Source organism: Moschus berezovskii, chromosome 2 (genome assembly GCF_049115385.1).
Source record: "Moschus berezovskii isolate FMDL1 chromosome 2, NW_MosBer_1.0, whole genome shotgun sequence".
Lineage (NCBI taxonomy): Eukaryota > Metazoa > Chordata > Mammalia > Artiodactyla > Moschidae > Moschus > Moschus berezovskii.
The window spans coordinates 118,187,678-118,331,856 of NC_142461.1; the positions used below are offsets into that span (position 1 = coordinate 118,187,678).

The following is a 144,179-nucleotide window of genomic DNA, read 5'->3' on the forward strand; positions in this document are numbered from 1 at the left end:
AACAGAGAAAACAGTATGGCTGTACTAAAGGTGTGGGGGTATAGGGGCAGAGGAACAGTGGCAGCAGTTGTAGTGAGAAATGCCAGAAGAAACTAGAAGCAAAGTTACACAGGCTTTGTAAGCCGTATGGGTAACTTTGAACCTCATTCTAAGAGCAGTGAGGACTAATTAAAGGGTTTAAGCAATGGCACGACACGATTTGTTTTCCAGTTATGAACACTCTTTCAGGCTGAAGTGGATAGAACAGATAGCCATGGACAAGACTGGAGACAAGGAAATCAGTTAAGAAACAGTTTTGAGATGAAGGAGGCCTGAATTAGAAGACAGTACAACAGTAGTAAGAAGAAAGACTTCTAAAGTCATTTGTGTGTGTATGTGTTAGTTGCTCACTTGTGTCTGACTCTTTGCAACCCCATGGACTGTAGCCCACCAGTCTGTTCCATCCATGGAATTCTCCAGACAAGAATACTGGAGTGGGTAGCCATTCTCTTCTCCAGGGAATTTTCCTGACCCAGGGATTGAACCTGGGTTTCCTGCATTGCAGGCAGATTCTTTACAGTCTGAGCCACCTGAAGTCATTTGCCTGCATTCAAATCTCAGATTTTTCACTTATCCAGTTGCTTACTCTCTATACATGTTTTCCTATCTATAATCCAGAGAAAGAAATCCTCACAGGGTTGTTGCCAAAAAACAAATAATACTCACACAACATTTAGCATGTTGCTTGCAACATAGTCACAATGCAAACGTTTACTATCATTAATGTAACGTTAATGGGATGGAGAAATGAGAATATAACTGAAAGATGCTCTGCTGCTGCTGCTGCTAAGTCACTTCAGTTGTGTCCGACTCTGTGTGACCCCATAGACGGAAGCCCACCAGGCTCCCCCATCCCTGGGATTCTCCAGGCAAGAACACTGGAGTGGGTTGCCATTTCCTTCTCCAATGTGTGAAAGTGAAGTCGCTCAGTCGTGTCCGACCCTTAGCGACCCCACGGACTGCAGCCTACCAGGCTCCTCCATCCATGGGATTTTCTAGGCAAGAGTACTCAGGAAACAGAAATTGACAGTTAAGGTACAGGAAAAAGGGGAAAGCAATGAGTGGACAAACTCTAGTTTCTAGCTTGCATAGTAGCACTATTTGATAAGATGAGAAACACAGAAATTAAACTGAAACATAGAAATTTTTGAAGGTTTTGAAGGAGAAAACAGTGTTCACTTTTTAATAAATTGATTGGGAGAGACATTCATTCCAGTAGGCAGGTATATCTATCACTCTAAAGTGAAGGAAAGAGATCAAGGCTGAAGATCTGAGAATGAGAGAGACAGATGGTAATTAAGTCCATGCGGGTAGATGAGAGCCTTTAGAGAGAGAATACATAGAGTGAAGAAATGCTGACATGGTAGAAAGGTGAAACACCAACATGTAAATGATGGGCAGAGGAAGAGAAACCTGAAAAGGACACTGAGAGAAAAGGGGCAGAGGAATAAGAGAACAATAGTGTGAGAACTCAAAAGCCAAAAGAAAAAGTGTTTCAAACTAAAGGGAGCACCCAAGAGTGTCAATGGAATAAGGTGAGAACTGAGTTTTTGCTGGATTTAGCAACAAAGTTATTCATTCACATAATAAATGTGTCAAACATTGTGCCAGGCTCTGGAGATTCAAAGGTAAATAAGACAGAACCTTGCACACAAAGACTCTGAAGTCTTGGGAAGAAATACTATAAACTAATAAACAGATAAAATACTCACAGATTATAACAACAGATAAAGTGACAGGATCAAGTAAAAGGCAGAGACCAGCTTAGATACAGAGCTTGGGAGGGCATCTCTCTGAGGAAAGAACATTCAAACTGAGACCTAAGGTGGGAAAGGGTTTAGCTTAGTCAGAGAATTGAAAGACACCCTAAGACTACAGCATAATGGTGGAAGAGAGACGGAGAGAAAAGCCAGACATGTTTGTAGATTATGCTAAGGGCATAGTGAGAAGTTTAGATGATGACCTGTCGAGTATTAGTAAGTAGGGAAGTGAAGGTTACTCTAGCTAACAGCACTGATTAGTTTGCTTTTCCTCATTTATACTAGTCTTAATAATCAGAAATAGGACATTATACCACTCTTCAACCATTAACTGTTTATTACAATATCAGAAGAAACTTTTCTATTTTAATAGATACTACATGATTACAGCATGTTACCCGTTACATTAATTTACCTATTTTAACCTTCTTCCATAGATACTTCTGATATCTACTTAATTCTATCACTAAATTATATTTCTCTGAGATTACTCATTTTTCAGAATTTGAATGTTTTATAAAAAGAAGACTCAGCAAAGTGTTACTAAAGTGTTATGAGCCAATAACACACACACCAAAAAAACTGATGGGCTTCATCAAAAAAGGAAAAACAGAGACTGTATTCTGTAGTATTATTATATTCCACAGTTTCAGGTTCCTATTTCCTTAATCTATACATTTATATACATGTATATGATAAAGAAAACAGGAAAATTACATGTTCATATTGTTTTTTCGTTTCCTTATCTGCAAGAAGGAGAATTTAGAGCCCTTCCATATTTCACAAAGATATCAAGAGTATAAAATGCTACTACTTAATATCTATTATCAGACAGTCAGCTAGGCCCACTACACAAATTACTTTTTATTGTCCTCATACTCTGAAAAGTAGGTATTCTTCCAATTTTAAAGACGAAAAAACATGACCTCAGTGAGGTCATGCCCAAGACTGCAGAGCTAGAATTCAAGTCTAATCCTGTAATCCTGAAAACTCTCAAACTATTAACAGATTTGGGTTCCTTAAAAAAACCTATCAGATATAAGATATTAAATCATAAAGATGAATTTTTAAATGATAACAAATGGTATTTTATTTAATTTTTAACAAACCATATATAACTTATAAATACTTGCCATATCTACCATTTCTGTATATTCCTTCCTCTGGCATAACTTGATAGTTTTTTCTTAGTAATACATAAAAAGAAGATAGAAAAGATAACAACAGGAATTACTATTCTGGGTCCAAAAAATTGCCAGTTAATCCTTAATACATATATTAAATCCAATGAACTACTAGTAATTAACTGCCTAGTCTCACAAAACTATGTCTCTCAAAATTAAAAACTACAACTGGCCTAAGGTTTTCCTGAGTTGGAATAATCTAACCTCTGATTAGAACATCTAAATGTCACTAATTCTCTGAACTTGAAAGGTAACAAATTTGAATAAAAAGATCATAATTTTTTCTCAGCATAATCTATAGATTTACCAAATTGTGAGCTCTTCCTACTAAGACTTTTCAGGTAGCTATGTCATCTACCAAGATATTGTCTGAAGAAGTCTAGATATTTAACAAAAAGAAATTGCTGCCAGATCATCTTTATTTTCCTTAACAAAATACACATAAGAGCACAAATTCACTTATAATATCATCATTATTTTACAAATATAAATAATGTTCAAAATTCAGGTACAGTCAAGTGCAGAGATATTTCCTATATGTTAATATGTAAACATAAGCTAATTATATACATCAGGTACCTCTGGCCCAGCTGCAAAATAACAGACATCAAAAGTAACACTGCACTTGACTGTTCAACTGCATTCTTACTGAGAATTCACACAAATGCCTATATTGTTACTGTAGTAACTTTCATACCTCTTAATGTAAATGCCTAAATAGATATTTTACCCCCTGGCAAATACCTCAAGAATTAAAATTCTATCCATTTTAATAATGAAGTATTAAAAATCTTAATTGAGTTTCATTCCTTAAAACAAATGCTATTAGAACTTATTCCTAACCAAAGTTCTCCCTATGCCAAATGTATTTACAGGTCACAAGTAGAAAACAAAACTTCTATTATATTTGTTTATTTTAGAACAGAAAAAAATACCTAAATGTTGTCTAAACAGTGTGGGTTTCTGTACATTCAAAAGGATTCTACTTTACTGACACCACTTGCTTTTAATTTTAATACCCAGTAGAGATAACTTTGACATATTGAAATAGCTAGGCAATCTGAAATTCAAACGATACCAAGCATGTCTTTGAGGGGGTGAAAAAAAACAAAGCACCACCTAAAAAAGCAATAACTGACATCAGCAAGACTACAAATATCCAGTTGAAGGCACATGGAAGCATTTACTACACTGTCAAAGATTCTCCACTTAGTTCAGGATTAGGAACAGCATCAGCTCTGGGAACTGTTGACTTGTCTCCACTCATCGAGGTTTCTTCATTCTCGGTCTTTTCTTGTTTCTCCTCTGGTTCCTCTACGCCAGATTCCTGTTCAATCACTGGGTTTGTCTGTTCTGTGTCTGGTATTTTGTCATCTGTCTGTTCTGTACTATTATCTAGAACATCTTGTTCTTCTAAAGATTCTGACAAGATAAAGAGCAAAGACTTTAGGAATAGGCAATGTTAATAACTACTAAATAAGATAAGCACATGCAAACAGAGACTAAGAAACAGAAGAATAGTCTAACATTATCCTTAAAATATATCTTTTTTAATGTACTTAAGTACATCATGCATGTATACTCAGTCACTAAGTCATGTTGACTCTTTTGCGATCCCATGGACTGTAGCTCACCAGGCTCTTCTGTTCATGGAATCTTCCAAGCAAGAATACTGGAGTGGGTTGCCATACCCTTCTCCAGGGGATATTCCCAACCCAGGGATCAAACCCATGTCTCCTGCATTGGCAGGCAGAGTCTTTACCACTAAGCCACTTTGGAAGTCTATCCCTATAGCATACCATATATGAAATGGTACGAATGAAGGAAAAAACAATTTGGGGGAAACATACCCATAAACATAATTTTACCTAAAGCCCCATCATTCACAAAATAAATGAACTTTCATAATACTTAAGAACTTTCCTAAAGATGGATTTGAAAGCTGAATGTCCAAATATATCAAAATTCCAATAGAATTACGTATTATAAGACAACAGCCCAGCAAAAACAGCAAATGCACTAACTCCCAGATTATGTTTCCTGAAGGAACTAGTAGTCTCTCTTGTGTCCAGGCAACACTGTGACCAATGTGTTAAATGTGTACCTTTGTAGGGTGCATATGTGTGTACAGGTGGTGTGATTTCCCACAATGATTTACATCTCTATTATCCATGACTGTGGGGGTCTGGATCCACCTTTTCCAAAGTCAAGACAAGTCTTACTTCATCCCTGTGTAAGACAAGTCCTCGGGATTTAAACCTCTGGGTCAGAATATGCTACATACCTTGAATGCTAGGGAGAGAAAGGGAAGAGTCTTTTGCCTCTGTCTCCCTTAGCAGAGGCCAAGTAAGGGCACTGGTTCCTAACCTGAAAGTTTACTCCCTTCAAACTCTCTTTTGAGTTTCATTAAACTCAAATCTCTTAATAATAATTTAATAATAATAACTTTAATTCTTCAAAGTTTAAAGAATAGGATAGGGAAGGAAATGACAGGAGCAGAGTTTTGGGCCACTCAACTTCAAAATCAAAGATAAACACCTAACTTAGAGGTGTTTGTTTTGTTTCTGTAATAAATAGCAACTAATATTACTGCTAGGAGAAATATGGTTAAACTACATCAGCAAAGCAAATAAGGAGATTTTCAAACCCTCACAGATGATCCCTTATAATATATTACAAATGTTATTGATTCAAAAATCTGGAGGACAGGCCAGTTTACGCAAGTAAAAAGTTGTTCCTTGTAGAATAGCAACCCACTCCAGTATTCTTGCTGGAGAATCCCATGGACAGAGAAGTCAGGTGGGCAACAGTAAATAGAGCCGCAAAGAGTCGTACACAACCAAAGCAACTTAGCACATAGTAAATGCCAGCATTTTGATAACAAAATTAATACTTTTTAAAGAAAATATGCACACATGTTGACATGGAGGTTTTATAAAGTCATGGTTTTATCATATCAGCTTTAATACAAATCATCTATATCACATACGCTATGCAGAGTTGAAAAAATTTTTTTAACTTATTTTTAAACAGATATTTTAGACTCTAGTTTGTTAAATTAATTACAATCTCTTTCTCTCTTTTTATATATAGAACAAAAAGCCAAAATTGCATAGCTAGGGACATCCAAGTTAATGAGGTTTACTGTATGGAAATTTCATATGCTCACAAAAAGATGAGGAATGTTCACGTCACAAAAATGCTATTTTTTTGTAAAAGGAACATAAAATGGCACTTTGCAACACTTGGAATCTTACAAAAATCCAAAGTTGAAAAGCAGGAGGTCAAGTCGTATCATACAAAGTTGTGTTATATCCAGTGGTCAAAGGAAAAGCAGAAAGTGAAATGAAACTCTACGGACATGTATAGACCATTTCTGCTACAAGGGCAAGCAAATTCTTCAGTGGAAAACTTCAGGAGTCAATAAGTGAAAGTCACTTAGTCATGTCCAACTCTTTGCGACCCCGTGGACTATACAGTCCAGGGAATTCTCCAGGCCAGAATACTGGAGTGGATAGCCCTTCCCTTCTCCAGGGGATCTTCCCAACCCAGGGATTGAACCCAGATCTCCCACATTGCAGGCAGATTCTTTACCAGCTGAGCCACAAGGGAAGTCAATAACCATTTTTAATTCTACCTTCCCTGGTGGCTCAGAGGGTAAAGCGTCTGTCTGCAATGCAGAAGACCCGAGTTCGATTCCTGAGTTGGGAAGATCCCCTGGAGAAGGAAATGGCAATCCACTCCAGTACCCTTGCCTGGAAAATCCCATGGATGGAGAAGCCTGGTAGGCTACATACAGTCCATGGGGTCACAAAGAGTCGGACACGACTGAGTGATTTCACTTCACTTCACTTCACAGAATTTATCCAGGATAGAATATTAAGAGTCACGGTTTTCTACAACTCTCTGGCCATAGCACGATACTTACTTGCCAAGGATTTTACAAGTGGTTATGACTTAGTAAACCCTCCAATAAGAGTTTCATTTCACTTTCTGCTTTTCCTTTGACCACTGGATATAACACAACTTTGTATGATACGACTTGACCTCCTACTTTTCAACTTTGGATTTTTGTAAGATTCCAATAAAGTTACACGAAATGGAAAAAACAAAAAGCTCAGAACTCAGGACTCAACTCATCAATAAGCATGCTTCAGTGAACATGGGCCCACATAGTTTGTTATCTGTTTGATAGATTAGCTCAGTATTAAACAGGAGAGGTATCACAGTTTATGATTTATCATATTAAAGCTTTGTGATGTAATTATTTTCAGAAACAGACACATCCCCAGTCAAATACAATGCAAATTTAAAAATTCTGGGATCTTAAAGGAGCAGTTAATACAAAGAAAAAAATTATTATACTTAATTTTTTAACGTCTATAGAGGTGAATTCTAAGAAATACCATGTGAATTCTACAAAAGTCAATTATTTTCATAATTAGAAAATAGCATTATATACAAAACCTGCTCATCAATACTATATTGTATTTCAGAAAATATATAGAAGACTAAAAAATGGTAAAATGATGAATAGGGTTTGAGAACTAAAAGCCTATTAATGACTACTTTTCTTCCCCCAGGTTAATCTGTAGAAAAGTAATATTAATAGCAGTTAATGCTACAAAAATTTGGTACGTGTCATGACACCTATAATGCAGATATCAGCTAGTCTAAACAACATAGATATGATTCAATGTATGTATGTCAATATCATTTTGTGAGAGGTCATCCCAACAAGCTTTAAGTGAACTAGAGGCACAAGATTAACAGAGATTTAATTACATACCAGTTTAATAACTAAACCACAGAACTTTATAAAAAGATTATTAAATATATTCTAAAAGTACTTACTTTATTTTTGTGGGAGAGTGTCATTTGCCTGTTCTAATAAAAACAGTACATTTTTTCTGTGAAGCTGTAGTTTATATATAATAGCTTGGCAGTATAAAATTCATTACAGTAGATGTCAATATTTGGGCATAAAATACCAAAAGAGAAACCCTATTTCATGTTCACACTAATTAAACAGGTCTACTCTCCACTGTGCAGAACCAGTTTAACACTAAAATTAATACAAGGTTACCCGAATGACCTAATTCTATCTGTAAGAAAATTTTTAAAATCACCTTTGACATCTGTAATGCCAAGAAAACAATCTATCACAATGTGATAAAACAAAAATGACCCATGGGATTTGTTCCTTACCTGACTCCTTCCCCTTCTACTCTCCTACTCCAATATTCTTGAGAGAAAAGCTTTTCCCACCAAATTGTAACAACTGGCTTCTGGTTGTTTGGGTAAAGCTTCAATTCAGCTAGATAGCTCAACCTCATAAAACTGAATGTGACTGTATAATGAACACTACCACTGCCTCACCTATAAACCACAAACATGCAAAAACATTCAAGAAGACCACCGTCCCTTTAAGTTTTTATTCTAGCTCTTGAAAGGATAATTCTCTAAAAAAATTAAAGAATAGTTAACAAAACAATTTCATACATCTCCAAAAGAAACACAAAATTTCTGCAGCAAAATACATGATTCTATTTATATTACGTATTCCAAAACTCCTAATTATTTTGGTGATTTAGATTTTTACTTCTTATTCCTTTTTACAATAACTTTAAAAAAATTTTGTCTTGCTAACACATCAGTACCTACTATATGTACAGACTACAAAACTTACCAAAGGAAATTTGTTAAATTAAAATGGACAATGTGTCTATAACTCACAGATTTTAAAGTTTTTTAAAGATTTTTTTGCCTTAAGAAAAAAAGCCAACTTATATTCAAGGACCAAAGACACAAATTTCATCCCAAAATGCAACTTACTGGCTCAATGAATAAAATTTAAATAAATGATAACCACCTATGAGAAAATAACTCATTTTAAACATAAAAATGTTATGTAATTATTTACCATTTGTGAACAAATCCATTAGATGAGTCATTAGAATGTCATTATTAAGCAATAATGTAAAACTATTAGGTGAAGGTGTTTCAGAAAAGGAAACCAAAAGGCTAAAAGATCTCTATGTCCAAAACAAGCATGAAAAAAACATATTATAGGCAAGTTTATGTCTTGAATAAGCTATACATAGCTAAAAATAAAGACATAAGTTTTTCTGATCTGATACATAGAATTCAATAAAATCTACATTATCAAATAGTACAATTTCCTAAAGCACCTAATAAGCAAAACTAAAAACAGAACTTTCCCTAGTTCAACATAACCTAATGGTAACAGTATATTGCTTAAACAAAAGAAAGGGAAGAGCAGAAATCATATTATCAAGATAAATTTCACCTTATATAAATTTTACTTGCTATTTTTGATAGTACTAAGTAAATGCCATGAGTTTTACTGCTAGCAAGTTATTTCCAGTGAATAAAAGCTATATTCTACTAAAATAATTACATAAGCTCTAACTAAATATAACTGAACAATGAAAACAATATTAACGTTTTTTAAACATGCTAACTCCAAGTCACTATATTGGAATATTAACAGTGTAGTAACCTTGTACTTAATTATTATTATATCTAACAAAAAGAATGCTAAGAATCAATTATTTTGAAAAACACATTTAAAAAATAAGAAAAACTGATAAACTGACTTTAACATGGCTTAGCAGACACTCAAATATTACTATACTATTCATTTCACAATAAAAGAAACCAAGGAAACTAAAAACCAGCTTATTACTTTGGTATACCATATCTAGTATGCTCTTAGGATAAAGTGACAATCTTAATTTTTTGTTTTCTCTAATAGTTTATTACCAAAACATCTGTGTACATAGTTTTAGAAAAAATTTTAGGAATTCAAATGAGCAGTTAACAGGAGGAATTTCCTTCTTCTAGCGCTCTTCTTTGATGAAAACTTTCCAAGGTTTCATGTGTTGTTCCAAGAGTGGTCCAAAAATTTCAAAAGCCTTATGCCTCATCCTAAACACAAAATATTCCAGTAGAATGAAGACAAAATTTAAAGTCTTGCATCATAAATTGAAAAAAAGATTTTTTGTATTAATTCTAGATTCACATAAACGGTTATAAATATTCTTTGAAAAAAACATTCAGACAAAGAAAGTTACCTTTTGGTTCTATCTGTAAATTCAGTAATGCAATCTCAAGAAGCTGGTTCAATACTTTTAAAAATATATAAAAATTAAAACAGGAAAGTTTTTCTTTCAGACCCTAAGTTTTGTGTAATTTTTCTACACAAAAGTGTAGAAATCAGCAATCTAGGCCCTTAATCACATTGGCTATCAACAGAGGGAGTAGCTGATTGAGATGATATGCTCCTTACTTCACAGTTCAATGTAATCATAAAGGTACGCCACCAGTGTTTAAATAAATGCAGCTTTATCTCTTCTTCAGAAATACTTCCGGCCATTTACTAATGGAATCCAGCTTGAAATTGATAACCATATATCACAGTGTTGAGAGAGGAGTCTTGGAAAAAATTTTGTCTTTTGACAAACCAACGAAGTAAAACGATGCTCATAACAGCCATTTTGATGAATCCAAAGAGAAGAATGAAGAAGTTACCACTATAGTGACTATCTTAACCAAATGGAATTGTTGCTTCAGTTTCTAGCATTGTGGAGCTATCATACCCTGCCTCAATGTTTTCACCTATTAACGTTACCTTATTAGGGTTGAGTCTGAGCCAGTTAGACTTCATTCTGGAGGTTTCTGACAGAAAATGAGACATCTGGGGTATTGCTCCTCCTAGATTAGGTGAGAAGGAAAGGTATAGCTGGGTGTGGTTTGCTAACTTTGCATCTTGACCTTAGCAGAAGATAAAAGCATGGGACTCATTATCAAGATATCTATTTTGTTGGCTGTTTTTTCTTTTTTTGTCCCAACTATTGGCTTTCAAATATTCACTTTAGCTTTCATAAGCAAAGTTACTCATGGCAAGGACTCCAATTTTTCCTCTAGGCATCTTCAGGTTGGAATTCTTTAATTTTCAGTTCCAAGAGGCTGCAATGGCAAGGCAGATGATTTGCATGTGACAGATGCAGCTCAGAGCATGACGTAAGCAAAAGAAAAAAGTCTGACATCGTGTTTGGAGTTGATGTTGCAGACATGGAGAACACAAATAAATGATTCAGCGTTGAAGTACACAGGCTTCTTGTCATGGCTATCTGTATTCAAATTCATTTTGATATTTGTTAGTAAGCCAAAAGCCAAGCCCAAGTCAACACACATATTTTAGGTTCATTCTTCAAAGTTTAAAAAAACAGTGAAATTCTCATACCAAACTTCAGATATGTGAAAATTCACTGCCTTGTATATTATTCTCAGTTAAACCACTTTTTCCACTACTCAGTGATTTTATAAAGAAATCAAATATATGTAAATGATAACTTCTAGAAGTTAAAAGAATGAATACTGACTGCTACCTTAAACTATGTGAATGAAATTTTCCATATGGATTTTTTTTTTCCTGTACAGGGTGAAGCACCAAAATATCAGGGACTGTGTCATAACTTTAGCAATCTTCATAATTCAGAGCGGCTTAACAAATAGTTCCTCACCCAATATTAATAACAAGAAATAGTTGGCAATTAATAGTCAGATCTTCCATCTCATCTTTTCCATTTTTTCATGAAACTTCCTCAGGAATTCCTACAACAGAACTGAAAGATAAGTTCTAAAACTCAATGAATCCTGATAACTTATCCTAATAAAATAATCCTTATTTTATTTCTTTAAAATAAGGTTGCTTTACAACAAATGCATTCATCAGCAATATTAAATCCTGTGGACCTTGATAAATTGTTTCAAAGGAATACCAGTCCTATCAATATAGTCATCCAAAGAATGTAAGGCTGACTTTTCAACTTCAGAGTTTGTTTGAGTAACTTCTAGTCATAGAAATGGTAAGGCACAAACTTATATTTATCAGTGTTAACTACAATTATTATAAGAAATTGACCCTTATGAGTAGTGGCTTCATAATTGTTTTAAATCTGCTTCACTTACATAAATTGAAAAACAATTCCATGAAAGGATTACTAGTTAAATCTCCCAACAGTTAACTAAAAAGATAATTCCATAAATAATATTTACCAAGCTATTTCTAGATCCTGCTTAACACAATATATATTTTAAAACTCAAACACATCAAACCAACTGCATAGGAGGCCATAATATCAGAGCAATAGCCGATATATGCATGCTGCAAAATCTGATCCATTCTTGTCTAAAACAATGTTTTCATTGTTGAAAGCAAACATTATCAAGAGACAAAACTTTTTAATTAACATATTAATACCTTCATTGATCTGGTTCTCTGATGAAATTATGCTTCCTGAGGGCAAGGAACCAACTGTAGTTGAGCCTTCCAATGCCTGCCTCTTTTCAAAACTAAATTCTGGAAGTCTTGGAGCCTGGGGTCTGGTTTTTCTTGCAGGATTCAAGAAAAAACAGTAGGCACAACGAAAAGCTATAGAGAATTAAAAAAAATATATATATACCATAAACCAAAGAAACTTTAAGGACTAATCAAGTTACCCTCAAGGTTATTTTTACAAAGAACCTTTCAAAAGCCATTTATTCCCTGTGAAATTACACATGGTTTTAATAATATTATGGCAGGTGTTTTAACCAAAGTTTATTTTAAAGCATATTTTAAAATTATTAGAATTATAATATCAATTTAAAGCAGAAAAGATAATAAGTTACATAGCAGGTTAACTAATAGCAAAACAATAATAAATGATCTAAATGTATTACAGAAATTACATTTCTAGTCACCATTAGGTATCTTAAAAGCCAGAACTTTACTCACATCTGCCACCCCAAATGTTGCATGTTATATTTGAGAAGCATGATTAATTTAGTTCAATATTTTTAAATAGTAGCTGCACATGAAAATACTCTGAAGAGCTTTAAAAAAAATGCTAATGCCTGGGCCCCACCTCAGATCAACTAAAGCAGATTATTTGTAGGTGGAAAAAGCTCTTCAGGTTAATTCTGATGCACAGTGAAAGTTTAAAAACAGCTAGCCTAGAAATTGTACATTGTATGAAGAAAAAACCTGAGTTCTTTTCTGCTTTGCTCTGTGTTCTATAATATGCCTGAACGACATACACAGAGCAATACCTAAAACAAAACGGCATTACATGGGAATTGGCACAGAATGAAATATTTAAGAGTAAAATATTTTAAATCTAACTGCCAAATAATTCTTACCAATGTACTCAAATTCTTCTTTCAAAGCCATGCCATTGTGAGAAAAACACTGCTGACATATAAGGGCATACCTACAGCAAAAGGAAAAATGAACAGATCAGTTACAAATGCAGACAAAACAAGTGCGAGAAGCAACTTAAGCCATCACAGCTAAAGTACACAGTTAGATTACATAGCATTTAATGTAGCTAGATGTGCCATAATAGATATTACTTTGTAAATAATAAACAACACTCTTTATGACAACAGTCAAAATTTCAATTATTTTAAAATATTATATATTAAATTAAAAATAAACTAAGAAACAGTCAAATAAAATTTTCTTACTAAGTAAGCAGAAATGTATTTGATAACAGAACACTTAAATTTTAATGTTTCCTAACACATATTCCTGGGGATGATAGACTCCAAATCTGTGGTCAGATAAAGAGTGGAAAAGATGAAGCCTCTTAGAGATTCACAAATGAGTATTATTAAAACCTCTGTGAAGTCTTGTAGTAAAGAAATGAATTTAATTTTGTTTAGTCCAATCCAAAGGTTAATTTCTGTATATCATGATTTCTTAGCTATCCCAGTTACACTTAAACATCTTCCACGTTTTCTATTTATACACCCTTTCTGTTCTCTGAGTAAATACTTAATAAATATCTGGCCCTATCAAACAACATTCTATCTGTTTTGAAGAACATATAATTTTTCACATTTACATTAAATTCTAGTCTCTTTATTAAGACAATATCAACCAATAACCTTATCAAATATCTATTCTTAAAATACTTATTTAAAAGTCTATACTATGACAATTGCTCTGCTCATATCACACTTCTAATCCTAGAGTTATTATAAGGATCAATTAAAATAACTGGAGAAGCATTTTGGAACTGTGTCAAATACATGAAACTGTCCTCACTGTTATTAAAATTATCACTATCATTAAGTCAAGTACTCACATCTATAAAACTCCATTTCTTATAATCTACCAACTTTTCACTATTTACAAACTCTTCAAGTTCAAAAGATTCAACAAAATGATTCAAATTCTCTAAAAGTAATGTCAGAGCAGCATTATAACATATCAGTTACAATATTTTTTGTTATATATGTTTTAAAATATTTTATATCTAAATACTTTATCTAATCTACTATTGAAAAATAACTGAGTATGCACTCTTTTGCAGGGCCATAAAATACTCCATTATGTTCTAAAATCAGGAAAAAAGAACCACAAAATCATAGAACATTTAGTGCCTGTGCACATGTGTGTACACACACACACACACACACACACACACTCTGACCAATACATTTTCTTCATTTTCATTTAGCTACACCCGAGTAAACATTACCTGTTCTGTGGACCATCACCAACTAAATATTCAACAATTCGATCCAGAGCACCTCGTTCTCGAGGCAGAATGGGTCTTGCTAAAGGTGGACCAGGAGGATGAAGACCTAGTAAATAAATATACACAAAATTTATATGTGTAAAATACATTTAAACTTCAATTCAATTGCCAAGAACTTATGCTCATTAAGAATTCTTTAATGATTTTAACAAAATAAAAATGATATTATCATTTCTGTATTCAAATTTTCATTAAAAATATTACGGTACAAAAATATATTTATATATGTGCTATATTAGAACCAGCAACATAATCTATTAAGGAATAAAACTATGTTGAGTTCTGTACAAATTAATTTTTTAAATGCTCAGACTCTTAAAAGTTTATGTAATAATAAACTAGGAGACTTCCACTTTGTACCATAATACAGTAATCAGTCAGATTTAATCTCCCACTTAAAGCAACTAAAATACCATGTAAAATATATTATGCAATGGTTTTAGAGACACTGGATATCAAGTAATATAGGATAAAGATCCCTAAGACACATAAAGCAAATAAGATGAGCCCTACAACTGCCCCAACTTATTGCCTGGAGAGTCTTCCAGGTAGCAACTCAGGCAGAGTAAATCCAGGTGAAGTTCATTAGTCTTCCTGAGTTGAAGAGATAAAGCTGGAATGCTGGAGAGGCCAATGCAGGTTGAGTTCACTGGGAACAGTACCAGAGAGGAGGGAATGCAGAGAGCCAGAATACCAAAGATCTGCCCAGGATGCAAAGGAGAAAAACACCTGAGGACAGAGAAAGAACTGCCCCCAAAATACTAAAGGTACCAGTGCTCACATGGGGCCAAAAATATCACATGTTGCCACCAGCCAGGATGGAAAACTTCATAACTCACAGGTCACTGGGTAAATATTCAGAGAGGCCTTGTACAGTAATTTTAAAATATCCTGTACTCAATAGGGCAAAATTCACAATGTCTGACATCAGATAAAAAATTATTAGTCATGCAAATTGGCAAGAAAATAAAACCCATAATGAGAAGAATCAATCAAAAGTGACCCAGAAACGATGGAGATGATAGCATTAAGAGACAAACATATTAAAACACTTATTATGACTAAATTCCATATGCTTGAGAATCTAGATGAAAACTGTAATATGTTAAGCAGAGGCATGAAAAAAACTTATAAAAGATCCAAATTGAACCTGTACAGATGAAATCTACAATGTCTTAGATTAAAAAATTCACAGATGAAATGAACGTTTGGACATTACAAAAAAAATTAGTAAATCTGAAGACAGCAATAGAAGCCATGCAAAATGAAACACCAAGACTAAAAAGATTTTTAAATGAACAAATCCTCAGTAAGCTGTGTAACAGCCTCAAGCATCTAGTATACATATAATTGGAGTTCAGAAGAGGAGAGGAAGAAAAATTGACTAAAAAAAATAATGCACAAATTTTCAAAACCTGAGGAAAACCGTAAACCTATAGACCCAAGAATATCAACAAACCCTAAGTACAAGAAACAATTTCACACCAAGATATAGCATAATCAACCTTCTTAAAACCAGTGACAGAAAATCTTAAAAGCAGTCAGAAAAAGATACATTAGTACAGAGAAACAAAGATAAGAATGACAGATTACTCATCAGAAAATAAGCAAGTGAGAAGACAATGAAACAGTATCTTTAAAGTTCTGAAAGAAAAACTATCAAATTAGTGAAATTATCTGTATTAGTGAAGACATCTTTTAAAAATGAAGGCAAAATGAAGACTTTTTTCAGACATACAAAACTGAAAGAATTCATCATTAACAGAACTGTACTACAAGAAATGTTAAAAGAAATCCTTCACGCAGAAGGAAAATGACACCAGACAGAAAGCTGGATCACACAACCGAAAGAGTACCTGAAATGGTTACCATGTGGGTAAATATATAAAACATTATTTATATCGCTTTAAAAAACAATTGATGGCTTAAAGAAAAAGCAATACAGGTTTCCCTTGCTATCCAAAAGTTCCCATGAAAGCTTTCATAAGCCAAAATGGCATAAAGTGAAGAAGCAATTACCTTAGGACACATCTTGCTAATGGATGCACAAAATAAATTGAGACAAAGCACAGATGCTCACAGACAAAGTTCAAAGCTATGGCGGCTTGATGATGAGATGCTGAGTGTAGTTCCCAGGGAAGGAGCTTGGTGGTGCCACTCTTGCTGCTCAGGATGCACGCTGCCTCTACAACAGCTCGCTGCAAAACAAATGCTGAATGCTATTTTCGCTTTTCATCTTTTTTTGTAAAAGCGAAAACCTTCTTCCGATTCTTTTAATTAGTGGAAACAGGCACTAATGTAGGTCTTTCATAAAAGCAAAGTGGTGTAAAGTGAATTTTCAAAATGCAGAGGATATCTGTAACTCCTTGTGGGGTTTATAACACATGTATAAGTAAAATGTATGACAACAATACCACAAAGGCCAAGGGGAGAGAAACATTAAGTATACTGTAGTTTGATTCTTAATCTGTATGAGAACTGGGGTCATACCATTTGAGATGAACTATGATAAATTAATGATACATACTGCAAACTCTAAAGAACCCGCTAAAATAACAATAAAAAAGCATTATAGCTAATAAGGCAACAACAAAAAAAAATGATTAAAAGCAATCATAAAAGATACTCAACCCACAAGAGGCAGAAAACAAGAAAGGCAGCAGAACAGATGGGAAAAATAGAAAACTAGCACAACAAAAGATTTAAACTCAAACTTAAACATATCAATCATTACATTAAATGTAAGTGGCCTGAGCATCCTCACTATAAGGCAAAGATTGTCAGAATGGATAAAAAAGCAAGACCCAATAGATGTCGCTTACAAAAAATCCATTTTAAATATAAAAACACAAACAGACTAAAGGTAAATGACACAGAAAACTACATAAATACGCTGCTGCTGCTGCTAAGTCGCTCCAGTCGTGTCCGACTCTGTGCGACCCCATAGACGGCAGCCCACCAGGCTCCCCTGTCCCCGGGATTCTCTAGGCAAGAACACTGGAGTGGGTTGCCATTTCCTTCTCCACATAAATACACTAACACTATTCAAAAGAAACCTAGAGCACCTGTATTAATAGCAATCAAAGTAGATTCTAGAGCAAAGAATATAAACAGGGTAAAAGTGTAATTTCATAATGACAAGGAGTCAATTCATCAAGAGGACATAATAATCCTAAACCTATGATGTATGTGCATTATAACAGAGTTTCAAAACACATTATACAAAAACTAAAAGAAACACAAAAAGAAATAAATACACAATTATAGCTGGAGATTTCAACAGCATTCTCTCAAGCACTGGCAGAATAAACAAACAAAAAGTCATTAATGATACACCTTGATGGCTCAGAGGTTAAAGCGTCTGCCTCCAATGCGGGAGACCCGGGTTCAATCCCTGGGTTGGGAAGATCCCCTGGAGAAGGAAACGGTAACCCACTCCAGTATTCTTGCCTAGAGAATCCCATGGATGGAGAAGCCTGGTAGGCTACAGTCCACAGGGTCGCAAAGAGTCGGACACGACTGAGAGACGGAACGGAACGGAATACTATCTACTTAACCAACTTGACGCAATCAACATTTACAGCCATTCTACCCAACAGGAACAAAACATATATTCTTTCCAAGTGAACATAAAGCATATACCAAGACAGATGATAGTCTGAAACATAAAACAAATCTCAATACATTCAAGAAGGTTCAATAATACAAAGTATGTTTTCTGACCACAACAGATTTAAACTAGAAATAAGCAACAAAAAGACATCAGGAAAATACTCAAATATTTGAAGACTCAATAATATATAACTAAATAATCCAAGCTTTAAAGAAAAATAAAGAAATTAGAAAGTATCTTTAACTGAATGAGAACAAAAAAACAACATATCAAATTTATGATATACAACTAAAACAATACTTAGAGGAAACTTTATAACACTAAACACCTATACTGCTAAACACCTACAAAAGAGGATAGATCTAAAATCCATGAATTCAGTTTCTACCTTAAGAACCTAAAAGGAAAGAGCAAATGAAACCCAAAGTAAACAGAATAAACGAAATAACAAAGATCAGAGTGGAAATTAATAAAAATATACTAGAATAATAGAGAAAAGCTAGTTCTTTGAGAAGACCAAATTGATAAAGACAAAACTGATAAAGCTCTAGTCAGACTAGTCAGGATAAAAAGGAAAGATACAAAATATTAACAATGAGAGAAATGACATAAATCCAGATAGTAAAGATACTCAAAGAATAATAAGGGTATGTTATGAATAACTTTATGCCAATAAATTCTTAAGTTAGGAGAAACAAATTCATCAAAAGACTACCAAACTACCACAACTTACTCAACAAGAAACAGAAACTTCAACTTGCTAAAATTTTGTTAAGAATTTTTGCATCTATATTTATAGGGATATTAGTCTGTAGTTTTCTTGTTTTAAAAAATTTTAAATTTTTTTTAAAAAAAGAAAAAACCTTCCACAAAGAAAACACCAGGCCTAGCCACTTCAACCTGTAACATTTATTACTAAGAAATAATACCAATTCTATACAAACATGTCCATAAAACTAAAGGCAAGAAAATGTTTTCTCATACTGAGGATAGCAATACTCCTGTACCAAAGCCAGACCAAAAAAATTACAAGAAGACCAAAAAAAATTACAAGAAAACCAAAAAAATTACAGGAAAACAAATAAAGAAAACTGCCAAAACAAAATTACAAGAAAAAAAGCAAAAACAAAACAGACCAGTATCTCTAAGGAAAATTGATGTACACATTTCTAACAAAATTTTAACAAACTGAACCCAATAATATACATAAAAATTAAAATGTCATGACCAAGTCAAATTTACTTCAGGAAAGCATGGTGGTTTAATGGCTAAAAAATGTCAATGTTAAAAAAAAAACCAATCAACGTATTTCACCATATGAAATAGTGATATTGAAAAAAAACTAAAACCCTATAAGAGCATCTCAAAAGATGCAACAAGGATTTGAAAAAATCCATCATCTGTTACTGATAAAAACCTTCAGCTAACTAGGAATGGAAGGGTACTTCTCCTCAATCTGATAGAGGCTATTTATTAAAAAAAAAAAAAAAAAACCCTATAGCTTACACTGAATGGTAAAAAAGTAAATGCTTTCCTCCTAGGATCAGCAATAAGACAATGATGTCTGCTCTCATCACTTCTATTTAACACTGCACTGAAAATTCTAGCTAGTGTAATAAGGTAAGAAAAAGAAAGGAATCTAGATTTAAAAGGAAGAAGTAGAATTGTATTTAGTCACCAACAATCTGAAACCTATTTAGGATATATTATGGAATCGATATAAAAGTTATAAGAACCAGTGACTTTAGCAATATTACAGGATATAAGATCACTATACAAAAATCAATGTCCATGTACGTTACCAGTGAACAATGGAAACAGTTAATAAAGTATTTAAACTAGGACAAAAACATGAAATAATCAGATGCACATTTAATCAAAAAAGGTACAAAAGCTATGAACACTGCAAAACATTGCTAAGAGAAACTAGAGAAGATCTAAATAAATGGAGAGATACATTGTATTCCTATAATAAATTAGCCAGTATCAGAGATGACGAATGGAGAGTCAGGAGTAGAGGAATAACTTGGAATTTAGTTAATGATTACATCATATAAAAACAGTAACAAAAATAAAGTTACACATCCAAAATTATGAGTTTTAACTCTACAGTACTCTCTGAAAACTGAAAGAGAACTGTTTGCAGGAGATATTCTAAAATGAGAGACTACACAGAAGGCACTGAGAAGAAAGTTAGAGAATAAAATAAATAAGATGTGATGTTTGCCTTTGTAAAACAATACCAGACAAAACTAAGATAGGCAGCAGTGGACGTTTACATGGAGACCTTGTAGAAGACTTTCAAACAAAATGAGGTCTTGTTGAAACAAGCCCTGCAACACATGGATTAAAGGTCTTCAAAATGACTGTGACAAAACCTTTAAAGCATTAACGAATGGCTTTAGGGCAGCAATATGATATTAATATTCTAAAAGCTAAGAAATCTGCATTGTAAATAGTCACAAATCCTAAGGCTGTTACCATCTTAAAAAGGGGGGCATGATATAGAATTATAGCTAGTAAATGAAATTAGGTTCTAGAATAAGTTTTCAGTATTAGGAATCAAGTGCATTGTTCACATTTCATTGGCTATTGGCATTTCTTTGGCTAATGTTAAGTAGAGTCATACTTAACATTCAATCATTAGCATCAAAAAATAAACTTGAATGCAGACATTAAGTGTCATTCCTCATTATCAAATTTTCAACTTAAATAAGCATGCCAAATTAAATTTTGAAAGCATTTAAGCCAGCTTAACTTTTGTTGGAGTATTTTACTTCTACATGCTTAATATGAAAATGTCCATAAAGGAATCTGGATAAATAAAACAACAGATTTCATAAAAATATCTTAACTCCCTTGCATATTAATAACTTTTAAAATAGCACATCTTTGTATTCATGCTGTTACAGGTAACAGTAATTAATACAAACATCAAGAGCAATCATTGTAGGAATATTGGTCATTTTTACACAGCTTGGCAAATTATCAAGTACCTGCTGGTTATTAATTTTCAAACATATGGGAGCCCTGTGGTAATACACATTAAATTGATTCTCTTTCACAAATATGGCATAATGAAAAAATGAATTATTAATCTTCTCAAAAAGAAATCACTTAGCTCACTCACATTTCTGGCAATGTACAACTTAAATACAAAGTCTTTTACACAGAAACTAATTAAAAACTTTAGCAAAATATATTATGCTTACACGACCATGGAATGGTAGGCTACTGAAACCCTGTTTTTACACGTGCTATTATATAGTTTTTATTACTCTGTATAAGTTGATAAACTCTAATTTCTTTAAAAATAGATATACAAAATGCATTCTCACAAAACAGTTCTTCCATTAAACAACTAAGAGCTTTACTTTACAAGTCATGGGTATCTCAAATCAACCAGTAACAACTGAAAGATGAAAATTTTTCAACCAGTTTAATTTACTCAATTTCACAAAATATCCAGTTGCCCTGAGTGACATAATTATATGTTAAGTTTAAAAGTATTTTTTCAATAACCAACAATTAAAAGTTATGATTTATATTCATTTCACTTGTAGTTAGCTTTCTTAATATATTTATAAATTAATAGTTTAGTTTTCTAAAATCTTATGCTGTTTTCGAAGAAAAAGGAGGGGGAGAAAATCTACTGTATTAGTAACATTTAGATTGCTTATGGATATTAAGACTATGTAAATGTAAATGCCCTGAATATCTGATATCAACTTCTGACGAGGCTCAAAGTCGTAAATTATATGTAATTAGTCATGAAATATGAAATTAATCTAAATCAAAATCAAATATCCTAAAATAAAATAAATAATTTGTTATCATATTTAAGAATCTGACATGGGACTCTACATACAATAATGTGATCTGCTGAAGAAGACTTTCATGTCCCAATCACACTCCAAAAGAAAGTTGCAGGGTAATATAATCTATTACACTTCTAAAATGGGATCTTCCCTTAGAGATCTACAAAACTGAAAAAGGAGAATCCAAAGAGATGAAATAGTAGTAAAGGCAGTATGTTAATTCAATAGGACTTTATGTTAAAGTATCTGTCAGAAAATACTGAGGCTCTAAGGCTTAAAAAAAGAAAAATCTACCAAGCTCACATTAACATTAGTAGTATTACATACTACAGTACATGAATATTCTTCATGAAATATTAATCTGTCAAGTTTAAAAATATATATGAAGGGTTTAGCAAAAAGCATGAATACATTCCCAAAATGTTCTCGTCTATCCTCATTTTATATAAATCTGGAGCCATTCTAAAGCTGAATATAAAAAGATATGCTATACTGTTGACTACAGAATACTACAAAGTATTTTATTGCCATTTAAACAAAGAAGCCATAACAGTTAAATGAGCTCAAGAAATAGGTTTCAGTATCACAAGGTGCCAGCTGTAAAGAGTTATGGCTAATTGAATATGGAACTCCTGCTTAATCAGATAACTGCTCTGCTATTTCCAAATGAAATGCCATTTCCATACTGTCTGAAAATGGCCCATTTTATTGGTAACCAGAGAAAACAATATACTGTAAATAACATTAAGTGCTTTGTTTACCCATTCCAGGCACTGAAGTAGCAGGGGATCCAAAACGTCTTGGTAACACATTTGATGATAAGGCTGGAGTAACAGTTCTTTCTGGGGGTCCACCAGGGGCTGAAGTGTCCTTTGGTGGTCCAGGAGAAACTGGAACTTGCGGAGGAGGGCCCTGGCTGGAGCCTGCTGGTGTTGGAGAAACGTTTCTTTGAGCGGCAGTTCTCTGACGAATCTCTGAAAATAAGAATAAAAAGTATATATTAGGTTTAACATTTAGCATACCACCATCAGTCAATATCACAAATGATTTACATTCAATAAAGTTTTGCAGCACTAGAAATCATCTACAAGGTCAAACAATGTAACACTGAAAACTGACTACAGAGTACTCCATTTCTGAACCTAAAATTCAACAACATGTATATATTTACATATGTCTTGATCTAAGTCTACCTACTGATACTGTTTTTCAAAATAAATTCAAATAAAATAAAATCATCACCCAATTATGCATTATATCTTTTTATAATAAATCCCTCCCAAGTTATTTATGATAAAGAAAGTTTATCAGAAAAAGTGAAAACACCAGTGAAAACTGCAGAATTGTTTTTTCAAGATAAAAAATGGTAATGCTAAGAAATGAGCAAATAAGTATATCTGGAATTGTCATGTAATTTATGAAGTAATTAAGAAATTAAGAAATGCTGAAGAAAGGTACCATTCCTATTCCCCTTTATACTACTATCTTTTGGGATAAATTTTTTTTGGTCAATACATTCAACAAAGGAAAACTTTCACTCTGCACAAACAATACATTAGAATAACAAATTTTATCTTTTTTTGCAAAAATTACAAGAAGTTGGTAAATGAGTCAAATCCAGGCTGTCACCTCTTTTTGTAGTTTTTCACTGAAACACAATAACACAGTTCTTTACATACTGTCTATGGCTGTTTTAGAAGAGTCTGAGTTAACACAACAGAGACCGTATGGCTCTCAAAGTCATTTACTATATCTACTATCTGTTCCTTTACATAAAGTTTCATGATCCCCCTCTGTACTCAGTAACATAAAATTCAATTCTATCATTCCCCATTCTCACCAATATCTTACTGGAATGTTGACAGTACGATCTCAAATAAAGATGCACTTCTAACTTTGTAATTCTACATATCACCTTAAATTATTACAAATCCTGAAATGGTAAGTTAAAACTAAGAAGTTATTAATAAATTTTAATTGGCATGATTGGTAAAAAAAATGCAGTTTCAGAAGCAAAATACTTTAAATTTGGACTCCATTTGACAACTAAAGATTTTCATAAAAAGCTCATTGCAATCAAAAGTACAACTTGAGCACCAGATTTGAGTTTACTGTAACCTCGTCAACTATTAAGAAACTGGGTCCTGCGGTCAAAAAGGTTTGGTTAGCATCCCAGCTACAGCTCCATGACCCCAGATGGGTTAACTTTGTTAAGCTTCTATTTATTTGCAAAATCAGGATAATAATATCCTAATTCAGAATTGTTATGAGAATTAAATAAGATAATGTCTTTAAGTTGACAGCTCACATTTATTGAACACAAATTTCAGATGACAGTGCTTTCGTGCAATTCAGTTCAATTCAGTTCAGTTCAACCGCTCAGTCATGTCCGACTATTTGCGACCCCACGAATCGCAGAAAGCCAGGCCTCCCTGTTCATCACGAACTCCCGGAGTTCACCCAAACTCATGTCCATCGAGTTGGTGATGCCATCCAGCCATCTCATTTTCTGTCATCCCTTTCTCCTCCTGCCCCCAATCCCTCCCAGCATCAGGGTCTTTTCCAATGAGTCAACTCTTCCCATGAGGTGGCCGAAGTATTGGAGTTTCAGCTTCAGCATCAGTCCTTCCAATGAACACCCAGGACTGGTCTCCTTTAGGATAGACTGGGTGGATCTCCTTGCAGTCCAAGGGACTCTCAAGAGTCTTCTCCAGCACCACAGTTCAAAAGCACCAATTCTTTGGCGATCAGCTTTCTTCACAGTCCAACTCTCACATCCATACATGACCGCTAGAAAAACCAAAGCCTTGACTAGACGGACCTTTGCTGGCAAATCTCTGCTTTTTAATATGCTGTCTAGGTTGGTCATAACTTTCCTTCCAAGGAGTAGTGTTGTAGTGTTAGTCACTCAGTCATGTCTGACCCTTTGTGACCCCATGGACTGTAGCCCACCAGGCTCCTTTATCCATGGGATTCTCCAGGCAAGAGTACCAGAGTTGGTTGCCATTCCCTTCTCCAGGGGCTCTTCCTGACCCAGGAATCGAACCCGGGTCTCCTGCATTACAGGCAGATTCTTTACCATCTGAACCAAGCATCTTTTAATTTCATGGCTGCAATCACCATCTGCAGTGATTTTGGAGCCCCAAAAAATAAAGTCTGACAGTTTTCACTGTTTCCCCATCTATTTCCCATGAAGTGATGGGACCAGATGCCATGATCTTCGTTTTCTGAATGTTGATCTTTAAGCGAACTTTTTCACTCTCCTCTTTCACTTTCAAGAGGCTTTTTAAGTTCTTCTTCACTTTCTGCCATAAGGGTAGTGTCATCTGCATATCTGAGGTTATTGATATTTCTCCCGGCAATCTTGATTCCAGCTTGTGCTTCATCCAGCCCAGTGTTTCTCATGATGTACTCGGCATATAACAACTGTCTGTTGTTCCATGTCCAGTTCTAACTGTTGCTTCCTGACCTGCATACAGGTTTCTCAAGAGGCAGGTCAGGTGGTCTGCTATTCCCATCTCTTTCAGAATTTTCCACAGTTTATTGTGATCCACACAGTCAAAGGCTTTGGCATAGTCAATAAAGCAGAAACAGATGTTTTTCTGGAACTCTCTTGCTTTCTCCATGATCCAGCGGATGTTGGCAATTTGATCTCTGGTGCCTCTGCCTTTCCTAAAACCAGCTTAAACATCTGGAAGTTCACGGTTCACGTATTGCTGAAGCCTGGCTTGGAGAATTTTGAGCATGACTTTACTAGCATGTGAGATGAGTACAATTGTGCGGTAGTTTGAGCTTTCTCTGGCATTGCCTTTCCTTGGGATTGGAATGAAAACTGACCTTTTCCAGTCCTGTGGCCACTGCTGAGTTTTCCAAATTTGCTGGCATATTGATCATAGCACTTTCACAGCATCATCTTTCAGGATTTGAAATAGCTCAACTGGAATTCCATCATCTCCACTAGCTTTTAGAACTAACACCCAAAAAAGATGTCCTTTTCATTATAGGGGACTGGAATGCAAAAGTAGCAAGTCAAGAAACACCTGGAGTAACAGGCAAATTTGGCCCTGCAATACAGAATGAAGCAGGGCAAAGGCTAATAGAGTTTAGTCAAGAGAACACACTGCTCATAGCAAACACCCTCTTCTAAAACACAAGAGAAGACTCTACACATGGACATCACCAGATGATCAACACTGAAATCAGACTGATTATATTCTTTGCAGCCAAAGATGGAGAAGCTCTATACAGTCAGCAAAAACAAGACTGGGAGCTGACTACAGCTCAGATCATGAACTTATTGCCAAATTCAGACTTAAATTGAAGAAAGTGGGGAAAACCACTAGACCATTCAGATATGACCTAAATCAAATCCCTTATGATTATACAGTGCAGGTGAGAAATAGATTTAAGGGACTAGATCTGATAGAGTGCCTGATAAACTATGGAAGGAGATTCGTGACACTGTACAGGAGACAGGGACCAAGACCATCCCCATGGAAAAGAAGTGCAAAAAAGCAAAATGGCTGTATGAGGAGGCCTTATAAATAGCTGTGAAAAGAAGAGAAGCAAAAAGCAAAGGAGAAAAGGAAAGATATTCCCATTTGAATGCAGAGTCCCAAAGAATAGCAAGGAGAGATAAGAAAGACCTCCTCAGCGATCAATGGAAAGAAATAGAGGAAAACAACAGAATGGGAAAGACTAGAGATCTCTTCAAGAAACAAAATGCAGTTTCATTTTGAATTATATTTCTCTGAGTTTGGAGATTTTATTTTTTTTTAATTTCTTCACCTAATACTACCAGGGATGCTGTGTTGACTTGCCCTATAAATTCAACTGTTATTTGAGGGAAAACACACACAGTATTCAATTCCAAATTCCTACATTTTTCAGAAAAGTGTAAAGGATGGTGAGTATGTTCAAGCCACAGTAAAATACTAAGACTGTGACTTAACAATTGCATTCATGAGACTAAAAAGAAACTGGAGAACAAACTTTGTGGATTATTTTTCTCCTTCTGTTTTCATTGAGACATCACTGACATACAGGTATAACTTGAAGATATTATGGGCTTGGTTCTAGACTACTGTGTTAAAGTGAGCATCTCAATAAAGCAAGTAGTATAAAAAAAAAGATAATTAGAGATACCAAGGGAATATTTCATACAAAGATGGGCTCAATAAAGGACAGAAATGGTAGGGACCTAATAGAAGCAGAAGATATTAAGAAGAGGTGGCAAGAATACACAGAAGAACTGTACAAAAAAGATCTTCACAACCGGATAATCATGATGGTGTGATCACTCACCTAGAGCCAGACATCCTGGAATGTGAAGTGGGCCTTAGGAAGCATCACTACAAACAAAGCTAGTGGAGGTGATGGAATTGAGTTCATACAATTAAGTATTTTCAAATCACCATTTAACTTTAATTACTGGAACCAACAAATTTTCCACTGGTTCTTAATTTCATCTTTAACCTAGCCACTGCAATAATAAATTACAAGTATGTCATCATTATATAAATGGAAATGTCCTTATATTTGGCTATTTACCTTACAGTTTACAGAAAATTTTGAATTTTACCTCGATTAATTATATCCTAATTAATTCCAGCAAATTAACTGGTCACTCAATTATCTTTTATTCACAGGGAACTTCTTAACATTAAGAAAGCCATTAAATTCTACAAAAGGTACTGAGATCAGTGAAATCATATAAGGATTTGATTACTGGAATTAATTTAAAAAACAAGGCATCAACATTTTAAATCATTTCTTTAACAGATTTTTAGGTAAAATGTAACTCCAAAGGGCTTCCCTAGTGTCTCAGTTGGTAAAGAATCTGCCTGCAATGCAGGAGACCCAGGTTTCATTGCTGGGTCGGGAAAATTCCCTGGAGAAGGGTATCCTTGCCTTGAGAATTCCATGGACAGGGGAGCTGGGCAGGATACAGTCCATGGCATCACAAAGAGTAGGACACGACTATGCGACTTTCACTTCACTTTCAACTCAAAAATCGTTATTTTTCTTCCAGATAAATGCTTAACATTTATTAGACTATCTTAAAAGTCTTTAACTTCTTGAACAAAGACTTGAGACTGCTTCCTCTGAGCGTCAATTTACCCAGTGAAAATTAACTAAAGCACACTTTTAGTGTCACTTATTTGCTACTGAAAGGTAAGGTCTATAACTAAAAGGACACCATACTCAGCATTCCATAAAAGAGATTTGGCTTCATATTATTTCTAAATCTAAAATTAGGCAGACAAAAGGGAAAACTGATATAAAAGAGTCAGGAAAGGGTGAAAACATAGTTTCAGTATTTACAAAGGAAAAGAAGGTAACAAAGAGTTACAATGACTATGGTTGAAAACAGCTAGCAATACAATACCAAATCTATATTTGGTGAAGTACTATAAAATATTCTGGTAGTCTCAATGAAAAATAGCTAAGATTTATCTACTTTTAGCTATGTGCCATTTACAAATGCTTTGTATTATTAAATCTCTTAATAAGTTTCTCACACTCAACAAAATAGTCATATTGGATATACTGCACATTTCCCACATTCAAACGTAAAATACCATCCCCTAACAACATTTACCAAGCACTCGACATAAGTCTCGTTAGGTACACCCCATGAAGTTATCCATGAACTATCCCATGAAGTTACCTCTTGACTAAAGGATATCCTTATCAATCAGCAATCAATAATTCAATAAAAATCATACTAAGTATGAGGACATTCACTTCAGCCATGTCCGACTCTCGGAGACCCTGTGGACTGTAGCCTGCTAGGCCCCACTATCCATGGGATTCTCCAGGCAAGAATATTGGAGTGGGTTGCCATGCCCTCCTCCAGGGGATCTTCCTGAACCAGGGATTAAACCAGCATCTCTTAATGTTTCCTGCATTAGCAGGCAGGTTCTTTACCACTAACACCACTTGGGAAGCCCAATTTTAAATTCAAAATGAATCAAAGAGGATCACAATGAGATTGAAAACTACTATTTTATGATAAAAGGAAGAAAACAAAGTTTAAAGTAATGAAACAGAATAGTTGTTAAAAACATAAATTCTGGAATCAAATTGTCTGGATTTAAATTTTAGCTCCACCCTATTTATTAGATGTGCAGGAAGGCTTTTCCAAGTTGATGACGTCTCTCAGTTCAGTTTCCTCATAACGAGAATACTTACCTCTTACGGTTGTTATAAAGAATAAATGAGATAATCAACACAAAGAGCTTTCCCAGAGCACAAGAAAAGTACTTAATAAGTAATAACTATTAGAAGTGGTATACATCTAAAGGTTCAGCTTATACAATAAATCTAGAGCTGAGCAATCTAGAATTTCTAAAGTAATTATTAAAACAAAATATAGATATTAATTTGCAAGTTAAATGTTTTCCTAGAGTTATTTGTGAACTTGCTTAAATGCAATATATAAAACTTAAATCTATTAATCTAGCTTGCTATTATGGGGAAGGCAATGGCAAGCCACTCCAGTACTCTTGCCTAGAAAATCCCATGGATGGAGGTGCCTGGTAGGCTGCAGTCCGTGGGATATCGCTAAGGGTCAGACACGACTGAGCGACTTCACTTTCACTTTTCGCTTTCACACATTGCAGAAGGAAATGGCAACCCACTCCAGTGTTCTTGCATGGAGAATCCCAGGGACGGGGCAGCCTGGTGGGCTTCTGTCTATGGGGTCACACAGAGTCAGACACGACTAAAGTGACTTAGCAGCAGCAGCAGCTTGCTATTAAATACTTCTTGAGATGAATGTTCTACAATACCAATAATTATCCCTTAATCTATCAGATTTTTAAATAATGATTCCTTATACATACAGGTAGAAGGATTGTCTTTGTTTTGGTATTAAGTTGTAGCAGCAAAAACATCATTCAGTTCAGTTCAGTTCAGTCGCTCAGTCGTGTCCGACTCTTTGCGACCCCATGAATCACAGCACGCCAGGCCTCCCTGTCCAACACCAACTGCTGGAGTTAACTCAAACTCACCTCCATCGAGTTGGTGATGCCATCCAGCCATCTCATTCTCTGTCATCCCCTTCTCCTCCCGCCCCCAACCTTTCCCAGCATCAGAGTCTTTTCTAGTGAGTCAACTCGTCTCATGAGGTGGCCAAAGTATTGCAGCCATTAGGAGGCCTATATTTTCATCCTAGCTGATACCACAATTTTCTTATGTGAACTAAAAGTCTTTTATCCACTCTGGGTTTCAAATTTCTTTTAAAGAGTGTTGGCAAAACTACAAAGACAATCCTCATATTTTCCCTAATACTGGTTAAAGGCTTTCTGAACTATCGTGTTCAGTTCTAAGCGTCATACAAAGAAATTTCAATGACTAGGATTTTAGCAACGAACAGAAAAAGGTCTTTAAGTCTATGAATGATTAGCATATGTGGATGTGGACACTTAAATTTAGGGGACTTTGGTTTTTCATAAATGTGATCATGAGATGCAGTTAGGTGGAACATGGAAATATATTTTCAGGAGAGTTTCTATTTTTGAATTTATATAAATTCAGGTCTCTCTTGTTTAAATTTATATGATTCCTTTAAATAATAAAGATCATGAATCTGATATCTCCTCCTTTTACTTTCTAAATGAAAGTCTGCATTCACTGTATCATCTTCTTCACATCCTACTCATGCTAAGCTCCTTTAAATTCAGCTTCTGCCCTACTTTTCTATCCAGTTTGTTTTCTCAATAGGTCAATGGCCTTTTATTAACAAAAATGACTCCATAACCTTTTTCTTCCCATAGAGGCAAAGCTTTAAGGGAAAAAGGAAAAGAAAGAAGAAAAACTTTCCTAACAGTTCATTCTTCAACCCAATGCAACATGGTTTTTGTCCTCTTCCTTAGCTCAGGTGATACCAAAGTATCACCTACCACTCGAAGTACTATTGCTTTGGTTACCAACTTATAATATCATCATTACCCTTATTATACATGGTGGCAATGGTTTCGTCGCTAAGTCTTGTCCAACTTTTGTGATCCCATTGACTACAGTCTGCCAGGCTCCTCTGTCCATGGGATTTTTGTTATTATATATACATTTTATCAAATCCCTACTCGCAGACGTGAGAGACGCCGGCCCCGGCAGAGCAAACGTGAGACACCGGCCCGAGACGCCAGCCCCGGCGCAACCTACCACGCAAAAAAGCGTGGCCTAGAGGAGCTACCCCACGCTCAAGGCCAGGGCCGACAGCCAAGAAGAGCTACCACGCGTCCAATAGGCGGTGGCTGCGTGGGCGCAGGAGGGCCGAGAGGAGCTACTGGACGTTCAAGGTCAGGAGGGGCGGTCTTGAGGAGATACCCCTCGTCCAAGGTAAGGTAGAGCGGCTGTGCTTTGCTGGAGCAGCTGTGAAGAGATATCCCACGACCAAGGTAAGAGAAACCCAAATAAGACAGTAGGTATTGCGAGAGGGCATCAGAGGGCAGACACACTGAAATCATAATCACAGAAAACTAGTCAATCTGATCACATGGACCACAGCCAAATGTGGTCCACTGGAGAAGGGAATGGCAAACCACTTCAGTATACTTGCCTTGAGAACCCCATGAACAGTATCAAAGGGCAAAATGATAGGATACTGAATGAGGAATTCCCCAGGTCGGTAGGTGCCCAGTATGCTACTGGAGATCAGTGGAGAAATAAATCCAGAAAGAATGAAGGGATGGAGCCAAAGCAAAAACAATACCCAGTTGTGGATGTGACTGGTGATAGAAGCAAGGTCCGATGATACAAAGAGCAATATTGCATAAGAACCTGGAATGTTAGGTCCATGAATCAAGGCAAATTGGAAGTGGTCAAACAGGAGATGGCAAGAGTGAACATAGACATTCTAGGAATCAGTGAATTAAAATGGACTGGAATGGGTGAATTTAACTCAGATGACCATTGAATCTACTACTATGGGCAGGAACCCCTTAGAAGAAATGGAGTAGCCATCATGGTCAACAAAAGAGTCCGAAATGCAGTACTTGGATGCAATCTTAAAAACAACAGAATGATTTCTGTTCGTTTCCAAGGCAAACCATTCAATATTACACTAATCCAAGCCCATGCCCCAACCAGTAACGCTGAAGAAGCCGAAGTTGAACGGTTCTAATTAAGACTTACAAGACCATTTAGAACTAACACCCAAAAAAGATGTCCTTTTCATTATAGGAGACTGGAATGCAAAAGTAGGAAGTCAAGAAACACCTGGAGGAACAGGAAAATATGGCCTTGAGGCACGGAATGAAGCAGGGCAAAGGCTAATAGAGTTTTGCCAAGAGAACGCACTGGTCATAGCAAACACCCTCTTCCAACAACACAAGAGAAGACTCTACACATGGACATCACCAGATAGTCAACACTGAAATCAGATTGAATATATTCTTTTCAGCCAAAGATGGAGAAGCTCTATACAGTTAGCAAAAACAAGACCAGGAGCTGACTGTGGCTCAGATCATGAACTCCTTAGTGCCAAATTCAGACCTAAATTGAAGAAAGTAGGGAAAACCACTAGACCATTCAGATATGACCTCAATCGAATCCCTTATGATTATACAGTGGAAGTAAGAAATAGATTTAAGGGACTAGATCTGATAGATAAGAGTGCCTGATGAACTCTGGACATAGGTTCATGACACTGTACAGGAGACAGGGACCAAGACCATCCCCATGGAAAAGAAGTACAAAAAAGCAAAATGGCTGTCTGGGGAGGCCTTACAAATAGCTGTGAAAAGAAGAGAGGTGAAAGGCAAAGGAGAAAAGGAAAGATATAAGCATCTGAATGCAGAGTTCCAAAGAACAGCAAGGAGAGATAAGAAAGCCTTCCTCAGCGATCAATGCAAAGAAATAGAGGAAAACAACAGAATAGGAAAAAGAAGAGATCTCTTCAAGAAAATTAGAGATTCCAAGGGAATATTTCATGCAAAGATGGGCTCGATAAAGGACAGAAATGGTATGGACCTAACAGAAGTGGAAGATATTAAGACGAGGTGGCAAGAATACACAGAAGAACTGTACAAAAAAGATCTTCACGACCAAGATAATCACGATAACGTGATCACTGACCTAGAGCCAGACATCTTGGAATGTGAAGTCAAGTGGGCCTTAGAAAGCATCACTATGAACAAAGCTAGTGGAGGTGATGGAATTCCAATTGAGCTATTTCAAATCTTGAAAGATGATGCTGTGAAAGTGCTGCAATCAATATGCCAGCAAATTTGGAAAACTCAGCACTGGCCACAGGACTGGAAAAGGTCAGTCTTCATTCCAATCCCAAAGAAAGGGAATGCCAATGCATGCTCAAACTACCGCACAACTGCACTCATCTCACACGCTAGTAAAGTCATGCTCAAAATTCTCCAAGCCAGGCTTCAGCAATATGTGAACCGTGAACTCCCAGATGTTCAAGCAGGTTTTAGGAAAGGCAGAGGCACCAGAGATCAAATTGCCAACATCCGCTGGATCATGGAGAAAGCAAGAGAGTTCCAGAAAAACATCTATTTCTGCTTCATTGACTATGCCAAAGCCTTTGACTGTGTGGATCACAATAAACTGTGGAAAATTCTGAAAGAGATGGGAATACCAGACCACCTGACCTGCCTCCTGAGGAACTGTATGCAGGTCAGGAAGCAACAATCAGAACTATACATGGAACAACAGACTGGTTCCAAATAGGAAAAGGAGTACGTCAAGGTTGTATATTGTCACCCTGTTTATTTAACTTATATGCAGAGCACATCATGAGGAACGCTGGGCTGGAAGAAGCACAAGCTAGAATCAAGATTGCCGGGAGAAATACCATTAACCTCAGATATGCAGATGACACCACCCTTATGGCAGAAAGTGAAGAGGAACTCAAAAGCCTCTTGATGAAAGTGAAAGAGGAGAGTGAAAAGGTTGGCTTGAAGCTCAACATTCAGAAAACGAAGATCATGGCATCTGGTCCCATCACTTCATGGGAAATAGATGGAAAAACAGTGGAAACAGTGTCAGACTTTATTTTTTTGGGCTCCAAAATCACTGCGGATGCTGATTGCAGCCATGAAATTAAAAGACGCTTACTCCTTGGAAGGAAAGTTACGACCAACCTAGATAGTATATTAAAAAGCAGAGACATTACTTTGCCAACCAAGGTCGTCTAGTCAAGGCTATGGTTTTTCCCGTGGTCATGTATGGATGTGAGAGTTGGACTGTGAAGAAGGCTGATCGCCGAAGAATTGATGCTTTTGAACTGTGGTGCTGGAGAAGACTCTTGAGAGTCCCTTGGACTGCAAGGAGATCCAACCAGTCCATTCTAAAGATCAATCCCGGGTGTTCACTGGAAAGACTGATGCTAAAGCTGAAACTGCAATACTTTGGCCACCTCACGCGATGAGTTGACTCACTGGAAAAGACTCTGATGCTGGGAAGGATTGGGGGCGGGAAGAGAAGGGGACAACAGAGAATGAGATGGCTGGATGGCATCACCGACTCAATGGACATAAGCTTGAGTGAATTCCGGGAGTTGGTGATGGACAAGGAGGCCTGGCGTGCTGTGATTCATGGGATCGCAAAGAGTCGGACACAACTGAGCGACTGAACTGAACTGATAGGTGGTTCAGAGGTTAAAGCATCTGCCTGCAATGTGGGAGACCCGGGTTCAATCCCTGGGTCAGGAAGATCCCCTGGAGAAGGAAATGGCAACCCATTCCAATATTCTTGTCTTGGAAATCCCATGGATGCAGGAGCCTGGTGGCCCCCAGTCCACGGGGTCGCAAAGAGCCGGACACGACTGAGCGACTTCACTTTCACTTTTATATATGGCATTTTACTTGCGTTTACTAATTTCATACAATACTCAGACCAACTTTTTGTGATAACTGCTATCCTGTTTTCAAAAGAAACCAAAGCTCATAAGTCAAGTATCTTCCCAAAAGTCTTACAATAAAATAAGAGATGGAGCCAGGATTCAAATCCAAGGTTTTATGACAGATACCCTCCCTCTGTTATATATACTGTCAGATTCAATGGATTCATTTCTCTTCTATCCACTTGACCCTTTGCAGAATACGGCAGTGGGTATCATCCCTATTTATGCTTCAACTTTCTAGATGTCAATTTATTTCTACTTTTAATTCTGATCATTTTTCCCCCCTGGGATGCTCTTGCTCCATCTACCCTTAAATGCTAATGTTCTTGCAGATTTTCTCACTCCATTTTCTCCCTGGAGAGAAAATTTCACTTGATCGCATAGTTTCAATAAATATCACATAGTTTCAATAAATTCAATAAATATCAATAAATAAATATTTATTTATAAATAAATGAATGTACTTCCCAATGACTCCTAATCTGTATCTATAAACTCAACCTTTTTCTAAGCTCCACTTGAAATAATTATCTATACGTTATTTTCACCTGGATTTAACTCCCACTCAACAGATACAAAAGCAAATTCATTATCTTTAACACAAATCTACTTCAATTCTTATGTTCCTTTTCTTGCTTAAAATACTAACATCTAAACAGTTGCCTAAGCCAAAAACCTTTACTCCTCCTTCCACTCCACACTTTTCAAATCTAATCACCATCAAGTCCTCTCAAACTACTCTTAGGTCTGAATTCTCTTTTAAATATCTTCCAACATTGTTGCAATAATCTATCCAGTGAAGGCAATAACCTATCTAGTGAAGGCCCCTATCTTTTACCTATATTAGCTGGTATCCTAATTCATCTCCATGTGTTCAGCCTGGCATTCTGGAATCCATTACCCATGTTACCATAAAAAAAAAAAAAAAAAAAGGCTTTTGTTTCTAAAACACAAAGCCACCAGTAGCTTTCCATGTTGCATATAAAATAAAGTCCCAAGCTCTGTAATGTTGCATACAAAATCTTTCATAATTTTCCCTTTGTTGCTGCTGTTATTCAGTCCCTAAGTCGTGTCCAACTCTTTGTGATCCCATGGACTGCAGCACGCCAGGCTTCCCTATCCTTCACCATCTGGAGTTTGCTCAAACTCATGTGCCATCATGAGTCAGTGATGCCATCCAACCATTTCATCCTCTCATCCCCTTCTTCTCCTGTCCTCAATCTTTCCCAGCCTCAGGGTCTTTCCAGTGAGTCAGCTCTTCTCATCAGGTGGCCAAAGTATTGGAGCTTCAGCTTCAGTATCAGTCCTTCCAATGAATACTCAGGGTTGACTTCCTTTAGGATTGACTGGCTTGATCTCCCTGCAGTCCAAGGGACTCTCAAAAGAGTCTTCTCCAACACAGCATTCAAAAGCATCAATTGTGCTGTAGCTTGTGCAACCTGTTTTTATTCCAATTCCAAAGAAGGGCAATGCCAAAGAATGTTCAAGCTACTGCACACTGCACTCATTTCACATGCTAGCAAGGTAATGCTCAAAATCCTTCAAGCTAGACTTCAACAGTACGTGAACTTAGAACTTTCAGATGTATCAGCTAGATTTAGAAAAGGCAGAAGAACCAGAGACCAAATTGCTAACATCCATTAGATCACAGAGAAAGCAAGGGAATTCCAGAAAAACATCTACTTCTGCCTCATTAATTATGCTAAAGCCTTTGTGTTGATAAGAGCAAACTGGAAAATTCTGAAAGAGATGGGAATTCCAGACCACCTTACCTGCCTCCTGAGAAACTTGTATGCAGGTCAAGAAGCAACTGGACATGGAACAATGGACTGGTTCAAAATCGGGAAAGGAGTACGTCAAGGCTGTATATTGTCACCCTGCTTATTTAACTTACATACAGAGTGAAAGTGAAAGTGTTAGTTGCTTAGTTATGTCCGATTTGTTGCCTGCTACATTGAGAATTTCAGCCTAATTTCAGGAGACCATAAAAAAAAGCCTTCTTTTTCAAACATTTTCAAATATTTTTATTTTCTAATAGTATATATGACATGCCAACACTTAGTTGAGTTCACTTTTTTGTTGCTCTGCTTTTTAAAGAACTATAAAGCAATATGTACTTTCAATTTATCTAAACATTTACTTTTCTTCATCACCTTGATAATTTATTTCTAGTTCTCTCTTATCTCTCAATGTTAAACAACCTGCACCTTGCAGTTCGTCAAGGTCTCATTTGGTTAGTCACATTTTTTATAACATTCAAACAAAATTTGCGAGTTCTTTTTTAAAAAAAAAAGTTTCCTTTTATTTTCTTTAACAACACATTTATTAAGCAACCACCATGAGTAAGGCACTTCAGAATGGGATTCAGAGTTGCGTATAAACGTGGCAAGCAAAGATAACACAAAATTACAAATTACACTAACTCAAGGTAAGTGCCACAAAAAAAGGAACTAATAAGGTACTATGGAGGGTTCAGGAAGGAGGGTATTAAACTCAGGGATGGGCTGAAGAAAGGTTTCGTGGTAATGGTGGCATTTAAGATAAACACTGAAAAATGAATGGGGGTAGAAATGCCTTTGTTATCTGTATTAAGGTATATGTGGCATTTTTAAAATAAAAGTCCGAAATTACTTGAATTGCCTCCATTAAAATGGAAGAAAGAGAATGTCTATGTCTCCTCCCTTGAATCTGTACTACTGCTGTTTGACCAAGAGAATACAGGTTCTAATTTTCAAAACTACTTTCTGTCTCTTGGGCAGCTTGCTCTTAGAATCCAGCCACCATATTAGGAAAGTCCAAGTGGCTCCACTAAAGAGATCCATGCGGAGAAGAACCAATGGCCAGCATCAACTTGCCAGTCATGTGAGTAAGCCATCCTGGTAGTAGTTCCTCCATCCCCAAACAGGTAGTTCCAACCCATACTGGGTAGAGATGAAATATTTCTACCAAACTCTGACAAAACTGTGAATTCATGAGCAAAACAAATAAATGCTGTTTTCAGTTCAGTTCAGTCGCTCAGTCGTGTCCAACTCTTTGCAACCCTAGGAACCGCAGTACGCTAGGCCGCCCTGTCCATCGCCAACTCCCGGAGTCCACCCAAAACCACATCCATTGTGTAAGCCACTAAGTTGTGGAGTGGTTTGTAATACAATAAATAAAAGCACAGCTGTAACATGTAAGAACACCCAAAAAAGTGAATTTGCTATTTTATATCTTCCCAGATTTTATTAATCAAATGTACATCCCCTGAAACATCAAAATATGAAATATTTTTTGGACTCCAAAATCACTGCAGATGCTGATTGCAGCCAGGAAATTAAAAGACGCTTGCTCCTTGGAAGGAAAGTTATGACCAACCTAGATAGCATATTAAAAAGCAGAGACATTACTTTGTCAACAAAAGTCGGTCTGGTCAAGGCTATGGTTTTTCCCATGGTCATGTATGGATGTGAGAGCTGGACTGTGAAGAAAGCTGATCGCCAAAGAATTGATGCTTTTGAACTGTGGTGCTGGAGAAGACTCTTGAGAGTCCCTTGGACTGCAAGGAGATCCAACCAGTCCATTCTAAAGGAGATCAATCCTGGATGTTCATTGGAAGGACTGATGCTAAAGCTGAAACTCTAATACTTTGGCCACCTCATGCGAAGAGTTGACTCACTGGAAAAGACTTTGATGCTGGGAAGGATTGGGGGTGGGAGGAGACGGGGATGACAGAGAATGAGATGGCTGGATGGCATCACCAACTCGATGGACGTGAGTTTGAGTTAACTCCAGGAGTTGGTGATGGACAGGGAGGCCTGGCGTGCTATGATTCATGGGGTCGCAAAGAGTTGGACACGACTGAGTGACTGAACTGAACTGATTATGTTTGCTAACAAAAACAAAAAAGATTAATGATTTCTACTTTAATCTTCCATACATGCCATGGAACACAAGTGAGTAAACTGTAAAAACCTACTTAAATAAGTTGTAATCCATTTGCCAGAACCATTAAATTTTTTTTCAAAACTTTTTGATTTCAAACTTAGCTGTGGCACGATTTTGACTTTTGACTGACCTTCCTTTTGGTGGCTCAGAGGTTAAAGCGTCTGCCTCCAATGCGGGAGACCCAGGTTCGATCCCTGGGTCGGGAAGATCCCCTGGAGAAGGAAATGGTAACCCACTGCAGTATTCTTGCCTGGAGAATCCCATGGACGGAACAGCCTGGTAGGCTACAGTCCACGGGGTCGCAAAGAGTCGGACACGACTGAGCGACGGAACAGAACAGAACAGCAGAGTTACAGGGTTATATATAAAGGTAAATGAGAATGTATGAGTGCCTTCCTTTTAAAACAAATATAAGAGGATCTGTTAAGGGTTTATTCTCAGCTATCAGATGACATCCTCCAAAAATCTTATCAGCCTTCCTACTTCAGTCATTCATTGTTATGGTCATAAACTAGTTCTAGAACCTTGCCATTAAAGATAACTGAACTCCACTCAAGTTCAAGTATCCCACTCTCAAACCACGCTTACATTTCTACTTCCTTCCTCTATGACTCTTTCAATTCCAAGGGGATCTCAGTTCAGTTCAGTCACTCAGTTGTGTCAGACTCTTTTCGATCCCATGGACCACAGCACACCAAGCTTCCCTGTCCATCACCAACTCCTGGAGTTTACTCAAACTCATGTCCATTGAGTCGGTGATGCCATAAACCATCTCCTCCTCTGTCGTCCCCTTCTCCTCTCACCTCCAATCTTTCCAAGCATCAAGGTCTTTTCAAGTGAGTCAGCTCTTCACAGTAGGTGGCCAAAATACTGGAGTTTCAGCTTCAACCTTAGTCCTTCCAATGAACAACCAGGACTGATCTTCTCTAGAATGGACTGGTTGGATCTCCTTGCAGTCCAAGGGACTCTCAAGAGTCTTCCCCAGCACCACAGTTCAAAAGCATCAATTCTTCTGCGCTCAACCCTCTTTATAGTCCAGCTCTCACATCCATACATGACCACTGGAAAATCATAGCCTTGACTAGACTGACCTTTGTTGACAAAGTAATGTCTCTGCTTTTTAATGTGCTGTCTACATTGGTCACAACTTTCCTTCCAAGGAGTAAGTGTCTTATAATTTCATGGTTGCAATCAGCATCTGCAGTGATTTTGGAGCCCAAAAAAATAAAGTCAGCCACAGTTTCCACTGTTTCCCCATCTATTTGCCATGAAGTGATGGGACCAGATGCCATGATCTTTGTTTTCTGAATGTTGAGCTTCAAGCCAACCTTTTCACTCTCCTCTTTCACTTTCATCAAGAGGCTTTTGAGTTCTTCTTCACTTTCTGCCATAAGGGTGGTGTCATCTGCATATCTGAAGTTATTGATATATCTCCCGGCAATCTTGATTCCAGCTTGTGCTTCATCCAGCCCAGCCATTCTCATGATGTACTCTGCATATAAGTTAAATAAGCAGGGTGACAAAATACAGCCTTGATGTACTCCTTTTCCTATTTGGAACCAGTCTGTTGTTCCATGTCCAGTTCTAACTGTTGCTTCCTGACCTGCATACAGATTTCTTAGGAAGCAGATCAGGTGGTCTGGTGTTCCCATCTCTTCCAGAATAAGGGGATCTATAATCCATTAATTATTAAAGAGGTCAGCAAACTTTTTTTGGTAAAAGATCACATAGTAAATATTTAAGACTTTGTAGATCACATATGGATTTCTGTTACATATTCTTAATTCTTTGGTTTGCTTTTTTCTTTCTGGAACACATTTTTTTTTTGGTGTACGGCATGGGGATCTTAGTTCCTCCTTTCCTCAACCAGGGATTAAACCCATGCACCCTGCATTGGGAGCATGGAGTCTTAACCACTCAATGGCCAGGGAAGTCCCTCGGAATACTTTAAAATGTGTAACTCTAAGCTCAAGCACCACAGAAAACAGATCTTGGCCCAGATTTGCAGACTGAAGACTGCAAATCCCTGTATTATTAATAATACTACCAATACCTTTTGACTGTCCATCATCCCCCTGTTAAATCATTTCCTTTGTGATCATCTCAGATTCAATAACACATCATTATAATTACCTCCTTGCACACAACTTCATCTCCTTGCCCTTTGATAATCCATTACACTAAACCCCAACCCTGCTTAAAATCAACTCTCTGCCTACTCCAAGCCTGCACTCATACAGCTAAACTCAACTGGAAAACATTCAGACAACTACACTTTAAATACATAACTATTAACTTTCAGTGGACATAAATGTTCCCTGGTATTCCTACATTCTGAGAATTGTTTTATTCCTTCTGTTCAGGTCCCTCAATTACATCTTCCTCATCCTCACTCTCATTAAGAAAATAAATACAAGCAGAAAACAATTCCAATCACCTACCTATAACTGCCTTAGTTCTCTGTCTGCCTTCCTAATACAGATGAAGTGAGCACACTCCTATCAAGAGCCAACTCCACATTTGTACACTAAATCCCATTCCTTCTTGTCTCCTCATGGATGGTTCTCCACCAACTGTTGCACTCTCTCCATCATCAATCACCTATGTCTTCTAGGCCATTCCAAGTAGCACATAAACATGCTAGCATTTCTTTCACTTTACCCACACATACAAAATGCTTCCCCCTCCAGCTACCCATGTTTTTCAAGTCTCTTTACTCAAAAGAATTGTCTCTTCTCATTGTTTACAACTTCTCTACTCCCTTACTTTCTTAAATTTACTCTAATGAATCAATTCCTCCATCAAAACTATTCTTTTCAAGGTCATCAAGTTCCTCAAAATTGCTAAAACCAATGGCCAATCTAGACCCTCAACTTATCTGGCAGCATTATTTATCACAAATGATCACTACCTAGAAACTCTTCAATTAGTGTTCAGGACACCACATACTTTTGGGTTTCCTATTTCACTGACCATTTCTCAGTTTCTTTTTCTGGTTCTTCTTCATTACTCCAAATATCTTCATGTTAGAGTACCCAAGGGTGGCCTTGGTCCTTTCTCTTCTTTCTCCACATTTACATCCTTGATAATCTCATCGAGTTTCATGGTTTTAATACAACCCACAAACTGATGACACCCAAATTTGTACCTCTAATCCAGATAATTCCTGTTTGCCAGACTCGTATTCAACTACTTCCTTAGAATCCCCACTTGGACATCTGTCTAATAGGCATCCCAAAGATACATATCCAAAATCAAATCCTGTTCTTCATCACCTCATCTGAACCGGCACTCAAAAAGTGCTTCTTTTGTAATTTCTACCATCTCAGTGAGGCTTCCCTTGTAGCTCAGTTGGTAAAGAATCTGCCTGCAGTGCAGGAGACCTGGGTTTGATCCCTGGGTCAGGAAGATCCCCTGGAGAAGGAAATGGAAACCCACTCCAGTATCCTTGCCTGGAAAAGCTCATGGACAGAAGAGCCTGGTAGGCTGCAGTCTATGGGGTCGCAAAGAGTCAGGCAAAACTGGGCAACTAACACTTACTTACTCACCATCTCAGTAAATACCTTACCAGTTACTCAGGCCAAAATCCTGGAAGTTATCTCTGACTTCTCTGTCTCTGACCCCAACCATACCCAATCCATCAGGAACTCTTTTGGGTTCCAACTTTAAAATACATGCAGAATCTTAAACCACTCCTATGTTACTAAAAGGTTCAGGTCACATCAATGCTTTCCTACGTAATTGCAACTCCACTTTTGTTTCCTTTGCAGCGCCAACACAGTCATCTTTCTTTTAAAATATAATTTAAATCATGTCAATCCTCAGCTCAAAACAAAAGACAAAACAAACTTTTTTAAAAACTGAAGTTCTTACAATGGTCTGCATTCTATGTCCACATGATACGATCCTTTGCTGCCTCTTTTATTGCCTCTCTTACTATTCTCCCAATTGTTCAACCCAGTCCCAGCCATATTGGCCTCCACGCTATTTCTAGAGTAATCCAGGCATGCTTTGTATTCAATTTTTGCACTTAATGATCCCTCTGTCTGGAATGTAACTTCCCTCAGATATCTGCATGACTCATCCCCTCACCTCTTTCATGTGTGTATGTATGTATGTGTGTTAGCTGCTCATTCATGTCTGACCCCATGGACTGTAGTCCGCCAGGCTTCTCTGTTCATAGGATTCTCTACGCAATAATACTGGAGTGGGTTGCCAGTTCCTTCTCCAGGGGATCTTCCTGACCCAGGCATTAAACCAATGTCTCCCACATTGCTGGCAGATTCTTTACCATCTGAGCCACTAGGGAAACCCTCTTTCATAACTTTGATCAAATGTTACCTCATCAATGTGGCATTCCCTGACAACCCTGTGTAACATTAAAACCCCATTCTCACTCAAGACACTACCTATGCATTATCCTTTTATCATTTTCCTCCAACATTATACAAATAAATTGATAAATAAAATTGTCTACCCCCACCAAATGCAAAAAAGGTGTTGTTGTTTTTTTTTTACTATCTTTTGTTCACTACTATGAACTCAGGGCCTAAAACAATGCCTGGCAGTACATACTCACTAAACATTTATTTTAAATCAAAACAAATAAAAAAAAATCAGATTAGCACATACAGGTCAAATTTATTCCCCTATACCAATTAAAACCTTAAAAAGAAATTTAATTTTTCACTAGCCCCAAATATCTATATTAATTTATCCCAGAGAAGCTATTCAGGAATTCACACTATGGCAAATTCAGTTTTTCACTAAATCCAAACTTCATTACTTTTTAATCCAGTAAAGATATAAAATTCTTCCATTTCTCAGTCCATTATTTCTATAGAACTTAAATAAATGCTGCATATCTAGTAACCATATCATTCTATTTAATACATATATATATATATATATATACACACACTGGCTCCCCAGGTGGCACAGTGGTAAAGAATCTGCCTGCCAATGCAGGAGATGAAAGAGATATGTGTTCAATCCCTGGGTTGAGAGGATCCCCTGGAGTAGGAAATGGCAACCCACTCCAGTATTCTTGCCTGGAAAATTTCATGGACAGAGGAGCCTAGTGGGTTACAGTCAATGAGCTCACAGAGGGCTGAGCAACTGAGCACATACACATATATACACATATACCTACTTTTTTGTCATTTATATTGGATTGGCCAACATGTTCATTTCCATAAGATATTATGGAAGTTTTTGGCCAACTCAATAACTTCATATCAAATGACAATACTGATTTTCTAAGATTAAGTACTCACTAATTAAAATTCCTCATAAAAAAAGGATCAGGGTCAAACAGTTAAGATTATCAAAACCAAAGAAAAGTCCGAGAAACTGGCACAGCCAAATGAAACCTAATAAACATAACAACTAAATATAATGTGATATCCTGGGTGAGATCCTGGAACAAAGAAAGAACATCAGGGAAAAACTAAGGAAATTATTATAAACCATGGACTTTAGGTTAATAATAGTGAATTATTGGTTCATCAATTTTGTTACTGGTCCATCAATTTTAACAAATGTACTACATTAACATAAGACATTAATAATATGGAAAAGGCAGTGCAAAGGTATATGGGAACTCTTTACAAAGCTATTGCTTTGTAAATTTTCTGTAAATCTAATAAAAATGTTCAAAAAGATTCAATCTACTAAAAAGGGGGAAGAGGGCCTATATCAAGATTACAGAGTAGGATGAGCATGAGCTCACCTCCGTCCACAGGCACACCAAAATTACAACGACTTAGAGAGCAACCATCTCTGAGAATGACCAGAAGACAAGAAGAAAAGGTTTTCCATAACTAAGATATAAAGAAGCCATAAAAAAGCAGGTAGGAGGGGCAGAGACACAGTCTATTCAGGACCCACCCCACCAGCCCAGTGTGGCAACCCACAATGGGGAGGAAAATCACAACTACAGAGGTTCTCCCCAAGGACTGAGGAGTCCAATCCACACACTGGGCTCCCCAGCCCATGAGTCCTGCACCATGATAAGCCCCCAAAATGTCTGACTTTGAAAACCAACAGGGCTCACATTTGGGAGAGCCAGAAGGGTGTAGGAAACTGAGACATAGCTTTTTAAAGTTGCAGGAAAAAACAAACACAATATGAAATTAAGCACAAGGCAGTAGTGTGAAAGATGCCAGGATCAGACCAACCTGCTGATCTTAAAAAACATTCTGCTGGGACTCCCCCTGAGGACTGAGATGTTCTCAGCAGCCACTTTTGTGATCTCATATTACCTTGATGACACTAGAAGTGGCAGGTGCCATTTTGGAATCCTCTCTTGAGCTTATTAACACCAGGGGCCTGCCTCACCTACTAGTGTGCTAACAGAAATTGCATGGCAGCAGGCCTCAGATCCAGATGTGAAGAGCCTGCATTGTCCACCAATGTACCCCTAGTAATAACATGAAGCATCATCTCAGCTACCTGGGCCCAGGGGCCAGCTCCACATACCAGCAAACCCGTATCAATTGGTCCTGCAACAATAGAAAGGTGCACATACTCCACAAAGGGCACACCCCTGAAGCATCTTCTGATGGACAGAAGAAAGCATGCACCTGGACACCTCCTACACAAGACCACTTCTCCAAGATCAAGAAATATAATGTGCCCAACTAACACAAACAAACACAGAGAATTAGGCCAAATGAGAATGATCCAAATGAAAGAATAAGATACTCTCAGAAAAATGACTAAATGAAATGGAAATAAACAATCTATCTGATAAAGAATTGAAGGCAATAATTATAAAGATGCTCCACAAACTCAGTTAAAGAATGGATGACCACAATGAGAACTTCACAGAGATAGAAAATATGCTTAACAATCAGAGCTGAAGTACAATAACCCAAATGGAAAACACACTAGAGGGAATCAATGGGAGATTAGATGATACAAAAGAACAGATTGGTTATCTGAAAGACACAAAAGTGGAAACCACCCATGCTGAACAGAAAAAAAGATAACTCAGAAAAATGAGAACAGTTTAAGGTAGGAGTCTCAAACCTTTGGGATCTAATGTCTGATGTGAGGTGGAGCTGATGTAATAATAAAAGAAAGTGTACAATAAGTGTAATGCGCTTGAATCATCCTGAAACCACCTCTCTTCCCCAGTCCATGAAAAAACTGTCTTCTGCAAAACCGATCCCAGGGGCCAAAAACACTGGGACCACTGGTAAGGGACCTAGGGGACAACATCAAGTAAGTGCACTAACATTCGCATTACAGGAATTTCAGAAGGAAGAGAGACAGACAAAGGGTAGAGAAGTTATCTGAAGAAATAATGGCCTAAAACTTCCCCAGTGTGAGGAAGGAAACAAACATCCAGGTCCTGGAAGAACAGACAGTGCCAAAGAAGATAAACCCAATGAGGTCCATACCAAGACACATTATATTTAAAATGTCAAAAAATAAAGAGAAAATCTTAAAAGCAACAGGAGAAAAACAACTAGTTACCCATAAGACTGTCGGCTAACTCTTCAGCAGAAACTTTCCAGGTCAGAAGAGAGTGGCAAAATATATTCAAAGTAATGGAGGGAAAAAAAGAAACTTCAATCAAGAAAACTACACAGCAAGGTTATCATTCAGAATTGAAGGAGAGGTAAAGTTTTACAGACAAAAAAAAGCTGGAGGAGATCATTACCATTAAACCAACCTTACAAGAAAGGTTCATACTGTTCATGGGGTTCTCAAGCCAAGAATACTACAGTATTGAGAACCCCATGAACAGTATGAACTTTTCTTGTAAGGATGGTTCACTGGTAGTGAACTCCTCCAACTTTTTGTTGGTCCACTGGAGAAGGCAATGGCAAACCACTTCAGTATTCATGCCTTGAGAACACCATAAGCAGTATGAAAAGGCAAAAGGACAGGACACAGAAAGATGAACTTCCCAGGTCAGTAGGTGCCCAATATGCTACTGGAGAAGACTGGAAAATAACACCAGAAAGAATGAAGAGACTGAGCCAACGAGAAAACAACACCCAGTTGTGGATGTCCCTGGTGATGGAAAAAAGTCCAATGCTACATAGGAACCTGGAATGTTAGGTCCATGAATCAAGGTAAATCGGAAGTGGTCAAACAGAAGATCACAAGAGTAAACATAAAAATTTGAGGAATCAGTGAACTAAAATGGACTGGAATGGGAGAATTTAACTCAGATGACCCTTATATCTACTACTGTGGGCAAGAATCCCTTAGAAGAAATGGAGTAGCCCTCACAGTCAACAAGAGTCTGAAATGCAGTACTTGGGTGCAATCTCAAAAATGACAGAATGATCTCTGTTCATTTCCAAGACTAACCATTCAATATTACAGTAATCCAAGTTTATGCTCCAACCAGTAAGCTGAAGAAGCTGAAGCTGAACAGTTCCGTAAAGACCTACAAGACCTTCTAGAATAAACACCCAAAAAAGATATCTTCTCATTATAGGAGACTGGAATGCAAAAGTAGGAAGACAAGAGACACCTGGAGTAACGGGCAAATTTGGCTTTACGGTACAAAATGAAGCAAGGCAAAAGATAACAGAGTTCTGCCAAGAGAACTCACTGGTCTTAGTAAACACCCTCTTCCAACAACGAAAGAGAAGACTCTACACATAAACATCACCAGACGGTCAATACCAAAATCAGACTGATCATATTCTTTGCAGCCAAAGATGGAGAAGCTCTATTTGGTCAGCAAAAATGAGACCAGGAGCTGATTGTGGATCAGATCAAGAACGTATTGCAAAAGTCAGACTTAAATTGAAGAAAGTAGGGAAAACCACTAGACCATTCATGTATGACCTAAATCAAATCCCTTACGACTATACACTGGAAGTGAGAAATAGATTCAAGGGATTAGATCTGATACACAGAGTCCCTGAAGAACTATGGACAGAGGTTCATAACACTGTACAGGAGGCAGAGATCAAGACCATCCCCAAAAAAAAGAAATGCAAAAAGGCAAAATGGCTGTCTGAAGAGGCCTTACAAGTAGCTGAGAAAAGAAGAAAAGCTAAAGGCAAAAAAGAAAAGGAAAGATATACACATTTGAAGGCAGAGTTCCAAAGAATAGTAAGGCAAGGTAAGAAAGCCTTCCTCAGTGATCAGTGCAAAGAAATAGAGGAAAACAATAGAATAGGAAAGACAAGAGATCTCTTCAAGAAAATTAGAGATACCAAGGGAACATTTCATGCAAAGATGGGCACAATAAAGGACAGAAATGATATGGCCCTAACAGAAGCAGAAGATATTAAGAAGAGGTGGCAGAATACACAGAAGAACTAGACAAAAAAAAATCCTCATGACCCAAGTAACCAGAATGGTGTGATCATCCACCTAGAGCCAAATATCCTGGAATGCAAAGTCAAGTGGGCCTTAGGAATCATCACTACCAAAAAGCTAGTAGAGGTGATGGAATTCCAGTTAAGCTAGTTCAAATCATAAATGATGATGCTGTGAAAGTGTTGCACTCAATATGCCAGTAAATTTGGAAAACTCATCAGTGGCCACAGGACTGGAAAAGGTCAGTTTTCATTCCCAAAGAAATGAAAGGAATTTGGTCAGTTTCAATCCCAAAGAAAGGCAATGCCAAAGAACACTCAAATTACCGCACAACTGCACTCCTCTCACACACTAGCAAAGTAATGTTCAAAATTCTCCAAGCCAGGATTCAACAGTACGTGAACCATGAACTTCCAGATGTTCAAGCTGGATTTAGAAAAGGCAGAGGAACCAGAAATCAAATTTCCAACATCCACTGGATCACTGAAAAAGCAAGAGGATTCCAGAAAAACATCTACTTCTGTTTTATTGACTATACCAAAGCCTTTGACTGTGTGGATCACAATAAACTGTGGAAAATTCTGAAAGAGATGGGAATACCAGACCACCTTACCTATCTCCTGAGCAACCTGTATGCAGATCAAGAAGCACCAGTTAGAACCAGACATGGAACAACAAACGGGTTCCAAATTGGGGAAGGAGTACATCAAGGCTGTATATTGTCACCCTGCTTATTTAACTTATATGCAGAGTACATCATGCAAAATGCCAGGCTGGATGAAGCACAAGATGGAATCAAGACTGCCAGGAGAAATAGCAATAACCTCAGATATACAGATGACACTAACCTTATGGCAGAAAGCAAAAAACTAAAGAGCCTCTTGATGAACGTGAAAGAGGAGAGTGAAAAAACTGGCTTAAAACTCAACATTCAGAAAACTAAGGTCACGGCATCTGGTCCCATCACTTCATGGCAAGCAGATGGGGAAACAATAGAAACAGTGAAAGACTTTATTTTCTTGGGCTCCAGAATCACTGCAGATGGTGACTGCAGCCATGAAATTAAAAGACTCTTGCCCCTTGGAAGAAAAGCTAGGACCAACCTAGACAGCATATTAAAAAGCAGAGACATTACTTTGTCAACAAAGGTCCATCCAGTCAAAGCTATGGTTTTTCCAGTGGTCGTGTATGGATGTGAGAGTTGGACGATAAAGAAAGTTGAGCGCCAGAGAATTGATGCTTTTGAACTATGGTGTTGGAGAAAACTCTTGAGAGTCCATTGGATTGCAAGGAGATCCAATCATTCCATCCTAAAGGAAATCAGTCCTGAATAGTCACTGGAAGGACTGATGCTGAAGCTGAAACTCCAATACTTTGGCCACCTGATACGAAGAGCTGACTCATTTGAAAAGATCCTGAACTGGGAAAGATCAAAAGCAGGAGAAGGGGATGACAGGATGAGATAGTTGGAGGGCATCGTTGACGCAATGGACATGAGTTTGAGCAAGCTCTGGGAGTTTGTGACGGACAGGGAAGCTTGGCGTGCTGCAGTTCACGGAGTTGCAAAGAGTCAGACACAACTGAGTGACTGAACTGACAAGAAAAGTTAAAGCAACTTCTCTAGGAGGAAAGGAAAAAAAAAGAAAACTAGAAATAAGAAAATTATGAAAGAAAAGTCTCACTGGTAATGGCAAATATATAGTGGAGGAAGTGGATCAGTCACTTATAAAGCTAGTAGAAAGGATGAAAGGCAAAAGTAGTAAAATCATCTTATCTACAATTAGTAGTTAAGGGATACACAAAATTAAAAATGTGAAATATGACATCAAAAACATAAAATATGATGTGGGGGGTAAAAATCAAGGGCTTTGATAAAGCATTTGAACTTAAGATCATCACTTAAAACAGCAATATATAATACATATACAGAAACAAATAAAAGTACAAAATACACACACAGAACAAAAAAAGAATGCAAACATAATGCTAAAGACAACCATAATAAAATCACAAGAGAAGAAAGAAACAGAGAAGAACTACAAAAACACCAGAAACAAATAACAAAATGGCAATAATTACTTTATATATAAATGGACAAAATACTGTAATCAAAAGACAATGGATAGCTGAAGGGATTACAGTATCAAAAGCCATACATAAACTGTCTACAAGACACTTCAGATTTAAAGATACTTACAGATGGAAAGCAGAGGAATAGAAAAAGATATTCCATACAAATGGAAACAAAAAGAAAGCTGGGGCAGCAACGCTGCTGCTGCTGCTGAGTCACTTCAGTCGTGTCCGTCTCTGTGTGACCCCATAGAAGGAAGCCCACCAGGCTCCCCCGTCCCTGGGATTCTCCAGGCAAGAACACTGGAGTGGGTTGCCATTTCCTTCTCCAATGTGTGAAAGTGAAAAGTGAAAGTGAAGTCACTCAGTCGTGTCTGACCCTTAGCGACCCCACGGACTGCAGCCTACCAGGCTCCTCCATCCATGGGATTTTCTAGGCAATAGTACTGGAGTGGCTTGCCATTGCCTTCTCCGGGGGCAGCAATACTTACAAGAAAAAAACAGATTTTAAAGCAAAAATTGTAACAAAAAACAAAGGGCATTACACAAGGATAAATGGATGAATCTAACAAGTCATATCACTTGTAAATATCTATGTGACCAACCTAAAAGCATCTAAAAATATAAAGCAAATATTAACAGACATAAAGGGAGAAAGAGACAATACACAATAATAGTAGGGAACTTTAATGCCCCATTTACATCAATAGATAGATTCCGTTCCATTCCGTTCAGTTGCTCAGTCGTGTCCGACTCTTTGCGACCCCGTGGACTGTAGCCTACCAGGCTTCTCTGTCCATGGGATTCTCCAGGCAAGAATACCGGAGTGGGTTACCATTTCCTTCTCCAGGGGATCTTCCCAATCCAGGGATCGAACCCGGGTCTCCCGCACTGGGGGCAGACGCTTTAACCTCTGAGACACCAGGGAAGCCCAACAAAAATCAATTTAAAACATTGGCCTTACATGATACATTATACCAGAAAGACTTTATATATAACATTCCATCCAAAAGCAGTAGAATATATTCTTTTCAATTGCACATGGAACATTCTCCAAGATAGATTACATGCTTGGCCACAAAACAAGTCCCAATAAATTAAGAAGACTGAAATTATATCAAGCATCTTTTCTGACCACAACAGTATAAGGCTAGAAAACAATTACAAGAAAAAAAAATAGAAAAATACAAACAGATAGAGGCTAAGCAATATGCTACTAAACAACAAACTGGTCAGCAAAGAAATCAAATGGGAAATTAAAAAATCCCTTGAGATGAAAACAGAAATACAACATATCAAATCTATGGGGCACAGCAAAAGCAGTTCTAACAGCTAAGTTTACAGTGATACAAGCCTACTCAAGAAATAAGAAAAATCTCAAGTAAACCATTTAATATTACACCTAAAGAAACTGGGGGAAAAAAAGAATAAACAAAACCCCAAAGTTACCAGAAGGAAGAAACTAATAAAGATCAGAGCAGAAATAAATGAAAGAAACTAAAAAATAATAAAGATCAGTGAAACTAAAAACTGATTCTTTGAAAAGATAAACAAAATTGATAAAACTTTAGCCAGACTCATCAAGAAAAAAAAGACAGGACCCAAATAAATAAAATCAGAAATAAAAGAAGTTACAATCAACACAACCAAAATACCACAGAAAGAATCATAAAAGATTACTATGAATAATTATAAGCCAATAAAATGCACAAAGGCTTCCCTGGTGGCTCAGTTGGTAAAGATTCCACCTGCAATGCAGGAGACCACCTGGAATGTAGATGACCCAGGTTCATTCCCTAGGTTGGGAATATGCCCTGGAGAAGGAAATGGCAACCCACCCCAGTATTCTTGCTTGGAAAATCCCATGAACAGAGGAGCATGGCAAACTACAGTTCATGGGGTTGCAAGAGTCAGACACAACTTAGCAACTAACCCACCACCACCACCACCACAAAATGGATGAACTCCCAGAAACATACACTCTCCCAAGACTGAATCATAAAGTAATAACAAATATGAAGACTATAGTTATCAATAATGAAATTGAATTGGTAATCAAACAAACCCCAACAAAAGTCCAGGACCAAATGGCTTCATAGAAGAATTCTATCAAACATTTAAAGAAGAATAAATACCTATCCTTCTCAAACTATCCCAAAAAAGAAGGATCACTCCCAAATTCATTCCAACAGTGTTCCCTTTACCCTTACACCAAAATCAGATAAAAACACTATAAAAATATTATAAGCCAATACTCCTGGATAAACAAAGATGCAAAAATCTTCAATAAAATACTAGCAAACCAAATTGAACAATACATTAAAAGGATCATACACCACAATCAAGTGGGGTTTATCCCAAGGATGCAAGGATGGTTCAATATCCAAAAATCAATTAATGTTATACACCATGTTAACAAGATAAAAAGATAAAAATCATGATTATCTCAATATATGTAGAAAAAGGATTTGACAAAGTCCAACATCCACTTATGATAAAAACTCTCAACAAAATGGGTATGGTGGAAATGTAACTCAATATAATAAAGTCCATATAAGACACCCTGCTTATTTAACTTACATGCAGAGTACATCATGAGAAATGCTGGGCTAGATGAAGCCCAAGCTGGAATCAAACTGCCGGGAGAAATATCAATAACCTCAGATATGCAGATGACAACACCCTTATGGCAGAAAGTGAAGAAGAACTAAAGAGCCTCTTGATGAACGTGAAAGAGGAGAGTGAAAAAGTTGGCTTAAAACTCAACATTCAGAAAACTAAGATCGTGGTCTGGTCCCATCACTTCATGGCAAATAGATGGGGAAATAGTGGAAACAGTGATGATTCAATTTTGGGGGGCTTCAAAATCACTGCAGATAGTGACTGCGACCATGAAATTAAAAGACACTTGCTCCTTGGAAGAAAAGTTATGACCAACCTAGACAGCATATAAAAAGCAGAAACATTACTTTGCCAACAAAGATCCGCCTAATCAAAGCTCTGATTTTTCCAGTAGTCGTGTATGGATGTGAGAGTAGGACTGTACAGAAAGCCGAGTGCTGAAGAATTGATGCTTTTGAACTGTGGTGTTGGAGAAGACTCTTGAGAGTCCCTTGGACTGCAAGGAGATCCAACCAGTCAATCCTAAAGGAAATCAGTCCTGAATATTCATTGGAAGGACTGATGTTGAAGCTGAACACCAATAATCTGGCCACCTGATGTGAAGAACTGACTCATTGGAAAAGACCCTGATGCTGGGAAAGACTGAGGGCAGGAGAAGGGGATGGCAGGGAATGAGATGATTGGATGGCATCCCTGACTCAATGGACATGAGTTTGAGTAAACTCCGGGAATTGGTGATGGACAGGAAGGCCTAGCATGCTGCAGTCCATGGGGTCGCAAAGAGTTGGACACTAGTGAGTGACTGAACTGAACTGATGACTAAGACTCAGCAGAGAAAGCTGAAACCTTTTCCTCTAAGATCAGGAAAGAGACAAAAATGCCCACTCTCACCACATTTACTCAACATGTATTGAAAGTCCCTGCCACAGCCATCAGACAAGAAAAAGAACCCAAATTGGAAGAGAAGAAATAAAACTGTCACTATTTGCAGAGAACATGATACTGAATATACAAAACCCTAAAGACATCACAAAAAATCTTTCAAACCAACTTATGAATTCAATAAAGTTGAAGGATACAAATTTAATATATGGAAGTCTGTTTCATTTCTATACACTAATAATGTACTATCAGAAAGGAAAAAAATTAAGAAAACAATCCCATTTATAATTGCATCAAAAAGAATAAAATAACTAGGAATAAATTTAAGTAAGAAGGTGAAAGACCTGTACTCTGAAAACTGTAAGATACTAATGAAAAAAATTGATAATGAAACAATAGAAAGATATACCATGCTCATGGGTTGGAAGAATCAACACTCAAAATGTCCATACTACAAAAAGTCATCTACAGATTTAATGCAATCTCTATCAAAATATCAATGGCATTTTACACAGAACTAGAACAAATAATCCTAAAATTGATATGGAACCACAAAAGACTCCAAATACGCAAAGAAGAACAAAGAGTTAGGATACTCCCAGAGTTCAAATTATACTACAGAGCTACAATAATCAAAGGGTTTCCGAGATGGCATTAGTGGTAAAGAACCCACCTGCCAATGCAGGAGACATAAGAGACATGGGTTTGATCCCTGGGTCAGGAAGATCCCCTGGAGGAGGGCATGGTAACCCACACCAGTATTCCTGCCTGCAGAATCCCATGGACAGAGGAGCCTCGTGGGCTACAGTCTATGAGGTAGCAAACAGATACAACTGAAGCAGCTTAGCACACATGCCAATGCAGAAGACATGGGTTCAGTCTCTGGGTTGGGAAGATCTCTTGGAGGAGGAAATGGCAACCCACTCTAGTATTCTTGCCTGGCAGGTTGAAGTCCATGGAGTCGCAAAGAGCCAGACACAACAAAGTGACTGAGCATGCATGCACACATACTAATCAAAATAGTGCAGTGTTCACAAAAGCAGTCACACAGATCAATGGAATGGAACAAAGCTCAGGAATAGGCCATGATTATAGTCAATTAATCTATGACAAAGGAGGCAAAAATATTAAGTGGTGAAAGTCTCTTCAATAAATAGTGTTGGTAAAATTGGACAGTTAAATGCAAAAGAATCAAACTAGACCACTTTCTTATACCATATACAAAAATAAACTCAAAATGCATTAAAGACTAAAAATATAAAACCCCTGTAAGAAAACATAGGCAATAAATCCTGACAACAGCATATCTTTTTGTATCCATCTCCTCAGGCAAGGGAAATAAAAGCAAGAATGAACAAACAGGACTAATCAAACTAAAAGCTTTTGCATAGCAAAGAAAAACAACAACAAAACAAAAAGGCAACCTTTTTATGGGGAAAAGATATTTGCAAGTGATATATCCAACAAAGGGCTAATATAGAAAATATACAAATAATATACATGACTCAATATCAAAAAACCAAGCAATCTGATTAAAAAATGGGCAGAGGAACAGAAGAGACATTTTTCCAAAGACGACACACAGATGACCAACAGAATCATGAAAAGTTGCTTAATATCACTAATTATCAGGGAAATGCAAATCAAAATCATGATGAGGTACCACCTCACACGTGTCAAAATGGCTATTACCAAAAAGACAACAAATAAAAAGTGTTGGCAAAGAGAAAAAGGAACCCTCACATGTTGGTGGGATAAATTGGTGCAGCCACTATAGAAAACAATATGAAGGTTGCTCAAAAAATAAAAAGAACTTCCAGAAGATCCTGTAATTCCACTCCTGGGTTTCTATTTGAAGAAAACAAAAATATTAATTTGAAAAGATATATGCACACCTATGTTCATTGCAACATTATGTCAAATAGCAAGATATGGAAGCAAACTAAGTGTCCACCCATAGATAAAGAAAATATGGTATACATTTATGTATATAATGGACTACTACTCAGCCATAAAACAGAATGAAATCTTGCCATACACAACAACATGAATGGACCTATGGGTTATTCTGGTAAATGAAGAAAGTCAGGCAAAGAAAGGTAAAAACCAGATGATTTCACTTATACGTCATACCTAAAAACCAAAACAAACAAACAAAACAGAAACAAGACTCAGACACAGAGAACAAACTGGTAGTTGCCAGAGAAATGGGGAGTTGGCAAATGGTCAAAATAGGTGAAGATTAAAAGGTACAAACTTCCAGTTACATAATAAATAAGTTTTGAGGATAAAATATAATGTACAGCATGAAGAATATAGTCAATAGTATTATAAAACTTTGTATGGTGACAGATGGGTGCTATACTTTCCAAGGAGAGCATTTTTTAATGCATATAAACACTGAATCACTATGTTGTACACCTGAAACCAATACTGTATGTCAACTATACTTCAGTAATTTTTAAAAAAATAAATACAAGAGATAAAAAGGGGGGTAGGATGCAGGCAGTCAGGTTAGTATTATGTCAGTAAATACCATATTCCTTTTAGTGCTAAACCTAAACAAATCAAAAAATACTATTCACAAAATTTCATAATAAATCTTAGTATAATATATATCATGTTAAATCACTTCAGTCATGTTCAACTCTTTTCGACCCTATGGACTATAGCACACCAGGCTACTCTATCCATGGGATTCTCCAGGCAAAAATACTGCAGTGAGTTGCCACGCCCTCCTCCAGGGGAGCCTCCCGACCCAAGGATTGAACCCACATCTCTTACATCTCCTGCACTGGCATCCAGGTTCTTTACCACTAGCACCTCCTGGGAAGCCCATAATATATATCATTTACACTTAAATAATAAAAAATGAGAGAAAGCTGTTATACATGAATCTAAGTTCTGGTTTAGTAAACATTAAAGAAAGGTAGTAAAATAAGGACACCCCAATTAGATTCAGTTTGGAGAGCAGATCTGTTCAAGGGCCACATAATGTACATACAAACACCCTTTAGTAGCTTTCCCCCTTTCCTATTACATAAGCTCAGAAATAGGTGAAAGAAACAAAAGCAAAAAAAAGGGAGAGAAAAGAGTAATGGGGAAGGAGGGAGGAAAAAAGGAAGGGAGGGAGGGACTAACAATGGTTTAAAGCAAAGAAATAAAGACAATTTTAAACTCAAACAAACACAGAACTTAAACATAAATAAAATGTATGACTAAGTCACCTATCAAAACAATAGTAACAACATCAAATTAACATGAAAACTATAATTCTCAATTAGGGGAATAAAGTTGAGATGTAGTTTAGAATTTTTTTTAAATAGGGGAAAATATTCCAAATAGTAATTAATATCTACAGACCTGGAAAAGTTAGGAATACTAGAATAATGTACCCCAGAAAAAATACTTTAAAAAATAGATTATAAGCTTCTTAAGGTCAAAGCCATACTATATTCATCTCTTTATTTCCCCTGGTGTCTACAAATAAGAGTTATTTAATACATTTTTTTAAGTGAACAATTCATTTGTACTATAGCTAAATGTTCAGTTCAGTTCAGTCGCTCAGTCGTGTCCAACTCTTTGTATCTCCCTAAAAGAATATCCAAAAGTAGTGCTTCAGGAATCCAAATCAGAGAGACCAGAGATGGTTTTTCTATAGTTACAGTACGACATCAGAAGAAAAAAGTTTGAGTTTCAAAAGTTTCTAAGGAAAGACAAGTTCCGATTCTTCAATGAATTAATGATGATTAATTATTAACAAATGCTTAAGAAAGTCATACATCTGTTCTTTTATAATGAGAGAAAATAGACTTTTTTTAAAGTAACAGCATCAGTTCTGCAAAATATCACATTTTAAAAATATATTCATGAAGGTTATTTAAAAAGCATTTTTGTAAAGTTAGTAACAGTTACAAAAGTAAAAGTATAGAAACCTGGCCTGCAGGCCACAATATTTTTTATAATTACTAGTAAGAAGTATAAATTGTAAAAAAATTTTAACTGATTATGAAATTAGGTGTTACACTGCAATAATTTTCTTTTCTTTGGCCATGCCATGAAGCTTGCTGGATCTTAGTTCCCCAGCCAGGGACTGAACCCATACTCCCTGCAGTGGAAGTGCAGAGTCCTAACCACTGGACCACCGGGGAATTCCCTAAAATTAATTTATTTTAATCATCTTTAAACTTTAACATAACTTTTGATAAACTTCTATATTCATCAAAAGAGCAGGCTAATATTTCTATTAACCAGAATTCTACTTATGAAAGATGGCAGAGATGAGATTCTTTCCACAAACCTCCACCAATTAGAATACCCAAAACTATTATGGCTTATTAATACCCCTGGTCACTATGGAAATTAATAAAAGTACTGACTTCTCAAAGTTCTAAATATCACCCTAACTTTATTAACCAGGCTCCAGTTCTGATGATTTATAAGAGTAAAAATTAAATACAATATATTCTGTATTGCAACAAAAGCCTTACAAACTACAGGAATACCTCATTTTACGGTGCTTCACTTTATTGTGCTTTACATATACTGAGTTCTTTTGTCTTTTTTTTTTTTACAAAATAAACTATACAAATTGAAGGTTTATGACAACTCTGCATTATCAGATGATGACTAGCATTTTTCAGCAACAAAGTGCTTTTTAATTAAGGGATATATATTTTTTTCTTGACATAATGCTATTGCACACTTAACAGACTATAGTATGGTGTAAACATAACTTTAATATATACCAAGAAACCAAAAAGTTCATGTGACTCACTTTATTTCAATATTTACTTTTGGGGGGTGGTCTGGAACCAAACCTGCAATATCTCTGAGGTATGCCTATGTATTATTATATCCTAGAGACGAGAACAAAAAGGGAAGCCAATGCAAACTCAAAAATATCTTTTCACACAGTAGTCATGGGAATTCTTTATATAAACACTTAAATCAATAACATTTTTTAAATTACATAAAATTTAATGATACAATAATTGTTTCACTAGTAATCTGGCAATATAACCTCAAAAAGCAAGAGTTAATGCTATTATATAGCAGTAATTCAATATTCTTCTCATTTCTAAATTATTTTCCTCTTCCTAACTAAAAGTGTTATTTTAGAAGAAACTCAAATTTAACAAAAATCTTCATTTAATTTCCTCAAAAATAAATCATAAAGATGTAGGAATTTTCATAATGGCAGATATTCCAGGAGACTCTTATTTAAAGTGGGGGGAATTACAAAATATTGGTGAAATCACTTAAATTTCAAAAGACTGTAACCAGCTATATATTTAATCTCAACAGATAACATCTTTAATGAAAATGAAATAAACTTACTGCCATCTACTTTAAGTAATATCCCAAATAACCAAATACAAATTAATATAAAAGCATTTTACATTAAGCTTTTCACACCTCTATCACACTTTTGAACTCACTTGGGTAAATAGGGATCTTTCCAACAGCAGCAGCAGTTTCTACAAAGTTTATTTACCTTGTCCAGGTCTTGGAGTTACAGTTGCTCCAGCAGAAGGTGGCTCAAACTCCTATCAAATACAGTAATGTTATTACAGTGTCCTACTACAATGGACAATTTATAATAAAATGGTGATATCACAGCCTTACCTTTGCTTTCTTTGAATCTGGATCAAACCTTTCAAGAATTAATTTAGCTGTTTTATAAGTTTCTTTTTCCATGACTTCTTCAAGCTACAAACAAAAATTTCCACAAATTGTCACATTTTAAAACACTCATACACTTCATATTTTTAAAAGTCCTATTCAAAAAGTATTCAAGTACAAGGCTTAAATAAATATCACATAATCCATCCAGATAGCATGAAAGACTTCCTACATTCAAATAATAAAATTCAGAATTTAAAATGGCTTCTAACCTCTAATATGCTACTTGTATTTAACAGCTTTACTACAAGGAAATACCAAATATTGCTAATTGTTTACGTATAATGAGGAGAATAATTACATGCACCAACTTCAATAATGGAATGTGCAAAAATCTATCAGCCATCATTATTGGAAGTTATTAGACATGACAAGCAAATGACAGGCAATTCCTCAGATTTATTTCCTCATGGCACTTAATGCTATTAATTTAAAGAAGGTCGTTAGCCAAGAGCTTTACAAAATAAAATCTCTGTGCCAATTAACTGCTGTCAGCATCGATTTTAGATTATTTATTAGCAGAAGCAATTAGCTTGCTGCAAAATTCAGGGTAAACTCAGTAACTGGGAGAACAGCCATGCTCTCTCATGGAATTTGCTCAAATGACTTTAAAAGGTGAAGCTCTCCCTTTTTTACTTAGATTCAAACAACTTTAGAGGGAAAAAACAGAACACAGTAAGAATTTAAGTAAAAATTTTACTGAGTTCTATGCTCACACTAGTGACTATAATTAAAGCACTTCATTATTATAGCATTTTATTTACAATGCACTCAAGTCACTTTATGGCTTAATATGTGGGTTTAATTTCAAAAGTAATCACTAGTAAAGCATCATTTTAGCAGTTAAAGCCCAATATCAGAAAAAGTTTTACTTTAAAGCAGGACAGTCATAATTATGACAGATAGCTAATATACAGAATGAAAATGCTTTTGCAAAACTTGGAAGAACTTTTCCTTTTCAGTGACCACTGACAGCCACTTAGATTCATTAAATGTCATGTTTATTACAAAGGACATTTATTTTAAAATGCAAAGCAGAGCACATTTACCAAGTTAAACTATAACTAAAATATGCTGCCACAATAGTAGTTAATACATTTCTCATTAAAAACTCAATATAATATTTAAGAAGTTAAAGTGCTTAGATGAATGATTTATTAATCTTGGTTTAGTGAAACTAAAACATTTTTCTAATTACTTCAAAATTATCATAAAGTCTTAAAACAAGCACATCTAAATTTCTGATGTAAAGAAAATGTTCTTAACATTACTTCTTTAGGGTTGGGGAAAAACTGGGAATGGGGACAGAAGGCAAGATGTGATCTATCCCCAAATGAACATAATCTACATGAAATAGCAAAGAACTGAATCCCTGACCTCTACAAATTAATTTTTATAGTCCAGACCACTGTTATAACAACAAAATTATATGTAATAATGAAAGTGGTTCATATGTACACAATACAATAGCTACAATACTATATGTGAGGAATGATCACTTAAAATATTGCTTGTACAACTAAGGATGCCAACTGTAGCTTTTATTCTACTTTGTACTCAGTCACCCAGTCATGTCCAATTCTTTGGGACCCCATGTACTGCAGCCTGCCAGGCTCCTCTGTCCATGGAATTCTCCAGCAAGAGTACCAGAGTGGGTTGCCATTTCCTCCTCCAGGGGATCTTCTTCCTCATCAGGGATCGAACCCGCGTCTCCAGCATCTCCTGCACTAGCAAGTGGGTTCTTTACCACTAGGACCACCTAGGAAGCCTCTTTCAGTTCAGTTCAGTTCAGTCGCTCAGTCGTGTCCGACTCTCTGCGACCCCATGAATCACAGCACGCCAGGCCTCCCTGTCCATCACCAACTCTTGGAGTTCATTCAAACTCATGTCCATCGAGTCAGTGATGCCATCCAGCCATCTCATTCTCTGTCGTCCCCGTCTCCTCCCGCCCCCAATCCCTCCCAGCATCAGAGTCTTTTCCAGTGAGTCAACTCGTCACATGAGGTGGCCAAAGTATTGGAGTTTCAGCTTTAGCATCAGTCCTTCCAATGAACATCCAGGATTGATCTCCTTTAGAATGGACTGGTTGGATCTCCTTGCAGTCCAAGGGACTCTCAAGAGTCTTCTCCAGCACCACAGTTCAAAAGCATCAATTCTTCGGTGATCAGCTTTCTTCACAGTCCAACTCTCACATCCATACATGACCACGGGAAAAACCATAGCCTTGACTAGACAGACCTTGGTTGGCAAAGTAATGTCTCTGCTTTTTAATATGCTATCTAGGTTGGTCATAACTTTCCTTCCAAGGAGTAAGCGTCTTTTAATTTCATGGCTGCAATCAGCATCCACAGTGATTTTGGAGCCCAAAAAAATAAAGTCTGACACTGCTTCCACTGTTTTCCCATCTATTTCCCATGAAGTGATGGGACCAGATGCCATGATCTTTGTTTTCTGAATGTCTTAAAATAATTTTAAAAAATAAAAAATACAAATCCATTCTCTTTTGCATTTCAGTTCAGTCGCTCAGTCGTGTCCGACTCTTTGCAACCCCACGAACCTCAGCACGCCAGGCCTCCCTGCATCACCAACTCCCAGAGTCTACCCAAACTCACGTCCATCAGTGATGCCATCCAACCATCCCATCCTCGGTTGTCCCCTTCTCCTCCTGTCCTCGATCATTCCCAGCATCAGGGTCTTTTCAAATGAGTCAGTTCTTCGCATCAAAAATATTTTTTCATGTAATAGCTCAATTAACACAGTTATTCCTACTACATTTTAAGCGAATAATCTGCTTCATATAGAGAGACATCTGATCAGTGGGAAGAATACAAACTTGAAACCACATCATCAGAAAAGATCTAGGTTCAAAGGACATCTCCATTCTTAATTAGCTGTAGAAAGACTTTAAGCAAATCTGTCAGCCCCAGTTTCTCCTTTTGCAGAGCTGAAAAAATAATACTATTTTCTCATAACACTGTTGTGAAATTTAAATAATATAGGAGAGTCTACAATAGTACCTAACACAAAACACACAATCTTCAGAGATTACATCAATTTTTCAGAGTGGATCTGAAACAAGTTTTCAAACACGTTTTCAACTACCCAACATATTAATATCAGGACTCAGGAATGAGAAATTGAATTCTCAGAATACCTGAAATTATAAATTACTCTGTATTCTTCAAAATATTTTACACACTTTAAATAATAATGAATGATGTAACAAAGAATGGATTGCTTTTCTGTAATATGATTATATTGACAGTTTCAAGTTTTTTATTTAATATAGAGAGGGAGTCCCTGGGTCAGTTCAGTTCAGTTCAGTCGCTCGGTTGTGTTCGACTCTTTGCGACCCCATGGATTGCAGCATGCCAGGCCTCTCTGTCCATCACCAACTCCCAGAGTTTATTCAAATTCATGTCCATTGAGTCGGTGATGCCATCCAACCATCTCATCCTCTGTTTTCCCCTTCTCCTCCTGCCTTCAATCTTTCCCAGCATCAGGGTCTTTTCAAATGAGTCAGTTCTTCACATCAGGTGGCCAAAGTATTGGAGTTTCAGCTTCAGCATCAGTCTTCCAATGAATATTCAGGACTGATTTCCTTTAGGATGGACTGGTTGGATCTCCATGCTGTCCAAGGGACTCTCAAGAGTCTTTTCCAGCACCATAGTTCAAAAGCATCAATTCTTTGGTGCTCAGCTTTCTTTATCGTCCAACTCTCACATTCATACATGAACACTGGAAAAACCACAGCTTTGACCTTTGTTGGCAAAGTAATGTTTCTGCTTTTTAATACGCTGTCTAGGTTAGTCATAGCTTTTCTTCCAAGGAGCAAGCATCTTTTAATTTCATGGCTGCAGTCACCATCTGCAGTGATTCTGGAGCCCAAAAGAATAGTCTGTCACTGTTTCCCCATCCCTGATGCTCTGTGGTAAAGAATCCACCTACCAATGCAGGAGATACAAGTTTGATCCCTAATCCGGGAAGCTTCCACATGCCACGGGGTAGCTAAGCCCATGCATCATAAGAACTGAACCTGTGCTACAGAGCCAGGAGTTGCAACTACTGAGCCCACGTACCACAAATACTAAAGCCCGAGCCTGTACTCCTCAACAAGAGAAGCCACAGCAATGAGAAGCCTGTGCACCGAAAGTAGAGAGTAACCTCCACTTGCTGCAACTAGAAAAAAAGCCTGTGCAGCAACAAAGATCCAGCACAGCCAAAAATTTAAATAATATAAAAAAGAGAAAAATAAAACATGATTATTTATTATGAATCAACATTATTTTGGCAAGCTTATATATTTTGAGAACATATAAAAATTATTTCTACCTGATACAGAATTTCATCAGAGAACACTAAAAGAGGGGAACACTAACACAAAATAAATGTCATATTTTTTTATTTTGAGAGATAATTCTACAATATTTAAATTATAATTCTTGAAATAAAATTTTAAAACGCACAAAGCATTAATTGCCCTATCTAATATTCTTGATCCTTGTTTCATAATGAATATTCCACATGTAGAAAAACGTCTTTTGGGGTTTCCCTGGTGGCTCAGTGGTCAAGAATCCACCTACCAATGCAGGAGACACATATTCAATCCCTGAGTCGGGAAGATCGCACATGCCCCGGAGCAACTAAGATCATGCACTACAACTACTGAGGCTATGTTCTAGAGTCCAGGAGCCACATCTACTGAGCCCACATGCCTTACAGCCCATGCTCCATAACAAGAGAAGCCACTGCAATGAGAAGCCTGCACACTGCAGCTAGAGAGCAGCTCCTGCTCGCCATAACTAGAGAAAAGCCCGCATAGCAACAAAGACCCAATGCAGCCAAAAATATATTAAAAAATAAAATTTTTAAAAAAGAGAAAAATGTCTTTTGGACTTCCCTGGTGCTCCATTTGTTAAGAATCTGCCTGCCAATGCAGGGGACACCAGTTTGATCCCTGGTCTGGGACGATCCCACATGCTACAGAGCAACTAAGCCGAGGCACCACAACCAATGAAGCCCACAAACTGCAGCTACTGAAGACTGCATGTCCAAGAGCCCATGCTACACAACAAGAGAAGCTACTGCAACGAGAAGCCCACCACAGTGAAGAGCAGCCCCTGCTCACTGAAACTAGAGAAAGCGCACACACAGCAAGGAAAACTCAGTGAAGCAGAAAATAAATACATAACATTTTCTTTAAAAATGTCTTTTTTGTATTGACTTTGGTCAAATTATTAAGAGTGTGCCCAAAAGCATCTTCAATTCACAGCTTTAGGGTACATGTTTCACATTTAAACACATATTTTTAAAATGATAAAATAATGCCTTGCTGTTGTTCAGTCGCTCAGGCATGTCCAACTCTTTGCAACTCCATGGACTGCAGAATGCTAGGATTCTGTCCTCCATCATCTCCCAGAGTTTGCTCAAACTAATGGCCACTGAATCAGTGACACCATCCAACTATCTCATCCTCTGTCGTCCCCTTCTCCTCCTGCCTTCAATCTTTCCCAGCATCAGGGTCCCTTCCAATGAGTCGGCTCTTCTCATCAGATGGCCAAAGTATTGGAGCTTCAGCTTAAGCATCAGTCCTGCCAATGAATATTCCAGGTTGATTTCCTTTAGGATTGACTGATTTGATCTCCTTGCTGTCCAAAGGAACTCTAAAGTGTCTTCTCCAGCACCACAGTTCAAAAGTGTCAATTCTTCCGTGCTCATCCTTCTTTGTGGTACAACTCTCATATCCATACATGACTACTAGAAAAATCATAGCTTTGACTATATGCACTTTTGTCAGCAAACTGATGTCTCTGCTTTTTAATACATTTCTAGGTATGTCATAGCTTGTATTTCAAGGAGCAAGCATCTGTTAATTTCACGGCTGCAGTCACCATCCAGTGATTTTGGAGCCCAAAAAATAAAGTCTCTCACTGTTTCCATTGTTTCCCAACCTATTTGCCATGAAGTGATGAGACCAGTTGCCATGATCTTCATTTTTTGAATGTTGAGTTTTAAGCCAGTTTTTTCACTCTCCTCTTTCACCTTCATCAAGAGGCTCTTCAGTTCCTCTTCGTTTTCTGCCATTAGGGTGGGTGTCATCTGCCTATCTGAGGTTATGATATTTCTTCTGGCAATCGTGATTCCAGGTTGAGCTTCATCCAGCCTCATTTCACATGATGTACTCTGCATATAAGCTGAAAAAGCAGGGTGACAATATACAGCCTTGACATACTCCTTTCCCAATTTTGAACCAGAAAATATTGTCTGCTTACTCTGATTTTAGTTTTGCTGTTGAAATCAATATTTTTTTAATAATTCAGATTTTAAATTATTTTTTGATTTCACATAGGCATATTCTACAATAACACTAACTTCTCTCTCTGCATTTCTTCTGTTAAAGTATTTACAAAGATCTGTAGCCTACAGTGAATATTCAAACACTGGAAAATGCCAGCAAATATTATTGGGTAATATAAAAATGTAACATTTGAAATTTCTAGTGAGGTTAATAGCCCCATACAGAATCATATGCTAAAATTGTCAATTTAAGGACTTTTTTTGCTTCCAAAATTTATTTCATGGAATGTCACTTTGTACAGGATTCTGTACAGAGTATACTATAGTATACTGTGAGTGACATTCCATGAAATAAACTTTGGAAGAAAGCAAAAGAAGTCCTTAAAAAATAATAAATAATAAATAAACTTACTAACATTTACTTGTAAGAATAACTATTATAAGAGACAAGGCCCATAACATACTTATAACACGGCCACAAAAGCAAGACTAAGTAGATTGTTCCATTTCTCTTTTATGTGCTTCTGTCCTGTTACCTGAAATGTCCACATTAACCTACAGCTTAGCATGTCAGCTGTTTTTGCTCCTGCTTTCAATTGGCAGTGGATTCTTTTGAACCAGTAACATTTGCAGTGATTGTTAAGTTTTAATTCTCAGAGAATTATAATACTTCTTCCCATGTTCCCAATTTCTCAAACAATTCTCCTCAGGACTTGGAAAAATATAAATTGCCTGAAAAATGCCAGGAAGGACTTACCACACAGAAATACCTGTACTACTCAGAAAAAAGCACAGAATTTTCATGAAGTCACTTAGAGAGGTCATTTTGACTCGCATTTTGCTGGATTTTGACTTTGAACTGTTTTAATGGAATGCTCATGGATACAGACGGATTATCTGCTGACAGTGATTTTTTTTAAACTAAAAGTTTAAAAAAAAAAAAGACCACAAAATACGTGAGTGGCAAAATGTTCACATCTAGACTTGGGAGACTTTTTAGGTAACTAAAGATTAATTCCTAGCTTTATTTTAGTAAGTAAATACTTATATTAAGTCCTTAGATTTAAAACATTGCTTTAAAAGATTGTTCTTATTCATTTTCCTTTCTTAGTAATTTTTTAATCAATTGATAATTCATGTTGACTGTTACAAATTACACTTTCACAAATTATAAATTACATTACAGATCTATCCAGATTAAAGAGATGCATCCCTGAGGAAACCACCTTCAATAAAACATCAAGTAGTAAATATAATTTATATTAACTTTTTTAATGAAAGAGTTAAGAGTTGGGTAGTTTTAAACTAATAGTTATTTGTCATGTCAGTATTTTTAAAGCTATACATGTAGGGTAAAACATTTGGTTACATTTTGTTTTCGCGGAAAAGCAATGTCCCTTCTTTCTCCTCTCATTAGCAGTATAATCATTAGCTAACACTGTGCTCCTTACAAATTCACCCTTTAACACCCATTGTTCTAAACAAAGTATAAAGTACTTCTGAAACAAAGCAACTCTGTTGAGGGCATGAGCATTAAAGACAAGAGACTAGTTCCCAATAGCAACAGTACTGTAACCTGAAACAATCAATTCAATGCAAACTGTGTTCCCTTAGAGTGCTACAAACTTATTTTTCTCTAATCATACTACAAGAGAAATGCCATTCTGAACTATTCTGTAATACTGATGCCTCATAAACCATTTATATATACAAAACAACTGAACTTTGAACTGAATTTCCCAACTGGCAGACCTAGATGCACATTTTCTATTTTGCGATTCCATCAAGGGCTATTTAAGAAGTAAATAGCTTAGTTTGCTCTCTCATAGAATTTTCTAAGTCTGTTCTGTTCCTCTACTGAGAATTTTTCCCCAATCATATATGTTCTCTAAGATTCTGTTTTCTGGTCATGTAATTCAACTTCTCATCACTTAGAACTTCTCTTTTTTCCTTTTGTCTTCCTCTTTGCCTCTTCTATGTTAATCAGTATTTCTCCATTTTGGTACAGGTAGGGCTTGGCTTTCATCAACACTATCAGATCTTCTTCATCACATCAGCAAACCAAACTAATCATATCACAACTTCTATATTATTGAGAATCATTGGCATTTCCTCATTTTGAACTTCTGGCTGTTCCATAACACACAAAATGCCAGAAATATACTAAGATACAATGGGAATATGTTTACAACTCAATTTAGGATCACCAAAAATGTCAATGCAATTTTGATAAATACCTCATGGAAGACTGTGAGACATCAAACAAAAAAAGATTAAGAAATCCTTTCAAAATTAAAGCTTCTTTACTTTTTAGGTACTTAAATCCCTTGACTAGTATCTTTTCTTATCAATTCACAGAACAATTTTTAACATTAACCTTAACCTTCATAACTTTTATTAGTTTCATCCACAATTGTTACTTATTACATTGTTGTTGTTCAGTCCCTAAGTAGTGTCTGACTCTACCACTCCATGGACTACAGCACACCAGGCTCCTCTGTCGTCCACTATCTCCCTGAGTTTGCTCAAATTCATGTCCATTGAATCGGTGATGTCATCCAACCATCTTCTCCTCTGACACCCTCTCTCTTCTCCTTTTGCCTTCATTCTTTCCCTCAATCAGCGTCTTTTCCAATGAGTCGGTTCTTCGTATTAGGCGGCCAAAATACTGGAGCTTCGGCTTTAGCCTCAGTCCTTTCAATGAATATTTAGGGTTGATTTCCTTTAGAATTGACTGGTTTGGTCTCCTTGCAGTTTAAGGGACTCTCAAGAGTCTTCTTCAGCAACAGTTTGAAAGCATCAATTCTTCAGTGCTCAGCCTTCTTTTTGGTCCAACTCTCACATCAGTACATGACTACTAGAAAAACCATAGCTTTGACTACACTGACCTTTGTCAGCAAAGTGATGTCTCTGCGCCTTAACAGGCTATCTAGGTTTATCACAGCTTTTCTTCCAAGGAGCAAGCACTTTTAATTTCATGGCTGAAGTCACCATCCACAGTGATTTTGGAGCTCAAGACAATAAAATTTGTTACTACTTCCTCTTTCTCCCCTTCTATTTGCCATGAAGTGATGGGACCAGAAGCCACAATCTTAACTTTTTTTAATGTTGAGTTTCAAGCCACCTTTTTTACTCTCCTTTTTCATCCTCATCAAGACAGTCTTTAGTTCTTCTTAAACTTCTGCCATTAGAGTGGTAACATCTGCATATCTGATGCTGCTGTTATTTCTCCTGGCAATCTCGATTCCAGCTTCTGATTTATCCAGCCCAGCATTTCACATGATGTACTCTGCATATAAGTTAAATAAGGAGGGTAACAATATACAGCCTTGTCATACTCCTTTCCCAATTCTGAACCAGTCAGTTCTGTCACTTCTTGACCTGCATACAGGTTTCTCAGGAGGCAGGTAAGGTGGTCTGGTACTCCTATCTCTTTAAGAATTCCACAGTTTTTTGTGATCCACACAAAGGCTTTAGCAGAGTCAATGAAGCAGAAACAGATATTTTTCTAGAATTCCTTTGCTTTCTCTATGATCCAAAGGATGCTGCCAATTTGATCGCTGGTTCGTCTGCCTTTTCTAAGTCCAACTTGTACAACTGCAAGTTCTCAGTTCACATACTGCTGAAGTCTAGCCTGAGGGATTTTGAGCATTATCTTGCTAGCATGTGAAATAAGAGCAACTGTATGGTAGTTTGAACATTCTCTGGCACTGTCCTTCTTGGGACTGGAATGAAAACGGACCTTTTCCAGTCCTGTGGCCACTGCTGAGTTTTCCAAATTTGCTGGCATGTTGAATCCAGCACTTTAATAGCATCGGCTTTTAGGATTTTAAATAGCTCAGCTGGGACGTTAGAATAAATTACATTAAATTGATTTTGCATATGATTAAATATCATTAAATAAGTTTCCATATAACATGATACTCCTGTCAACTATCATTTTTATATTTCAAAAATAATTATGTTGGAAAAGTATATGTAAATTCAAGTCAAACACCAAGTTCAATTCACTTAGTAAAACTACTAAATATCAACCTCTCTCTTGGTCCTCGTCTTTCCAACCCAGCTGAAGGATGCATTTAACTGGCCCCACAATAGATGCCCATGTAATTAGAACTGCTGATAGACAATGGAAGAAATCAAATAAGAAATATTCTCTTCCCCACCCCCACCTTTTATCTAGGGTTATTTTTCTTTTTTCATTGTTAAATTTCTTTTATAGCCAACCCTCTTGATTCCCCTCTCTCTTAGTCTTATTATGTCAAAGAAATCTGAGAACTGACATGATGTTTGGTCCTTTTTTGGCCCCAATAACAAGTCTAGATACTCACCTTTTTACCCCTCTGCCTCATTTAGTGCTCCAAAATGATTCATTTACTAACTTCTCAGCTTCCAACTGACATGGACTCTCAGAATCTCGTAAGTCCATCTAACTACTTTTTCCTGTCAATCATTATTTACTAGCAAAAATATTCATAATTTAACTGCACCATTAAATTGCTATTTAAAAGCATAGTGTTCCTTGGAGAGTCATTACTTACAGCATATAAACATTAATTATTCAGTCCTTAATTTATTAGCTTTATACAAATTAACTTAAATAAAAGTTAACTTACTATCTTTTTCTTCTGGGATTTTAAATCATCCAATGCTTCATCTAGAAAACAAGATTTAAAACAAAACTAAATCAGATACTAAGATGCTTAAGATAAAAGAAAAAAATCATGTCAAATGATACATATTAAGCAACTGCAAGAAAATGTTCTCATTTTAGGATTGCTCACTGATGTGTACAGACAGAAGTTATCTCATCTTTACCCACATATATTTTATAGGTTTGCCTATATTATATACTACAAGCTTAGCTGGGAAAAAATGGACTTTACATGGAATAAAACTCTTTTCCCAATTGTAAAAAAATATATTTTTAAAAATATTTTCAGAAACATTGCTTTTTATAATTTCTCCTTCCTTTCAACATCCCACCCATGTTAATTTACAAAATTAAAACTGATTCTCTTTTTATACATTGGTAATAAAAATGTTCTCTTTATTTATAAGAAAAGAACATTTTATTAAGCTATTTGATCTTCAAGAAAATGAGCACTAAAAAGAAAACCTTTGAAAACCTACAGAATTACACCTGAGGAGGGACTTGGAAAGGAAGATGATACTAATTACTTTTCAAAATTAAACTTTTCCAAGATTTGCGGGCTTAGTTAGGTTGCACTGGTAGAACATAAACAATCATTTCAAAGGATATAATTTACGAACATCAGTATCTGCTTTACAAATTTATTTTAGGTTTCTAGTTTTTCTCTAGAAATACTGAACTAGCATAAATAGGAATACTATCCCAGTGAGAAAGAAGAGACTTAAAACTTGATTTAAACATTTTACCACCATAGGTAAAATAGATAGCCAATGGGAATTTGCTATATGGCTCAGGAAATTCAAACAGGGGTTCTGTATCAACCTAAAGGGGTGGGATGGGGAGGGAGATGGGAGGGAAGTTCAAAAGGGAGGGGATATATGTATAGCTATGGCTGATTCAGGTTGAGGTTTGACAGAAAACAAAATTCTGTAAAGCAATTATCCTTAAATTAAAAAATAAATTAATTTTAAAAATTTTACCAAATAGAATGTAAATCATTGTTCTTAATTTTTCATTAAATTTACTTACAAAATTATCTCTTCATTGAAGTTTTGGAGTAGCAAACATCTAAATATCAATTCAAATAATATTATTTACATAAAAATTCAAAGAAATATAAACTTCTGAAAAGATGATTTTACTATATTTTTTCCAAAATGTATTAAGTAGTCTTTGATGTTATAGCTGACTTATTACTGAAAGAAGAAAAAAACTGCTGACATCTTTAAAGAGAACAGTCATCTTTACTTAGATAAGACCAAGCCAAATATTCAGCCTCTAATGCAGAGATCAGCAAACTTTTTCTATAAAGGGCCAGACAGCAAATGGCTTTATGGGCCAAAAGACAAGATTAAGTTGGTAATTTTAAAGCAAAAGAGTAAATGAATTTCCACAAAACCTTTAATGACAAAATTCAAATATAATAATAATTGTGGTCAACTGTTTGTAACATAGGTCTACCAAAGAAAAGAAAAATTTTAGGAGGTAGGTGGGGGATAACATTTCACTTAATTGAGATTCAAACTTAGTATCCCCTACCACCAAAACTGACTGCAAAAGTCAATCTGTTAGTTTATCTGTAATGAGATTTCACACATTTTATTTTTGAAAACTTTTTCACACAGATAGGTGCTGCTAAATATTTAAATCAATTGATAACCACATGATTTTTATTGAGCATATTTACTGTGTGAAAGGCATTTATAAAATTCTTTAGATCCTTCTCTTGATATTTGTCTTTACTATGTCACTGCAAATTAATAACTTTCAGTTAAATGGATTGTGAAATATGGAAATTTCCTTTGTACTTGCATGAGGTGTGAAAAACACTGCTGGAACTGCAGTTTGAGCTCATATAATGTATCTGCTACAAATCTGTGTGGGAATGGAGATTATCTTAACTTCATAGCACTTTTTAAAAAATTACTTTTTGTCATTAAATTGTTATTTGCTTTCTAAATCACTTTTATAGCACTATAGGTTTCACATATGAGCATTGTTTCACCTTGTGATCTTAGGCTGAGTTCATTAAGAACCATTATCAAGTCTGCAAGACCTAATTTCCAAAGCCCACTTCATTCACAGTGATTGAAGGCAGTTTGCCTCAGAAACATTTTGATCCTGGCTGAGCTCAAAATATCAAAATAGAACTTTACTACTATTACTAATCCATCCAACTGCTTCTATTTCTTTTATTATTTGACTGTGTCAGGTCTTAGTTGTGGCATGCAGGATCTTCATTGCATGATGCAGGATCTTTTTTTGCGGCACACAGTTGTGCCTTGAAGGCTTAGCAGTTGCAGTGCATGGGCTTAATTGTTCCATGGCAAATGGGATATTGGTTTCCCAACTAGGGATTGAACCTGTACCCCTTGTGTTACAAGGCAGATTCTTAACCACTGGGCTACCAGGGAAGTCCCCCCCACTTCTGTTTCTGATAAAAGATCACATAACTGATGATTAAGTCTGTGAGCACATATGAAGTTCCCCATTGACTATACGAGTTCAATAACCCATGACAGGTTCAAATATGCTCTGCAAGTATTGATATCTGCTGTTGAGTAGCACAGTGAATGGAGAAGGCAATGGCACCCCACTCCAGTACTCTTGCCTGGAAAATCCCATGGATGGTGGAGCCTGGTAGGCTGCAGTCCATAGGATCGTTAAGAGTCGGAAACAACTGAGTGACTTCCCTTTCACTTTTCACTTTCATGCATTGGAGAAGGAAATGGCAAACCACTCCAGTGTTCTTGCCTGGAGAATCCCAGGGACGGGGGAGCCTGGTGGGCTTCCATCTATGGGGTTGCACAGAGTCAGACACAACTGAAGCAACTTAGCAATAGCAGCAGCAACACAGTGAATAACCACAGAATTTAAACACCTCACAGTTTCATGAGCTTTGTAAATTAATCCACTAAGCCTTTTTTTGCTTCACACATACTTTACCACCAACAGCTGTAAATGAATCTCAGCAGAGTCCACTTCAGGTTGTATTAAATTAGTGCTTTTTCAACTTCTTTAAAAATATTCTCTCCCAGCATGTTCTACACAGACTGTTTACAGAGGCTAATTCTTTAGTCACTTCAAGTTCAGTACTGACGCCTCAAGTAAACTACAAATGAGCTGTATCAGTAACATCTGTCAACTCATCAAGAACTAATGACAGGGAATTCCCTAGCAGTCCAGTGGTTAGGACTCAGCACTTTCACTGCAATGGTCCAGGTTCAATCTCTGATCAGGGAACTGATCCCACAAGCCAAACAGTGTGGCCAAAAAAAAAAAAGAGCCAACTAACAATCACTTGAAATCATATGTCTTTTGTTTTTAAATGAACTTTGTTGCTTCCAATGTTCTTAACTTTTCAACCAATTGTTCTTGCTAAAAAGGCTACTAGCCAAGCAAGTATTTTCCCTAAATACATTTTTTCATCTGCTGCAATTACATAAATTAACTCACAACTGGTAAACAGCTATCTTTACTTCAGAAATAAGCCACTCAGAAACTTACTTTGACGTTCCATTTTCACTTTCTATTTTTATGAAGAAATTCTGCTATATCCCATTTTAAATGTTCTAATTTTTCTAACATTGCTTTTCTTTGTTGGGAATATCATGATGAATACTTAGAATGGTAGTCAATATATATGTGTATTCTTTTAGTATAATTATACCGTCAATGCCGGAGAAGGCAATGGCAAGCCACTCCAGTACTCTTGCCTAGAAAATCCCATGGATGGAGGAGCCTGGTAGGCTGCAGTCTGTGGGGTCGCTAAGGGTCGGACACGACTGAGCGACTTCACTTTCACTTTTCACTTTCACACATTGGAGAAGGAAATGGCAACCCACTCCAGTGTTCTTGCCTGGAGAATCCCAGGGACGGGGGAGCCTGGTGGGCTTCCATCTATGGGGTCACACAGAGTCGGACACAACTGAAGTGACGCAGCAGCAGCAGCAGCATACCGTCAATGCATAAAAAGCACAGTGCTTTGTGTTTTGGTAATAATACCTTCCACACCACTGTGAGACTGAAAGGAATAGATGCAACTAATAGAATAAATCAAAAGATGTTTAACTATATTTAACTCCCAATAACATAAATTTTCTATAAAGATAACCAGTATAATTTCTCTTCACCTAAAGAAATGACTTATTTTGTGTATTGAGTAAAAAAAATTCTAAATGGACAAGACAGAAATAACACAATTGAAAAATAGAACCAGTTTGATCATTCATAAACTTTCTTATGCTTTAAAGTGAACAACTTCTCAATATTTACCACACTATCATTTCAGTATACCATTTCATAACCTGTCATTCAATTACAAACCAATGCACCATATAAGATGGGTTCTTTAATGTATTTATAAAAACTTCAAAATTAAACTTACTATTTCTTTCTGTTCTCTTGGAAAAGAAGAAAATAAGCACTGTTCTTATGCTCCAGATGCTATACAAGAAGCAAAAATCAGAAACAAAAACCATAATTAGGATACATGAATTAGACGCCACATTAAATGAAAACAAATACACATTTCTAATTACAGTCAGAGACAATGTTTCCCTTTGTATTTTGAAAATAAAAAAGCACTCCTTTCAGAAGCCATCAGAAATCTACCTGTGTTTTCAAAGGAGGAATTCTCAATCTAAAATTCATGGACCTCCTGACGGTCCTTCCAAACTGTGAAATTGCCTTTGTGCACCTAAGTGCATTTCTCTGGAGAGACCATTGCCCTTATCATTCTCAAACGGATCTATGAATCCTCCAAAAGATTAAGAACAAATTCTAAAACTCCTTCTTACCAGGTAAGCATGAACTCTAAAACTTTATCTATTTCTATACATTAGGAAAAACACATTTTATAAATCCAGAGCATTATACAAATATAAGTTGATACTCCTTCCCTGTTATTGAATATTAGAGGGAACTTTACCAAACAAGATAAGCTATCTTGAGAAAAAACAAAATATTACAATGAAATAAATAATTGACAAGTATATTTAGCTAAACATCTCCTTTCATAAATTTTGTGAGTAATTCTTTAGGCTTTACATTAGTAAGACATCAAATGATATTAAGAGAATTAAAAGAAAATCGAAGAATGATCCTAATCACAAACTTCTCCAGGTCATCTCTTAAATTCAGTGTAAATAAACCAAAATTCCTTTCTCCATAGAACATATAAGAATAAGTATACAAACATTATCCATCATTTTACATTGTATCTAAATGTAAATTAAAATAATAAGCATAAAACAAGTTCTTCACTCTGAAATATATCGTTGCTATTCTTAGGAATCAGCCTACAAGGTCATCACCAGTGAACTCTTTCTCCTGGTATTCACAACTCTGAACTTCGTGTAGCCCTCTCTCACCAGTGTTGGTCTGTGTGACCAATACTACATGACAGAAGTGATAGTATGTCACTTCAAGATTAGGTTACAAAAATACACAGTTTCCATCTCAGGCCTCCTCTTCAGCTTACTATCTTTCTCTCTCTTGGATTACTCACTCTGAGAGAAGCCAGCTGCTATGACATGAAGACCTTCAGGGAACTCTACAGAAAAGCCCATTTCATAAGAACAGAGGTCTCTGGCAAACAGCCAGGAAGGAACTGAGGCCTGCCAACAACTACATGTGTGAGCTTAGAAGTAAATTCTCCAGCCTTAGTTAAGCCTTGAGATGATTGTAGCCCCAGCCAATAGCTTAGCTGCAATTTATATATGAAAAAAGACCCTGGGCCAGAACCATGCAGCTAACAAGCTGCTCCCACATTCTGCCCCTCAAGAACTGAAAGAGAGAATAAACATTTGTTAAGCTACAAAATTCTGGGGCAATTTGTTGCATAGCAACAGATAACTTGTACATGCTTTTTGTATTATGACAATTTATTTTTATGATATGAAACCACCAAAATAACCAGCAGCAGATTCCTACATAGTACTTGGACAACTACCCTAGTACTAAAAAAAAAAAGACACTGGCCTTCTTTATCAAGGGAAGGGAGATGGAAAAAAAAAGGTTAAACATACAACTCACAACCCTCAAAGATTCTACAAAAGTAGAAAAGTCCCATAATATTTCCCCACTGCAAACCCACTGAAACAGTGGCAAACTGAGAGATGATTTGGGGGTGAAAAAAAAAAAAAGTACAGGGGAAGAAAACAGAACACAGGAGAAGGAACTGCAGAGATAAAGACTAAAACTGTAGGAAATCTATTAATTTTCTTAAATGGTAGATATTTGTTAAAGTATATGTAATTTTCAAAGTGTAAAAGTTATAAGGATGAAAATACAGTCCCTTACTTCACAATAAAACTTACTAATACCCCTTTGTGGACAACAAATTCTTTTGGTTTTTATCAGAACTACTGGTGGAGAAAAGCAGCTGTCAAACAATACACATTTCTAAGTGTCAAGTCTTCAAGACTTAAAAAGACAGACTATAATAGAGTTAGCTATTTTTTAAGAAGTTAAATGAAATTCTTTTAAATAGATGATTCTTTAAAATAAAATTTAGGAAAAGAACTAAAGTACTTCAGAAATATGTGTTCTAGTTATCCCAACAAAGATGTTGCTCTCCCAATAATTAAACATAACTTATGACAATACAATAACATGTTTGTCAAGATATTTAGGATACTTCTACTGACTCCTACTTTGAGAATAGTGGCATAGTCTCCATTTCCCCCTTCTCTTCTTGGAAATCATCCAAACAGAAGGGAAACAAAAACACAAATTCATTTTCTGATAAAATTAAGATAAGCTAAAACTCATCACTCAAAATATGTGAAAGAGTTCCCCAAAACAATAGAGATCATGCTGGGGCTCAAAAGAATAAAAGCAGAGAAGGAAAACTGCTATCTCACTAAAAGACAGGAAGATAAACTTCTCAAAGTGTAAAGGTTAGAACTCATGTTTATTACAGTGAGAACAAGATACACATGCTACAGGCAGAAATTCCCAAGCTTGGTTCCAACAATGAAACAGAAAAATCAGGGCTTAAAGAGAAATCACTCATAAATGCCCTATTTACAAAGAATATTCTGTTTCTATGGTAGCAGGGCAGAGTTTTATATTATGAAAAATTTCATACACAGTTGCCTAACCTTATTAGCTAGAGACAAAAGCTGAACAAATGAACATACTAAACCTTGGATCATAAGGAAAATTATAGATAGCCTGAAATGTAGGAAGACTTGCCTCTATACTCACATAAACCTCTTAAAAATAACTGGACAAAAGTAAAGGAAACATACCACATACCTATAGATTTTGTTTGTAAATTATAAAAACCAAAATAGAAAATGTTTCAAAACTTAGACCAACATCTTTCATTTAAATGAATGTAAATGAGCTAAGCTCACCAGGGCAAAAGAAAAAGACTTTCAGACTAGATCATAAAATAAAAACCAACCCTATAATGTAAACTGACTCCTAAAACTAAGTTTTTTGAAGGTTGAAAATAAAACAATGGACAAAAAATATAGTAGGCAAATACACACAAAATGAGGTTTGATAATATGACACAAAATTAAATTCAAGACTACCCTCCCCCAACCAAACAAAGCTTTAAACTAGAAAAAGGTCATTTTATAGCATTAAAAAGGATGACGTTTCTTTCCAACAAATACAGGTGAAGCAATGGGCATTCACAGGCAAAGAAAGAAAGTGACAGACAGGATCTCAATCGAACCTCACATCTTATATTTAAAAACAGGCTCAAAATGGATTATGAACTTAAATGTAAAATGTTAGAAGGAAAAAAGCACAGCAAATAAAGAAGAAAATCTTTAAGACCGACAGCTACAGGAGAGTTTTTTTTTTTTAACTATTTTGCATTGAGGTATAGCCAGTCAGTGTTGCAATACATTCAAGTGAACTGCGAAGGGACTCCACCATACACATACACATATCCACTCTCCCCCAAATGCACCCTTCCCATCCAGGCCGCCATGTAACATTGAGCAGAGTTCCATGTGCTATACAGTAGGTCCTTATTGGTTATCCATTTTTAATACAGCAATGTGTACATGTCCATCCCAAACTCCCTAGGTATCCCTTCCCCCATCCTTCCCCCTGTCAAATATTGCTCATTCCCTAAGTCTGTGAGTCTGTTACAGAGGGATTCTTGATAACAAAAACACAATCCATAAAAGGAAAATTGTAAATAATAAATTTGGCTCTGTGAAAAACCCTTTATAAGGATGAAAAGACAAACTACAGACTGGGAAAAAATATTTACAAATCATATATCCAACAAAAAACTTCTATCTAAAATACATAAAGAACTTTTAAAACTCAACAGCAAAAAGACTAATAATTCAATTAGAAAATCAGATAGCAGACATGAATAGATATTTCACTGAGAAGATGATACAAATAGAAAATAAACACATGAAAAGATGTTCAACATCACAGCCATCAGGGAAATGTAAGTTAAAACCACAGTGATCTATCAATACACACCTATCAGAATGATCGAATTAGAAAATAATGATAATACCAAATGCTGGCAAGGATGCAGAGAAACTAGATCACTTAAACATAATAGTGGAAGTGTAAAAAGGTACCTCTACTCTGAAAAAAAAAAAAAACCTGTTGACTCAGAAGGAAAAGAATCTGCCTGCAGTGCAGGAGACCCAGATTCAGTCCCTGGGTTGGGAAGATCCCCTGGAGAAGGGAATGGCAATTCACTTCAGTATCCTTGCCTGAAGAATTCCATGGACAGAGGAACCTGGAGGGCTACAGTCCATGGGGTCACAAAGAGTTGGACACAACTGAGTGACTGAATACACACACACACACACACTGGAAAAAAGTTCAGCAATTTCTTATAAAAGTAAAAATGTATTTACATGTGCCTCTGACATTACACTCAGGTATATACACCAGAGAAATGAAAACTTACATTCAGACAAAAACCTGTGCACATATATTCATGGAAGCCTCATTTGTGAGAGCCAAAAACTGGAAAACATCCAAATGTCCTTCAAAAAGAATATGACTAACAAACTGTGCTACATTAATGCCATGAAATACTACTCAGCAATAAAAAAGAATTATTGTTACACTTAACATTTTGAATGGATCACAAGAATATAACATTTTGGATGGATCTCAAGAATATGCTGAATTTAAAAAGCCAATTCCAAAAGGTTACATAGTATGTGATCCCATTTTATAATATTCTTGAAATAAAATTATAGAGATGGAAAACAGATTGGGGTGTCAGGGGTTAGGAATGGGGCAGGTGGAAGAGAGCTGGTATGACTACAAAGGGGAAGCAAAAAGGAACTCTGCACAATTTTGGATCTAAATTGTGATGTAGTTATATGAAGCTACACATATGATAAAACTAAACAAATATAAAATACATACACACAAGTAAGTGTAATGCAGAACTAGTGAAATCTGAATAGGCTCTATGAATTGAACCAATAACTATATCCTGCTGTGTTATTTAACTATAGTCATGCAAGATGTAACCACTGAGGAAGGCTAGGTGAAGGAGAGACAGGACCTGCTTGTGTATCTGTTTTTTCCAATTTTGTATGAATCTGTGATCATTTCAAAGTAAAAAGTATTTTTTAAAGGATGTGCTTTCAGTTTAGGAACATCTACTCATCAAATAGAAAAGCATCAACACTCATAAAGGAAAACTAAAGGAAATATAGGGAGAAGTAAAAGTATATTGTTACTAGGATACAGAAGACCTATATAACATAGCAAGGTCATTTTCACTGATAATATCAAACTCTGTGTACGTGGGGAAAAAAAACTATCTTCATGTATTCATGAAACACAACAAGTAACCAAACAGCATGCCACCAAAAAGTCTCAATAAGATCAAAGAAAGAGAAATATTATTAAACAACATTCTCTGAAAGAAATTCATTAAAACTAGAAATAGGGTCTCATTTCAAAATGGTGGAGTAGAAGTATGTGTGCTCATCTCCGCCTGCGAAAGCACCAAAACAGCAACTAACTGTGAACCACCACCAACAGGAGGACACTGGAACTCGCCAAAACAGATACCCCACGCCCAAAGACAAAGAAGCCACAGCAAGACAGTAGGAGTGGCACAATCAATAAAATCAAATCCCACACCCACTGGGTGGGTGACCCACAAACTGGAGAATAATAATACCAAAGAAGTTTACCCACTGTTGTGAAGGTTCTGAACCCCATGTCAGGCATCACAGCCTGGGGATCTGACAAAGGGACTGGGAATCCCCAAGAAATCTGGCCTTGAAGGCCAGTGGGATTTGATTATAGGACTTCTATTGGACTGGGAGAAAGAGAGACTCCATTCTTGAAAAGCACAAACAAAATCCTGCATGTACCAAGACCCAGAGGAAAGGAGCAGTAATCCCACAGGGGACTGAACCAAAATTACCTGCTCATGTTGAAGGGTCTCCTGTGGAGGCCTGGGTCAGCAGAACCTCACCACAGGGACACTGGCAGCAGCAGGCCAGGAAGGTCCCCCTTGGCATAAACTCTCTAGACCCCAGGGCTGGGTTGCCTCAGGCCAAACAACTACCAGGGAGGGAGTGCAACCCCACTCATCAGCAGATAATTTGATTAAACTTTACTGAGCAAGGTCCTGCCCACCACAGCAAGACCCAGTTTTTCCCATTGCCAGTCCCTCCCATCAGAAGCCAACACAAGCCTCTTAGCCTCATCCATCAGAGGGCAGAAGGAAGCAGCACAGTTCCACAGCAGCTAAAACAAAAACCATATTATAGAAAGCTAACCATGATGAAAAAGCAGAAACTTATCTCCCAGATGAAAGGACAAGATAAAACCCCAGAAAAACATTTAAATGAGGTAGAGATAGGCAACCTTCCAGAAAAATAATTCAGAATAATGACAGTGAAAATGATCCAGGAGCTTGGAAAAACAATGGAGAAGATGCAATAAATGTTTACCAAAGACCTACAAGAACTAAAGAGCAAACAAACAGAGATGAATAATATATTGAAGAGAAGTGAAGTTGCTCAGTTGTGTCTGACTCTTTGCAACCCCATGGACTGCAGCCTGCCAGGCTCCTCCATCCATGGGATTTTCCAGGCAAGAATACTGGAGTGGGTTGCAAGGAATCAATAGCAGAATAACTGAAGCAGAAGAACAGATAAATAACCTGGAGGACAGAATGGTGGAAATTACTGTTGCAGAACAGAATATAGTAAAAAGAATGAAAAGAAATGAAGACAGCCTAAAAGATCTCTGAAAGTGAAAGTCGCTCAGCTGTGTCAGACTCTTTGTGACTCCATGGACTACAGTCCATGGAATTCTCTAGGCCAAAATACTGGAGTAGGTAGCCTTTGCCTTCTTCTAGAGGATTTTCCCAACCCAGGGATCGAACCCAGCTCTCCCACATTGCAGGCAGATTCTTTACCAGCCGAGCGATCAGTGAAGCCCTAGGGGACAACATTAAACACACCAACATTCACGTTATAGGGATCCCAGAAAGAGAAGAAAGAAAGGACCTGAGAAAATATTTGAAGAGATAATAGCTGAAAACTTCCCTAACAAGTGAAAGGAAATAGTCAACCAAGTCCAGGAAGTACAGAGAGTCCAGGCAGGATAAACCCAAGGAGGAACACATTAAGGCACTCAGTAATCAAACTGACAAAAATAAAATATTAAAAGCAACAAGGGGGAAACGACAAATAACATACAAGGGAACTCCCATCAGGCTATCAACTGATTTCTCAACAGAAACAAGCCAGAAGGGAATGGCACAACATATTTAACACAATGAAAGGGAAGAACCTACAACCAAGAATACTCTACCCAGCAAGAGTCTCCTTTAGATTTGATGGAGAAATCAAAAGCTTTCCAGACAAGCAAAAGTTATGAGAATTCAGCACCACCAAACCAGCTTTACAACAAATACTACAGGAACTTCTCTAGGCAGGAAACACAAGAGAAGGAAAAGACCTACAGAAAATAAATCCAAAACAATTAAGAAAATGGTAACAGGATCATACAGATCAATAATTATCTTAAATGTAAATGGATTAAATGTATCAACCAAATGACACAGACTGGCTGGGTAGATGAAAACATGTGCATGTATGCACTTTCACTTACATCACTCTGCTTGATCTTCCAAATTGTATGTAATTATTTCATACTGTTAGATTAATCATGTTCCCATTATGGCTTTGCAACTGTGACTATTTTTTTTTTTGTCTGACTACTGATTGTGAAAACTGATAAATATCTTTTATTATTGTGAAAAAAAAACTAGAAATAATAACTAAGCCAAAAAACCAAACATACAAACACACCCTGCCATCTAGAAATAACCCTTAAATTACAAAAACTTAAAAAAAAACAAAAAAAAAGCAATGATGTCTTAAAATAACCAAAGTAAATACACATCACTACATAATAAGTCCTGCGGGAAAAAACTAAAACAGTCAGAAAATACCATGGCTTCAAATATATGCACCATGTATTGTGTTAAGAAATAAAAATGAAAATAAATATATTAAAGCATCGATTTTGAGTTACAAGAATAAAGTAAACCTAAGCATGAAGAAATAATAAAAAGAAGTCATTTTTTTAAGCTAGTTCTTTGGAATAAAACAGTTAATAAAAACAATCCAATCAAAAAAGAATCACAAATATACAAAATGAGAAACAATAAGGAAGCAACAATCATAGCTACAAGGAAGATTTTAAAAATCAATTAGAGACAGTGATTACTACTATTACAACACTGCAAATATATTTTAAAACTGCAGAATGATTAACAAAAGTAACCTTGGAAGAGAGAGAAAGCCTAAAATATTAACTACTATTGAATTTTAAAAGTTGTTAAGAACTGCTGCTGCTGCTGCTGCTAAATCACTTTAGTCATGTCCAACTCTGTGCGACCCCATAGACAGCAGCCCACCAGGCTCTGCCATCCCTGGGATTCTCCAGGCAAGAACACTTGAGTGGGTTGCCATTTCCTTCTCCAATGCATGAAAGGGAAAAGTGAAAGTGAAGTCGCTCAGTCATGTGGACTCTTAGCGATCCCATGGACTGCAGCCTACCAGTCTCCTCCATCCATGAGATTTTCCAGGCAAGAGTACTGGAGTGGGTTGCCATTGCCTTCTCCGTGTTAAGAACTAGCCTCTATTAAAAAACACTAAGCCCAAAAGATTTCAAATGGAATACTACTAAACCTGTAAAGGACAGATAATGCCAGTACTATTTAAACTGTTACAGACCATTTAAAAAGAAAGAAAAGCTTTCTAATTTTTTACAAAATGACTGCAACTAAGAAAGTAGAAATATTCCTAGAAATCAAGATTTTAGCGTTTGAATTCAATATTTAATATAATCTATCATATCAAGAGGTGTAAGATGAAAAATTATCTGGCTATCTCCATAGATGATGAAATAACATTTAACAAAATTCAATAATCTTTCTTTAAAAAAGCTAAACAAAATACAGAAAGCTAGAAAATTCCTTAACAAAAAATATATGTCTCAAACCAAAAGTCAGAATAATGCCCAATGGGGAAATTAGAAGCATTCCCAAAGAACAAGTCAAGGATGACAACTATTTTATCTGTAAGTTAACACTGTCCTGCAAGTATTAGCCAACACAATTAGCAAAGGGGGGGGGGGAGGGGAATCTGAAAAGAGTCAAAAAATCTAAAAGGAGGTGGTAAAATCACTGCTGTTTATAAATAATAAGATTGCATACTTGTAAACTCTCAAAGAATCAACTAAAATATTTATTAGAAACTGTTCACCTGAAACTATCACAATACTGTTAGTCGGCTACACCCTAATACAAAATAAAAAGGCCAAAAAGTAAAACTTTAAAAAGAAACAATAAGAAAATTATTATGGTTGAATACAAAATTAGTATAGAAAATCAGTTAAGTTCATATATACAATCAGTTCTAAGACAGTAATACTAAGACATACTAAAAACCTTAAACTCATAGTCATTAAATTATTTCTGTTGTTCCTTTCTGAATGAACCTGATGTTATTTGAAAAGTAAGTCAGCATGATTTTCTGTTGATTATGAGTGACTTGCACTGTAAATTTATAAAGGTGCTCTAACATGAAAAATTGGAGTTTCAATAAAACAGAATTACACCTTAGATTCAGTAAACATTTTAAATCCTTCACGTTAAGTGTTTTTACTGTATTAAAAATGATAAAAGTTAAAATGCAGCACAATCTAAAACTCAAACAATATAAACCTTCCTCATATTTACTGAAGGATTAACATTCCATAAATTTGTGATGATTTTTCAGCAATCATCATATACAAAGGAGTTTTTACTTATTTGGTCCTTTTTGCCAAATTTAAGAGCTTTCTTTCTAACAACTGCACAAAACCCATCCAATTTATTGAAATGTTTTAAGATGAGACTTAGCAATATATAAAGCTAAAAGTGAAAAAATACAGGTCTTAGTATTTATAACTATGTTGACTATTTTGTCAGTTTATCTAATCATCAAAGGCTTTAGCAAGAATTATTTTCACAATCAGACAAACAAAAATAATTTATTTCAGTATAATGAACAAGCTTTATTTTATTTAGGAAAATAGTTTTTTTATAAAACAATGTTGAGTAGAATTACTTTTTTAATTAATTAATTGGAGACTAATTACAATTTTGTGGTGGGTTTTGCCATACATTGACATGAATCAGCCACGGGTGTACATGTGTCCCCCAGTCCCGAACCCCCTCTCCCCGCTCCCTCCCCATCCCATCCCTCTGGGTTGTCCAGTGAACAGTTCTGAGTGCCCTGTTTCATGCATAGAACTTGAACTGGTCATCTACTCCACATATGGTAATATACATGTTTCAGTGCTATTCTCTCACGTCATCCCACACTCGCCTTCTCCCACAGGGTCCAAAAGTCTGTTCTTTATATCTGTGTCTCTTTTGTTGTCTCATATATAGGGTCATTGTTACCATCTTTCTAAATTCCATATATATACAAGCTTTATCTTTTTAATTTTATTTTATAATGGAAAGGGAGATATAACTCAATATCATTTTCCCCCATGAGTTGAAATGTTATCTTTATCATGTATAAAAACCATATGCAATAAAAATGCCTTTGGAGATTTATTTCTGGATTCTTGTGTCTCTTCCTTTGGTCTGTGTCTCATTTAGACCAAACTTTTACTTAATGAAATTTTATAATGCATCTGAAGCCTGGTAGACCACTGCTCTTCTTCTAGATTTTTCAAGACATTCTTATGTGCTTATTCATCCATTAAAAATTATGGACTAAGTGTACCAAGATTTTTAAAGTATCATTAGTATTTTTATTGTGATTACACAGTCTTAGATTAATTTACAGAGAACCAATCTCATTACAATACTGAATCTCCCTATCTAAGAATAGGATTTGTCTCTTAATTATGTCTCAATACATAGTTCTTTAAATACAAAATTATATTAAGTGAATATCTATGTTTTAATAGCTATCAATATTATAAAAGGGATACTTGCAAAATTATTTTCTTACCTACAAAACTAAGTAGTCTCCTTGAGTAAATATCAAGAGATGTTCAGATACCTCCTTCTTTACAACTATAGTTGATGAGAGATATTTTATTATATTGACTATGCCACAGCCTTTGACTGTATGGATCATAACAAACTGTAGAAAATTCTTAAAGAGATGGGAATACCGGACCACCTGACCTGCCCTCTGAGAAATCTGTATGCAGGTCAAGAAGCAATAGTTAGAACTGGATATGGAATAGACTGGTTCCAAATCGGGAAAGGAGTACGTCGATGCTATATATGGTCATCCTGCTTATTTAACTTATATGCAGAGTACATCATGAGAAATGTTGGACTGGATGAAGTGCAAACTGGAATCAAGATTGCCAGAGGAAGTAACAATAACCTCAGATATGCAGATGACACAACCCTTATGGCAGAAAGCAAAGAAGAATTAAAGAGCCTCTTGATGAAAGTGAAACAGAAGAGTGAAAAAGTTGGCTTAAAATGCAACATTCAGAAAACTAAGATCATGGCATCTGGTCCCATCACTTCATGGCAAACAGATGGGGAAACGATGGAAACACTGACAGACTTTATTTCTGGGGGCTCCAAAATCACTGCAGATGGTGACTACAGCCATGAAATTAAAATATGCTTGCTACTTGGAAGAAAAGCTATGGCCAACCTAGACAGCATATTAAAAAGCAGAGATATTACTTTACCAACAAAGGTCCATCTAGTTAAAGCTATAGTTTTTCCAGTAGTCATATATGGATGTAAGAGTTGGACTATAAAGAAAGCTGAATGCCGAAGAATTGATGCTTTTGAACTATGGTGTTGGAGATTTGAGTCCCTTGCACTGCAAGGAGATCCAACCAGTCCATCCTACAGGAAATCAGTCCTGAATATTCATTAGAAGGACTGATGCTGAAGCTGAAACTCCAATATTTTGGCCACCTGATGCGAAGAACTGACTCATTGGAAAAGACTCTGATGCTGGGAAAGATTGAGGGCAGGAGGAGAAGGGGATGACAGAGGATGAAATGGTTGGATGGCATCACCGACTCAATAGACACTGAGTTTGAGTAGGCTCTGGGAGTTGGTGATGGACAGGGAGGCCTGGTGTACTGCAGTCCATGGGGTCGCAAATAATCGGACACGACTGAGCAACTGAACTGAACTGAACTTCATTATACTTAATACTTTATTATTAGAGTCCATGAAATAAACTTTTAACTTTCCTCAAAAGGCTACAAATTATGTCTGTTAGCTATCTAGAGGGATTGAGGAAACATATCACAAGCTGGTTGGGAGAAGAGAAAGTGGGAAAGAGGCATAAAAATTGTATCAGTATAAGATCAAAGCTCTATCCTCAAACAGCTTTCAAGCAGAAAAGTAAGAAAACATAGGAAACAGGATAAAACCACCTTCCTCAGTTACTTTGCTTAAATTCTCCCCCTCATAAATTCATCTTAAGAGGAAAACACACATACAGGGAAAGAAAACATGGTTAAATCCTATGGGGAAGTCAATATTTTATGCTAATTGTTCTCTGAAATGATCTTTTGAATGGAATTTCTAGAAAGGTATAACTTGTAAGAATAAGGTATCCAGAAATAAAAGTTTATAAGGTTGCTCGAAGAGTTAGTTAAGGATAGAGATGAACTTTATGGTTGTTCACTCAAAAAATGAGCCAGCTCCCAAGGTAATGCATTTATCAGCCAGCATAATGCAGAAATATAAAAATTTAACTGTAACCCAAACCTTCCTCACTATGAAGCATGTAGTCTTAATAATTCCTATGAAATCAGTTCACCATAATTTCAGTTTTAGTAACAGTTAAAGAGATCAGAGAAATATAAATATATTATCAAATCTAAAAAGCAGAAAAACAATAGATTGGAATCTCACCAAGTTCCTCCATATTACATCCTAAAAAGAAGACATAATAAAATCTTGAGTACTGATATTCTATCATAAAAGATAATTTGGGAATAGTTATGATTAGACAATATATGCTCAGTCCTAAATCTATAATTTCTCTGCCAAAAAGCATTTGGGAAACTTGGAATGCAGAGACAGCAGTCACTTCTTGTAGTTATTAGGTAGATGTCTAAACTTTAAAATCAGTAGACAGTGATGAGAGTGAAGCAATGCATTTTATTGCTTCTTCTTCCTCCATTTCTTTAAGCAAAACCTGGTTAAGACCTAAAAAAAAAAAAGTTTCCAAAGAAAAAAAGTCCAAGGGTAAGCTTGGGCAACAGCTCACATTACACTCAAAAGAAAATGTCCTGTGGTGAGTCTTCTTTCTATTTACCACATTCACTCTCAGGTTGCTGTATTTTACTTCATGCTTTTTTGACTGTCATCAATCAGAAAGACAATTCTATTCTTTGTTGGATAACTGGGCTATGCTTCCAAAAGTGACAAGCACACTGAAATAGAAGCTGCAGCAGAGAACCAGGTCACAGATGTGAATGAGAGAGTGAGAAATAGCTCTGAAGTGTAACATGCCAAGAAATACTAGATGTAGCTGATGCAGAACAAGCAAAAGGACACAGTAAGGATAACAAAGTTTCATACTCAAAGAATGAAAAGATCAAACGGAAGAAATAACAAACATTTTTAAAGAAACTAAGTATTTTTTACTTTTAAAAACAGTGTATGATTTATATGAGAAAAAAAAAAAAGTCTTCTGAGTCAAAATAGCTGACGACAATCTGTGGATAGGCACTGAAATTAACACAGTAAAGTTTCCTGCCAGGCGTTCTTTTACAACTAGATAAAAAAAATCTTTTATAACCAGAAAATCAATTTTTATATGGAAATGGATGTCAAGTGGAGCTTAAGTATATAAAGACACTTAAATCAACTAATATTCCCACTTACTCGCTTTCTAAATTTTTCTTTCTTCATTTAAAGGAAAAAAAATAGGAAGGAAACAAGGGAAAGAAGCTCAGCATTATGAAATCTATGACTACATGTGGGGTTAAGAAGCATTCCAACAGATTTCAAAAGAGAAGAAAAAACTTTTAAATGGCAGAAACAATTATTCTGTAATATGCCTGCACTCGATTTTTGGCTCTTTAACCTACACACAAAGTTAAAATTGAATCAGCTCCAGGAGTTCCTAAAGACTAAACAAAAAATGTTTACTATAGAAGTCCCAAAGATCCTACCCACCAATGTCAAAGCAAAAAACTTATCACCCTGATTCCTCCTTTTCCCTTACCTTCCATTTCTTCCCATCAAGTTGTCTCAGTTTTACTTCCAAAATATTCCCAAATCATTTGTTCATCTCTACTGTCACTGGGAAGTCCAATCCACCTTCATTTTTAAATTAAACTTCTATAACAGCCTCTGAGCTGATCTCCTGGTTTCTACTCTTGTCCTCCTCTTACTCAATCTCCCTAAGACAGCACATATGATCTTAACTTAGATATCATCATGCCATTTTCTATTAAAACCTTTACACATTTACCATTTCACCCAAAATGAAATTCAGACTCCCCTCTGTGATCTCCATGACCTAGATCGTGCAAGCTCACCTTGCATTGCTCTTCCTCTCCATTGCTCATCCTCTCCTCAAACATTCCAGATATACCTATGTTTTTGACCCTCACCTAAGCAACACTCTCTCATACTTCACAGCCTTTGCATTTTCTTTTGGGAAGATCTTCTTGGAATTTTGTTTTTAATTTGAAGAATACATTGATATTAAAAATTCAAATAACACCAAAACAGCAAATGGAAAGAAATGACTACTTGAAATTCCAAAGCCTAGAGAAAATTACCATTATTATTTTGAGGATAATCCTTTCCTGTATCTCTCTGTGGGTATACGTGCTATTCTACATTGTATATATAAATAATCTTGCATATATTCCAACTCTTTCCATACTGGTTCTCTCTCATACTTTAGTTCTCACTTCAAATATCAGGTCCTCAAAAGAGGCCTTTTAGACCATCCTGAAGCATCCTACTCCTCTCTATCACATCACCTGTTTATTTCCCTCATTGTACTTATCTTTCTCTAAATTAACTGTTTACTGTTTACTTTGTCTGTCCAACCCCAACAGAATGCAAGCTCCATGGCGACAAAGATCTTATCGTTGGGGGCTACCTCCAAACCTAATACACTGCAGGTACTCAATATTTACTGAATGAACAAATGATGGCTTTGACTAATATTTATATACTGCCAAATCCTAAATTTGTACCTTCTATTCAAATTTCTCTCCTGAACTTCATAGTCGTACTAAACCATCCTACTTGGCAGCTCTATCTGGATAGAACACAAGTATTTCAGTCTCAGTGGGTCAACTACCTGCTCCCCCTTATGTTGCTGCTTATTCAGATGAATGACACTACCATCAACCAAATATCCCAAGCTATGAACTTCAATTTTATCCTTGATGCAAGTCTTTCCCCTCACCCCATATCCAACCAATCACGAAGAACCTCTCCATATTACCTCAATTCTACCTCCTAAACCTCTTCAACCCATTGACTTCATTCAGACCATCTGTTCCTCTTCAATGCTGCTACCACCATTCAAGTGCAAATTACCATTATTTCTCTCCTGGACAGCTACAATAACCTTTTATCCTGCTGCTCCAGATCCATTCTTTCTCCCCTCTAATTTACTCTCCATGCTGTATCCTCAGTGGTATTTTCAAGATAACAATACAATCATGTCATACTTCTTCTTAAAAGTCTTCAGTGGCTGCCCACTATTCTTAGATTAAAAGCTAAAATCCTTATCATGGACTATAAGGCCCACAAGAAACATTCTTCGCCTAACTATCCAGATTGTTCTCCATAATCAAGCCTTCAGCTTTCTTTCAGTTCTTTAAACTTACATGCTCTGCATTCCCTTGGCGTCTTCACATATGCCGTTCCTTCTGCCTACTACACTGTCTACCATATCCACCCTCGCTACACATAGTCAACCTTCAGATCTCAAACAAACATCACTTCCTCAGGAAGGCTGCGGTAGGCAGAATTCTAAAGATTGCCCTCCTCTCTCTCCCCAAGACTTTCATGCTCTGGTTATACAACAGTTATCTAGGTACTGCTATAAAGGGGCTTTGCAGATATAATTATTACTCAATTGATTTTAAGATAGGAAGATTAACCTGGATTATCCTGGATCTAATATAGTCAGCTAAGCCCTTAGAGCAAAGTTTCTCCCAATCAAGGGCAAAATAGGAAATCAGAGAGAGACAGCAGAAGTCAGCCAACACCTCGTTTGGGCCTAGAAGCAGATTCTCCCCACCAGAGACTCCAGGCCAGCTGATAACTGATTTAAACCTGCAAGACCCTAAGCAAAAAGCCCAAACTACCTGGACTTCTGACTTACTTCTGTGATATAATAAATGGGTATTACTTTAAATCACTAAATTTGTGGCAGCAGTAGTAAAGAATTGGAGAAGGAAATGGCAACCCACTTCAGTATTCTTGCCTGGAGAATCCCCAGGACAAAGGAGCCTAGTGGGCTGCTGTCTATGGGGTCGCACAGAGTCGGACACGACTGAAGCGACTTAGCAGCAGCAGCAGCAGCAGTAGTAAAGAAAACAAAGGACTGACCCCCACCTCCAGTCCAGACTGTGTTAGGGACCCTGTCAAATGCTCCCAGACCATGTGACACTCTCATAATACTCATTATACTTAAGTTAATGTATGCAGTCTAAGATCTATGGACAAAGGTTTAGTGTTTTTGTGTACCATACACCACAATAACCCACCATCTACACAGTTGGTACCTATAAACATTTGCTGACTGAACAAATTTTTCACTCAACTTTCTGTTAAAATTTTCAAACATGACACACCTCCTGGAAAGTACTATATTACAAAATATTTCTATAATAAGGGTTAATTGCTTTATAGCAGTTACTAAGAAGAGGGGAACAGTGGGAGAATGGAATACATTCGGAATCACCAGGGCAATTGTTCTTTTGCTTTATAAGCATTCCCTCACTTACTATTACCCACAATCAGAAACTCCCACTCCATGCCCAATACTCCTAGGGAGCGTGATCATCTATTAGAGACTCACAAAAAGATTACCATATAGAATCATTATTACAAACGTCACTGGGCCACATTCCTCAAGCATACTGGACTGTAAATAAAGGTTTAGAACAACTGTTCTACTTTTTTAAAGAAATAGTTTCCAAACTGCAAAAAAAAAGGAAATTTATTCAACCTGCAACAGTACTATATTTCATAATAAAAAGAAACTGTCTACATTAAAACTATCTAGTCAGAAAGAAAAAATGTCAACAAAAAGAATATTTTACTTACATTAATGGAAAAGCAAAAAATGGGAGTGTCATGGCAAGCCTTGCTGTAAGTTCATCCGGAAGATACCATAAGTATACAACTAAACATGTAAACAGATAGAGGACTGAAGAGTACAGAATTAATCTTCCAACCCATAATTTTTGTAATCTCTGATTTTTTTCCCTAAATTCTTCCAATGCTTGAATTTCCTGTGAAGAGAAAAATTCATAAAGAAAGTAAACTGTTTAAAAAAAATTTAACATGATAGAGAAGTTACAGAGAAACAACCCTTAAAATTCAATGAAATATAATACCTTGATATTTGAAACAGAACATAATATGAAAAGACAACTAAAAATGAAGTTTAAAATATATTAAAATGCCTATAATGATTTGACAAATCTTTTTATGCAAGATATTTAAAAATAATGTTTGATAACCTATCAAACTAGCAAAGCTCAGAAGTATAAAATTGGCATCAATAAACAGTATTTGTTAAAACAAACAAGTAGTAATTCTCCTTGTATAAGGCCAAAAAAAAAAAGTGACTATAAAAAGGATTAATAAAAATTGAAACAGTGATCCATACTAGATTCCCTCAATCTATTCATCATTCTCAATATTCCCAAGGAATAAATTATTTTTTATGATAGAAACTGTAAAAAGCTGTGAAGTTTGCAAACTGATATAAATAGTTGCAGACTATTTTATAATCTACTTATCTATAATGGTGTAACATTGATTTATACCATGCTGTAGATCTAATTTCATTCTAACAGTCACTATTGCTTGACAAAGAGTTCTTAAGTCACTGACAAGACTTTGGACTTTAACATGAAAGTTCTCAGGCTTACTGTATATCACCTCTAAATTCCCAAACCAGATCTAGTCTCCAAAATAATATACACTAAAATAATATTTATGTAACACCCCAGAGCCAAAGAACATACCTTATCTATATTTTCCAGAACCTCTACAGTTGAAGGTTTCGTCTGTTATGTAAAAAGAAATAGGAGACAGCATTAAAGCTTGTCTTGGCTAACTTGGAAACACTTTGACTTTTTTAATCATAAAAGAACATTTTAATACAAAACTAAGTTTTTTCAATATTATCAAGCAATATGTATTCCTGTTTATTTACAAATGAGATTTAGATTTAAATAAAAATTATAAGTATAAACAAAATTACACAGACTAAAGAAATAAGAAATAAGATGGTATTTAACTTATTTTTAGGCCCAAAAGTATGTTCAACTCTGTAGTTCAATTTTTACCCTCCTTAACCCCAATAAAACATACTTAGAAATTATTGAGAGATAATTTTTTTAAACTTTCCTTCAAGGAAAATTTTCTTAGATATGATTATTCAAAAGAATTATATTAAATTACTAATTCTAAATAATTATACTAAATTATTATAACTATAAATTCTATTAAAAATTCAAAACTAAAGATGTTCTGATCTACTATTTCTGAAAGTTCACTTAGGATGCTGGGGGTCAAAAATCAATGAGCTACCTTCATTCTGAATTCCTAAAGTACTTTTCTGAAGATCAGATTTTTAAAGGGCATCTAAGAATACTTCATTACAACAGAGCTTGTTTTTCGGAGACATTTTTTATATTACCTAGAATAAAAATCAGCCAAAATGGTTCACATAACACTTGAAAAAATAATTACTAATTATATACTCAACCACCTAACAGGGTAATGATAATCAATTCATTATAGTGCCCACAGGAATTGTTAATATTAGATTAAACCATATGAAATTGCTGTTTACATAGTCAAAACTGTTGAAGACTGGTAATTTCATATGGTTCACCTAACAAGAAAGACAAACGAAGAATAGATAAATTCAATTATCAGATTTTAAAGGGCGGGGGTGGAAAGTATCAATAAAACGTCAATCCAAAGCGAAGCAGTTCCAGCAATAGTTCAAAAACTAAACTGTATATCAAGTACTGCTAGATTCATTATGGTAAAAAGGAGTAAAAAAAAATAAGCAAAGCAGTTTGTCCTAGACTACATTACCTTCTCTTATATTAAAGAAGAGCATTTAACAATATATTTTATAACCCTAAATTTAAAGACTTAGCCAATAAAATAAAACTCTAATTGTGTTTAACCTATTAATTCTTAAAAGTACATCTAGTATGACTTCAGTAAACATTTGTGATAAGCTTTAAGCAAAAAGATACAACCTACAAAAACATTAAGTACTGTATAGAATAATTTCAACTATCTTTCAAGCAAGATTGAAATTTAGGTGCTATGAAAACAAAAAACGATAAGCATTTGTACATGAAGGTATAAAGAAAGAAATAAAAATAATTCATGTCAAAGTGAAATAATCCTGTTAAACAGAGACATGAGACACCTATAAAGCAAGTATAACCACTAAAGTCCAAATAAAAAACAAATTCACAAGAAGGAAAAAAAAATTAAATAGAGTTAGGGATAATATTAAACTACTACTCAAGTCTGCACCACAAAGGAGACCTTTACAAATAACTTTATGGGACACTTTTACATTAGACTAGAAAACTAACTTACCCTCCATCGAGAAAATAATCCACCCATTTTTCATTTGTAGAAACTGGGCACAATAATAAATAACATCAGTTGTCCAAAGGAATTCACAACTAGAAATAAAGCAATTATTTTTAAAGTTTAAGTTAAATATACAGCATACTCACTATAAAATTTAAATGTTGCAATACTATAAAATAAATAGAAAACTATAAAATATTAATTTCCTTGGATTCCACTTATGTGAGATTTTAATTCAGACAGACTTGCAGATAATCCACCTTTTAAAAAAATCTTTCTTCCATGGCAGAACATATTTAAAAGTGAAAATAAAGCTGGAAGGACTTTTTAAGTAGCAAGGCATTTTAAAAGTATATATTTATACCACTTTGCAATTTTCTGTTCCTTAAAGTAGGTCCCCTGTGTTGTTCTTGCAAGAGAAGTTCTGCTATACTTTTATTCTACATTCTTAAATACAGCCATTTCTATCATTTGGCTGTCTCCCAACTAAACTAGTTATTTGGAGTTAGGGGTGCTCTACAATGTTCAAAATAACATCACTTTACAATAACAGAAAGCCAACTGGATTCTGAGTAAGAAACTAAGGGTTACAAGGCTACCTGTGACAATGAGCATATCATTTAATGCTTCTGAGCCATAATTTTCTTTTCTGTACATTAAAGTTAATAACATAACCACTTTTCACAGGATAATCTTCATTATTATCATTTTACAGATAAGAAAATTAAGTGGAAAGAAATCAAGTGATTTGTCCAATAACTCAGAAGAAACATTACCCAAAGGAACTCTATCTTCAGACTTCTGGTCTGTCCACAACCAGTCAACACCCAAATAAGCATTTCTCTCTGAAACTCTGTTTGAGTCCCTCAAGTTATTTAAAGTGTCATGTCAGGTAGTTATATCTCATCCCCATCTTTTGGTTGTTTTTCTATGACTCTCAAATGTATGTGATTCTCCAGGCATGAATATGGAGTAGGTTGCCATTTCCTTCTCCAGAGGATCTTCCCAACCCAGGGATCAAACTGGCATCTCCTGCATTGCAGGCGGTCTCCTGAATTGCTGGTAGATTCTTTACCACTAAGCCACAAGGGAAGCTATACTAAATATTACCATACATTTAAAAAATTTATCAACAATATTATAACCTAAATCAATTTACCGGTCAATAATTATATAATTTTTAATTCTTTTAAATTGAAATAGTGAAAGTATATTTTCAAACTTACATATTTTCACAAGGTTACAGTTATATACTACCAATATAAAACTGCTTCATTTCCACCAAAAAAATGTTAGGCCATAATTCTTACATTTTTTTAATCCCATAAATGTAATCAAAAAATAATGCCAGTACCAAGTAAGTACATATGCTCTGAAATACTATTTTTAGGTTGGAATTAGCATAAGCTTTGCCTACCTTGAACTTTCTTGGTTATATATAGAAGTAACAAAAAATTTAATTATAAAACATACAAAGTGATTTTTATGGACAGAAATATCTATCATCTATCCTAAAAATTTCTGCAGTTTATAAATGTAATCAATGCTATAAAGTCACATTTAAGTTGCAATCTAAATATTATTATTAATCCTTCAATAGTAACTCAGTATTCAAATTTCTAAAATGTGGCTGTAGGAAACCCAGGAACTTCAATGAATAAAAGTAAAAATTTCTGAGTTAAGACATTAAATAGATCTTAAAACCATAAAGTGCTAAAAATCACCAAGACACGTGACTGGGGAGGGAAGATTCAGATGAACCACTTAACTTGTATACTTTCAAAGTATACATTATCCCACGTATGCATGGTGTATAGGACAGTGATTTGTACACAACTGACCTATACATTCTGGTTTGAAACAATGATGTGCCTCTAAGTTTATAGCTACCATAAACTAGATTTTTAACATTTGAAAGTAATGAAAACAATAATATTTAAATGCTTAGTACTCAATCTTCTAGCAAGCCCTAAAACAAATGTTTTTCATAAATTTTGTCATTTAGATACTATTATCAATCTATTTTACAAATGAGGAAACTGAGGCTACAGAAGTGAAATAATTTGCTAAGTTCCCAAAGACATTAAGTACTAATAGAAGAGCCAGACACAGTATTTTAGTTTTGATTTTTTAAAAAGCAACAAGTTAGGGGTAGGGGATTAAGAAATACAAATACTATGTATAAAACAAATAAGTTACAAGGATATACTGTACAGCAAGGGAATATCATCAATATTTTATAACTATAAATTGAGAATAATCTTTAAAAATTATAAATCACTAAGTTACATACCTGCAATTTATATGATATTGTAAATCAGCTATAATTCAATAAAAAAGGCCAAAAAAAGAAACAAGTTATTTCCAATAACTCAAAATCAGAATAAAATCTTTCTGTAGATTAGACTGAATTATTTGTACGTTAAAGCACCTCAGACATTCTCAAACATCTGGTAAACGTGGTTACTGCAGTGGAAAGTTATAAACACAAGATCCAGGGTTGGTACAGTGTATCATGTAGCCCAATTCCTTTATTTGATTAAATTTGAATGCTTAAGTCTACATGGAAGAGAAGCGAAATGATGTGCCAAAATCATGTACCTCCAGTTAGGGGCTAGAAGGTACTAGAAGTCTAGAAGTACTAGAAGTCTTCAAGTACTGCCTCTACTTGTTTACTAAATATCACTTTTAAAATACATGTCATATGAAATATACGCATAATACTACAATTAACACCAATTTTCACATCAATTATTTGCCTGGAGAACTGTTTTGGTATTAATGAAGCATTAACATTACTATGAAACCTTGGGCAAATAAAGTACTTAACCTCTCAGTTACTCATTATCTTCATCTGCAAAAGAGTGATAGAAAAGAACCCTCTCAAATGTTAAAAAGCATTCTAAAGTATTTACATTATGCATTCTAAAGTATTTACAACACATCCTAATTTCTCAACACAAATTGTTTTTACTGCTGTGGCTCTTGCCTTTCTCCAGTCCATCTCTGCTTCCTTTCAACACATGGAAAATACATGAGAATCAAAATAATAGCATTTTTTTTCTGAAGCATAAATCGATTTGCTTGCCCTTGAGTGGACAGATGGTTCAATCTCAACTGGCCTATTCCAAGAACTCCTCTATGAACATGTACAAAGAGGCTCCTTCCACTTTGATGTAATGGGACCTGACATGACCATAAGAGCTGGGTGCATCTAATGTGTTTTTCAATAAATAACAATGCCCACCATAGTATTCAAATGCTTTCTACTAACTGCTATTCACACTCAGATTTAGGTGTCAGAATGTAAAATCTTGAGACATGTTATTCTCAAATTTTCAGCTTACTTCAAGTCATATTGAAATAATGGAATAAAAAAGGTCTGGATTCAAAATATGACTCAACCACACACTAGCTATGTGATCCTGGATAAACTAAACTCTCTAACCCTCAGTTCAGCATTTGTTTAGCCATGAAAATACACTTCATATAATTGTTGCATGAGTTAAATGAAATCATACATTATTTGGCACAATGTTCAACACTATAGAACTTATTACTACTATTACCAGGAAACACATGTAGTACAGCAATACTTCTCATATGGAACACATTTTTTTCTACCTTCCTATAAAGAAACTGTTTCATAATTTTAAAATTGGAAAACAAAATTAGTTTGCATTTTAAACTGAAATTGTATTGCTCTCGTTTCCTCCAGTATAAAAAATAAAGCAAAATACTCTGACAACTCTTCCATTAAAATAACCCTGTAGGGTCTTTAACAGCAAAGGAAGTTTAGTTTTATCAAGTTCCAAACTTAAGTAGAAACTATTCAGTCACCATCAATAGAAACTTCTATAATACACTGGACTATTCAACTTGAGATTAAAAGGGTTTGTTCTATAACTCTAACTTCCAAATATCCTAACGAAAAAGACAATTCTGAAATATCCCAAACCACCACATTTATCGCTCAAAAATAAAATTACTGAAAAGAAGTACACTTCTAAAAGCACTTTTTTTATTTAATGATTATGTTCTGGTCTTCACGGTAAGTCAATAGTCATTCTAAACTAAATACTACTCAAAAAATGACTATTTGATTGGAAAGATTTCTATAACAAATCATACCTGTTGTAAGCCATTTCTTCCTTATAGTCTTTCAAGTTAATAATATATGAACACTAAGGTTTTTAACAGTACTGGGCTTATCCCAGTAGATGACAGAAAAACTGAAATTCTAATTGTATATGCATCACTCTTTTAAAAATGTGTTCAAAAGCAACTTGATTCTCCTAAAACTAAACTACTGGGGCTGTTGAGGACAAGAAATTAGCATTCCCTGCCAGTTTGAACAGATTCCTGAAACCAAGCTTACTCACAACCACACAAACTGCTGTTGAATTCTGTGCGGTGACAATTTTGTCAACAGTGACACCCAGGCCACAGAGAAAGGAGAAAACAGTTGACAATGGGCACCACAAACCAGAAGCCTACTGGGAAAAACGGAACATGGAAAATTCAGTGAGTCACAGATTTTACTTAGTACAGCGAGGGCACCATCAGCAAAACTGAGTGCACCAATCCCAACTTTCTCTTAATCCCCCTACACAATATTCAAGAATTAAAATTATTGATGCGGTTTAGATTTGCTCTTCTGCCAGGCCTATGAAACCCACGCAATCTCGCCCTTCCCTTCACCCCACCATCGCTCAAATAAGGACAACGGCAGAAGAGAGGCTTCTCTAAGCAGGACACAATCCACGCCCACACGCCTGGGCCGAGCAGTATGACACTGACAGTTTTCGGTCCCTCCCGATCTCTCCAACTCGCGGCGCCTCCGCACAACTCAGCAAAAGATGACAAGGGTAGAACCCATGCAAAGCGATGGCTTACTGTAGGACCTTCTGACCCTTCGCTCGGACAGGGAGGTGGGCCAAAGGGACGGTGCTCAGCTCAACCCAGTCACCGCACCACCACCCCCGCCTCGAGTCTCTGAAAATAAGGCTGGGGAACCAACTCCCCTCCGGGGACAAAAAGGGGTCTCCAGCACTCCAGAGCCATCCCAGCCACTGCACCGGGAAACCAAGGGGATCAGGCGATGAGACGGGGTCAGAGCGCAGCCGGGCAGGGCTCGACTAGCCGCCGCCGCCGAACTGGTAGGCCACTCGGCATGAGGCGGAGGCGCCTGGGAGAGGCAAGCGAGGTAATCGGGAGCGTATTTCCCAGAGAAAAGCTCAGCGCGCCTCCCTTCTGCCGAACCTTCCCAATGACCCTCATTTTGAGCCCTCTACCTTCAAGTAGAAACGGGCAAAGCCCGGCGCTAGAGTCCACCTCTGCCAGTTTCGACCACCAGCGCGCAGTCCGCCTCCAGAGCGGACAGCAGCAGCCAGTGACAGAGCTATGGGCCCGGCCAACTCCTTCCCATCAAACCCCGCGCTCCCGCCGCCGGCCAATCAGCGCCGCTGCCGAAGCGCGCCACTCCCTCGTCACGTGACCGTGACTAGGGCGGGCAGTTGGGGGAAGAGGCAGGCAGTTGGCGGGAGGAGGTCTGTGCATCCCTGTGGCTTCCGCAGCCAAATGGGGTGCTCGTCGTCGCGTCTTGCAGGTGGAGTGTCATTTGTTTTGACTCTTACCAATAGTTACTTCTTACTCCTCCTCTGCCTCCTGCTTTTCTTTTGGAACCTCTTCTGCAGAGTCTCACTGGCTAAAGAAAATCCCGAAATTGGTCCTCATGGCCCTAGACCGCGGCGAGAGAGAGGAGTGGGTTTGATGGTGGAGATAGGTTGGACACGAGCCCGCCCTAATCAGCTATCATCCAGCCGGCAACGGAGCCAGTTAATACTACACAGCTTAGGAGAGACGGGTTCCCAAACAAGCGAGTGAAGAAATTCAGCCTGGACTCCAGGAGTGCTTGAGACTTTTATGACTCATGGACTTCAAAAAGGGTCCTTTGATGACTGGGCCGCTTACCTCACCATTATGTGGTAAACGTCAACTGCCAGAAGATGCTGCTTTCAAACCGGTAGCTTAACAACATAAGCTGAGTTTTCTATCAAGAACACTCCCTTGGCAGGTCTTGGTACTAGGCCCACGAATAAACCACCTAGGTTTTATTTGCCTCAGATTTGAAACGTTGGCTAAAGAGCATTAAATTTTCTAGTCAACAAATAGTACTTGAATCACACAAGGTAATGTTGGAGAAGCATAGAGAAACTTCAGCAAAAGCTCTTGTCACGATTTACCCCTGTGTGCAGACATTTTTCATGGGACTTTTCTATTTTGTTCAGTTACATACACATTTTAAGTGCCTATGGTATTTTAAAGACTATAATCATTGTATTATGCTATGTTTAAACTTTGACAGCCAAACAGGTAAATTATGAAAAGAAAGCATAGTATTTAGTTGGTAAGAATAATTTATTATACTGGAAGCCACCAGATAATTCACTGTAGAGTTGCTTAACTGCCAAAATGTTTAGTTAACAGCTTTGTAAATGTGAAGAGAAGGAAACCAGAGTTTCTTCTCTGGGTAAGACACTTTACATATCTAAAAGAAAATGAAACATTTCATTTATTTTGGTATGGAAATTTAACCATTTTGTTTTTCATCGTTTCTTATTTTAAAGTTTTAAAAAAAGGCAACTTAGAAAATGAACTTTTGGTTACCACGGGGGAAGGGTAGTGGGGAGAGATGGTTTGGCAGTGTAGGACTGACATGTACACACTGCTATATTTAAAATATATAACCAACAAGGACCTATGTCTAGCACAGGGAACTCTGCTCAATATTATATAACAACCTAAATGGGGAAAGAATTTGGATATGTGTATGTATTTAAATAAGGCTTGTGCAGTTTGCAAATACAGCTCACCTCAGGACAATCTCTTTTCCTAAGAGAACAAGGAAGAGATACTTTCTATTTGCTAATGATTTGTTTTCTAGTTTTAATTGATCCACCAAGACTTACTGAAAAGAAGACAAAAACAGGTGGGGGAAAACAAAAGAGCTAACTGGGTACAAGAAATTCCAAAAACCTAATCCTGAGACAAAATGCCTTAGGTAGTTGATATAGAAGAGGAGAAATTTGGCCAGACAGAGGAGTACTAATTAGATCATTAACTTTTTTAACCCTCCCAATAACCTTTTAAGGTAATTATCAGTTTTCAAATGAAACTGAAAAGAAAAAGGAACTGAATAAAAATTACACATATATTGTTGAAAGTAATGCCGCTGCTGCTGCTAAGTCGCTTCAGTCATGTCCGACTCTGCGACCCCACAGACGGCAGCCCACCAGGCTCCCCCGTCCCTGGGATTCTCCAGGCAAGAACACTGGAGTGGGTTGCCATTTCCTTCTCCACTGCATGCAAGTGAAAAGTGAAAGGGAAGTCGCTCAGTCGTGTCCGACTCTTAGCGACCCCATGGACTGCAGCCTATCAGGCTCCTCCATCCATGGGATTTTCCAGGCAGGAGTACTAGAGTGGGGTGCCATTGCCTTCGGAAATAGGTCTAGGGAATGGATTTAGGTAAAGTAGAGTGGAACGAATGGTGATAGAAGGAGAGGAAGGAGTCATGGCAGGATATCTGGCAGGCACAGTGGATAGAAAGCAATGTTCACTGAGGTGTGGAGAACACTGAAAGTCAGATTTGGGGGGAGATGGTGATTTCAATTAATTTCAACAGGTTGAGTCTCAGATGTTTTCATGACTTCAAGGAGAGAATGTCACATAAACAGATCTATGGGTCTGCAGCACTGAGAAGTCTGAGCTAGAGAAAAGTGTTCGGGTTTGTAATATGTTTTTTTCCACAAAGTACAGATTTTTTCAAAATGCAAATATTATAAGTATTGTGGAAAAACAAAATAAAAAGTATGTCTCTAAAGCTGTTTGCCAAACTTCCTGTCAAATACCTGGGGCCTTCATTTTAAAAAAAAGTTCTCTAGTATGAGGCATCAAATTTTGAAATTTTAACAAGTGCCACCAGTGAGTCTTCCTCTCAGGGAGTTTCTCTGGGCAGTGGCACTCCAGTGCCAGAGGCCACCTGCATGAGAGTTACCCTAAGAGCTTATTAAAAGCACACCCCTCCAGGGATGGGAGGATGGGAGAAAGGAAGGTGATGCCGTACTAGGTAGTCCAAGATTTCACCCTCCATCTTTGACAGAAGTGTCCTACGTGCTCCATCAGGCAGTTCAGAGGAAAGCTGGTGTCCTTTGTTGAGTGATGCAAATGTAGGCAGCAGGCAGTCCTGACAGGCTGCTCTAACAGCTTTCCTGGCTCCGAGCCCAGGCCTCCTGCCCCCGAGCCCAGGCCTCCTGCCCTGTCCACTGAAATGGTGCCCAGCCTACTCCAGTGCCGTGCCCTCTTTTTCTTCCACTCCCATCAAACCTTGTCCTTCCCTCCCAGGGAAGGTGTTATGGGTGTTATGCTCCATGTACTCCTACCAATTCAGAGGTTTCTTTTAGCTAATCTGGCCAGGATTGAAAGGGAAATAAATTTGAATGCTATGTTTCATTCTCAACAAATTCTCAAGAACTTACTTTGTAAGCATTTTGTTTTTTAAAGACTGAATTGTTTGTTCTCTGTGTAGTCTCACTGTAACATCTCTTTTTCTCTGTGAAGCACTGTAGATGCAGAGGGAGAATCAGAAAGTAAGGGGGGAAAAGAGATTAGAATTATTTTTTAAGATGGGAAATATAGCAAACAGATGTTACTACTTAAAGACTATAACCCAAACACTCATGTAACCCACACTGGGTCAAAAAGTAGAATGTTACCAGCACCCCAAAAGGCCCCAAAGTGCCCCTTCCTTTATAACCCCAAGTACCTAGGGTTAATAAACACTATCATGATTATTAAAATATTGACTTCCTTGCTTTTCTTTATAGTTTGATTGCTAATTACTCAAACAGTATATTTCATGCCTGGTTTTTAACTGAATATAAATTGAATCATAAATTTTTTTTTCATGTCTTGATTTCTTTTACCCAAAGTTACGTCTTTAAGATTCATCCATGTGGCTGTAGGTTTTTATTCACATTTCTTTAATTGTAGGTATTAATTTCAGGAAGAATAATATCCTTCAACATGAGCCTCCCCTTTCTGGCTTATGGTATGACTCCACATTTGTTCAGGTGTACCCATGTGCCAAATTTTTCATTTTCATCACATGAGTTTCATACCTTCATAGTAGGTAGAATTCTAAAGATGGCCCTCCAAGATTCCCATCCCCTGATTAATCAATAAAATGATAGTCTAGGTACTGCTATGAAGGACTTCTGCAGATGTAAAAGAGGTAACTCTGAGCTCCAGAGAATCCAGGCTCCAGGGACTGCATCTTGAAGGGTGTGTTTGGGTTGGAGGGCCCATGTGTGGACTGGGAGATGAGCAGGCTCCACTCTAAAACTAGCCTCTAGAATCAGCTTTCTGGCCTGAGGCTGTTCTGTGCATCCTTGGTGGACACAGGTGGCAGATACTGCCATGCCTGGGCCCTGCACCAGGCTAACCACATGCTGTTACTGCACGTTAGCTGCAGCGTGCCTGGATTCCTGACCTACAGAACTGAGAGATAATAAATGAGTGTTATTTTAAGATGCTAACATTGTAATGTGTTACAGCAGCAAAAGAAAATTAATATGCACCTTTCTTATTGAGCAGAAACCTTCTTGGCTTATCAAGTAAGCCTTCACGTGAAGTAGGGTGATAACCACAGAGGTCACACTACTCAAGATCTGCAGCTGAGACTGCTTCACCATTTAGAATCCAGACTAAAAATGCACCTGTATCTACACCTGCCTCTGAAGCTATGTTTGATAGTTAGACAGTACTTGGGAGGAGAGGGAACTCAGGGAAAGTACAGCGCCAAGCGCTTAGGGTGCCACAAAAGGAGCACCACAGCTCCTCAGCCTGTTTGTTCATATCACGTTTAGATGAGTCCAGCCCACACTCCAGAAGCAAATGAGCACTAAATGTGGTTCCCGTGTTTCAATAAAAGAGAGGAGACATAAAGTCTAGATCGCTGTGAAATAACTGAAATATTGACATCAAGGCCAACGCTAAAGATTCCTATTATCATAAGTAATGCATAATTCCAGAAACCAATTGTGTCTGAAAGACATAATTTAAAATTAGAATACAAAGTATCCTGGCATGTAGATAATACCATGTGAGTCCAAACTAATTACTGTAAAAGAAAGGAACATTTCCTTCTTGAAATGAAAAGAAAAAAAAACTTTGCTTGGGCTGGAAAATATATATAAACTAAGATAAAATAAATTATTGGCTTGCTGTCCAGTAAGTCCAAAAAAGATGGCATTCTAATGCTTCCTGAAAAATGAGGGATGGCAAATCAGGGATCTGTTGAAACTTGAGTCTTCTCTTGTATGCATGTAAAGCTTACACATAAAACAAGGAAGATATAGCTGTAGCTAATTCACAGATTTATTTTTAGTAGGAGTCATAAGAGTACATGGGGTTTTACAAAGCATAAAATATGGAAGACAAATTTTCTGCCTTGAGCTTAGTAAAACGTGTAGGTGGTAGCTAACAGGAAAAATATTAATTCATGATGATTTACAAGTGATCACCAATGGGAGACTAGGTATATTTTTTAAAAAACATGTCTTATAAAAGCAGAGAATTGGGAAATTCCAGGGATTTGAAAACAAAGCTTGAAGGAAGAATGAAAAATGTGAGAAATTAAAGACAAAGTTCTAAGAAATGAGGAAGGAGAAAAAACTGAAGATAAAAATAGAAGAAAAGACTTGCTGCTGTGAGGAATGAGCAAATACATAAGAAAAAAATGTAGGATTGATTTGCTTGGTAAAACAGACAGCCAGAAATCCTAACTATACAATTCATTTCTTAGAAAGGTTAAGAGCTAAATTTCCCATAGACACTAAACCAAACTTCTTGCTCAAACCATATTATTCCATCTGTAACATTTGTATGTATAAATAAAATCCCGCAGCTGAATTGTGAACAACTTCAAAGCTTATGAATATTTTTGAGCTATAATGCATAAGAAACTTCGTGTTAGACTATATATTCAAAAGCACTCGTTTTCTTAACATATACATATGTTCTAGAAAAGTCCGAATGCTATGGCAATACTGATATCAGACCCAATATTTCTCTCCAAGATAAAGGCGAACTTACTGTGTAAGTAAGTTCAGGGTACAAACCACCTCCCTGTGCTACCTTTGTAGACACAGCAGCTCTACAGTTTTCTCTTTATTATCCAAATAGGTCATACTCAGGAAATTATCTATTCAAAACATTTGCCAATTTTTAAATGACATTATTTGTCTTTTTATTAATGAGTTTACTATACCTTTACAGTGGCTTAGTGGTAAAAAGTCTGCCTGCAATGCAGGAAACCTGGGTTTGATCCCTGCATCGGGAAGATCTCCTGGAGAAGGGAATGGCTACCCACTCCAGTATTCTTGCCTGGAGAATTCCATGGACAGAGGAGCCTGGCGGGCTAGAGTCCATGGGGTCCCAAAGAGTCTAGCACATTGAGCAACTAACACTTTCACTTTTTTTCACATAACTTTACAGTAAATAAATGAGGTGGTTTGGGTCCTCCAACTTTGCTCTTTTTAAAAATTGTTTTGGCTATCCTAGTTCTATATGAATTTTTAAGTAAATGTATCAATTTCTAGGAAAAACTTTGATTTTTATTGGGATTGCATTGAATACATAGATTAGCTTGAGGAAAAGTGGCATATTAACAATACTGAGTCTTCCAATCCAAAGACAGAGTATTTCTTTCTATCTATTTGGATAGTCTTGGATTTCTTTCATCATTATTTTACTGTTTTCAGCATACATGTCCTGCATATTTTTGTTAGATTTATATCTAAGTATTTTATGGCTTTGGGATTATTTTAAATGATACTGTGTTTTAAAATTTGATTCCCAAATATTTATTGGCAATATGTAGAAATAAAACATTTTTATATTTTGACCTTTTATCCTGTGACTTCTCTAAAATGGTTAATTAGTACTAGGAGGTTTTTATAAATTTCTTGGTATTTTCTATGTAGAAGAATCACATAGTTTTAACAGAGTTTTTTTCCTTCCTTTCTAATCTGCTTTTTTCATTTGTTTCTCTTGCTTTCTTGTACTATATGGTACTTCTAGTACAATACTGAATAGAAGTAGTGAAAGCAGACATCCTTGCTTTGTTCCTAATCTTAAGGGGAAACATTCAGGCTCTCAATTTTAGTATATTAGATGTAAGTATTTTGTAAATCTTTTTATTAGACTAAGGAAGTCCCTTCTTAGTTTGCAGAAAGTATTTATCATGATGTTGAATGTTTATATAGTTAGGATTTCCAGTTGTCTAATTTCAGAGGTTTACCAATAAAATCAATCCTTTATTTTTTGTAGGAATTCCATTTTTGTATGGAATTTTATTTATATATACAAATGTTATAGATGGGATAATATGGTTTGATATTGAATGTATGATTGAATGTTGAATTTTGTTAAATGCTTTTTCTGCATCTATTGAGATGATCATATAGTTTTTCTTCTTTAGTGAGTCGATATGATGAATGATATTGATTTTCAAACCTTGAATCCTATAATAAGCTGTAACCACAAGCATAATAATCCTCAATGAGTTCTGAATGCTTTGAGTGAATTATTGAATATGAATATAGATTGGTGTCAGAAGTCTAGAGCACTGAACCCTCAAATTTCACAGTTTGACTAACTCTAGGTAGCATGCAATCAACATATTTACATTCAAGAACACAAGTTTCATCTCTTCTTCTGTCTTCACTGTCTGTAGGTCATGGTCCCAATGTTAGTTTGGGGTGTTCTTTTGTTTTGATTGATTGATTGAAATTTTTAAATTTATTTTCTAGGCTATTTTATATTTTTTCATGTACCACTTAAAAGTTAGTCTGAGACTTGAGATTTGTAGATCCATTTACAAAGACTTAGCTATATAACTTGGGTCTGTCTCACTGTGGTAAAATAAAAAATATAAAATATATATTTGGGCTTTGTTCCAGGTTCTTATCATAGAACTCCTAAAACTTTGGAATCTCGTATATGATAAGAATGCATTTGATATGTTGATGAGATGATTCTTGGCTGAGGGGCTTCTAGATAATTTCAGAATGGGAGCAGATCACCAGAAAGACAAACCTTGATTAGAAGCTTAGAACTTTCAGGCCCATCTCCCGACTTCCAGGGAAGGGATAACGGCTGGAGATTGAGTTAATCACCAATGGCCAAGGTTTAATCAATCATGCCTACATAATGAAACCTTCATAAAAAATCTCTACCCTATGAGTTAAGAGATCTTCCAGACTGGTAAACATGTTGAGGTATTAGAAAGAGAGCATACCTGGAGAGGGTGTGGGAGCTCCAAACCACCCACTTTCCCCATACCTTGCCTTATATGCATTTCTCTCATTTGGCTATTCCCTTATAATAAACTAGCTGTTGTTGTTCAGTCATTCGGTCACGTCCAACTCTTTTGAGACTCCACGGATTGCAGCACGCCAGGCTTCCCTGTCCTTCACCATCTCCAGGAGCTTGCTCAAACTCATGTCCATTGAGTCAGTGATAGCCCCCAACCATCTCATCCTCTGTCGTCCCCTTCTCCTCCTGCCTTCAGTCCTTCCCATCATCAGAGTCTTTTCTGATGGGTCAACCCTTCACATCAGGTGACCAAAGGACTGTAGTTTCAGCTTCAGCATCAGTCCTTCCAATGAGTATTCAGGATTGATTTCCTTTAGGATTGACTGGTTGGATCTCCTTCAGTCCAAGAGTCCTTGGAGACTCCTTGCAGACTCAAGAGTCTTCTCCAACACCACAGTTCAAAAGCATCAATTCTTTGGCATTCAGCCTTCTTTATGGTCCAACTCTCCCATCCATATGTGACTACTGGAAAACCATAGTTTTGACTATACAGAACTTTGTTGGCAAAGTAAGGTCTCTGCTTTTTAATATGCTGTCTAGGTTTGTCATAGCCTTTCTTCCAAAGAGCAAGCATCTTTTAATTTCATGGCTGCAGTCACCATCTGCAGTGATTTTGAAGCCCAAGAAAATAAAGTATCACTGTTTCCACTGTTTTCCCCTCCCCCACCTTTCTATTTGCCATGACGTGATGGGACTGGATGCCATGATCTTCGTTTTTTGAATGTTGAATTTTAAGCCAGCTTTTTCACTCTTCTCTTTCACTTTCATCCAGAGGCTCTTTAGTTCCTCTTCGCTTTCTGCCATAAAGCAGAAATAAACTAGTACAAGTGAGTGAAATATTTTCCTTAGTTCTATGAGTTGATTGAGCAAATTATTAAACCTGAGGGAGGGAGGTTGTGGGAACCCTAATTTGTAGCTGTCAGATAGAAGCATGGGTAACCTGGGTACCCAATAGTTTTGTGACTGGCATCTGAAATGAGGGCAATCTTCCAGGCATGCATGCATGCTAAGTTGCTTCACTTGTGTTCAACTCCTTGTGACCCTATGGACTATAGCCTGCTAGGCTCCTCTGTCTATGGGATTCTCCAGGCAAGAATACTGGAGTGGCTTGCCATGCTCTCCTCCAGGGGATCTTCCTGACCCAGTGATCGAACCCACATTTCCCGTGGCTCCTATATTGCAGGCAGCTTCTTTACCGCTTAGCCACTGTGGAAGTCCAATCTTCCAGGACCTAGCCCTTAACCCTGTGGCATCTGATGCTAATTTCTGATAATTAGTGTCAGAGAATTGAATTGATTGTAGGACACTCGGTTGATGTCCAGAGAGTGGGAAAATTGGTTCATTTTAAAGAAAAAACCCACACATTTGTGTCAGATGTATTGTGAGTAAAATACCTCACCCACACGTGTGAAATTCAGTGATGTCAGCTGGCATTATGCTGGTTTATCACAGATTTGGGGGAATCATCTTCTCTAAGTCTCTCCCTTCCAGGATTTCCCTCCCATTCTCCAGCGCTCTGAAGCCTTGTTTCCTGATCTTCTGGCCAGAAAGTTGGGATTTCTCTTGAATTTCTAGATGTCCATTTTGCTGCCAGTTTCCCACAATTGGGGCGACCCACTGGGCAAGGTGGGGGAGGGGGGAAGAAAGGTTAAAAAAAAATGGGAATGCTCCCTACCTTCTCTGGCCTTCAGCTTCCCTTTCTCAACTCTTCTGGACAGGAAGACAGGAAACCCACTGCTTCAACTCCACTATAGGTCAGCCCTCTGTACGACACAAACAAACAAAAACGGAAGTAAAATAAGAGAGAGAAAAGAGTGTTACCCCACACTCTCTGGCCCACAGGGATCCCCTTTTCTGGTCTTATGGACAGAAAGATAGGATTTCTCTGAGTTTTAGCTGTCTGTAGTACTGATGTGCCAGTTGTACCAGGAGCCTACACTTAAGACCATGAGCAAGAAAAAGGCAAAAATATAGGAAATTCACTACTATACAGCTCACGTCTCCAGGTTTTGACTCCTTTCCCCAAACTGCCTGCTTTTGTTTACTTTCCAAAGTCCTCAGAGAGTTGCTTTTTGCATTTCATCTAGTGTTTTTAGATGTAATCAGCAGAAAGCTAGGCTTTAGTAGGCTTATAATTTGACCATATCAGTTCGGCCTGCTAGTTTTTCATTGACTCTTCATGTGACAATAATTTTATAATATCATTTTCTAAAAAGAGTAGAGGGAGAAGGCAATGGCACCCCATTCCAGTACTCTTGCCTGGAAAATCCCATGGATGGAGGAGCCTGGTGGGCTACAGTCCATGGCGTTGTTAAGAGTCAGACACGACTAAACAGCTTCACTTTTACTTTTCACTTGCATGCATTGGAAAAGGAAATAGCAACCCACTCTAGTGTTCCTGCCTGGAGAATCCCAGTGACGGGGGAGCCTGGTGGGCTGCCATCTATGGGGTCGCACAGAGTCAGACACGACTGACACGACTTAGCAGTAGCAGTATAAAGAGTAGAAAGATAATCCAGTCTTTTGTTGATTTAAATGGTTTGCATTATTGATTATTTAGGAAAACATGTCAGCTTTCGGTTAATATGTAAATTTTAAGAATGGCTATCAAGTGTGGGAAAAGTGCTACCAGATTGCTAGTTTTTTTCATCTAGGCACCATTAAATGTCAGAGTTTTCATGTTTCTTTGTGCAGTAATTAATCAAAAATAGTCTTTGAATCAATAACAGTTATTACTCATTCTTGATGTCTTTGTTGCAATATCATATTATGAGTTTTATATTACTTTTTGCAATATAATCATTTTGTGTCAAATCAAAGAATTATAAATCCTTTTCTATTGTGTTCATATGATTCTTTCCTCTCATTAAGTGCATTATCAAACTATACAAGAGCCTATTCAACAGTTCTATTTGAAATGTATCTCTTCCATTGGTTAATTCCTGCCTTTGGTGACGATTTCAAATCTTTTTTGTTGTTGTTACAAATATTTCTTGATGTCAGAATAATTTCTATTGACTTAATTGCTTACCTTTTCCACTTTTATTTCATATTCCATTAATTTTTATCTGAATTTTTTCTCAGCTTTTTATAAATAGATTTAAAGATGAAGAAAGGTGGTTCCCTTTATATAATTCAAATATAGTGACTGCAATTTCTTAAATGTCTTATAGAAACATTTTAAAGTGTCTTTCTATGTTACAGTTATAGTGATGTATTTGCTGGATGTCAATTTACTTTGCCAACCAAGGTCCATCTAGTCAAGGCTATGGTTTTTCCTGTGGTCATGTATGGATGTGAGAGTCGGACTGTGAAGAAAGCTGATTGCCAAAGAATTGATGCTTTTGAACTGTGGTGCTGGAGAAGACTCTTGAGAGTCCCTTGGACTGCAAGGAGATCCAACCAGTCCATTCTAAAGGAGATCAATCCTGGGTGTTCATTGGAAGGACTGATGCTAAAGCTGAAACTCCAATACTTTGGCCACCTCATGCGACCAGTTGACTCACTGGAAAAGACTCTGATGCTGGGAAGGATTGGGGGCGGGAGGAGAAGGGGATGACAGAGAATGAGATGGCTGGATGGTATCACCGACTCGATGGACATGAGTTTGAGTGAACTCCAGGAGTTGGTGATGGACAGGGAGGCCTGGTGTGCTGTGATTCATAGGGTCGCAGAGAGTCGGTCACGACTGAGCGACTGAACTGAACTGAACTGAATTGAATTTTTTGAATAAGCTTTTTGGTTTACTTTTGTGTTGGGGGTTTCCTTCCAAATCTTTGAAATATGTATTTTAGGGCCTATAAAATTTCCTTGACCCATGTTGCAAAGCTTGAACAACTTTACAGTGGATAACCCATTGCATTACCCTTAGACTTTTTTAAATCCAAGTTGATATGTTTATGTAAAATACTCCATTTATGAGAGGAAACTGAAATGAAAATAGCTGTTGTAAAATGCCAACATGGTTAACAACTGTGGAAGCAGCTTTTTCTCTTATAGATTAAAGGAATAAACTGCACGTGGTATACATCCTGCATACTTATTAATATCTTTAAAGAGTGCTGGGAGCCCTTTTCCTCACCTATGTCTAGACGGACAACACTCCATGAATGTTTTCAACTACAGGTTACTATTTCCAAAAGTTATTTCACATTGTTGAATAAAGCCAAAGGCTGGTTTTCAGTTGGTGAAAAATGTCAAAACCATATATAGAGTTTTCAATCACAGCAGTAGAGCACAGCAATGGCCAGCTAATCAGTGTCAGACACATCTGGCCTAGAATCTACAAAAATGGAGTAACATTTGGTTTCTGGTTTATTTATCTGTTAACCCTTCTATTAGGTATTTTCCCATTACTTCTATTCATTCTTCATAAACTGTTACCTTTTTTTCCCCCAATTTTGGGCATTTTTCCAAGTTCTCATGCAAAGATGAATTAAATTTAATAGTTATTTCTAGAATTCCCATTAAATTTCTGTTATTTGAATGATTATGTTTCATCATGACCTCTGAAATTCCCCTTAAAAATGCAATAACCTCAACTACTTCTTTTCAGCACTTCAAAATAGTTTGGAATGTTCTTACTCAGCTGGTTTTTTATTTATGGGTAATCTAAGAAAAGATAGTTGTCTTGTGCTCCATAGAATAGTCACAGCTTTTGAGGGCTATCAATAAGTTCATTTAGTCTGAAAAACCATCCAGTGTAAATAATGTCTGTCTTGTTCAACATAATTTACAAATGAAACAATATTTATGATCTCTTTTTGCCTTGGGATAAACTAGCCAGAATCTCATAAGAGTGTGACTCTTTAAAACTTTTTTCAAAATATCTTTTTGAGAAACATCTCTCTTGCTCATTTTATGTCCTGTTTGAGTCTATATAAATATTATTGGACTCACAATTTTGAAGGAAAAATTGTCTTTAATTAAAATACTGAATGACATTATTACTTTTTAGCAATATGGCCATAATAAAAAAAAACACAGTTCTTATTAAAGTCAATGAAGTCATAAACATGAAGCTGCTGCCAACATTTGCTAACTATGCAAATTGTATTTTGCTTGATTATTTTCTGTTTCTCCAGATTTTTCATTTCCTCTTTGGGAGTGCCCGATTCTCATAATCTTTAGCTCTTCCATTGTCACTATATTTTCTTGCCTTTAATGAATCCTTCCTTTTCTTTATGATTTTGGCATTTTTAGCATGTATTCCAAGATAATAAATCTTTTGGTATTTTGAAGCTTTTGAGAGTCTTCAGTTTAAATTTTTGGCTTCTAAAAAGGACACTTTCTTAATGAAAATTCAACTTTCAACTCATAATTTTACTCATCTGATGACTGAAAGAATTTTCCACAAACTGTCTTCTAGTCCATACATTGCAAACCTTGTTTCTCCTCCACTAACAAGCTATTCCCATCATCCAGGTACCATTCATCTGGCAGAAGCCCCTGGCCCTTTCACCTTCATATCACCATACCAAGTGAGTTGGCAGAAAGGGCAACTGAAGTATGCTGAGAGGTTATTCTTACCCTGAGATGGTTAGCAATAAGCACAGGAGTGGCTGTGAAACATGTAAACATATCCCACAAACAGAAAACACAGAAGAACTATACAAAAAAAAACCTTCATGACCCAGATAACCACGATGGTGTGATCACTCACCTAGAGCCAGACATCCTGGGAAGTCAGGTGGGCCTTAGAAAGCGTCACCATGAACAAAGTTAGTGGAGATGATGGAATTCCAATTCAGCTATTTCAAATCCTAAAAGATGATGATTTTAAAGTGTTGCTCTCAATATGCCAGCAAACTTGGAAAACTCAGCAGTGGCCACAGGACTGGAAAAGGTCAGTTTTCATTCCAATCCTATCCCAAAGCAAGGCAATGCCAAAGAATGTTCAAAGTACCAGACAACTGCAGTCATCTCACATGCTAGCAAAATAATGCTCAAAATTCTCCAATCCAGGCTCCAACAGTACATGAACTGTGAAGTTCTAGATGTTCAAGCTTTATTTAGAAAAGGCAGAGGAACCAAAGATCAAATTGCCAACATCCAATGGACTGTAGAAAAAGCAAGAGAATTCCAGAAAAACATCTACTTCAGCTTCATTGACTACCCTAAATTCTTTGACTATGTGGATCACCACAAACTGTGGAAGTTCCTTTAAGAGATGGGAATACCAGACCACCTGACCTGCCTTCTTAGCAACCTGTATGCAGGTCAAGAAGCAACAGTTAGAACAGGACATGGAACAATGAATTGGTTCCATATTGGGAAAGGAGTATGTCAAAGCTGAATATTGTCACCTTGCTTATTTAACTTATACACAAAGTACATCATGAGAAATGCTGGACTGGATGAAGCACAAGCTGGAATCAAGATAGCAGAGGGAAACATCAAAAACTTCAGATATGCAGATGACACTACCCTTATGGCAGAAAGCAAAGAGAAACTAAAGAGCGTCTTGATGAAAGTGAAAGAGGAGAGTGAAAAAGTTGGCTTAAAACTCAATATTCAAAAACGAAGATCGTGGCATCCTGTCCAATCACTTCGTGGCAAATAGATGGAGGAACAATGGAAACAGTGACAGACTTTATTTGGGGGGGAGCGTCCAAAATCACTGCAGATGGTGACTGCAGCCATGAAATTCAAGGATGCTTGCTCCTTGGAAGAAAAGTTATGACCAACCTAGACAACATATTAAAAAGCAGAGACATTAGTTTACTGACAAAGGTCTGTCTAGTCAAAGCTCTGGTTTTTCCAGTAATTATGTATGGATGGGAGAGTTGGACTTTAAAGAATGCTGAATGCCAAAGAATTGATGCTTTTGAACTGTGGTGTTAGAGACGACTCTTGAGGGTCTGTTGGACTTCAAGGAGATCCAACCAGTCAATCCTAAAGGAAATCAATCCTGAATACTCATTGGAAGGACTGATGCTGAAGCTGAAGCTCCAATACTTTGGCCACCTGATATGAGGGCTGACTCATTAGAAAAGACCTGGATGCTGGGAAGTATTGAAGGCAGGAGGAAAAGGGGATGACAGAGGATGAGATGGTTGGATGCCATTACTGACTCAATGGACATGAGTTTGAGCAAGCTCAGGGAGTTGGTGATGGACAGGGAAGCCTGGCGTGCTGCAGTCCATGGAGTTGCAAATAGTCGGACAAGACTGAGCAGCTTAACTGAACTGAATGGAGGAAAGTCAGAAGGAAAGACACTGCAATCTTCACTGGTTGGAGTTAAAATATCTTACTTGGGCAAATTTCGCAAAAATATGTAATTTTGAGAGCACCATCACTAGAGTCCCTATCAAGAAGCTTTATTAACATTTTATTCCAAGGAGTCTTGACATATCAACCTCCTTAGTTTCTTGGTAAATCTGCCTCTGGACATTACTTCCAGGCTTTCTCCACAATTTTCCCAACTGCCTGAAATGTCTTGTCTCTTTTTCTACTCCTAGCAAATCCCTACTCTTCTTTTGAGACTTAATTCAAATGTCAATAATTCCCTGAGGAAGAACCCAGTGTATTGGAAAGAATTCGGGCTCTGGAAAATGACAGAAAAACAGTTTCAGTCTTAGCTGAGCCACATGTTTTTTTGTATGTCCAAAGCAAAGTACTCACATCTTTGAGTCTCAATTTCTTCATATATAAAATGTGGAGAAAATATACATATCTTGCTGACTTGTAAGAGTTTTAAAAATTTAGCGTTTGTTCAATTCTATTTTTTCTCACTTTAATATCTCTCCATAGAATATTGGGAACACTGAGAAAATGGTATGTAAGAGAGGCTTTAAATTATTTTTTTCTCTTCTTTTAACACTATTTTATTATTTGGATGAGATAAGAACTGGATGAAGTGAATGAAGCATTTGCATCAAGTCCAAACTATAGGGAGGTGTCAAAAAACTCAGTAATCAACATAAACTTTATACTTGTTAAGATCAATGCAAAAAAATCTGTAATTAATAAAATGTCCAAAAAAATTATTAAAAATTTTTTTAATAAATATTTCAGATTTTTCCCTTGCCTTAGGCTCCAATATGATTAACATTGGTACTGGTGATCAAATCTTGATGAAAGAATTTAGAATATTACTTTTTTATAACTATTCATAGCAAATTTAAATTATTATTTTTATGTTCAGCTGTTTTTGCACATGCCATCTTTCAACACCTCCACTATTAATTTCTCTGGCATTAAACTTTGACCCACCACAACAAATTATTATAAGCAAATTATCTTTGTTTTATCCTAGAAATATTGTTTGTGTTATTGAAAAGTAGGTTACTGTTTTGTTTTGTTTTTTTTATTGGAGGCTAACAACAGACTGGCTCCAAATAGGAAAAGGTGTACGTCAAGGTTGTATATTGTCACCTTGCTTATTTAACTTATATGCAGAGTACATCATGAGGAACACGGGGCTGGAAGAAGCACAAGCTGGAATCAAGATTGCTGGGAGAAATATCAATCACCTCAGATATGCAGATGAGACCACCCTTATGGCAGAAAGTGAAGAGGAACTCAAAAGCCTCTTGATGAAAGTGAAAGAGGAGAGTGAAAAGGTTGGCTTGAAGCTCAACATTCAGAAAACAAAGATCATGGCATCTGGTCCCATCACTTCATGGGAAATAGATGGAAAAACAGTGGAAACAGTGTCAGACTTTATTTTTTGGGGCTCCAAAATCACTGCAGATGCTGATTGCAGCCATGAAATTAAAAGACACTTGCTCCTTGGAAGGAAAGTTATGACCAACCTTGATAGTATATTAAAAAGCAGAGACATTACTTTGCCAACCAAGGTCCATCTAGTCAAGGCAATGGTTTTTCCCGTGGTCATGTATGGATGTGAGAGTTGGACTGTGAAGAAAGCTGATCGCCGAAGAATCGATGCTTTTGAACTGTGGTGTTGGAGAAGACTCTTGAGAGTCCCTTATACTGCAAGGAGATCCAACCAGTCCATTCTAAAGGAGATCAATCCTGGATGTTCATTGGAGAGACTGATGCTAAAGCTGAAACTGCAATACTTTGGCCACCTCATGTGACGAGTTGACTCACTGGAAAAGACTCTGATGCTGGGAAAGGTTGGGGGCGGGAGGAGAAGGGGACGACGGAGAATGAGATGGCTGGATGGCATCACCGACTCTGTGGACATGAGTTTGAGTGTACTCCGGGAGTTGGTGATGGACAGGGAGGCCTGGCGTGCTGTGATTCATGGGGTCGCGGAGAGTCGGACACGACTGAGCGACTGAACTGAACTGAACTGAATTATTTTACAATATTATATTGGTTGGTTTTGCCATACATTGACATGAATCCGCCCCAGGTGTACATGAGTTCCCCCTCCTGAACTCCCCTCCCACCTCCCTCCTCCCCTTATCCTCCCTCTGGGTCATCCCCGCACACCAGCCCCGAGCATCCTGTAACATGCATCGACCCTGAACTGGTGATTCGTTTCACATATGACAACATACATGTTTCAATGCCACTCTCCCAAATCATCCCACCCTCACCCTCTCCCACAGAGTCCCAAAGACTGTTCTATATATCTATGTCTCTTTTGCTGTCTCGTATACAGGGTTATCATTTGCATCTTTCTAAATTCCATATATATGTGTTAGTATACTGTATTGGTGTTTTTCTTTCTGGCTTACTTCACTCTGTATAATAGCCTCTTACACTGTTGGTGGAATGCAAACTAGTACAGCCACTATGGAGAACAGTGTGGAGATTCCTCAAAAAACTGGAAATAGAACTGCCATATGATCCAGCAATCGCACTCCTGGGCATACACACCGAGGCAACCAGAATTGAAAGAGACACATGTACTCCAATGTTCATTGCAGCACTGTTTATAATAGCAAGGACATGGAAGCAACCTAGATGTCCATCTGCAGACGAATGGATAAGAAAGCTTTGGTACATATACACAATGGAGTATTACTCAGCCATTAAAAAGAATGCATTTGAATCAGTTCTAATGAGGTGGATGAAACTGGAGCCTATTATACAGAGTGAAAAGTAGGTTACTGTTTTGGAAATCAATTTCTATTAGAGATAAATTCATTCTAGAATTATCTACTCCATTTTTTCCTACACTGAAGCTATTTAAATTTCACTCTCAACCTTTTACAAAATGACTCATTTCAGAGTACTTCAGAGATCTTATGCTTCCTTTAGGAATTCTATTTTATACCAGTAAGTTGTTCTTATTTTCCATCTAAATTATTTAGCCAAATTTGTTTATTTGTCATTATTTCTCTGAGGTGATTGGAGAAGGGCATGGCAACCCACTCCAATATTCTTGCCTGGAGAATTCCATGGACAGAGGAGCCTGGCAGGCTATGGTCCATGGGGTCTCAGACTGAAGCAACTGAGCTGGCATGCATGCACTGAGGTGATGGAGTAAAACATGTCAAATAGTCTACCTGAGATAAGTTCTGTAACGTGTACTCTCATACACTGTGGGTGAAAGTACATATCGGCCCTTGCTTAAGGTCAGTTTTTAAATAACCACCAAATTTGAAATATGCATGGCATGTCTTACTTTTACAGAGAAGGCAATGGCAAGCCACTCCAGTACTCTTGCCTAGAAAATCCCATGGATGGAGGAGCCTGGTAGGCTGCAGTCCGTGGGGTCGCTAAGGGTCGGACACGACTGAGCGACTTCATTTTCAATTTTCACTTTCACACATTGGAGAAGGAAATGGCAACCCACTCCACTGTTCTTGCCTGGAGAATCCCAGGGATGGGGGAACCTGGTGGGCTTCCTTCTGTGGGGTCATACAGAGTCGGACATGACTGAAGTGACTTAGCAGCAGCAGCAGCAGTCTTACTTTTATAATTAAAATAATAATTTTTTAAAAAGCAATTTTGTCCTGTTTTATCTTTCTAGGTGAAAGAGTACAAGATCCCTGGCTTCAAGGACCTCATACTTTAAGGATGAAGGAGAAATGAATAATGTTGGTCTTTACACAGGGCAATATATTAAAACTGTTTCAAAGTGGGTTTTCATATTATAAATAGTAATTATAACCCATAAATATAGCCCACATAGAAAGTACAAGCAGAGTCTAAAAAAGTTTGATATTGCCATAATTCTACACTTTGAAATTAAAGATAATTTTGTGTTAATGTAAACAAATCCTCAAACTCAGAATAAATGAATTATTCACAATATTTTTCTTTTTTAATTATTTTGTTTATTTTTTGAAAGGGTACCACACACGTATGATACAAAATTAAAAGTTGCAAAAGGGCATAAGGTGAAAATTATCTCTTTCCTACCCTGTTCTCAGCACTTACAGTTCCCTTCCCTAGAAGCAACCACTATTACCAGTTCTTGGTTAGCTTCTCAGATGTCTTTTGTGAATATATGGATATATTTCACTCACTCTTTTTTTTCTTTTTGCACAAAGATTAGTTCATCCTATATACTATTAAACATATATCTTAAGAATGGCAGTCTTTTTAATAGCTGTGTTATATTCAATTAAAAGGATGTAGCATTCTTCATCAATATTTAGGTTGCTTCTATCTTTTAACAGTTACAAGCAATACAAAAAAGCTCATAATCATTTACATGTGCCATTTCTTTCTATATCATGCACATCTGTAAGAAAGAATATTTAGAAGTAGAACTGCTGGGCTAAAGGGTCTAGACAACTATACTTTCAATAGATATTGCCAAATTATCCTCCATAGAAGTTATACTAAGTTACATTCCCACCAGAAATGTCTTTCTCCCCAGCCCTGGCCAACACAGTATATGATAAAAATGGTATCTCATAACACTGTAAGTCAACTATACTTCAATTTTTTTTAATGGTATCTTATTGTAATTTTGTAGTTTTCTAATTATGAGGGAGGTGGATTATCACATTATGTATTTAAGAGCAACATTTACTTTCAAAACTGATTACATAAAGAGTAGTCAATATTTCTTTCCAAATCTGACTAGATTTTTTTCCTTTCAATGAAAAAAAAAGATTCCTACTGAGTTGTAAGTGGAAGCAGTGTCAGACTTTATTTTTTGGGGCTCCAAAATCACTGCAGATGCTGATTGCAGCCATGAAATTAAAAGACGCTTACTCCTTGGAAAGAAAGTCATGACCAACCTAGATAGCATATTAAAAAGCAGAGACATTACTTTGCCAACCAAGGTCCATCTTGTCAAGGCTATGGTTTTTCCCGTGGTCATGTATGGATGTGAGAGTTGGACTGTGAAGAAAGCTGATTGCCGAAGAATTGATGCTTTTGAACTGTGGTGCTGGAGAAGACTCTTGAGAGTCCCTTGGACTGCAAGGAGATCCAACCAGTCCATTCTAGAGGAAATCAATCATGGGTGTTCATTGGAAGGACTGATGCTAAAACTTTACAACAGCTACCATTAAAATAAATGAATAAATACACAAACAAAAATAAATAAATAAACAAACACTAAAACACCTTAGAATTTAAAGGGGTTTTCCACTTTTTCTGGAAGAATTCAAAAGTATATCTTTGTATTGTAGCAAAAATGTGAAATTTCACCGTGATTATTGAATTGCTTTTGTAGCCGTGATATTTTTCAGTAATAAAAAAAGTCAACTTCTGAGATTTAGAAAATCCCTCTTCTAATGAAAGCTCATCTTTAGGGAACTTCTAACATTATTATTGATGAGTAACAGCAGCAACATAAGTATAGTATAAATTCAATGCAATATCATAAATAGCATTCTTACATTGTTGCTAGTGTTGCAAAACAATGTAAATAAATACAAAGGAATGTAAATAGTAACATTTTCCTCTATTCTATGTCATTTCACTGTTGGTATTAAACCACTATCTTTTTAAATTTTTTAAAAATTTTATTGGAATGTAGTTGATTTATAATGTTGTTAGTTTCTGTTATACAGCAAAGTGAATCAGTTATACATATATCCACTCTTTTTTAGATTCCTTTCCCATATAAGTCACTACAGAGTACTGAGTAGAGTTCCCTGTGCTGTACAGTAGGTCCTTATTAGTTATCTATTTTATATATAGTAGTAAACCAGTATCTTTCAATCATTGTAGAAGTTAATCTTACTAAATAAAATCTAGCACTTGAAAGGTATAAAAATCTTAGAACTCTTCTAGTTAATTTGTATTGATAGTACGGAAATCAGTTAGTATCTTAGAGTTGTAGGTGCAAACTATACTTTTTCATATCTTTTTGGGGGAAGGGGAAATTTGTTTTCTTATTCTCTACTTTCGACCCACCCTATCATCCTCATCCAGAGAAACAGTTCTCTCAAGTTACAGATAAGAGACACCAGTTAATCAATCTGGCTGGTCACTGGAGTGAAATATGTCACTGCCAGGTCCCCTGATACCTTGTATAGTGGCACAGACTCCTGGAATTGAAAGGGAGCCAGCTCAAGGAGTCATTTAATACAGACCTCTCTCTTCCTGCAAGGCTCTGCCTGAAATGTCTAAGACAGATGGTTTGTCCTTAAAATTCACCAGGGACAGAGATTCTACAATATTACTCTGGAGCCTTTTCTAATGTTTAATCACTATTACTGTCAGGTCAGTTTAAGCTCTTTCCTGAAGTTTTTCCTCTGCAGACATGGAAAACAGGTGGTCAGCAACCTCTTTATAATCACCATTCCAATACACAAAGACTGTTATCAAGGTGCCCTTCAGCCTTGTTTTTTCGGGTTTACACAATTTATCTGCCATCCATTTTTAATATATCAGTATTTTTATCTCTATATCACTATTTTATCTCATTAAACATTTCAGTTACTTTTCCTTAAACTCTTTTCATTTCTTCTATATCACTCTGAATTTAGTTTTATAGTAAGTTCCGTAATTGTAATGTAGCTTTAAAATTTTTAATCATTATAGGACAAGGTAACTATGCTTTTGCTTATTCACTAAATAAATACTTATTGAGTATTTTATGCCAGGAAGAAAAAGATAGATAAAGCTCCTGCTCTCGTATAATATATATTTTAATAGTAGAAACCAAGAATAAGCAATTAAAATGAATCTATAATATAATATTATAAGAATAAAGCATCTTGTATTAATTAGAAAATAGCTAGGCTGCTGTGATGAGTTGTTGCTGTTGTTTAGTCACTAAGTTGTGTCTGACGCTTTTGTGACGCCATGGACTATAGCCCACCAGGCTCCTCTGTCCATGTGACTTCCCAAGCAAGAATGCTAGAGTAGGTTGCCATTTCCTTTTCTAGGGGATCTTCCCAACCCAGAGATTGAACACTCAACTCCTGCATTGGCAGGCAGATTCTTTACCACTGAGCCACCAGAGAAGCCCCCACAGTGATAAAGACCCAACAATAATTCAGTGGTTTGAAGAAGAGGTTTGTTTCTCACCTAACAGTCCACCCTGACTGCTCTGGATCATCAAGAAGTCGTTCAGGGACCCCAGCCCTTCCATCATATTGCATCATCAAACCTTAGGTCATTGTCATTATTTTCATAGTATAAGCTGGATCACCCAGAGTTCCAACCAGCAGAGAGGAGAAAGACAGTATGGCCCAGAAGTGGCACATATCACTGCCTTCTGTTCCATTGAAGAGAACACAGTTACTGGGCCATGCTTGGCAAGGGAGCCCAGCTAACTATGTGCTCATGAAGGAAAGGAGAATGGATTTGGGGGCAGTGCCCAGACAGGGTGTTGCTAACACTGTCGATGTTTCTCCCCAGTAGCCTCAGATCCTGTTTTACCTCTCTCTTTATGTATTTCTGCTTTCAAAAACACTGGACTGTTTTTCAAAAGATGCCCTAGGAACACTGGAAAGTCTTAGGAATTTACTTCCCCCCACTCTACCTCGCCTAAGGCGGACTGACGTGTGCCACAGTAAGAAAGACCAGCCCCCTTACCCTCTGCTGTTAGGACAATCCTGAGGTGTAACTTACATTCTAGATTCCCTTGCAAATCCCAGGCTGAAACTACTCTCTATCGGAGTTGGCCTGAGATTCATCCTCGCTTGTATGTCTTCTCCTTCTTGTCCTGCTTTCCACATCCCCTTCCTGGTTTCCCCCAGGAGTACTTTCTTAATGAATCACTTGCACATGAATCCTCATCTGACGGTCTGCTTCTAGGAAGACTGATCTAAGACACTAGGTAAAGGGCAAAGGTGCTGGATCATTTTCAGTGGCTTTACACATAAGATCAAAAGGAGTATCTGAAAAAGTAGGAATGATTTAGCTCACAGCTATCACTATTACTATCGGAAAAAAGAAAAACTAAAGTGTGTATTTCTGTTGCTAGGGGCACATTCATATATATAAATTTAGCTTTTGTGATATGGATATCTATAATCTATTCAAAATGTGAATGAATCTGTATCTTGTATATTATCAAATTGAGCTTCATAAAAGCAATCTTCTAATTGGATCTTTGAAGATAAAGGGAATAAAATTACTAGAATGGGCAACAGAAGTGCTCAGTGACACTTCAGCACTGGGTAACCCTCAGGTACTTAGAGTCTTTCCAAATACAGAATGTCATGGATTCTAAAGCACTGAAGAGTAGCCTTTTAGGGGGGCCAAATATATTGCCTGTCATTGTTTTGAATAAGGGTAATGATTTCTGAACTATATGGAAAATGGGGTGGGGGATATTGGATATGAAGAGGAAGAAGGACTGCAGAAGAAGCAACTGGCAAAAGATTAGCTGATTTAGTTTTGACTTTACTAATTGTTACCATCTATGATTCTCTTCTGTGATCCTAATCAATAAATTAACATAGAAGTTTATGTTACACAGTAGTTTTATAATAATACTAAAATATGTAAATATTAGACTTATTTGTATATTGCAGAATTACTAGGTTTGTATGAGTAATTAACCCAGCAAAATAAAATTTTTAAGAATAGATTTCTAAGTTAAAACATCACCTTTGATAAATACAGAAATCAGGAAATATAGATGTTACTTAAAGTAAAATTCTCTTTCGCTCAGGCCCGTGGCGCTGGCAGGATGGGCAAGTGTCTCGGTCTTCGTCTGCCAGGAAGCCCCATACCCACTGACGAGACCAGAAGTGGCATGATAAACAGTACAAGAAAGCCCATTTGGGCACAGCCCTGAAGGCCAGCCCTTTTGGCAGCACTTCTCACGCCAAGGGAATTGTGCTGGAAAAAGTAGGAGTTGAAGCCAACAGCCAAATTCTGCCATCAGGAAGTGTGTCAGGGTTCAGCTAATCAAGATTGGCAAAAAAAATCACTGCTTTTCTAGCCAATGATGGTTGCTTGAATTTTATTGAGGAAAATGATGAAGTTCTGGTTGCTGGATTTGGTCGCAAAGGTCATGCTGTTGGTGACATTCCTAGAGTCCACTTTAAGGTTGTCGAAGTAGCCAATGTCTCTCTTTTGGCTTTATACAAAGGCAAAAAGGAAAGACCAATATCATAAATTTTGATGATGAGAGCATGATAGTAATAAATTTTCATATACCAAAAAAAAAAAAAAAGTAAAATTCTACAAGTTCGACCATGTCAGAACCCTGCGGACTCCTCTAAGACTCTGTGTTTACTCATAGTTAAAACTGTATATCTATTTTTGTGCTTATTTGATTAATATCTATCTCCACATGAAACTATATCTATGAGGGCTACTTTTGATCATTGTTGTACCTCCAGCATCAAATGCAATGCCTAACATATAATAGGTAGGTACTCAAAAAAAATTTTTATTGATCCAAAGCAATTAATAAATATATAAATAAAAATAATTCATATTAAATTTCAGATAATAAAGTGTTTACCATCTAAAGTACCTGGTGTAAGAATTCTTATACATTACTCTGTAAATTATAGAAAATGGATAATGCAAATGATTCTTGTCCTTAGAAATGCAAATAAGTTATGTACAATAGAATGCCATTGATTATTGCCCTATGCATAGATCAGTTTTGCATCATTTGCAAACATATTTTAGCTTTCCCTATTGCCCACATGTATGTGGTTCTTTGAATTCTTCTTTGAATTGCATGTAACATTGTACAGTTTCCTTCATTAATCAATGTATTAAATTAAATATTTGATAGGTGTTTGCATGAGTCATGACTACTTTCTTCTAGAAAATATGCTTTAACACCTTAAAAACATCTTAAATAAAGCTAATAGTCTATTTATGTATATGAAGATATATGAGAATAAACTACATGAGCAGTATGCTGTGCCTAAGCAGGAACTGATTATACTTCTTTAAAGAATTTTATTAGTCAAGCTACAAAGAGAGTACTAGAGGAGCTTTTTTATCACTATTTTGCTTTTTATTACTATTGTTAGTTCATGTAACAAAGTACCAGCAGTGCACTGTATCATTCAGAATTTGCATACTAGGAAAATATTTTACAGAGATCATCCATACAAGTATTTCAAAATACTTGTCCTGGTTTGCACTTAAATTTGTTCATTTTCTGTTTTCTTTTGTTGTAATTATTATGCTCCATGTTATACACTTTAAAACTGAAGAATTTTCAAAATTGGAAAAAGAGACAGCTCAAACTTTGGAATTTCAACTCCATACATGTTTGAAGAGTGCAAAGGTTGTACTGGGGCGGGGAGCAGGACTAAATTACATATGATTTTTTTCAAACAAATGCCAAACGGTATCTGCTAGTAAGTTTTACCTAGCATGGAAACCAAACTCAGCCACATAGTATGAGAATGCCAGATATACGACAATAAATATTTTTGGCATAGTTTCAAAGCTACATAATGCCAGACATAGACATGTAAAAGTAATGGCAAAAACTACAAAGATTATAAAAGAAATAAAGTCACAGTTCGTAATTCATATGATTATGTTCAATAGCAGACTTAGACAGCTTTTCACATAATAAGATCCACATGTAAAAGCATCAGCTTATTTTACTCAGAAAAAGATAACAAATATTAAAATGGCTTTTAAAAGTAAAATTTTGTTGAGAGCTTGTAAATGTATCTTTGCAAGCTGAAGGAGAAAAACTTAAATTGTCCTTTTGTTTCTATTTAGATACCCAACTTCTGCTTCCCTCTTTGTAACACAGAGCAATTGAATAAGAAGACAAAATGGAGTTTTAAAGATTGGACTGTCTCTGAAATATTGTCACTGTAATCTGTGTATTAAAACTGGAAAATACCATTCTTCTAAAATTAAATAAACTGTGCCTTGCATTTAGAGAAAGGATGAAGGAAATATAGTTGTCAGATGTTCAAACCTTGATTCGACTACTGGGTACAGATTGTGGGGCTCAAAGCCAAAGTTAACAAAGTAGTCCAAAGCAATTTCATTACCTCCTCCATTGCAAGGTTAGTATCTCAGGTTGGTTTTTAAGTGCAGGCTTTCTAGCAACATTTTGTGCTACTTGTAATATCTTGTTTGGGACCTAAAGAACTCCAACTAAATTGCATTTGTGATGGGTTTGATTTCCAGAGATAAAAGAAGTATACTTTTGTGTTTTCGTTTCGTTTAATTTATAGATTAGAAGTGGCTGGCCATCAGGGTGGGCTAATGAAAAGCAAGACTAAGGGGAAATGCTAGTGAAAGAAGGATGGAAGAAACCGAAGAATCTGAGATAAACTGTCAGTCCCTTAGGCAAGATAAGCCAGAACACCACAGTGCCAAGAACAACTAGCTCGGGTTTCAGTTCTCAGTCACAAGCAACACTGAGAACTGAAGTTCAATTTTTAAAAAAGAATTTTACCAGGATGGGAAATAATAATTTAGTAGGTGAACTGAAAATAGTCATATTTTGAGATTTCATAGTAAGGGCAATAAAATATTTCTTAGTACTATAGGTCTATATGGTATTGATTTTTTATTTTGTTGAATAAAATGTAAAAAATATTTTTGCTTCTTTCCAACCCAGTGAAAACTTATAATGTAGAATAAGTTATACGGCATCTCTTATCTATCAACTATTATAAAAGAGAAAAATGTTTTGCAGACATATTTTCCTTCCAAATTTTGCAGAAAAATTTTAAATACCCCTCTAGTGATGCACTATTTGTATTGAATACATGTGCAACACACTGGTGATGATAGGCACTCTTACTTAGATGTGGGTGAAAACATTTGTTACAAAAAGACACTTTCAGACTGAGTTCTATCCCCATTTACACATGGATCCCTTTAATGGATGTTGAGAGTCTTGATTTAGAACTTTTAATAGGCTCGTTTACATTTTGCAAATCTCTACCTTTGAAATAAAAATGCAGTGATCCACCCATCTGCAGACAATTAAGACCAGCAGCCAAGTATAAAAGGGTGGAGAACTTTTAATAGGTGTTTATAGATTGGAAGCATCGACCCCCTTTTAAATGAAAGAAGCCAAAGAAGAAATAGTAAGTGTTAAGGATAACCATGAAATTCATTTAACCCCCCAAGCAGAAGATCTGTTATCAAAGAATTGGCAGGATTCTACACCTTCCAACTTAAGGTTCTTAGCTTAAGTACTCAGCAAAAGTACTTAGAAAAGAAATATCTTATTTAGAAGTGTTTTGATTATAAATTCTTAACTGCTTTAAGGTCAAAAACACAAGCCCACAGGAAGACCGACAGTAAGGTATGTGATATAAAAACAAATATTTCCATAAAATCTTTGCCCTAGCAAAAAGGGAAATTCTTAGTAGGTTCAAGGTGGGAATTTAGGGAATAGTATTTTTTTTACAGGAAATACTGGTTAGGCGTTTTATATAGGGGGTTCTGCATTTGTGAAAGGATAATTTGCTCTAAAATATGTGGGCAACCAGCCTAAATTCTCTAATTGAGTAGTTTGCTCATAACCCCAGGCCATTAGGTGAATGTAAACTGTTACAGGCTTAGTAAGAAAATAGTCCCATTAGGATTTTTGTATTTGTATGTGGTTGTGGGTTAGAGTAACTGTTTCCAAAATCATGGATTAATGAAAAGCTCTTTTTTCTGAGTTTGCAAATACCAGCTTTGAAATGCTCAAACTCAAATTAAGCCAAGGATTCTTTTTTGGCTGTTTTTTATTTTGTTTTTTACAGTTGAAAATTTTTTTACAAGATCAGGTCTGAGCTGTAAGTTCCACTGAAAGTTATCTAAGGAAAAAAAGATACTTAATTGACAGGTTGTTAATGAAGGAAAACACTCAAACTTTCTTTGATACTGTCATTCAAAAACCTAGCTCATATCCTAAAATTTTCCTCATTGGCCACTGCCAAGGAACTTGACAGAAAATGGGTATGACTTTTAGAAACTAAAGACTAGTGCAGAAATGCATGAAATGTTGTGTGCATGTGTTTCATTTAGTACACATGGGGTGGGTAAGCTCGTATTTCTGTGAAGGAGAAGACAACTTTATGTGCTGCTTCTTGCATCCAATCTTGGGCTCCTCTCTTATAATGGATCCCTTCAGTTAAACTGTCTACTTCTTTTCCGGTTTCAGGATTCTTGTTAACTCATCACATTGTTTCTTGCTAAGCATAGTATACTTGCATAGCAGAGCAAGGAAGGAACCCAAATATATTAAATTGACATATTCAAATTGAGATATCTATCTCTTGTTTGTGTCTCCATTTTCCCACTGAAACTGGCTCTAGTACTAATAAGGTTGTGGATGCTAGTTTTATATCAAACCTTCTTTTAAAAACTGAATTACACAAGACCTTTTCTTCACAATTAAATAAATAACAAAATCACAGAGCCCAATACCAATCTCTTAGGCCACCTGGGGCAGTGCTAGGTGTTTTCATAGGCTGGTTAACTTTTTACTATCTAGTTTCCTTTCCTCCACTTAAAATATTCCTATTTCAAAACATAACAGTACAGCCATATCACAAATATATGTTCGCCTAAATCCTTTAGTTGGAAAAATCAGAATGATATGATATGGGAAGAAATACAAAAATAAAAAGAAATCCTAAAAAGAAGATACCAAAGCAGAATTATTCTGAAATAATACTGTAAGAAGTGGAAAATTAAACTCATATACAGGAGGATATGAAGAAGGAATTTTAAGAGGGCTGTGCTCTACTGTGAAAGTACATGTAAACTCCATCCCTTGAAAGAATTCCAGAATAGTTGTATTGAAATTTTGAATAGCTTTCTTAAAAATTTTCTAAGAGATATAACAAAGAGATTGTATTTATTATCTTCTTTGGATTGAGATTGAAGCTAGAATACTTGAATAATAAATTTTGGACAAGTTGAGAGATGAGATTTGCTGAAAGAAATAACGATAAAGGAAACATAAATTGACTCTAGTAACAACCAAATGGAGAGAAAGGATTTATCTTCAAAATTCTTCCCTTAATTTATCATTTTCAAAAGTAATAAAATAATACTATAGAGAGGAAAACCAGTGATTCATCGGATTCTTTCACATGTCAGTTTACCAATATTTTTAATACCAGCATAACTATGAATTGTGTTAAAAGCAAAATGAAAATACGTATGTAGATATTTTCATGGACAAAAATCCCACTTGGAGTGCCCAAAAGATGATAAAATGTTAATGAGAATTGAGACCTAACAGAGAAGAAAAAAATCCATAAATATAAATATAAGATTAGAAACTATTTGCATGATGCTTCAAGAGGATCCTAGATGATTTTTTAGAAGAGATATGGGTGGAATTTTTAAAGAATAACTGTCCAATCTTTCTTAGTTTCATCTTGTGCATAATTAATGAATATTTTATTAGATGAATGAGAAATTAAGAAAAAAAGCAAGCCTATTACAACACAATATCTATTTGGTGAGAAAGAAAATACTATAAATCTATATTTGCTCTTTCAAGTTTACTAAAATATATTTTTAAATGGATACATGGTAGATAACTATTCGAGTCAGATGAAGTGTTTTCATTTTTCTCTCTTGTATAGGTTTGAAATCTTCCATAATAAATATTTAAAAAATGAAAAAGTGTATTCCTCAAGATTTGCAGAGTAAAGTGGCATATACAAAATTCATATTTAGTAACCAAAACTTGGAGATTATTGTGGAATTTCATCTCAAGGAAAGACTTGTTGGGGGAAGGGATAACAACATGGGGTCTGCTCTGTCCAGTGACAATGAAACAAGAAGGTGGAATGAAGCACAAAGGGAAGTCAGAGGGAGGGGCATGGCAGTCGTTTCAAGCCTGGTGGCTGTTTTAGTATTACAAGACTTTGTTCTTCCGATGCTTCACCACCTCATTAACCTATATGTCATTCTGAAGTATTTTGCCATGCTCTGATGATTAGAGACTTGCTCGCTAACAACACAACATTTTAAATGCAAGCTCTTCCCTGGAGTTGTGGTGAATTAATTTTCAATTAGTTTTCATTAATGAACTTCATTTTATGGGTCCAATCGCTGTCCCAGCTTCAGGAAATCCAGCAAGTACTTTGGTGGGGTGGAAGGGGGCAACTGGAGGAGTCAGGAATATCCTAGGCCCTTTGCATGAATCCTTACTTCACTAATCAACCAAAACAAAAAATTATAAATCAAACACTACCAATAGAATCCATGCATCTTTTCTGGGATCTTTAGAGGTAAGTTTTATTGCTAGTTTCACCTGGTATTTATTTCATACCCCAAAAGCAGGCTCCAAGAAGGAGAAAAAATCGAATCTGAGTACAAAAATGCTCTGGGCAAGTCACTCATTCTTTCTATACCTTCACTTCCTCTCATGGAAAAAGATTTAGTCCAGATTGACCAGATTCAAGTAATACGCACCTATAATAGTTGGCAAATGATCACAAATACATCTAACACAGAAAGACAAACTACGTAGTAAAACCAAAGTTCTTGGGTTGCTAATGAAGGACTAGTAGCCTGGATAACACTCCCACAAGCCAAAACTCTAGCAGTTTCTCAGGGAAAGTGTGATGCTCCTATGCCCAAATACTATAAGGTTTCTATGGTCATACCATTTCCATCTTAAGAACCTATAAGACAGAGTTTTGATATATTCACACCTTGTAGCAGAAGACTTTGCCTTAATAAAATTTAATAAACATTTTTTTATTCATCATTTTTCTATAAAAAATGCTAGTTGGTTGATAAATTAATCCTTTGGCGTTTGCTCTTAAGGAGGCGCATATTTTTTTAAAGTACTCTGGGATTTTAGAATTATAAAAAGGTATTTTATTCCATCTTGTTTCTTTGACTCAGAAGTAAAGCTTATTTCTGAGTTAATCGAGTTAATTCTTCCCTTCACACATAAATGATTAATTATTCTTTTAGTAGGCATTTATTGAGTGCTAATTTATTCATAATACCAGGATCTTCAGGATCATAATATAAAAAACAAAAACAAAAAACTAGAAGACAGGGTTCTGTTCCAGTGAAAACATAAAGTAGTTGAAATGACAAAAGAGGAATGTATGAAACTGTAGAAAAGTAACAGAGCAGCAGATGAATAAGTGAAAAATAATGGAGCAGAAATTAAAGGGAAAGTACCCAGTGATGATGATATAAACCTTGCTGCTGCTGCTAAGTCTCTTCAGTCGTGTCCGACTCTGTGTGACCCCATAGATGGCAGCCCACCAGGCTCCCCCGTTCCTGGGATTCTCCAGGCAAGAACACTGGAGTGTGTTGCCATTTCCTTCTCCAATGCATGAAAGTGAAAAGTGAAAGGGAAGTCACTCAGTCATGTCCGACTCTTCACGACCCCATGGACTGCAGCCTACCAGGCTCCTCCATCCATGAGATTTTCCAGGCAAGAGTACTGGAGTGGGTTGCCATTGCCTTCTCCGACATAAACCTTAGTCGATGTTTAATCATCTTTATTTACTTTCTTCATCACAGTTTCTCTGTGTTACTGATTATTTTCTTGTGAAAACAAACTCATATTTTCGTTATTTTTAAATGAGTAGTATCTTATAGATAGAACCATTTCTTAACATTTGGTTCCTTACCATGTAAGGATGTAAGGATGAAATTGGGGATCTTATATAACGATGTAAAGAAAATGACTCCCCCCAAAGTCAGCAAGAAATTAAAAATGTAAAATATCTTCTTAAAAAGTCACTTCTAAAGATCTGGAACATCACAGTACAGATTAGAATCTAATCTGGAAAAACCAGAAAAATATAAAAGAAAACAATAGATCGTAAAACTCAATTAGTGATGCACAGGAACAAAACTAACCCTCAAAAGAAATAGGTGATCCACCTGATAGTGCAATGACTAAAGAGAATTTGTCAAAGCACTTAGAGGTATTTAATCTTTCATAAATTTATGTGCTTTTCACAAAATATGATGTATGTAATTGGTTATGAACTTAAGGTCTGGAGTCTGATGACAGCATAATAGGAAGAGCTCAGATTTTAGACTCAGATCTGAATTAATACCACTTCTGTCATTTATGAACAGGTTCTTGGACAAATATTTTAGCTTCTCTGAGTCTCAGTTTCATATTGGTAAAGTATAAATAAAAATAATGCCAACGATATAAGGATTTTGTGAGGATTAAATGGGAAAATTCATGTAAAATGTTTTGCACATGTTATGCACTCAATAAAAATGAACTATTGTTATGCTATATACTCAGCTAAACATTTGGAAGTAAGCAAAATTCTCTACGTGGATAGAAAGTTATTTTACAAAGTCATCTCATTAATGGAGTTCATAAAATATTTTTATTAAAACCACTAATAAATTTGGAGACATAACCAAATGAGAATTATGTGACTGCCATTACTTAGGTTACCTGGTGATCAATTTAAAAAATTGATGAGATGTCACTAGTTTCCAAATCTCAACTTCTGGCACAAAAATCAAGTATTTAATATTATTTTGCCTTCATAATTCCACAAAAACACCAGATTATTAGGTTCTGCCTTTTGTCCTAAACTCCCCTAAGTTATATCAACAATAATGTACATGTCCTATGTCTTCCTTGGAATAAAACATAAGTGGATAAATGTGGTTTTATTAGGTCAGCTGGGAAAATAAACTCCCTTGCGGCCATCCACCTGTTTTCTACATATTCCAATATGGGAAACGTCAACTCTCTTTGAAAGAACTGCTGTGAAACTGGTCTAAGTACATTTTTCTAAACTCAAATAATCATGCTTTTTAAAAATATGATGCATTTTTTTTAATATTAAAGGACTTTACGCTAATCTTTGTCACAATGTTCTCATAAAATGAATGATTTTTGTTGCTTTTTCAAGAAATAACCATACTTAGTAACTGAAAGTCAAGCAGTCAAGCCAGAAAAAAGCAATGAGATAGAACTGAGTGAAATTATAATTCTAATTCTGCAAGCTACTTTTAAAATGAAGAGGGTATGTGTGTGTGTGTGTGTGTACATATATATATATATAGCTGATTAACTCTGCTGTGCAACAGAAAATAACATAACATTGTAAAGCAGCTATATTCCAATAAAATTTTTTTAAAATAAGCCATTTTAGGTACAAATAAACTTTTTTATGAAACAGAAATAGAGTCACAGATGGTAGAAAACAAACCTATGGTTACCAAAGGGAAAAAGTAGTGAGGGATAAATTGGGAGATTGGGATTGACATATACACACTGCTCTTTGTAAACTAGATAATAAGGACCTCCTGTACAGCACAGGGAACTCTACTCAGTACTCTGTAATGATCTATATGGGAGAAGAATTTTAAAAAGAGAGTATATATGTATCTGTATAACTGATTCACTTTGCTCTACACATGAACACAACATTGTAAACAACTATACTCCAAAAAAAAAAGGTTTTTAAAGGCAAAAAATCCACTTTACCTATATTAAATAATAGAATATTATTGTTCCCATTCTGGCCTAAAAAATATTAATTATTTTGTTTTCTTTTTTTTGAAAAAGTAATATATGTACGTAATTTCAAAAATTGAAAAATTTGAAATGATATACTACCTCACTTATCTCCCAGTTAAACTTACTTCTTAAATTGGTGGCACTATGCTGTCATGCATATTATAAACATGATTTTACATTGACTTTCCTGATAGAAACTTTTACTTCTGGCTTAATATATGTAATATATATTATATTTTATATTATAATATTAGTTAATAATATAGTATATTAAATCAGAAGTAAACTAACAAATAGGACATAAGTTACTGCAAGTCTTGTGACTTGTAGTTTTGAAGAAAACATCTAACATAAATACTCTATTGTATTGTAAAAAGACTATTAAGAGAAGTTCTAAAAACCATTTCACTTAAGGTTCTATTTATTTGAAGTCAAAAAGAGAACTGAAACAAATACCATAAGCTCCCATTTAGCCAGACCCAAATAATCAGAATTCTTTGTAGTCATAGGCAATAATTCATGTTCCTATAGATGGTCCTATGACTCTGAAAGATGAAAGTGCCTTCTGAAGCACAAAGCAGTACAATTATGCTTGACTTAGTCTCACTGTTAAAGTCATCGTATTATTTCCTTGAAACGTATGATCCAGGATTAAAAGTTTCATATATATGACAATGTCTTTGCTATTCAGAATATTAAATTAATCATAATATTTCATTATCCTCAATTTCTTTTAAAAAGAAATTTCCTTTTAGTTTAATGTGGAAATAAGAGGACGTGTGGAGATAAGGGAAGAAATCTTCACCTGCATCACGTTATGAGTAAGACCTCTGTCCTCATTCTTGAGTTCATTGGTATTAATATTGCCTTAAAGTATCCTAAGCAATTTCATCTTATTTTTAGTTTTTCCTAATAAATTACATATAATCAAATATTCAGATATTTTCTTAATTCAGGAACACAAAATTTTAATTCGATAAACACAAAATTTTAAATGCATATGCAAGTATTTTAAATGATAAAAGTGCAACCCTTCAGATATTTTCTACAATGAAAAAGTACTTTCTGTAATATAGGTTATTGTGCTAAGATATCATAAATGTACACTGAACATTTATGGTACTTAATTTTATAAGTTAACAATTTAATGCCACTTACCAGGGCTTTTTTTTTTTTTTTACGTAATTCGACTCATTTCTCCTAAGCTAGTTACTTCTACTTTTTACATCATTTTAATAATTGTGTATTGTGCATGGTTTGAATAACCACCTTAAAACCTCACTGCCTGAATCCAATTTAGAAGATAAATTGTTAAAACAGAAAACTGTTTTTAGAAATTCCTATGGAAAATTTTTAAAATATTTTATCTATCCTTTGTTTTGAGTTTTTAAAATATTTGGAGCAGGCTAAATTGTTCCATTATTAACTATTAAAATTTTTGTATTTATGTGCATAACATTAGAATACTTCTGTTTTGACAGTCAGAAAGGAAAGGAAGCAAGGAAATGCACAATTACACCAGAAAGATACTGTGTCATCCAATACTCAAACACCGCAGGGCATGCTAAGAGAGTGATTAAAACAGCATTCGGCTGTGTTCCGTTGACATATGGTAGGCTTCCAAAATTAACAGAGTATTTTGCTGCCTACTGGCTTGTGTCACAGTCTTGATAGTTTGGGGGTTTTTGTTTTTTGGTTTTGGTTTTTGTAGAGGGGGCATTTAAAATGTCTTTGTTTTGATAGGTACTTTAGAGAGCTTATGATTCATTAATCTCTTTAGGTGTGTGATTCTGGTTAAGGAAACAAAGATCATATTTCTTCCATTTTCTTTGCAATTCTCTCCTCTACTATGTGCCTCTTTCTCTTCCTTGAACATTGGGGTAGCCTCTCTGTTCCCTTCCTCTGAGACAAACTGCCATTTTTTAAATATTTTAAAAACATATTCAGGAAGGTATAAATGTGTTTGGCTGTGGACTTCCCTGGAGGTCCAGTGGCTAGGGCTCTATGCTTCCCCTGCAAGGGGGCAGGGGTTTGATCCCTGGTGGGGGAACTAAGATCCTGAATGCCTTGTAATGCAGCCAAAACTGAAAGAAAATTTTTTAATTTATTCGGTTGTGATATCTGTTTCTCATGTCTGACTGAATAGGTTGTAAGTTCCCCTTGACCTTTCACATGCGAAGCAGCGTCTCCAATTTTGTTCAAGACACACGGGGTTAGCTCTGCCTCCGCACACCCTTGACACCCACGATGTAACTGGAGTCACTGTTACTTAACTTCAGCTTGGTAAAATATTCAGTTTATAGCCCAGAATGTGTTCACTTTATAAATCAGATTTCAATAAAACTGCAAAACAAGGAGTGTATTTCTAAACCGTAAGGAAGAGCATAGATCTATTCTCAAATTCCACATAGCCAGGTCACTCTGTAGCACTGTTTTCAAAATGAAATGAAGGTTTTCGGAGTCATATAAACTCAATCTCGATGTCCATGTATACACTTTCTAAATAGTAATTAGGATATTCTGCAGCTTTGATAAAGGAGGAGGCCTCCTCCTCCAAATTTCCACTGCCAGCTGTGTCTGAAGCATCCATTGGCCATTTGTTATGCCAGGTGTCAAATTTCTTTTTGAGAGTGTTACACTGAGATTTCTGAAAGAGATGGCAGTATTACTTAGCTCCTGCTTAACCCCTGCTTACTCCCAGAGGGATCAAAGGGCAGTACCTATTTTGAGGTCAATTACTCTGTCTCTTTAGTTTAGAAGGATCTTAGTTATGCAATCTCCAAGACACAAAAGGTAAAGGAATTTTCCTGCACCCAAAATCACTGACACCACATGGTGAGATATTCCAGCCCTGCCAAATTCTTCTTCAGTGGTGTAACACAACACAGCACAGACAGGAATTCACCAGGCAAAGGATAGCTGGAGGGCTGTTAATTGCTTTTAACTGATTTTCTGCCCCTGGAGCCAGGGGAAGATTCAGACTGAGCATGTTTAAGAATACAGGTAGTGGGTTTAGGTGGCCAGGATTCAAATTTCACATGTTGCTAGCTGTTTGACTTTGGACAAGTTAATTAAACTCCTTTTTCCTCTATGAGAGTTAATATCAGCATTTATTTCATAGAGGTTCAATGTGATGATGCATATAAAGTGTCTAGCCTGTGGTGAGCATTTGGTAAGTGTTGATTATTATTACTTAATTAATTCGTCCAATAAATACTGAGCATTTTATGGATGAGGAAACTGAGACATGAAAATCTTGGGCAGTCACCCCAAATTCCTATTAAAATAGGACTGGGACCCTGATATCCTACTGTCTATTTTCACCTCATCAGGGTGAGCTAGTCAGTCCTCTTAATGGGATATTAAAAATCAAACTTAGATTTGGGAAACAGCCAGGAATGTCTCAAAAAATAAAATATTTCAAAGAAATGCCAATTTCCAGTTTCAGTTGTGTGAAGTATGTAATGATTGCAAACTTGTCTAAAATGTTTTCATGAGCAGAACAAAATAAGACTGAGATGTAAGTGTGATTTACAAAGAGAAAATGCCAACAGACCCGAAGCCATAGAAAAATCCATCTTACTTGTGTTGTATGAGTTAAAAAAAATGCCTTGTTATCAAGTGAGGGCCTGGGATGCTTAGTTCTTGTGTGCATTGTCTTTATTTCTTCATATAATGAGATTTCTTATAAATTTTAACCAATACTATATATAACATAAGAAATAATCAATAAGGACAAACAATGGGTGACGGGAAGGAGGAGATGATTTGAAATGACAATTTATTTTCTCTAATGAGTGCTTACTCCCAGAGATTACCTAACAAAATGAAGTTATTATACTAATAGGTTAGCCCACATCCACCCTGCCAAATGCTGATTTTAGATTCCCTATGGAACAAATATTACTTAAATCTTTAATTTCCATATTACTACTACTGAATTGAAAATGTCAGGCCCTATAAACCCAAAATAAGTTAAGAATACATAAAAGACTAGAATGAAATCAAATTAAATATAAATTGCTTCACATATTCTGATAGGAATCTAAACATACAATACTTTGGTTATTTCTGCATAACAATGTAAAATGTGTTTACGTAAAAAAGTGATCAAATCAATACCTAGTTGTGTGGTCATGAAAACAGTATTTACTCAGGACCAAAATAACAGTGAGACTTCCCACTGAAAGCAGAGAAAGTAATTACATTAAAGCTGTCCAAATAATTTGACCAAATTTAAATAAGGCTGTATAGGTGGATTTTTCCAAACATCTTTAAGCAGATGCTAAGGTTTGATAGACAGAGTAGAACTACATTTTATGACAAGAATATTTCAAAGTGTTGGGACTTGATTTTTTCCTAAATCTCTCTAGTTGAAACTGTCCCAGAATTAATATGAAAATAAATTTTGATATAGCTAGCAGTCAAAATGTATATTTTGAATGACAGCAGTTCTACTGGCTTATAATCACTTCTTTAGAACTGCACTCATCTCACACTCTAACAAAGTAATACTCAAAATTCTCCAAGCCAGGCTTCAGCAATACGTGAACTGTGAACTTCCAGATGTTCAAGCTGATTTTAGAAAAGACAGAGGAACCAGAGATCAAATTGCCAACATCCACTGGATTGTCAAAAAAGCAAGAGAGTTCCAGAAAAACATCTATTTCTGCTTTATTGACTATTCCAAAGTCTTTGACTCTGTGGATCACAATAAACTGTGGAAAATTCTGAAAGAGATGGGAATACCAGACCACCTGACCTGCGTCTTGAGAAACCTATGTGCAGGTCAGGAAGCAACAGAACTGTACATGGAACGACAGACTGGATCCAAATAGAAAAAGGAGTACGTCAAGGCTATTTATCGTCATCCTGCTTATTTAACTTATATGCAGAGTACATCATGAGAAACGCTGGGCTGGATGAAGCACAATCTGGAATCAAGATTGCCAGGAGAAATATCAATAACCTCAGATATGCAGATGACACCACCCTTATGGCAGAAAGTGAAGAAAAACTAAAGAGCCTCTTGATGAAAGTGAAAGAGGAGAGTGGAAATATCAGGAGAAATATCAATAATCTCAGATATGCAGATGACACCACCCTTATGGCAGAAAGCGAAGAAAAACTAAAGAGCCTCTTGATGAACATGAAAGAAGAGAGTGGAAAAGTTGCCTTAAAACTCAACATTCAGAAAACTAAGATCATGGCATCTGGTCCCATCACTTCATGGCAAATAGATGGAGAAACCTGGAAACAGTGACAGACTTAATTTTCTTGGGCTCCAAAATCACTGCAGATGGTGACTGCAGCCATGAAATTAAAAGATGTTTACTCCTTGGAAGAAAAGTTACGACCAACCTAGACAGCATATTAAAAAGCAGAGACAATACTTTGCCAACAAAAGTCCGTCTAGTTTTTTTTTTTTTAATTTTTTTTTTTTATTTTACAATATTATATTGGTTGGTTTTGCCATACATTGACATGAATTCGCCCCAGGTACTTGAGTTCCCCCTCCTGAACCCTCCCTTACCTCCCTCCTCCCTTTATCCTCCCTCTGGGTCATCCCCGCACACCAGCCCCAAGTATCCTGTAACATGCATTGACCCTGAACTTCTGATTCATTTCACATATGACAACATACATGTTTCAATGTTATTCTCTCAAATCATCCCACCCTCACCCTCTCCCACAAAGTCCCAAAGACTGTTCGATACAACTGTGTCTCTTTTGCTGTCTCGTATACAGGGTTATATTTCCATCTTTCTAAATTCCATATATATGTGTTAGTATACTGTATTGGTGCGTTTCTTTCTGTCTTACTTCACTCTGTATAATAGGCTCCAGTTTCATCCACCTCATTAGAACTGATTCAAATGCATTCTTTTTAATGGCTGAGTAATACTCCATTGTGTATATGTACCAAAGCTTTCTTATCCATTCGTCTGCAGATGGACATCTAGGTTGCTTCCATGTCCTGGCTATTATAAACAGTGCTGCAATGAACATTGGAGTACATGTGTCTCTTTCAATTCTGGTTTCCTCGGTGTGTATGCCCAGAAGTGCGATTGCTGGATCATATGGCAGTTCTATTTCCAGTTTTTTGAGGAGTCTCCACACTGTTCTCCAAAGTGGCTGTACTAGTTTGCATTCCCACCAACAGTGTAAGAGGGTTCCCTTCTCTCCACACTCTCTCCAGCATTTATTGCATGTAGACTTTTGGATAGCAGCCATTCTGACTGGTGTGAAATGGTATCTCATTGTGGTTTTGATTTGCATTTCTCTGATTATGAGGGATGTGGAGCATTTTTTCATGTGTTTGTTAGCCATCTGTATGTCTTCTTTGGAGAAATGTCTGTTAAAGGTCCGTCTAATTAAAGCTCTGGTTTTTCCAGTAGTCATGTGTGGATGTGAGAATTGGACTATAAAGAAAGCTGAGCGCCAAAGAATTGATGCTTTTGAACTGTGGTGTTAAAGAAGACTCTTGAGAGTCCCTTGGACTGCAAGGAGATCCAACCATCCTAAAGGAAATCAATCCTGAATATTTATTGTAAGGACTGATACTGAAGCTAAAACTCCAATACTTTGGCCACCTGATGAGAACAGCTGACTCATTGGAAAGACCCTGATTCTGGGAAAGATTGAAGGCAGGAGGAGAAGGGGACGACAGAGGATGAGATGGTTGGATGGTATCACAGACTCAGTGGACATGAGTTTGAGTAAACTCCGGGAGATGGTGAAGGATAGGGAAGCCTGGCATGCTGCAGTCCATGGGGTCACAAAGATTTGGACACAACTGAGCGACTGAACTGAACTGACTGAACTGAATCATTTGTTAGAGATAACTAGTTATAATCATAACCACCAGTATGGAAATGGTTATATAAACTAAAGTATTCTGATTCTCTCCAATACAATTCTGCTGCTACAAATAATGAAGTAGATGTGTAGATACTGATATGGGGAAATGTTAGTGATAAATTCTTGCAGAAGCTGGATGGTGAGTACTTACTCTTCTCTCTACCTCTTTAAATGTTTGAATATTTCCATAATATCAATAAAAGGATTTTTAAGGATTTCATCTAAAGTTCTGCTTAGGATCTAGAAAGCTTCAAGAGAGGATCACTCTTATCCTAAGAACAGGAAAATCCCAGATAATCTACAAAAAAAATTTTTTTAATAATTAGAGAACTGAGTATACAAGGCAACTAAATCAACTAAATTCTAAAAAGTGACAAAGCCTTCCAAAGGGAAAGGGGAATATATAAAATTTTACCTTTGGCACAGCATGGAAGGAAGGGATGGCCACCATTAAGGTAGGTAAGAAGAGAACACCTAAACTTTCAACAAATTCTTAAAGGCCTAATTGTGGTTCAGCAGGTAAAGAATCTGCCCACAATACGGGAGACCTAGGTTCAATCCCTGGGTTGGGAAGATCCCCTGGAGAAGGGAATGGCCATACACTCCAGTATTCTGGTCTGGAGAATCCCCATGTATAGTCCATGGGGGTCACAAAGAGTCAGACATGACTGAGCAATTTTCACTTCACTTCACTTCACTTCATGGACACCTTATCTTTTACAAAGGAGGCAAAAATATACAATGGGGAAAAGCAATCTCTTTAACAAGTGGTGCTTGGAAAACTGGTCAATCACCTGTAAAAGAATGAAACTAGAACACTTTCTAACACCATACACAAAAATAAACTCAAAATGGATTAAAGCTCTAAGCGTAAGATCAGAAACTATAAAACTCCTCGAGGAAAACATAGGCAGAACACTCTCTGACATAAATCACAGCAGGATCCTCTATGACCCACCTCCCAGAGTAATGGAAATAAAGGCAAAAATAAACAAATGGGACCTAATTAAACCTAAAAGCTTTTGCACAACGAAGGAAACTATAAGCAAAAGGAAAAGACAGCCCTCAGAATGGGAGGAAATAATAGCAAACAAAGCAACTGACAAAGAATTAATCTCAAAAATATACAGCAGCTCATGCAACTCAAAACCAGAAAAATAAATGACCCAATCAAAAAATGGGCCAAAGAACTAAATAGACATTTCTCCAAAGAAGACATATAAATGTCTAACAAACACATGAAAAGATGCTCATCACTCATTATCAGAGAAATGCAAATCAAAACCACAATGAGGTACCATTTCACACTGGTCAGAATCGCTGCTATCCAAAAGTCTACAAACTGGAGTAAATGCTGAATAGGATGTGGAGAAAGGGAACCTTCTTACACTGTTGGTGGGAATGCAAACTAGTACAGCCACTATGGAGAACAGTGTGGAGATTCCTTAAAAAACTGGAAATAGAACTGCCATGAGACCCAGCAATCCCACTGTTGGGCATACACACCAAGGAAATCAGAATTGAAAGAGACATGTGTACCACAGTGTTCATCACGGCACTGTTTACAATACCTAAGACATGGATGGCTATGCTTTTTCCAGTGGTCATGTAGGGATGTGAAAGTTGGACTGTGAAGAAAGCTGATCGCCGAACATTTGATGTTTTTGAACTGTGGTGCTGGAGAAGACTCTTGAGAGTCCCTTGGACTGCAAGGAGATCCAACCAGTCCATTCTGAAGGAGATCGATCCTGGGCGTTCATTGGAAGGACTGATGCTAAAGTTGAAACTCCAATACTTTGGCCACCTCGTGTGACGAGTTGACTCACTGGAAAAGACTCTGATGCTGGGAACGATTGGAGGCGGGAAGAGAAGGGGACGACAGAGAATGAGATGGCTGGATGGCATCACCGACTGTGGACATGAGTTTGAGTGAACTCCGGGAGTTGGTGATGGACAGGGAGGCCTGGCGTGCTGTGATTCATGGGGTCGCAAAAAGTCGGTCACGACTGAGCGACTGAACTGAACTGAACTGAACTGAAGACATGGAAACAACCTAGATGTCCATCGGCGGACAAATGGATAAGAAAGCTGTGGTACATATATGCAATGGAATATTACTCAGCAATTAAAAAGAACACATTTGAGTCAGTTCTAATGAGGTGGATGAAACTGGAGCCTATTATACAGAGTGAAGTAAGCCAGAAAGAAAAACACCAGTACAGTATATTAACACATATAAATGGAATTTTAAAAGATGGTAATGATGATCCTATAAGCAAGACAGCAAAAGAGACACAGATATAAAGAACAGACTTTTGGACTCTGTGGGAGAAGTTGAGGGTGGGATGATGTGAGAGAATAACATTGAAACATGTATATTACCATATGTGAAATAGATGACCACTCCAAATTCGATGCATGAAACCGGGCACTCAAAGCTGGTACACGGGACAACCCAGAGGGATGGGATGAGGAGGGCAGTGGGAAGGGGGTTTGGGACAGGGAGACACATGTACACCTGTGGCTGATTCATGTCAATGTATGACAAGGGCCACCACAATATTTTAAAATAATTCAGTTCAGTTCAGTCGCTCAGTCGTGTCTGACTCTCTGCGACCCCATGAATCACAGCACACCAGGCCTCCCTGTCCATCACCAACTCCCGGAGTTCACTCAAACTCATGTCCATCAAGTCGGTGATGCCATCCAGCCATCTCATTCTCTCATCCCCTTCTCCTCCTGCCCTCAATCTTTCACAGCATCAGGGTCTTTTCAAATGAGTCAGCTCTTCGTATCAGGTGGCCAAAATACTGGAGTTTCAGCTTCAACCTCAGTCCTAATGAACACCCAGGACCGATTTCCCTTAGAATGGACTGGTTGGATCTCCTTGCAGTCCAAGGGACTCTCAAGAGTCTTCTCCAACACCACAGTTCAAAAGCATCAATTCTTCTGCGCTCAGCCCTCTTTATAGTCCAGCTCTCACATCCATACATGACACTGGAAAAACCATAGCCTTTACTAGATGGACCTGGAAAAACCATAGCCTTTGCTAGATGGACCTTTGTTGACAAAGTAATGTCTCTGCTTTTTAATGTGCTGTCTAGGTTGCTCATAACTTTCCTTCCAAGGAGTAAGCGTCTTTTAATTTCATGGCTGCAGTCACCATCTGCAGTGATTTTTGGAGCCCCCCAAAATAAAGTCTGACACTGTTTGCACTGTTTGTCCATCTATTTCCCATGAAGTGATGGGACCAGATGCCATGATCTTCGTTTTCTGAATGTTGAGCTTCAAGCTAACTTTTTCACTGTCCTCTTTCACTTTCATCAAGAGGCTCTTTAGTTCTTCTTCACTTTGTGCCATAAGGGTGGTGTCATCTGCATATCTGAGGTTATTGATATTTCTCCCAGCAATCTTGATTCCAGCTTGTGCTTCTTCCACCCCAGCATTTCTCATGATGTACTCTGCATATAAGTTAAATAAGCAAGGTGACAAATTTCAACCTTGACGTACT

The 144,179-nt window shown here is 36.5% G+C and overlaps 1 protein-coding gene and 1 pseudogene across 3 annotated transcripts; one reads left to right on the forward strand and one right to left on the reverse strand.

Annotated features, from left to right (window-relative positions):
* Positions 1 to 2,118: 2,118 nt before the first annotated feature.
* Positions 2,119 to 100,078, reverse strand: LNPK (lunapark, ER junction formation factor). Of its 3 annotated transcripts, XM_088830236.1 has the most exons (15): positions 99,948 to 100,078; positions 96,947 to 96,974; positions 94,657 to 94,745; positions 93,051 to 93,092; positions 92,122 to 92,309; positions 74,713 to 74,771; positions 70,288 to 70,328; positions 59,318 to 59,401; positions 59,187 to 59,238; positions 22,791 to 23,003; positions 14,539 to 14,644; positions 13,193 to 13,263; positions 12,273 to 12,443; positions 10,638 to 10,720; positions 4,263 to 4,405 (listed from the first exon to the last, which is right to left on the reverse strand). In XM_088830236.1, the coding sequence occupies exons 3-15, from the start codon at positions 94,681 to 94,683 to the stop codon at positions 4,397 to 4,399; spliced, it is 1,146 nt and encodes a 381-aa protein (XP_088686362.1). In that variant the 5' UTR covers positions 94,684 to 94,745; positions 96,947 to 96,974; positions 99,948 to 100,078; the 3' UTR covers positions 4,263 to 4,396. The 3 variants fall into 3 exon arrangements, with proteins under 3 accessions (XP_088686359.1, XP_055252980.1, XP_088686362.1); XM_088830233.1 differs by lacking the exon at positions 10,638 to 10,720 and having other exon boundaries at positions 2,119 to 4,405; XM_055397005.2 differs by lacking the exons at positions 10,638 to 10,720; positions 96,947 to 96,974 and having other exon boundaries at positions 2,119 to 4,405; positions 99,948 to 100,067.
* Positions 100,079 to 124,063: 23,985 nt separating this feature from the next.
* Positions 124,064 to 124,494, forward strand: LOC148778599 (small ribosomal subunit protein uS12 pseudogene; annotated as a pseudogene).
* The last annotated feature ends 19,685 nt before the right edge of the window (positions 124,495 to 144,179 follow it).

Bases quoted from the DNA above. Each gene is read 5' to 3' on its own strand.
- LNPK (XM_088830233.1), bottom strand. From the start codon at position 94,683: ATGGGTGGATTATTTTCTCGATGGAGG. The intron at 23,004-59,186 runs GTAAATAAACTT...TCTTATTTTCAG, and splicing joins AACTCCAAGACCTGGACAAG to AGATTCGTCAGAGAACTGCC. The intron at 14,645-22,790 runs GTAAACAAAGCA...TTTATTTACTAG, and splicing joins TACTTCAGTGCCTGGAATGG to GTCTTCATCCTCCTGGTCCA.